This window comes from Thamnophis elegans, chromosome 6 (genome assembly GCF_009769535.1).
Source record: "Thamnophis elegans isolate rThaEle1 chromosome 6, rThaEle1.pri, whole genome shotgun sequence".
In the NCBI taxonomy this organism is placed as follows: domain Eukaryota; kingdom Metazoa; phylum Chordata; class Lepidosauria; order Squamata; family Colubridae; genus Thamnophis; species Thamnophis elegans.
In genome coordinates, this window is record NC_045546.1 from 18,147,022 (window position 1) to 18,291,200 (window position 144,179).

Consider the following 144,179-nt stretch of genomic DNA (forward strand, 5'->3'; position numbering starts at 1 on the left):
CCCATGTGCGTGCTCTCATTTCAGCACTTGGTGCTGAAAAGGTTGGTATTGGATCTGGGTACTTGAGAGACCGCCTGCTGCCAATTACCTCCCACAGACCCATTAGATCTCACAGGGTTAGCCTCCTCCGGGTGCCATCTACCAGCCAATGCCACCTGGCTATTACCCGGGGGAGGGCCTTCTCTGTGGCAGCTCTGGCCCTCTGGAATGAACTCCCCGCAGGGATTCGGACCCTCACCTCTCTCCAGGCCTTCCGAAAAGCCGTCAAAACCTGGCTTTGCTGGCAGGCCTGGGGGTGATGAGTTCCCTCTCCTCTCGACATGTATGGTTGTGCGACTGTAGTCTACTTTTATTATTTGTATTTTGTCTTTTATGTTCCCCCTTTTTTTCCCCCTTGAATTGTTCGCCGCCCTGAGTCCTCCCGGAGAAGGGCGGCATACAAATAATACAATACAATACAATACAATACAATACACTATCCTAGAACCAAAACATCTGTAAATTGCAAGGATGATTGTGAAATCTGATCATCAAGCTAGAATTTCATAAATAGGGGAAGAAAAACAGCTCACTCTCCTCACACATGTAAAAGTGGTATTTGTTTATTTTAAAAAAATATAAAAACAACCGCCAAATGCCAAGGTAGCCAATCATGTTTTAGAAATACCCATGGAATTAATTGTATCAATAAATCCATCAAAGACACAGCTTCCTCCGTGGGACTGTGAAGCCATCACTGCTTTTCAAGAACCACACACCAGTTTCCTTGGTCATAATAACTTCCTTCCACCTTTATGCAATCTAACTGTTTACACAGCCGTTCCAGTTCACCCTCACAGAAGACGTGGTAATAGCGGTGAAAAACAGGGTTGGGTTCTGGAGCAGATGTAGCGCCATCCAGAGGCTGACAAAGTTCAGTATGCCTTGTCTTCTTCTTCATCCCATCTTTCAGGTGCCAAGGGACCAAGACATCTTGAGTTTCAAAGGAAGTTCTATTTGTATGAACTGGAAGGCTGGCAGGAACCACCTGGCTTGGGCTATTGCTTGTCCCCTTAGGCTCATTACAGTCCTTGCTGGGCTGTGCCAAACCTTGGCATTCGGTGCTGCCTGTTTTATTCAGCGTGCCGCTGACAGCTTTGCCAAGCCTTTTATCGCTAACTTTTTCCCCTTTCAGATACTTCGACTTCTGCTCCTTGTATTCCTGCTCCATAGCCCAAACGTAAACAAGTGCTTTTCCACCAGGTCTCAGCAGCCGAGTCAGTTCACAGAGCACAGCCAGCCTCCTCTCCTAATCATGGGAGAGAAACGCATATACTCATCTTAAAGGTAAAACATAACAAAACTAAAAAAACTGTACTCAGAACAGAAACAAAACACAAGGCCGAGCTCAGAGAATTAGGAGCACTGTACTATTCTGTAGTCTGTTTACTTCTACTTTTTAAATTATACATCTTTCGTGCTTTTCAGCTATTTAATAGAATTATATATCATTGAAATTAATATAATATAATGAATATACAATTAAATATTTATTTTTAAAAATTCAGCCAACCATAAAATAAACAAACCATAGAACAAGGAACAGATACCATAACATGTAACATCTAAACAACTTAATTGAAAGAAAGAACCAAGAACTATTTTCATTACAGGCAGTCCTCAACTTACAACCGGTTGTTGCTTAGCAATCATTTGAAGTCATGACAGAATTATGACCACTTTCTGAGAATTGTCCATGCCCTGCAGTCACATGACTGCATTTTGGGCGCCCAGGAACTGCTGAGGAACTGCAGTTAGTCATGCCAGCCGCATGACCACGGAGATGTCTTCGGACAGCGCTGGCTCTTTTAGGCTTTGAAACAGAGATGAACACCGCCCTCTAGAGTCGGGAACGACTAGCACCTCCCTTCGACCAATCAGATCCCACAGATTAGGCCTCCTCCGGATACCATCAGCCAGCCAATGTCGACTGGTGACTCCCCGGGGGAGGGCCTTTTCTGTGGCTGCTCCGGCCCTTTGGAATGATCTCCCCATGGAGATTTGGACCCTCACCACCCTTCAGGCTTTCCGCAAAGCTGTTAAGACCTGGCTGTTCCGGCAGGCCTGGGGCTGATGAGTTCCCAGCCCCACTCGAATTGTTGACTATTGTGTAGTTTTAATTTGTCTCTGTATCCTGTCTTGTTTCGTTCGTTTTTTGTATTGTCCCCTTTCCCATATGTCTGTTCGCCACCCTGAGTCCCTCCGGGGAGGCATACAAGTCTAATAAATGGAATGGAATGGAATGGAATGTGCAAGGGAAACCTTTACCTTTACCTTACGGGATATTAAGAAACTTAGAAGAACTTTCCTGGTACAAGAATTTCACAGGATGGAAAGGCTCCCCAGAATTTCTTTTCTTTTTTCTTTCTTACTCCTAATCCCACCCCAGAAAATAGTTATAGACAAAAAAAAAATGAACATGGTAAGCCTTAATTCAATGGCACCAATAACTGTGATGTAAAAATCAAAGGAGCAATCTGGAAGTTCTTTGGGAGCTTCAAAAATGGAACTGGGAATCACAGCTCCCTGGAATGAAAACAACAACAATGATAACCATGAAACAGAAGGATAAACTATATTACAATTGTTCTACTTTTAGGTAGCTTTAACTTACCGCTGTTGAAAAATGATGGATGACTGCAATGGATATGCAAGCATCACAAGAACCACTCCGTATTGGCACAGTGAGCGCATCACACACCAAAGCCTGAAATTCCTTCTCTCCACAGATGTCTACCAGAGTCTTACTACGGTCACAGCCCAACTGTTGAAATTAAAAAAAAAAGTGTGAAAAGTCTGTACACAAACTAGAACATTAAAAATGTGTAGCTTTTCAGAAACAAGCAATAGTCAAAGACCCAGTTTTCTAGATCCAATATTAAAATGTGGTTAACTTTTTTCTCTTTAGGGAAGAGAAAATAATGATCTAAGTGCTGGATTAACAGCGTGCATGCATGCTTCTTCAGTGGAAGGAACAGTAACAGCTGGCTGCCCAGATGTGAAAGACTGTAAACTCCAAATTACACCTGCAGGTATCAAAGCTTTTATGTTTCTCTCTTTTATGCTGTTCTTTTAACACAATGCACCACACTGATTGCCTTGATTTATAAGTCTGCTTTTCCCCCCCACCAAGACTTATGGGATAGTTCAATATTAGCTGCATTTTATAGAAGGTGGGGAATGGTGGCTCAGTGACTAAGACTCTGAGCTTGTGGATCAGCAAGGTCGGCAGTTTGGCAGTTTGAATCCCTACTGCTGTGTAACGGAGTGAGCTCCCGTTACTTGTCCCAGCTTCTGACAACCTAGCAGTTCAAAAGCACGTAAAAATGCAAGTAGAAAACTAGGAACCACCTTTGGTGGGAAGTTAACAGCGTTCCATGCGCCTTTGGTGTTGAGTCATGATGGCCACATGACCACGGAGATGTCTTGGGACAGCGTTGGCTCTTCGGCTTTGAAACAGAGATGAGCACCGCCCCCTAGAGTCGGGACTAGAGGAGAACCTTTACCTTTACCTTATAGAAGGTGAGCTTACCAACACCCAGTACCATTAAGAAACCAGTTCTCTTTCTCATTCCTGCCATCAAGACACCCCATCTGGGATCCAACTGACGTAACTAAAAGTAGGGTTTACATTTTAATGCCATTTTCCATTATCATTTGATATTCACAGAAGCAACAGGAAATGGACACTGACTCATCCTGTGCTCCATGTTTCCCCCAGGGAAAGGGAATATTTTCTCACCTCTTCCACCAATTGCATTCCTGCTATATGTTCTGTCAATTTGCCAAATTTAAAAAAAGAAGGGGGGGGGGAGGGAAGGATAGCAAAGAGAGCAAACAACCTATGCCCTTTTTTAAAAAAAAATTCTTTTTTCTCCAGTTAGACAATTCACTTAGGAATGCTTGCAGCAATATTAGCTTTGACCTTGTTTATTTGAAATACATCCTGCTGCCCCACTTCTCTTCTGTAAGACACTCAAAGCAGCTTGGAATAAAATCAATACACATGCAGTTATTCAGCAGAGGACATCAAAACTACAACATATACAAGGCATAGTAGGCTAGGCTGAATGCAAAGCCTAGGCCTGTGATTGCGAACCTATGGCACACGTGCCAGAAGTGGCACGCAAAGCCATCGCTCCGGGCACGCCATCCATCACCCATTGCTCTTCTGGGTTCCAATGCACATATGCGCGCCGGTCAGCTGGTCTTCGCGTGCACGGGAGCACCGGAAACCGGAAGAACAGCTCCCTGGCACACATGCACATGCTTGGAAGCTGAGCTTATGGTTTCCAGCGCATGCCAGCCAGCTGGTCTTCATGCGCACATGCATGCCAGAAACTGGAACCATGCATGCTGGAAACCGGAAGCTCAGCTTTCCTGTGTGCGCATGCTCGCTGGGGAACTACTCTTCCGGTTTCTGGCGCTCCCACGCGTGCACCCTGGAGAGCTGCTCTTTTGGTTTCCGGTGTGCCAATTTCAGCACTCAGTTCTTAAACTTGTTCTTATTCAAGTAAAGGTAAAGTAAAGGTAAAGATTCCCCTCGTACATGTGTGTTAGTTGTTCCCGACTCTAGGGGGCAGTGCTCATCTCCATTTCAAAGACGAAAATGAAGAGCTGTCCAAAGACATTCTCCGTGGTCATGTGGCCAAAAGCACACAGAATGCTGTTACCTTCCCACCAAAAGGTGGTTCCTATTTTTCTACTTGCCTTTCGAACTGCTAGGTTGGCAAAAGCTGGGACAAGTAACAGGAGCTCACTTCATTACGCAGCACTAGGGACTTGAACAGGGGTGAAATGCAGCAAGTTCTGACAGCTTCTGGGGAACTAGTAGAGAAAATTTTGAGTAGTTCAGAGAACTGGCAAATGCTACCTCCGGCTCACCCCGGAGTGGGGTAAGAATGGAGATTTTGCAGTATCCTTCCCTTGCCAAGCCCACCACGCCACACGCACCAAGCCACGCCCACAGAACCAGTTGTAAAAAAATTTGAATTTCACCACTGGACTCAAACTGCCAAACTGCCTTTTGATTGACAAGCTCAATGTCTTAGCCACTGAGCCACCGCGTCCCTCTTTTTCAAGTACATTTATCTAAATTTTGGAACAAGCTAGTCTCAAAGTCAAAGCAGTCCACCTGTAGAATTCACTGAGACATCTGCTTTTGGTATGAAATCCGAGTTGTTGGGGTTTTTTTTTGTTTTTTTTAATAATCTATGGCATGAAAAAGGCATTTATACTTGTGGCTGTTAGACAGCTATATAGCTGTATCCCTCCCTTTTTTCCAATCAGTAAGAAGTGCAGAGGCAGTCTGAATTGGGTTTATTAATTTACTACCAACTGTAGGTTTCCTATCACAACCCAGTTCAAATAGCACAGAAACACACAGCAGGAGAGATGACTTTAATTTTCAATCTCAAGAAAAGGAGCACTGGAGCACTCTCATTTGACCTTCAGATCGCATCAAACAACCAGTGGAATGGCTTTGTGGATAGCTTTGGAAGGCCAGCAGGATTGTAGCAGAAACACTTCTACTGTATTATTGCTATCAACTTGAGAGCAGCAGCTATAGAACGACGGAGATCTGAAAAGGAAGCAGCGGACTGAATCCAAGTAGCTTCTTTTCCATTGGTGCAAGAAACAAGCAAGCTTGGTAATTCTGCCCCACGTTTGTAGCCTAAAACTCTAGTAGGGTCCTCAGCAGGGGTGGGCTGCTATGGGTTCACCCGTAGCTAACATTATGGCCATTTTGGAGAACCTCCAAATCCTACCCCGCTAGCCAGCCCCACCCTACTTGCCCCTCCCAGGAATCTCCACGCGGCCCGTTTTGGATGCAGGTAAGTGCAGTGCGCGCGTGGAGGCTCAAGATGGGTGAAAAATGGGCCTACTGGAAGTTCGGGAAGGCCAGAAACAAGCCAGTTTCTGCCCTCCGGAGAGCTTCCGGAGCCTGGGAGGACCATTTTTGCCCTCCCGGAGGCTTGAGAAAAGCCTCCGGAACACGGGGAGGGCAAACCCCCCCCCCGACATGGTACAGGAGGCCATGCCCACCATGGCCACATCCACCCAGTAAGCGGGCAGAGAACCCCTTTGTAAATATTTTGAAGCCCACTCCTGTTTTTATTACTTTTTAGATTCTTTTTCAAAAAAGACAGAAAAGTAACATTGAATGGCAAAGCAAACTGTCAGGTTCAAGCATTACCTTTATTTCAAATAATGTTACTTCTCCATGGACTCATAAAAGCTGAAAGGGAGACTGGAAACCTATTTTGCCTTTGGATAAATAGGTATTTTGTGACTAAGTACATCCCCTAATACGCTCTCAAAATTTAGGAACATCCACGAAAACTCCATAAGTTGCGACTCCTGATTTATACTCTCCTTCGATACATTACACTATTCCCCAAAATCCCACAATGCTTTCTGAACAGAAAAGTAATATATAAAAATACGCACACACATACACACTTTTCAGTAATGTTTCAAAGGTTGCCAATTTAAGGTGAGCAAGTAAAGCCCCACTTTATGAGTGAAATAAACCTATGAATTTTTTATTCATAGAGTATATAAACATGGTTATTCATAATCATCATGGCAATCCAGGAATCAGTCTGTTTACAGACAAGATATTATATTTGCAAAGAGGAAATAAACTACATATAAAAAGTTTATTACAGTAAAAAAAACAAAAAACACAGGGAATCATGTAAATCTGTACCACGGATTGCTTGCTATGAATATAAATGTTGATCTACAAGACTAATTTTAGTTGATGGATTAGCTGCTAGAAGACAATAAAAACAGAATGCAAAAGCTATAAACTAGGTTTGATTCATGCACTTGCATATATCAAATGAAAACAATACCATGTAAAGTCAAAAGATGGGACATACAAAAACCAATAAATAGTTTCCTTTGGTAACTCTTAACAATTTACTCATTTATTTTAACATAAATAGAATTTTTTAACAACAGGTTATTTATTTTAGTGTTTCCAACCAAGACAGATTAAATTCTCAATTTAGTCAGCTTTAGCTGCCAGTTACAAAGTGGTTTATTGACAGAATATATGCCAGATCTAATTCTCAAAGCAGATTTGCTCCATTTCATTAAAGGGAAAGAACTGTAAGGGGGGGGGGGAACAATATTCCACATTTCAGTTTTGTTGGATTAGGGTAGATGTAAAGTGCATGCCAAATGTACATAGTGCTATTCATATCATAGATTCGCCGTAACTGGGAAATCTTTATTGCTGATGGTGCCAATTTCATTACTGGGTATGATCATAAAGACTTTGATTTTAATTAAGAACATTTACAGCACCAGAGCCCACCATCTGCAGAACAGACTGCGCTCCAAACAAACAAATTGGTCCATTCTGTTGTTTACAAAGTCTACAAGTATTTTTCATGACTCGGTGAAAAAGAGAATGTTAAAAAAGTGATGAAAAGAATTTCTAGCAAGGAGCCCTATGCTAGTCGTACCCAACTCTAGAGGGGCGGTGCTCCTCTCTATTTCAAAGCCGAAGAGTCAGCGCTGTCCGAAGACGCCTCCATGGTCATGTGGCCGGCATGACTAGATGCCGAAGACACACAGAACGCTGTTACCTTCCCACCAAAGGTGGTTCCTATTTTTCTACTTGCATTTTAACATGCTTTCGAACTGCTGGGTTGGCAGAAGCTGGGACAAGTAACGGGAGCTCACTCCATTATGCGGCACTAGGGATTCGAACCGCCAAACTTCTGATCAACACGCCCAGCATCTTAGCCACTGAGCCACTGCGTCCCTGGTTCTCTTCTAAAGAGACGAAATTCCATTCAGTTTAATCACTTTCTGCTGTCCCAAGTAAGAACAGTAAAAATGGACAGAGAAGCAGGAATTCAATCAAAAAAGAGAACCCTGAGATGACATTGCAAGAGGCAACAACACTGTAGTGTGATGAAATGTAATGAGCTATAGCTTAGCTAACCAAGAGGAATAAAGCACATGACAGCCAGAATACGAAATCCTAATTTGCATCTAAATTATATCAAATAATTGCGAAGTCAGGCTTCGTTGTAATGTCCTATGTAGCAAAGTGAATCCACTGCCCAAAATAAAAAGATTAGATCTTGCAATAAAAATACTTTGGAGCATCCATTATTTCAAGTGTGATAAAAAATACAAAGGATGTGCCAGCAGCTCCAGAGGAAATTTCCCTTTGGATAAATGTGATGAAGACGTCCATGGAAATTGGAAAGAGATGATTACTGCAAAATATATATATATATATTTTATCATTCCCCCAACTAACGCTCTGATCTCATTCATATTATCAGAGGTCATTTTAACATTTTTCTAACTAATTAACTTTCTTCACTCTCAACATGCTTCTGCAATCAGGATTTATTCAGAGACGCACTTCAGTCCAGTAGCCGACTTGGAAGGCCAGGGCTGAACGTCGGAGCATGGGCAATAATGCAGATGAATACCGATGAGCTTTTTTCCCGACAGTGGTACAAACACCCTGCTTGCCAACAAGATGTTCTGCACTCGATGAGCTATTTGTATTCATACCCTGGATATACGGCAAAGACAGAAAGGAGAGATGCAACCTTGAGCCTGTGGCAGCCCATACGAACAAATGGGAACAGAAAAGCAGGAAGTCCAGAGAATGCAGAAGAGCTTCTGCGGTGAGATTAAAGAAGATGCAGGAGAGAAAGCAGTGCCACGTGTAATGGGGACAGATGAAACCAGGAGCTGAAAAAGGTCACACTACAACTGATGAAAGGACAGTGGAGAATGTTGTTGTTCAGACAAGGAGATGTAGACACCCATGGACTTCAGCTCCCAGAATTCCTGAACCAACCATGTCCACAAGTCACAAAGTGGCCATAGTTGCTCACCCTTCAGTTAAGAGTATGTCCAGGAAGCGTAGGCTCTTATTTCCTTTTTCTCTTGTGAATTTAATTCCTGAAATATATTCATTATTCCTTTCTCTGTGTTCTTTTTTGATCATGGCAAAAATGTCAACTACATAGTGTGCAGTGGAGGGCTCCTACTGCTTCGGACCGGTTTGGGCGAACCAGTAGTGGTTTGGCGGCCTGGGTCACTAGAAGTGGCAGTGACCCAGGACTACCATGCCCCCGAAGTGGTTCTCCAGGGGCACAACGGGTGCCGCCATCTTGTTTGTTGGTTCTGCGCATGCGCAGAACATTTTTATTGCACTGAGCATGTGCGTGCACACGGCACAACCACAAGCGAACCAGCAGTAGTGACTGCCGGAACCCACCCAAAAGTGTGAATATTTGGGGGTGTATCTTAAGGAGTACTCCTGCTTCTAGATGTTACATTACTGTCTGTGCTAAGAATCCTGAAATAGACGAGTGTTCCTCTAATCTGTTTTCATTTATACCAATATTTTGGGCTGGCCATTGATATGAGTAATACTGCTGCTTCATTGTTATGTCATTGTTATTTTATGGCTAACATTTGAATCCTATTCATGTACAGGTGGTCCTCAACTTACGACCACAATTGAGCCTAAAAATTCTGTTATTAAGTAAGACATTTGATAAGTTTGAGTTTGTTTGTTTGTTTGTTGAGTTTTGCCACAGTTTATGACTTTCCTTGCCACGGTTGTTAAGTGAATCACTGAAGTTAATAAGTTGGTAACGCGGTAGGTGAATCTGGCTTCCCCACTGCCTTTGTCAGAAGGTCAAAAAAGGTGATCACATGACCTTGGGACACAGCAAAGGTCACAAATATGAACCAGATACCAAGCATCTAAATTTGGATCACATGATCATGGGGATAATGCAAAAGTCGTAACTATGAAAAATGGTCATAAGTCACATTTTTCAGTGCAATGAATAGTCACTAAATGAACTGTTGTAATTCGAAGTCTATCTGTATTTTATCTATATAGAAGTTGGCTCTAAATGACCATCAAAAACTACAACATTGAAATACAATCTTGAGGAGAAACTGACTTCTAGTCTACCCCTCAGATGACGGAAGTGGCATTTACTAAATAGCAGTAAAGAACCGTTTTCAGTCACTTTCCAGATGATGAACCTCATGAATAAAAAAAAAAATGCTTTTGCAACTCATGCCCCTACATGATAACAACTATTAAAAATAATTGGATGGTTTTTACTTCACAAAAATCATCCATCAGAAAAATTAAATGAAAAAGCCCTTTTCCTTAGATTTTCTTCAATAAAATAGAGGATAGAATATACAAAAGAATAGCTTCTGTCCCATTTTTGGTCTCGGCATCGAGTGACTGCATTTCTTTAGACCAGAAAACAAAGAAGTCAAAACGTTATGGTTTCATCCTAGACTGAAGCCATATTTCAGCAGTAGCCCCATTTATTTCTATTATCGAAGTAGCAATTAAGATAGAAAATGCAGAAGAGAATAATTGTAAGGGAGCACACAACCCAGGAGAGATTAATTACTTATCCAAGTTCAGGGAACAAAAAGGAACATGAGATGCTGTGGGCATTTAGCTCTACTTCATAATAACTAACTCCACCAGGTGGAATTAAATCATTTAAGTCCATTGAAATCTGATTGATGTAATGTATCAGAAAGCTAATGGACAGAGAACTACATCTAATTTTGAAATCCAGCCACCAAATGAAATTATGTGGCTCCCCAGAGAAATATCTCAGCTATAACTAATAGCATGAGAGTCTTGAGAAAGCAAATTAAATTCTGGCAAACGCATACAAACACAGCAAGAAGAATGACAGCATACAGAGAAAAAGAGAGAAATTCCATTGGTCTACTTCTTCTGAAACTGTTAAAGGCTCTTTAAAGCTTCATGTAAAGCTTTGTTTTCCACCACAGAGAAAGCCGTACCACCTTTTTGGGGGGAAAGATGCTATGCTGAAAATAAGAAACCTATTGTTCTGACCAAGGCTTCCCCAGCAGCACAAAGCCGAGTCCTCGTCCCGATAAATCCCTTTTATTTAATTTACAGTGAATTCCTCTCCAGCAAAGTCCCAACCCACAACCTTTCAAGATAGTTCACAATTACTGACCTTTATCAGGCTTGGAGAGTGGCCAGGCTGATATCTTTCAGATGGCCGCAATACTTGGCAAAAATGCAGGAATGAACTAATTGTCTCCTGCAAACACCCTCCCCTTTCGCTCCTCTTTTATTCCCTATGGGAGGGGCCATTCACCTGCGCACATTGGGAACAGGCTCCAGCTGTTCGTCTGCCTCACTGATGTCTGATGCCGAAGGCACCTGATAACTGTCAAACGGCCCTGGCCCCATCTCTGCCTCTGATGCAGAGCTCTCGTCAGAGCCTTCCCCAGACTCCAGGACTGGCCAGTGTTCCTCCCCAACTTCCTCACTGTCCGAATCTGCTGCCAGCACTGCTGACTGCTGGCAAGCTACAACACCTATCTCTCATTGGCAGGTGCGTTTCCGGCAACTTTCATTCTACTTTTAAGCTTTCGCTGTTTGCTGTTTCTAGTCTTTAATCTCCAAGATATTTTAACTTCTTGGCTGCTAATAAAATCTGAGAATCCAAGATTCCCATGAGCGAGCCCTTCTGTGGAGCAGAAATGAAATCCATCAGTGGTTTTTACTACAAATGGCTGCCTGAAATGCCTCCAAGGCACTTCAAAACAACAGAACCATTTTCCATGATCTACCAATGGGGGAGGGGAGCAATCCAGATTTATTTCATCAAATCTGAAAAGTGAGGTGTTCCAAGGTGCTTAGAAAGACATCACCAGAGAATTGGGTAAAATTGGGCACCTGACAAGGCTCCTGTCAGGTAAGGGTGTTCCAGGAGGGGCCACAATTTTGGCACAGTGGTTAGAGTGCAGTACTGCAAGCTACTTCTGCTGATCACCAACTGCCAGTAGTTTGACTGATCGAATCTCACCAGGCTCAAGGTTGACTCAGCCTTCCATCCTTCCGAGGTGGGTAAAATGAGGACCCAGATTGTTTGGGGCAAGAGGCTGATTCTGTAACCGCTTAGAGAAGGCTGGAAAGCACTGGAAAGTGGTATATAAGTCTAAGTGCTGTTGCTATTGCTATTCTCCCCCTTCTTCTGCTGTCTCCTGTTCACTGTCTTGTAAGGGAACAAGGAGAAGAAGCTATAATTGCCTTGACCTTTCCCACTGCAAATCAATTCAAAATCAGCTCACAGGGAAAGGATCACTGAACATTCAGTAGCAACAGAGAGAGATATGATGGTGGTGAATCAGCTCCTGGACAGGGAAGTGAGACAATCTTGCTGAAGGATTTCAACAGTATGTTGCTGATACACAACTAATTCACATATTGCACTAAGCCATGGTTTATCAAATAAATCACAATTGGCTGGGGTCATTTCACGGGCCCCGCCAGAATCATTCTGAAGATGGTGGATCTTTACTTTATGGATTTGCAAACTTTTTTAGACCACACAACTTGTTTGTTAGGGGGGAAAATGGAACTCTTGATAAAGAGACACAGTCTGGACCTTGGTGACCATAAGATGTGTGGACTTCAACTCCCAGAATTAGGGGAACGATTGCAGGAACTGGATATGTCTAGTTTGATGAAAAGAAGGACTAGGGATGACATAATAGCAGTGTTCCAATATCTCAGGGGTTGCCACAAAGAAGAAGGAGTCAAGCTAATTTCCAAAGCACCAGAAGGCAGGACAAGAATGAATGGATGGAAACTAACCAAGGAGAGAAGCAACCTACAACTAAGGAGAAATTTCCTGACAGTGAGAACAATTAATCAGTGACTTGTCTCCAGAAAGATTTGACAACCATTTGTCAGAAATGGATAAGGTTTCCTGCTTGAGCAGGGAGTTGGACTAGAAGACCTCTGTTATTCTGTTATTCTGCTCTAGGAATAGAAAATTGGTGGTGTTCAACTAATTTTCTTTCCTGCCCGTCATCTCTCTCAAGTCACAGAACACAGAACACAAGAACACAGTTTGAAAAACCTCGCCTTTTGTAATTAGTGGTCATCTTGTAAGGGGAGGTTGTTAATTTTGTTTTTAAATTGCATCATACAGGATGATTTATATACTGCTTCAGACTAACAGGGTTCTATGAAGTGTACAATTAATGGCTGCCACATTTTGCGTCAGCAGAAGTTTAGGTATGACTTTCTTTTCCCCCCTTTCACTTTTTCCTCTATATTGACATTATAAAAATATTGGAGTCTTTCAAAGTAAAGGTCTATTATTATCATCATCATTATCATCATCATCATCATCATCATCATCCTTGGCAGACACATTTATCTCATTTCTATTCAATTACAAAATGCAAGTTACTATTAAAATCTCCGCTATTACAATGCATCTGCTTTCAGCAATTCATTTTAAATCATGTGGAATCTATTGAATTATAAACAGGCATATTTCTGCCTGAACGATGTAGCTTGGAAATGATTATTAGTTACATTGCAGATTCGAATCTTTGAGCAAAACCTACTGGACAGAAAAATCAGAGCCCTTAATGATAGACTCCCACAAAAAGAAAGTTACAAAATGTAATATTTTATTGTTTCCTCCAAAAATAAATTGATATTAAGCTTGAGTTGTTGTTTTTTTTTGCTTTGGGAGGCAGTAATTTTTCATCTGTGGCAATCTGTCTTTGACAATACCTACATATGAAAACTGACAACTGATGTACTCATTTTAAAAAGTATTATATCCTTTTAAATTATCTTTATCTTCTAGTGGGATTTTACAACATCTGCCTTTTTGTTCTTACAAGATTTCAATCTATATATTATTTTGATTTGGATTTTTGTCTACTGCAATATTATGCAATGATGCTCATTGCCTGTAAATGTTGGGTTTGTTGATTGCTCTTATGACCGAATGTAAGATTCACTGCAAATACCATAATATCCCAGGCTGCAGACATAACCATAACAAGCTACAATATTAAAATATTGTGAGCATCAGGGCACTGCTGTATAAACTATGTGCAATTGTGCATCATGGCATCAAAAGCAAGTGTGTAACTTGTGTTGCTTGCATGATAATGTTAATTTCTCCCCCTGCTCAACCTTTGATTAGAGTGGAGTTATTCACTCTAATCAAAAATAGGGACATAGAAGTAAATATGAGAAGTTAACCTGAGACTCTTTGACACTCTCCTACTGTTTACGTAATATAGGAATCTCTAATTATTCCATTCATTTCTTGGCATCTCCATATAAAATTGTTTTCCTGATAATAGGTATCTATAGAAATGAATAATAAGTTTTTTTTAGTTTCAAGGATGTAACAAAGATTAAGAAAGATCTAACCAAGAAAACAAAGATTTAGTTTAGAGGATTCCACAAAGAGGCGGTCAATCTATTTTCCAAAGCACCAGAAAGCAAGACAAGAAACTAGGGATGGAAACTAACCAAGGAGAGAAGCAACCTAGAACTAAGGAGAAATTTCCTAACAGTGAGCACAATTAACCTGTGGGAATAGCTTGCCTTCCAAAGTGATGGGTGCTCCATCAATGGAGATTTTTAAGAAAAGAGTGGACAGCCACTTGGAATGGTATAGGGTCTCCTGCTTGTTCAGGGGGTTGGATTGGAGGACCTCCAATGACCCTTCCAATCTGTTATTTTGTTAAAGACCCAGGAGTTGAATAAAATAATAAAATAATGCAGTTCTTGAATTTGGGCTGGGAAAGGAGACCATCCACTCTCAGCTAGATGGTCATTTGATCAACATTATCAGCTGCATAAGGAGAGATTCTTAGCAATGTAGTTCAAACCAGCTAGCTGATCATTTGAGACCCAGAACACTCATTTCCTGCTTATGTATAACATACGTATGTTATGTGTAATATATATGCACGAGGATGTACCCATATTTCAGGCCATAACCTCTGATTCAGCCGCGATTGTAACAGTCAAGACTAAAGCTTGCAATCATCCAGAGATTATGATGTGCAGCAGGTTTTGTAAGAATACAGCCAGTTGTTTATTATAGTCTCAATATCTGAGGAGAGAACAATGCTTGACTGACAGTAAAATTCAGTGTATATTCACTAACAAACATGTTTTGCTGTTTTTGACTGTCAGGTAAGAACCCACTGGATTGTAGCTCAAATAAAACAAGCAACCTAGATTTATTATTCATTAGGCAAAAATAATCCCATTTCCTAAAGTTATCCTGCTTCCCGGATAATAAGACCCGGATAATAAGCCCAATCGGGCCTTTGAGAGCATGCACTAAATATAAGCCCTCCCCCAAAATAAGCCATCCCTGAAAATATTGCAACACAGCAGCTCGCCGCCTCCTGCACCTCAAAAATAATAAGACCTCCCCAAAAATAAGGCCAAGTGCTTATTTCGGGGGTCAAAAGAAAGTAAGATTCTGTCTTGTTTTCAGGGAAACATGGTACCTTCAAAGAAAAAAGAATAGACAGAGAAAAATAGACAGTCCCTATAAACCACCTCAAGATGGCCATTCTTGAGAAAAATAGCTACAAAGGTACATTTCCTCTTGAAACAGCTGTACTAAAAGTCAACTAATTATTTCATTCTTGTCCCAATGGATTATATGGACCCAAAGGACATTTATCACACTGCATTAATCACCAAGCAAGAAAGGTTGTGCAATACTCACAACTGCTTTACAGACTGACAGTGTAAACTCTCTCCTATACACCTCACTCTTTGGATCTCCGACGTTTTATTTCTCTCAGAACTTATTTTCACATCTCCTGTCACCCCATTCTATGGACAATATTCCATGCGCCTACTAATGTAAATAATGATCCAAGAAATCCTGGTAGATATAATTCTCACAAACAAAAAACCCAAAGAATTCTAATTTGGTAACCATGTTAAGCCTGAAACATCAAAAGCAAAGTAATTATTGTGCATTTTTAATTAAATTTCAAGGTATCTGTTTTTTTTTATTGGTTTAAAGTCAGTAGAACCCGATGATCAGAAAATGTTCAGCTGCATCAAGAAGTCCTTTATACATAACTCTTCCTATCTGAAAAAGATCCAATAATCATCTAAAATTGGCAGAGGCTTTATGGAAAATGACTTAAGAGAGTTGCAACCTGCAGTTCAGTGAAACAATTATTCAGCTCCAGCAGCCCCTAACTGAAAGTAATTTCATCTAGCTCCTAAAATGCTATCCAGTTTTAATTAATTCACATTAATTAATTGTATATGCTTCTGAGAACGATGTAATTTCCTGATTATACCCACCACATGGACCTAACCTCTTATACCTAGATGGTAATGACTTTAACATATGGCCCCACAATCAATATTTGGTTTGGGTGATGTGGCAACACACAACTAAAACCTTTTAAACTATGATCTGATAGGCAGGATAAACTTAAGAGAAGCCAGGAAGGGTAATACGTTTGCTTTACAGATTACAATCCATCAAGCCTAAGACTTTACAATTGCTGTACAAGCAATTGTAAAAAAAAAAAACAATTAGTCTGAAGCTAAGCAAATTCTCCTATGATTTTAATTTTGGATGTAGATTGAAAACCTATTGCTTCATTATTTATGTCTCATATATTCTTGTCTTTTTTTAGATATGATTACATGATGCTTCCAGCAAACATTACTTGATATTACAACTACCGTATTTTTCATAGTTTTTTGCAAAAATGGGCCCAGGTTTTTTTTCCCAAAAAAGGCCATGACTAGCCCTTAGGAGGCTTGTAGAGTGTTCCTGGGGAGGTGGGGGGCCAAAAAGGAGCAAAAAACAGCCCGTTTTTTGTGCAAACGGGCCCATTTTTTGTCAAAAAAGGGCATTAGGAAGCTTAGAGAGTGCTGCTGGGGGGGGGGGCAAAATTGAGCAAAAAACGGTTCATTTTTCCTCATTTCTGCCCTCCACAGCCTCCAGGAGCTCTCTGAAAGCCTCTTACAAGCTACGCAGGGTCATTTTGGTGAAGGGGCGGGGTTTCAGGAGGCAAAAAAAATGCTGTATTCAGTGTATAAGACGCACTCAGATTTTCAGCCTATTTTTGAGGGAAAAAGGTGCGTCTTATACTCCGAAAAATATAGTAATATGAATCTGGACAAAGTGAACCAGACTGTGGTTTGATTTATATTCTATTATCTAATATTTTTGTAATGGCCTGATTTATTATATGAAAATGGAAGGTAGCTGTTTCAGACACACTCAAAGGGAAAATGTGAAAACCATAGAACAGGAGTGTCAAACTCAATTTTATTGAGGAGTACATCAGGATTTTGTTTGACCTCAGGGGGCGTGGGGGCGTGGCCATTTTGACATCACTTTTGTCGGGGGCGCCTGTGATGGCCCAAGCCATCTGCCAGTGAAAACAGGCTCATGAGTTCTGCTTCTGGCTGCGACTGTCTCCTGCAACCCTCTACCAGTGAAAATGGAGCTAGGGAGGGCCGCATGAGGCCTTCCCAAGCTCCATTTTTGCTGGCAGAGGCACCGCAGGCAGGTCCTTCTCTGTTTCCAAGACAGCCCCGCTGGCCAGATCTAAGCACCCTGCGGGCTTGATTGGGCCCATGGGCCTTGTGTTTGACACCCCTGCCATAGAAAGAAAACAAATGGGATTGGTAAATATAGTCAGAAAATTCCTTGCTAGGAACTGTGCAATGCAATACTAAGAATAGGCCTAAAATCCTATCCAGTACTATGTATGGTTAGATTTAAAAGCATAGTTCAGGCATGAATCAGTCAAGTCAGCCAGGTTAGGAGACAGAAACTATAAGAACTATGGAATTCCATTTTATATATTTTCCTGGTCTTGTACCAAAGAGAATCAAGGCTGATCAACTATCAGCTTCTTTTTCACTCCCCCTTACCTTTTGGGGCTAAACTATGTCTATTTAATAGTTGCTGAAACCTTCTTCAAGGGCAACTCAATGCAGTTAGTCCTCAACTTTCAACCACAATTAAGCTCAAAATTTCTGTTGTTAAGCAAGACAGTTGTTAAGTGAGTTTTGCCCCATTTTGTGACCTTTCTTAACAATTAAGTGAATCACTGCAGTTGTTAAATAAATCTAGCTTCCCCCAGTTGCTTGTCAGAAGGTTGTAAAAGGTGATCTATATGCCCTTATGATCCTTGTCAGTTGCCAAGTTGCCAAGAATCCAAATTTTGATAATGTTACCACATTATCTGCAACAGTCCTAAGCGTCAAAGATGTCGTAAGTCACTTTTCTTTGCTGTTGTAACTTTGGTCACTAATCAAATGGATGTAAATTGAGAACTACCTGTCTTCTCTTACAGCCGCCCCCAATAAAAGATTTGGGGGATTTTTATCTAACTTAGCCAAAATTATTTGCAGCTGAATTGGTTTAAGCACTGAAACAACTTCTAAAGATTCTCTGAATATTTATTCAGTTTAGATGTGTTTTGATTATTTATGGATTTCGCTATAAATTTTTATCTGCTTCTTGCCTCTAAAGCGAAAGAGTAAACTGCTATAGGATGTCCGTAAGGACGCCAACAACTAAAAGAGATTACCTGTTCTAAATTTTAAAAGGTTATTTAAATGTAGCATATAAATAAACACATTCTGGTAGGGAGAACTGCCATTATCTCAGAAGGCTACCGTATTTTTCAGAGTATAAGACACACTTCCCCCCTCCCCCCCACACTAAAAGGTGAAAATATAGGTGTCTCTTATACACTGAATGTAGCCCCGCCCATCTGCTGGCCCCCACCCTTTGGCTCTGCCTCCCAGCAATTTGCCTCCTTGCAGCAAACAGCCTGTTTCAGCTTCAGCACAGCCTGATTAGCACAAGCAGTTGATTGTCAGTTGGATCGGCCTCCCAACCATCAGGTGTTTCAGGCTGCAGAGATTGTGATTGCCTATTGCTGCCTCCACGTGCCCCATTTTCAGCCTCCACATCCCATTTTTGGCCTCTGTGCACCCCGTTTTTGGCCTCCGCATGCCCCATTTTCCGCCCATTCCGATCCCCGCCATCTAAAACAGGAGAAAATTGGGGCATGTGGAGGCTGAAAACGGGGCGTGCGGAGACTGAAAATGGGGCATACAGAAGCTGAAAACAGGATGAGCAGGCCAAAAATGGGGCAGGCAGAGGCGGTAAAAGCTATGCAAACCCTGCAGCCTAAAACAGCTGATAGTCGGGAGGCTGATCCAACCGACAATCAGCTGCTTGTGCTTATCAAGCTTTGCTGAAACTGAAACAGGCTGTTTGCTGCAAGGAGGCAAATTGCTGGGAGGCAGAGGCAGTTTTTTTTCCCCTCCCCCAAAACTAGATGTGCCTTATACTTCGGAGTGTCTTATACTCCCAAAAATATGGTAAACCCTTGGTCCTAGTAACCAACCAGATTGGAAACTACAACATTATCCTAGGACATGTATTATTTGCCTTCATTCACATAAACAAAGCTTATAGAAATGCAAACCATATATCATCTTACCATATACAACTCTTTGCAGAGGCCTAAGTACTTTCCATTGCCACAGCCAACATCAGCCACAATAGCCCCACACGGCAAGCTTTTAAGGAACTCCATCACTTGTGGCCACGGACTATGCCTGGTGTTGCTAAAATGCCTGGCAATGTCTTCATATACTTCATGGACGTACTTCTGCTCTAGTACAGAGGCATCTTTGTCACTATTGTGAAACAAAGGCGCCCTCTCTTTATGCTGACTGTCGCATACGGAAGCAAATGCTGGAGGAAGGAGATTGGGAGAAGAAAGGCAGAAGATAGGTTTAATTGTGAAGTTTTAGACCCAGAACAATCATTTTATTTTATTGTATTTTCTTAACGGAGAGAATATAGATTGTTGCAAATTGAATTGCAACTTTCAATGTTAATTTTTATTGCAAAATTTAATTACAGATAGTCCTGATTTAACAGCAGCTAAGTGATGCATTTGTAAAGCGTGACATCACATAACTGTGCTGCTTTGCAAAGAAATTAAGGCATTGCTGACATTAAGTGAAGCCTGCACCGTTGTTAAGTGAGGACATAACGTGCTTGCTATTTGCAAACTCCTGCTGTCTTCCCCATTGGTTTGCTCGTAGGAAGCCAGAAAAGACGTCATAAATGGTGACCACATGACTGCAGGACACTGCAAGCAATATGTGTATGAGGACCAGTTGTAACTACCAATTGCTCAGCACCACAATTAATTTGAACAGTTGTTAAGAGAGGCTCTCAGTCTGTTGCTTTCCTCCTCTTAAATAAGAAATTGTGCCATGTTCAAAAGGTAGTCATCACTAACCGGGACATTATGAAACAGGATTGGAGTAAGCAACGAGACTGTAGATATCTCTCTAGGCAGCTAACAAACTTCCTGCCCCACCTAATATGGTATTGGACCTGGGTACTTGAGAGACCGCCTGCTGCCAATTACCTCCACTAGACCAATTAGATCCCACAGATTAGGCCTCCTCCGAATTCCATCCGCCGGCCAGTGTCAACTGGCGACTACTCGGAGGAGAGCCTTCTCTGTGGCCGCTCCGACCCTCTGGAACGAACTCCCCGTGGAGATTCGAACCCTCACCACCCTCCAGACCTTCCGCAAATCCCTTAAAACCTGGCTATTCCGACAGGCCTGGGACTAAAAAGCTTCTACCCCCTTCTCGAATGGTATGACTGTTGTGTGTTTTAAATTATGTATTGCTGTGCGTTGTTTTAATTTTTTGTCTGTATCCCCCTCCCTTAGTTGAGTTGTGAGCCGCCCTGAGTCCCCTTCGGGGGAAAAGGGCGGCATATAAATAAAATAAACATTCAAACATTCAAACATATTCTTTTATAAGTGAAACACAATATATATGGGCTAAAATCTTTTTATTTGCCTCTGAGCCTCAAATAGATGCCGTAGGCATTTTTAGAAACTGAAAATATTTCAGGACATACAAATGTAGGAGACAAAGAGGAAATTAGAGAATAATCTCACCAGATTGTTATTCTGAGCAATTGGTAATGAAATTGAACTCACCTTTTAGGAAAAGTGCATACAGCAAATCCCAAATTAGAAATATGCCTAGTCATACTGTAAAAGTAAATAAATGATTGACTGTGAATTAGCTGCTATGAAAATCATATTCCAGGAATGATATGCTGGTATGGCCAGGATCCAACCTACAGTACCTCAAGCGTTTCTCTATTGATATAAAGGTAAAGGTTCCCCTTGCACATATGTGCTAGTCGTTCCTGACTCTAGGGGGCGGTGCTCATCTCCGTTTCAAAACTGAAGAGCCAGCGCTGTCCGAAGATGACCCCGTGGTCTTGTGACTGGCATGACTAAATGTCAAAGATGCACGGAACCTGTTACCTTCCCACCAAAGGTGGTCCCTATTTTTCTACTTGCATTTTTACATGCTTTTGAACTGCTAGGTTGACAGAAGCTGGGAGCTCACTCTGTTACGTCGCGCTAGGGATTTGAACCGCCAAACTGCCAACTTTTCTGATCGACAAGCTCAGGGTCTTAGCCACTGAGCCACTGCGTCTCTTTGATTGATATAGTAGCAAATAAAAAAGTCAGGCTGGCAAATGGTGACACTCACACATTTATCCATCCAACAATATGGATGAAGCTTGTCATTATGTTCCTCAAGCTATTTTTCAACTTCCCAGCCTAGACTACAACTATAATATCTTCTGTTGGTTCCCTACCCAAACACTAGACAGATCCAACCTTTTAGCCTGTTTAAGAATGGCCAAAGTTAGTTTGGTGCTGCCATCTACTGGACACTTATATGTTGGAGCTCCTTCCTCTTTTCTACTTTCCTGTCATCTTCTAGCATCCTTCTGGAATGGCCTTTCCGGAGACATCAAAGGGTTTCGTTAGAAGAGAAGCCCCTTCTCTGAGAGCTCAAAGAATCCCCTCGGCCTGCCTGTTCATTTCCTCTGATTCCCAGCATTTGTAAATGACAATATTAATCATAGTTTAGTTACCCATGCACTCTTTTTTTTAATAGGTTAATTAGAAAAAATATGGTCAATGAGAAAAGGGGATTATTTATTCCTTGCATTTCATGCAAGGTTTTCAGAGCTTTCTGACTGATCGAAACAGAAGGAAGAGAGAAAGCCACAATGAAGGCAAGCCATGTTTTTCTTTGGTTTTTGTAACCTGGTACTGAATCAGCCATTTTAGGATTTTAACACCCAGAATTCCTAGTCAGCTTAAGGTAAAGGTAAGGTAAAGGTTCCCCTCACACATATGTGCTAGTCGTTCCCGACTCTAGGGGGCAGTGCTCATCTCCGCTTCAAAACCGAAGACCCAGCGCTGTCCAAAGATATCTCTGTGGTCATGTGGCCGGGATGACTCAACATCGAAGACACACAGAATACTGTTACCTTCCCACCAAAAGTAGTCCCTATTTTTCAGTGACGTGCGGTCAGCTTTAGCCCTGGTGAGGCACTTTTTAGACTTGTGGACTTCAACTCCCAGAATTCCACAGTCAGGCATGCTCAGTTCTGATTTAAAGCGACAGCATTTTTCCCCCTTGCAAAATAAGTTTTCCCATTCTTTTTCTTCTCCCTCCCCCTCCTTTCTCCCTCTCTCCCTCCCTCTCTCAAACAGACACACGCACACAGAGAACTTCGATCCCTCTCTCATTCACTCACTCTCAAACACAAACACAGAAGTTGGATTGGATATATTTTCCAAAGGCTTGAAAGCAGCTCCTCTGCCATACCCCCCCTTCCCCCGCTGCCTTCCAATCAAACTTTTTGAATTCCTCCCCCCTCCCCACACACACCTTTTCCAGCTGTTTCAGAGATGATTTCAACTCTGCTTCTCCCTGCCGTGCCCTGCCCTCTTGAAAAGCCAGAGCTCTGTCAGACTGAGCTAGCTGCTCCCAGAGAACTCTAAAAAGCCTCTAAAAATGCCCTCTACAGGAGGCGAGAGAATATGTGCCTCATTTGCATAAGGAATTCTTTGCTTGTTAACCCTTGCTTAACTCTTAAAAGGCGAAAAATTCCTTATGCAAAAGAGGCCCCTAGTTCTCTGGCCTCCTCCTAGTTAATACTGAGAGCAGACACCAAGCCACTGTGACTTGAAATCTGGTAGCAACTACCCTGGCTTTAATTATTTTAAGAAAATTATTTAAAATCCTTTCCTTTCTCTGAGGAGACTGGTGAGGCCCCGCCTCCCTTGCCTCTAGTGACTGCATGTCCCTGCTATTTTTCTACTTGCATTTTTACATGCTTTAGAACTGCTAGGTTGGGACAAGTAACAGGAGCTCACTCCGTTATCAGGCGCTAGGGATTCAAATCACTCAACTGCTGACCTCTCTGATCGACAAGCTCAGCGTCTTAGCCACTGAGCCACCAGGTCCCTGCTCTAGTCAGCTTATACAAGGCCAAACAACGGAGCCAGAATTATGGGGGGGAGAAAGCTGACCTTTATTGTCTAGGCTAATAATTATGTATAATGACACCACAGTGACACCAGTCTTAATGGCCCAGACTCTATACAGTGGATTTCAACATAACCCATTTATTTCCAGACAAAATTTTTCATCAGTAGCCTAATGTACCATCACAAAAATAAACATAAGAAATCTGGCTGTGAATCTCATGTACATAATTTGAAAGAGGAAAACAAAGCTATTATCCCGAGACACTTGTTACAAGTGACCGTGCTAAACAAATTGATTTTTTTTTGCATTCGTATAGAATCCATTTAACTTCTATTATAGGGTGTTAATATGCTGGAAAGCAAAGCACCAGCCTACAGCCTCATCTATATTTCTTGGAGATAGAAAGCATGGAGAGTTGACCTTACAGTTTCGTTGGAAATGTGCCATCTGCATAGAAAAAGGGCAGTGGAAACCTTCTATGTGTGGAGGTAAGTGCCGGTTTCATAAAATGTGGTCACTTGATCTTGGGATGCTGCAAACAGCCATAAATGAGGCCACATTGCTGAGCAATGTGCGGTCACTTGATCATTGGGGTTGAGGAGCGACCATCGGAACTTCGGATTGGGGTCGTAAGTTCCCCTTTATCAAATAGGTTGTAACTTTGTGAAACCAACAGTCACTAATTGAGGACTTCCTACATATTGACAATATATTAGAGAGATTAAGATGCTGAGGTGGTGAGTCGGTGGCTACGATGCTGAGCTTGTCAAACAGAAAAGAGCCGAGGTGGCGCAGTGGTTAGGGTGCAGTACTGCAGGCCACTTTAGCTGACTGTGATCTGCAGTTCAGCGGTTCAAATCTCACCGGCTCAAGGTCGACTCAGCCTTCCATCCTTCCGAGGTGGGTGAAATGAGGACCCGGACTGTAGGGGCAAGTTGCTGACTCAATTTGCTAAAAAATTTGTAAACCGCTTAGAGAGGGCTGAAAGCCCTAGGAAGCGGTATATAAGTCTAATAAATAAAAGAAAGGTCAGTAGTTTGGCGGTTCGAATCCCTAGCGCTGCATAACAGAGTGAGCTCTCATTATTTGTTCCAGCTTCTGCCAACCTAGCAGTTTGAAAGCATGTAAAAATGCAAGTAGAAAAAATAGGAACCACCTTTGGTGGGAAGGTAACAGCATTCCGTGCGCCTTCGGCATTTAGTCATGCCGGCTACATGACTACGGAGACGTCTTCGGACAGCGTTGGCTCTTCGGCTTTGAAATGGAGATGAGCACCACCCCTTAGAGTCGGGAACAACTAGCACATATGTGTGAGGGGAACCTTTATCTTTACCTAAGATGTTGAAACCAAAATTATCTGTTCTAGTTCACTCCTAGGTATGGAAGCTGGCTGTGTGGGCCAGGCACTCTCTCTCAAACCAACCCATCTCATAAAGTTGCTGTTATGAGGAAGATACACAGCCTTATGAACACCCTAAAATTAAAAAAAACAAGATATAAATTTAATAATAAGTAAAAAGATGTCTGGACTTCAACTTCCAGAATTCCCCAGCCCCAGCTTGTAACTCCAAATGAGACCATCAGGAAAAAGAGCGTAGGAACCCCTGAGCTAAGAACTAATAAAATAGAAAAGTAGCTTTCTAGTTCTCTAGAATTTTAGAACTCTTGGCCTTTTGTATGGTATTAAAAGTTCTGAATGTTCTCTCAGGCATATCAGCTGATGGAATTTTAAACTAGCTTTGTGGGTAGATCTGTCTTGTTCTTATCATCACTGATTGGAAAAGGAATGATGACTTTTAGGCCCTGGATCTGTATTATATTATTACTGAACTCTTCAGTTACTATTTTGGATTATTATTTTAATAATCATGTTGTTTTATTTTAACCCTCTGAAGACTGTCTAAAGCAGGGGTGTCAAACTCGCATTGTCATGTTGTCGTCACGTGACGTATTACGACTTTCCCTTCGCTAAAAGGGGGTGGGCATGGCCAGCGTGTGATGCATCTGGCCCGCGGGCTGCGAGTTTGCCCCTCTCCCCGGTCTAAAGTCACCTCTGTAGTAAAGATAAGCTATGATGTAACTCACAAATAATCAGACATGTCTCAATTCAATATCGGTTCTAGGATTAGATGGGTGGATTTTTTAAAAAAAATACAATTCTGCAATAGGGACTTATAATTGCTGTTTTTGAAAGACAAAATTATTACTGAAAATCACACTCTTTTGAAAAAGATTCCCAATGAAAGAGGCTCAAATTACATGCAGCACAGTACTTACAGCAGCAACAAGGGCTTCTCTTTATTTTCCGGAAAGTGAAAGATATTCTCTTTCCCCTTTTGTTTAAGGTTAACTTTCTGATGTCAGCAGTGATGCTTCCAACGTTCTCTCCTTCTGATGCTTGAACGACGTCAAATTTCCTTGGTGTAATACTTTGAAATAAAACACAAGTCATGATTTCACTCCCTTTTTTATTACCTATATATGTAAAAACATGTGCGTGTGTGCGTGTTCCACCATAACTCTGGAACGCCTCAAGCAATTTCAACCAAACTTGGTACACAGATGACTTACCCTCTGGAAACAAATACTGGGGGGAAGGGGGGGGGAAGACATGTGGGTTTCAGCAGTACATCAAGCAGTTGTGTCCAAAATGTCTGTCTTATGCAGAGGTTTTTTTTTTGGCTTTTATAAAGTTTTAACAAGCAAAGCAAAAGCACAGAAAGCAACAGTCTTGTTTTTGGTTTACTCCTTCTTTTTTCCCTTGTGAATCCAGAAGGCTATCCCAGCCAAGGTTGAGTCTCACATAACTCCCTGATACGGCCTGTCTCTGCTCGGTGAGATAATGGGCTAAAAGATAAACGTCTACTTGAGATCATGGCTGTAATGTGCATGTTTGTACGTAACCTTTCCTCTTTTCCCACATCTGGTTCTGCTAATTAGGTGAGCTTGTAGGTATCCGAGATAACCAGCTACTGAGATCACGGTAGCTACGCATGTCTTTACGTAGCCTTACCTCTATTACTTCAAAGACACCCCTAACGCCCCTTGGGGGGGGTGTTCCGCTAAGATACACCCTGTTCTGTCTTACAATGGCTTCTACTGTACTGCCGTAAAATGGCTCCTACTGTGCAGCGCAGTGGAGTCACCATGGTAACGGCTTCACAGTACTCCACAAGGGGGCTCCCTCTGGTAAGAGGGAAAATCCAACGTGGCCCGACAAAACCGCGCTCGTCAAAATAGCGGCAAAAAAACCGCATCCCTAAAGCTGCGACATCATCACCGCGACGTCATCACCGCGGCGACAACAGCGCGGCGACAGAAGGGCGCTTTAAAACAGTGCGGCGGCAGAAAGCCGATTTAAATTAAGGTAAGGGTTAGGTTTAGGGTTAGGGTTAGGTTTAGGGTTAGGTTTAGGGTTAGGTTTAGGGTTAGGTTTAGGGTTAGGTTTAGGGTTAGGGTGCTGAGTGCTTCAGAAGGTGCGGATTTGCCCTCCGCGGTTATGTTGTCGCGCTAGGGTTGCCTTTTTCCTTAGCGCTTCGGACGGCGCGGATTTGCCCTCCGCACTTATGTCGGCGCGGATAAGGGCTTCGCAGTTTTGTTGGTGAACCAAAATCCAACATTAGAAATTAAGGTGGTATCACTTTTCTTGACGCTTCTGGGGGCACAGGGAAAAAAATTGTAACTAATTTAATTGTCGCTAAAATCAGGGCTTTTCCTGTCTAATACAGAATTAGAATAAATAGATACCCAGGGTTATCAGCTAATATTTCATAAATATCACATTTTGGCACACGTTTTAAGAATCAGTTGTTAAATTATTTGAATCCCACCATTGCTTCCATCTATATTTTGTCACCTGTGGATGCATCCTAAAACCAGCCTATGACAGTCCCTGTGCCTGAAATTCCTTCAGTAAAGGATCTCTCTCTCTCTCTCTCTCTCTCTCCCTCCCTCCCTCCTTCCCTCCCACTCCCCCTCTCCCTCTCATAAAAATACATACCGTACTTTTCAGAGTATAAGATGCACCAGAGTATAAGACGCACCAAGGTTTTGAAGAGGCAATTTTTTTAAAAAAAGGTTTTGCACTCTGCAAACCTCCCCAAAATGGCCCGTTTTTCGTGAAAACGGGCCCATTTTTTTTTTAAAAAAGGGTATGAATAGCCCTTAGGAGGCTTGCAGAGTGTTCCTCCGGGGTGGGGGGTCCAAAAAAGAGCAAAAAACAGCCCGTTTTGCAAAAACGGGCCCGTTTTTTTGTCAAAAAAAGGGGGCATTAGGAAGCTTATAGAGTGCACCTGGGGGCTGGGGGAGGAAAATTTGAGTGAAAAACGGCCTGGTTTTTTTGCTCATTTCTGCCTTCCCCAGCCCCCAGGAGCTCCCTGAAAGCCTCTTACAAGTTATGCACGGCCAGGGGCAGGGTTTCAGGATGCAAAGAAAAAGCTGTATTCAGTGTATAAGACGCACCCAGATTTTCAGCCTCTTTTTTGAGGGAAAAAGGTGTGTCTTATACTCTGAAAAATACAGTATTAAAGAAGACAGGAAAGAGGTAATATTGAATAATACCAAGAGGGCTTAGAATATCCTGTTTGATAATCAGCTCCCTCAGTGCAGAATCTGCCTCTGGAAACTAGCGTGGCCTGGCATGGACCAGCTTGTCTTGAAAAATTCCCAGAATTTCAACCTTCAGGATCATCAGCATTTCATTTCCAACAAGGTAAGCCTTCTGCCTGTTATTAATGTCTATGCTAGAAACCTGAATTTAGCCTTGTCAAGGGAACTACAGCAAGACAAAAAATAAGTATTATTGGAGGGCAAATAATGGATGGCTGTAACTGGTGAGCAAAGCAAAACTTTCAGTGTAGATATACTCATGAACTGAAATAGGTTTGGAGCCTGGGCGTGGCTTAGCTCTGCAGCTCTGAGTCTGTGGTGAGCTCTAAACTAGTCTGCTGTTCTGAACTGAAACAGTTATCTCCTCTGCTCGTGTCTTGCTTGTATTTACTACAAAGTTAAAAAACCTGCTTTCGGTATTGTATATTTACTTCATGTGTTATATTATATATAAAGAGACGTTAATGAATCCTGCTGAATCAGTTACCTGTCCATGCTTTCTGGATGTGATTGCTGCAACCTCTGACAAAAACCAAACACAAGTACACGTCATAAATGTCAGAAGCATAATCTTTGCTTTTTAGAGAAATGGGTGTTAATTGTCCAAACTGATGAACATTTTATGTGTATTAAGGATAATCCTCAATACATAATCACAACAGAGACCCAAATTTCTCTTGTTAAGCAAGGTGGTTGTTAAGCGAATTGCACCCATGTTAAGGATCTTTTTTTGCCGTGTTCGTTAAGCAAATCACTGCACTTGTTAAACTGAGGAAAGTTGCTTTAATTCTCTCAGTTTCCTACTTCTTAAAGTTTCCGGGAACAGCTAACATGCCCTGCTCTCTTTCTGATGCCCTCTGGAATCCAGGTGTTCTACTGATTAATATGTTCAATTAGGTTGAAGGAAATTCAAATTCAAATCATTCATCGGCCATAAAGCTTTGCAGATGATTAAAGTCACAACCTCACAGAGTTAATGTGAAAATGTACATCTGGGGAAGCTCCTTGAAGGAAGGGTAGGGTTAAGAAATGTCATCCATCATAAATACTTGCACCTTCACCCATGTGGCATCACAGTTTTCTCCTTCAACAAATAAGTCCTGTATGAAAACTTTAATTCTTTAGATGTCAATTGAACAGAAAACTGAGCTTAATATTGTTGTGGCCCACCAGCAGCCAGCGGAGTGGGCAGCAGATTCAGACAGTGAGAAGACTGGGGAGGAACATGGCCAGTCCTGGAGTCTGGGGAAGGCTCTGATGAGGGCTCTGTGTCAGAGGCAGAGAGGGGACCAAAGCCATATGCCAGTTATCAGCTGCCTTCAGAGTCAGACATCAATTAGGCAGATGAACAGCTGGAGCCTGTTCCCAGTGTGCTCATGCACAGAGTTGCCAGACAAAGGGAACAGCTAAAGAACAAGGGTCAACTTGGGAGTAAGGCCACAGATGGATGATGAATGGCCCCTCCCAGAGGAAATAAAAGAGGAGCAAAAGGGGAGTGGAGTTTGCTTGATTGGTTTGTGACTCTCCGAGACTTCTTGCCAAGTTTTGCAGCTATCAGCCTGTCAGCACTCTAAGCCAGATAAGATCTGTGACTGTAAATTCTCCCATGAAAGACTTCTCTGGATGTGAATGGGCAGAATTGAAAGTAAATTAATAAAAGGGGGTTTTGTCAGGACCAGGAGTTTGCTTCATGCTCTTGGGAAGCCTAGGTCAGAACAAATATGTATAAGACCTCTTCTTTCATAATTGCTCTCACAGTCAATCAAAATTCAGATGATAGGTACCTTAAGGTGGTGACTTGTCTTTTATGTGTATTACTAACAGGATAAATAGACTGTTTATGTTTCTGACTGCTAAAAAAAATAAAAGCTTACTACAATGCACTGCCAATTTATAATTTGATTGCAAGGTGAATGCCAGCTCTTACCCATGGGTCCAGAGGTATCTGGATTCTCCAGACATCACTAGCAAACTACGTTGAGGCAGCAACACTGCAACGGTGCGTCCATCAGGATGTTTAAAATCCATAACAATCTGCAGAAAAGGAATGGAATACACAGTTATTTTGTGCTGTTGAAAGTTGTCAAGATGTGTACTTGCAAGATGCAAGGTTTACTGTTCAGACCATGTGATGAGAGACACGCTAATTTCCCTTCTGCATCGTATCATAAGTTTATGGCCCTAAGAGGCACATATCCACAAGATCTCCATGCACTGGTTAAAAAATAAAGATGATGACCAAGAATGGTTGTCCATGACCACAGAAACAAGAACCAAAAGTTAACAGGTTTAAGTTGCAACGGCCTACATTTCATTAAAATTTAAGGAAAAGCTTTATGATGTAAAATCTGTGCAACTGTTGTTTAGACTGTCATAATAATGGAATAGTCTTGTGGATAGTGTAGGTTCTCCATCATTGGAGGCTTTGAAGAAGAAGATAGAAAGCCATCTCTCGTGGATAGTTTTAATTGGTTTCCTGCAGAGTGATAAATTATATTATCCTTGTAGTCCTTTCCAATTTTCCAACCCTACAGTTCTAAGCTTTCACAGATGTAAGTGGCCCCAAGATCTCCAGTTGTATGCTCTTGACCTAAAACTTTTCTGTTTTCTTTAATCCCACCCACATCCCCTTTTAAACATTTTTTAAAAAAATATCTACTGTGTTTCCCCGAAAATAAGACAGGATGTTATTTTCTTTTTACTTACAAAATAGGGCCTTGGGCTTATTATAGGGGAGGGCTTATTGTTTTGGGGTTGCAGGACGGCTGGCCCCCGAAGAGCCGGGTACAGCCTCAGGGGCGAAGCAGCCATGAGGTGACCAAGCTCATGAACAACCGCCCGGCAAACCTCCTCTCCAGCCGGGCAGAGCGCCATTCACTGACCTAGGGGGTATCCCTAAGGCGCCAAGTCATGTGGTGCTCTGCCCGCTCCCCAGCTCCCACGGCTTGGCACATTAGGTCAGTGCATGGAGCTCTGACGGGCGGGAGAAGGGGGTTGCACGAGCACCTGTTCCGCCCCCAGCAGGCATGCCTCCTAGCCTCAACATGTCCGGGCCCAGCTCTCCCTGCAGCAGCCGCCGCCGGGCTTCGAGCATAACGTATTCTCCGGTTCCATACTCAAACTCAAACTCGGCTGCCGAGTCTTCCAGCAGCAGCCGCTCTAGGAGTGCGCTCTATGGTTGTGGGCTGGTTGCTGGAAGATTCTCTGTCCGAAAGGCTCTCTTACAGAGTCTTCCAGCAGCCAGCCCCACAACCATAGAGTGCACTCCTAAAGCAGCCGCTGCTGGAAGACTCGGCAACTGAGTTTGGAACCGGAGAAGACGTTATGCTTGGAGCCCGGCAGCAGTGACGGCTGCTGCAAGGAGAGCTGGGCAACTCCCCCCTCCGGCCAGGCAGAATGCCACTCCCCAACCTAGTGGTATCCCGAAGGCAGCAAGCAATGTGAGCACCTTCCCCCCCCCCCAGCTTCTGCGGCATGGCGCTTTTGGGATACTGCTATGTCAGTGAGTGGTACTCTGCCTGGCTGGAGGCAGGGAGGGGGTTCTCCAGGGGGTTTATTTTCGGGGCGGGCTTATATTTTTGCCCACGCAAAAAATGTGGCAAGGCTTTAGTTTCAGGACAGGTTGTATTTTCGTGGAAACATGGTAATTGAAAATCAGCATTTACAGCTTCTACATTCATCTTCAAACAATGTCTGCCCCTAATTCATCATCATCACTACCACCACCACCACCATCAGGGATGGTATTCACTTACTTTCCTTAGTGGTTTACAAATGTGAGTGTGCGCCTGTCTATACAGATGCTTGACCTTCTGTGCATGTGCTTTGATCGCGTGTGCAACTTGCACACATGCGTGCGGCTTGAAAATGTGCCTAAATAGGACGCCATAGAGCCGGGTGAGCGGGTCTACCTGCGATTTCCATTACCGGTTTGGGTGAACTGGTACAAACCGGCTGAATACCACCTCTGATCATCATCATCTTGCCTCCACATGGAAAAGTCCTGATCCCATTCACTATTAAAAACCAGATGCCAAAGGAGACAGAGATCGCCTTGTTGTGCCTCTTTGTGAATCATTTTTTATCTAACCAGAGAACTGCAAATTTCCACTTCTTTGTTTCATTCCCTCACACGTCCATAGTTTCCAAAGAAAAGAAAGAGGCGTATTAGATGCCTGGCCCACTTTTTAATTCACTAAAGGCTCCCAATCAATAGCGCTACTTCTGCCACTGCTGAATCAATTCATCTCGTGACAGGTTCCCTCCACTGGAGCTATTTCCAATTACTATTTTTGTTCTTATCCATTTTCTTTATTCCCAGAGGTGGCAAAGTCAATAAAGATCAAATTTCTACCTTGCCTATAATACATCATCAGGGACTGCAGTCAATAATAATTTTTTTTAAAGAGAAAAAAAAAACATTGAAAAGAGTAAGAAGCTCGATGTGTTGATCTCCTTTGCCATGGTTTTTTTTTTTCTTTCTTTTTTTTTGCAACTATAAGTAGGGAGAGAAACACACATGAAGCTAATAATATCGCTCTGCAGGGAAAAACATGACGCTGGAGCCAACGTTTGTGACGAGGGACTCTGATGGATCTTTCAGAGATGCTCAGACAGATATAAGCCACCGCTTTCATTTTGAATGCAGCTCATGCTGCGTGAGACACAGCCCAACTAATGCAAAAAAGTGTGAGCATCTGTTGGTGTGGGGGGGGGCGGGAGAGACGTTACAAACAAGGACAGAGGGAGCAAGAGGTATTTCGTAAAGGTATGAAAGTTGGGCAAGGCTGCTTGCTCAGAGATGAAATTAGATCTGGTGAGCCATAGAAGAGACGGCAGAGAAATAATTGTTGAAGAGGCTATAAAGACGCTATATAAAGTGAGTCATTGTTTAATGATGTTCACAGTCACTGCGCTATTAGCACAGAGAATAAGCGATACAAAGCCCCTAAAACAAATATGAAGAACTTGCAAAAGAAAAACATTTACATTCTGGGAAACACTGCAACATCCTATCAGCCCTTCGGGCAAAGTGGTTAGAGTGCAGCACTGCAGGCTACTTCTGCTGCCTGCCGGCCGCCTGCAATTTGGCAATTCAAATCGCACCAGGCTCAAGGTTGACTCAGCCTTCCATCCTTCTGAAGTGGGTAAAAGGAGGGCCCAGATTGTTGGGAGCAATAGGCTGACTTTGCAAACCGCTTAGAGAGGGCTGTAAAGTACTGTAAAGCAGTATATAAGCCAAATGCTATTGCTATCCGGATCGTGCTCAAATGCTTCTGAACTCCTGCAACAACAGAATTTATTGAAAATACAGTAATGTTGAATTGAATTTTTCAAGTGTAGAACTAGAGCAGTGATGGCTAACCTTTTTGTCCTCGCGTGCCGAAAGCGAGCGCATGACAGCGTGCTTGAAACAGCGTGTCTGTGTGTGCTTACACCCACAATGCAATGCGTGCGCAACCCCCATGCATGCCCCACAACCCCCCTTGTGCATGCACACATTCCCCACACACACATGCGCGTGTGCCTCCCGCATGCACTGCAGAGCCCTGAAAATCAGCTAGCCAGTGGGAGCCATGTGTCCATGCACGATGGAGCTGAGCTGGGTGACAGCCCGCAAGCCCACAGAGAGGACTCCGCGTACCATCACGGAACAAGAGCCTGATTCTCATCCCCACCTTACACACAACACATGTATGCAGCCTTCTTCCTCCTTACAAAAGCACTGAAATAACAAATAAGACTAGGAATAATACCAAGGCGGTATAGTAACTGTAACTGAAGAGTTGAACTAGAGTTAGGGATGCCCAGGGTTCAAGTCCATGATAGCCATTAAAGATCACTAGATGACTTTAGGCCAGTTATTCTCTTTCAGCAAAGCCTTTTTCACAGAGTAGGAAAATTATGCAAATCACTTTAAATTCTGGAAGAAAGGCCAGGAATAAATCTAACAAATAAATTACACTAAATGATGACAAGCTAAATGTAACTTAAAGTTTTAGTTAATGTTTAGTTTAGTTGGATGTAATGCTGTTTCACATTTTTTATATGTTAGGTAGAGTTTTTATAGCATTTGTTTATCCAACTACAACGTGAATATTTTAAAAAAAATAACCCATACAATGACAGGTTTAATACAGGTAGTGACAGGTAATCACACAGGAACCATTCACAGTTATCACTGTCACGAAAAAGTAACTTTGCAACCAACCCTCATATTTATTATGACTTTTGCAAATAGGCAAAGCAACAGAAAATTGAAGTAAGATAATAAGCAAAGTCATGGTTTTACACTTCACTTAATGACCATTCCTAAATATGGTCACCAAATGAGAACCACACCTGCCTCTGAAATACAGCAGCATATTTTTCAAACCATTTTGAATCAGGAAATATACATGAGCCTTAAAATAACTTTTAGATAGTTTAAAACACACACAAACCCAGAAAATATGCAAATCTTTCCATTTTCTATCATACTTATTATTGTTTTTAGATTGGTCTCAAAATGAGCTAACGACCCAATTTCTCTCCAATTCTTTTTCATTAACATATCTTCACAATTTTCTGTCATAATGTTATTATATATATAATATAATTCCAAATTATATTTTGTCTCAGGTACCAGTGGCAGCCCAGAGAAAGAACATTTATCGTAATGAGCTTAAAGTAGAGGATGCAATCAAATGTTTCAACCGTAGTTTAATATCTAATATACCGTAGATCGTTTCCATAAAGATATTCTCACTTCGGGAAATTGCACTACATATTCATCTTGATCAAGAGAAAAATATAATCCAACTTATCTTTTCCCATTAACTTTGTTTTAACTGTTGTGCTAACTCCAGGAAAGGCCTGGGGTTTAAAGTACTTGGTAGGCCAAAAAATATTCTTGAAGGTGTTAAGTTCAATACCCAATAACACATGATGCTTCTGAGATCCAGCAGAATGAAGTGGAGTGGATATGGACTTGGATATGAATTGGGGCGATACAATTTCAAGACTCCATCGGACTATCTATCTTACAGAGTGATTCTGGGCCTATCCCAGTCCAACCTAAAAGAGGAAATTTAGCATGCTTGAATGTTTCCTTGTGCTCCAAAAGAAAAGGTGGATATAAAAGCAATAAATCACATAATTAGGATTACAAATTCCAAGGCCCAATCAAAATATCCTTAGGTAGAAAAATCTAACCAAATGGGTTTCATAGCAACACAGTCATTCTAGGGAAAGTTCCATAGTTATGTATTTTGTAAATATTATCACATTCCTTCTGATTAAGTAATAGTTGGAAGGATAAAATTGTATCTGCCAACAGAATGTAATCCTCCACATGACTTCAACACAGTTTACTAGTTCATCCATTGTCCAAAATTTCCATTAGGCAAGGCTAAGAGCTATTCCTTCTTCCCTTCCCAACTTATTTAGAATGCGTTTAGTTCCCCTATCATGCAAAATATTTGTTACTGCAAGCTTATTGCCAAGAACTTTCGGCTCCTGGGGCAGAGAACTTAATGGTGTTCATTGTCTCTTGATCTTTCAAGCTGACTGGTATATCAAGAACTTAATCCCTCTAGGAAAAGTAATGTAGATCGTGGGCACCTTTTATGATTTCAAGACCAATGATTCACTTAGGCTTCCAGCATAGTCTGGTTTATTAGATTTCACTAACTGCCTATGTTCTGCTCCAGATAAAAGACTCTCATAGTTGTCTAACTCACTTTATTTCTACAAGCAAGTACTATTTAATACAGTTTAGTCTCCCTCTTTTTTGTCTGATGTCTTTAACAATACTGGAACACATATTGAGTTGTAAATTAAGCAGAGAGATAGGAAACCTCTCACTTGACCTGATATTTTAAAGGTTTCAACAAATCTGTATAGGAACCATAACTCCTACCCCTTCCTATCAGCGTGACTAGAACACCACCCAAAAAGCAACAATAAATCTATTGCTGTTTATAATCTCACAACACTCCTTTTATGATTTATGAAACGGATATTGCTAAACCTCTAGAAATAAATTCATTTAATTATTATGATAGCTGGGTAAAAAAAGAACAAATTAAACTTACAATTTTAAAAAATGTGAAAAGAGTTTCACACAAAACTGAAACAGACCTCTTGGCTTTTATCGTTAAGAGCAGGATTAAAAACAATGCAGAAACTGCAGGGAAGCAGATTTTGATTAAATATTAGATGAATCATAGAATCAGAATGTTAGGAGAGATTATACAGACCACCCAGCCACCATCTCACTACAAGAATCCCAATTAAAGCATATCCAACACCAATCATCTTTTGAATGGGAGTTCACCAATTCTTTCGATAATTGATTTTATTTAATAACTACTTAATCCCCATAGCAACGTTGGGTGGTACATGTAACAGAAACAGCTACAAAAAGCCACAAAAGAGAAATAATCCTACCATAGCTCTTGAAATATTAATTAACTACACTGGCAGCAACAATTAGTTCCACCATCCAATAGATCTTACTATTAGGAAGTTTCCAGCAACTTAAGATCTTTATTCCATATCCTGCCTTCCAGGTAATAAATAGCAGGTCTTGATCTCCTGCATGGCACTCTTTCAGTGCTACCATATTGCTCTTCAGTTGCCTTTTGTTCTGATGAAAGAAATGTCCTTCTGGGTTCAGCTCCAAGTGGGGAAAAAGACACTGGAGACATGGAGGCTGCTTGGAAAGATGGTTTATTGTTGGACAGGGCCACATGGCTTGAGCCCTGAACAGAAAAGGTGATCACATGCTTCAATGTTGGTGGAGAAGAAGAGAAGGGCTGAAGGAGGGGCTTGCTAGGCTTTTTATAACCTGTTTAGTCCCACCTCTTTGTTTCCTGTTCCTGTGTAAGAAATGTATTCTGATTGGTTGTCAGACTCCCATGGGGCCATGCAGGGGCTACTCTCTAGCTGTGTTTTGAATCCAGGTATGGATGAGTTCTCAGATGCCATGTGGTCAGTTGAGTAAAGGGCCAATATTATCATGCCTTTACTCCCATCCCCTCTGAGGCTGCAGTGGAGAAGTCTTTATTATGTAAAAGTGGACTAGCTTGGCCTTAATGGCCCATTAACAGTGGGGATGGGCAGGAAGCTACAGGCAACTCTTCTGTCTTTTAAAACATGTTTCTTTCTTTTCATATCCAGAGAAATATTCTGCCTTTTCAATATTTCCTAGGATATTTCATTTTTCTGGGAGAGGGCTGGATGATAACTTCCCACAGTTCAAAGATAAATATATCAAATTCCAGTTCATCCCTATTCATCAGACTTCATTTCCACATCCCTTATCATGCCACGTTTGAAACAAAACATCTGTTTTTGCTCTTAAAGTATAGTATTGCAGGGCAATGTGTGGAGGACTTGGGGAAATAAGGGAAAGAAAAAGGACAAACTCAGATAAGAGAGGCAGGAGCCCCTGGTGGCTTAATGGAAACAAAAAGAAACATAGGAAGGACCCATCCAAATGGTTCATGCAGTTAAAAGTGGAAATGCGAAATTTGCATTTTGTAGGGTGTTTCCCCAAAAATAAGACCGGTTTTTATTTTCTTTTGACCCCCGAAATAAGCACTTGGTCTTATTATTTTTGTAATGCAGGAGGCGGTAAGCAGGGTCACCTCGTGGCTGCTGCTGTGTTGCAATATTATCAGTGAGGGCTTATTTTGGAGGGAGGGCTTGTTTTAGCGCATGCGCTCAAAAGCTCGATTGGGCTGATTATCCGGGGAGGTCTTATTTTCAGGGAAACAGGATAGTTGCCAGATTCTGTTATGTAACCTTACAATTAAGTAGAATTGGTTCATCTAGTCGTGCCATAGAAAGAGAATTCTACGAATTGTACTTCAAAAGAAATCACTTTTAGTTGTAGGCAACTACCAAAAGTTTCACCCAGAGAAAGTATCCAATCTATGAGTGAATATCTTCTGCATCTTATAAAAGTGAATTAACCCAGAAATGTCAATCATGATACTTTTGAATGCAAAAAATAAGTTATATGTACTATTTGAGTGGGATAATTAATGGGCCTCTATCGAGGGGGGCAGTTTAAATACAGATTCAGATCTGGATAAGGAAGAATGTTCACACACTTCACATCAGAAGCAGAATGCGGCGGGTGGGGGGGGGTATTTAACCAGAATTCCTTGATCAGGTTTGGAAAAGATTTTTAGAGGCCATATTAAGCCCTAGTTTGTTGCTTCTTGTCAAAGATTCAACAATGGCAAAGGCAAAATCCACAAAGAGGGCTATGTAGAAATATTGAAAAGGCAGAATATTATATTTTCCTGGAAACATGTTTCTTTTTACAGGCAGGAAGCAGACTCACTCTTAATAGCACCCCCGCACCTTTCTTAATAGTCCTTAGCAGATGTTAACACTTAAGAGTTAAAGAGATAGCTAGCTCTATTCATAAGTAAATTTCCTGCAGCAAGGTCTGAACAAAGGTAAGATTAGTCCTCAGCCATAATAGATAGGAATTGCCCAGCACCTTTCAGAACACAAGCTCCTTCATTGCATCATCTCAGTTGCACCACATCCTTCAAACTTCAACCAAATCTGGAACAACCTACAGAGCCCTGTATAAACCCTACAACAGCCAATAGAATACATGTTCTTGCACAGGAACAGGAAGCTCAGGTTCAAAGAAGGTATAAATACCCCTCACTCTCAACTCTATGTGGTGAGCTACCCACAATCACACGTGCTTGGTGGTTCTGCTTCATCAATAAACAATCTTTCCAATCAGCCTCCATGTTTCCAGTGTCTTTCACCCAGCTTGGAACTGAACCAGATGGATATTTCTCCCAACAAAGCTCATAAATAAAACATAAAACAAATTCACAATGAAGGATGAGGTCAAACTCTTCTGTCTTTTCAAACTATGGAGTTTTGTAATGCAAGAAAAGATACACTGAAATAATTCTACTTCTTATTAATACCAACATTGTTTTTTACTGCTGAAGCTTAGCTATCCCAGTTTTTTTAATCCAAAGGTTCATGCAACTGAACTTTGACTTCTAATTCTTCAGGAAGCGGAAGTCCTGAGAACTGCGGTTTGGACCAAAAGACATAAAAGGTTTGCTAGAACAAACTAGTCACCAGAATCTCTACTTATTACTTTGCTTTGTGGTTTTCATGAAGGGTTTCAGATCAATTCCAAAACATAGCAGGTACTTGAACTCAAACATTTCAAAAAAGTGTCAAAGATATTGTCTTCTCTCATGGAAACCTACTTTCTGGGATCAGAAGAAAAATCCTTTGCAATACCTCAGTCTGCGTGCGGTGGGGATAGGAAAATAGCTGATAGTAACATGAAACCAAATGTCTTCAGGATCTGAACAACACAAGGCAATAATTTCCACATTGCTACTAATGGTTTCTTCTCTTAATTTTATGCTGAATGGTGAAGACCATTCTATTCTTAGAGGCTTTTGTTATAGTTAAGGTTGTTTTTCTTTATGTATACTTCTATATATTGTATACTTACTGACTCTAACAATTAAATACATGGTTTATATTGTTCATATGATTTAAAATCACTGCAATCTACTCTCAATAGTGTATAGATAGCATAAGGACAGGATCTATATTTGAAAATTTAAAACAAAAATCAGCACATCACAATTCCTTCAGAAAAAAATACTATTCCCATAGACCTGCATCAAATACATTTCACAAATATGAAGATTAGAGAAAGTACTCATGTTCAATCTTGGTACATTGATAGTAGAGTCCCATCATTGATTGTAACGATCATGAAGGTACAAAATGGTCTCAGCAATTATAGCCTTCATAAGATATTGTAAAATGAGTACTGGAACTGGGCATTGTGTTCCACTATATATAAATAAATTTATTTATTTTTACATACATACATACATACATACATACATACATACACACACACACACACACACACACACACACACATATATGCGCCAAATGCCACTCCAGTGATCAAGAAATCTCCAGAACCGTAAAGCCTACAAACTTGACATTTGGCATGTATGCTCCTCTTGGCTTCTATGTGCTTGCTAAGAAAGGATTTTTCAAAATGACCATCAGATTATGAGTATTTCTTCTACAGTAATTAACACGCTGTGATGCTAAGGAGTTAGACATTCTAATTCCCCTCCCCATCTGAAAAGAACTCTGTTCCAACTGCCAATTGCCTCACATTCCGTTACCTCAGTTCAAACTGACAGATGTTCGGACTAAACATTGGTACCTCACCAAAATGTCTACGCCTTCCACCTATGGAACTGCTTCCAGACTCAAGGTGGTAGAAGCGATGTTCCCTTATGTGTTTCAATCACCACTAAGCCAACGGATTGAACCGGATTAACCGGATTTTTCCTGCATTGCCCAATCACATTGTTTTGTCTCGAAGCACGGGCATCCAGCTAGTGTATATATATCAGCTCCTTTTCTCAATTAATACAAGTAAAAGTGATGGCATATTGAAAAATGAGAAAATATAATAGCAGTTTGAGGTAGAGAAGTACTTCCAAGAAAGTAGAACAATTAGTTACATATGCAAATTTGTTGATGGGCTAGTTACACAAATACAGTAAAAGACATTTTTTTTAAAAAAAAATATGGAACTCTCGATCATGCCGTAATAGGAATAGCCAGTTTGGGGACTAAGATATCAAGAAGGTTTGTTTTGCATCCAGAGGAACTGCAATAATTGGTTGGTTTCTGAATTTTCATCATTTGAAAGACCAACTGTGCCTCCTGCTGGCATTTTTAATGCCACAGCTTCATCTACAGGCAGAAAACTTTGCGACTGAGACTTGCGAGCCTTAAAATAGACTCCTAAAACAAAAGGGGAATGACATCACAGGGTAAATGAAATTACTCCCCCTTGTTGAACTCCCAAGGAGAGACATTAGTGAGAGGCAACAATTCCTTCCTAAGGCACCACAGTTCACCTTGGCAGCTGTTAATTTCTGACAAGCACCAGCAGTCTCATTTCATGCTCCACGTATTGATCTTCCAAAAATAGATAGCAAAAAGGGATTTGGATTTAAAATGTATTAAAATTATTATTTTTTTTAAAAAAAATCCCCTTAATTTGTAAATAAAAAAAAGTTTACACAATGGAAGAGGCATTGTGTATAGAACTTTGGGGGCTAAATGGAAGGACAAAGAAATGAAAATGTTATCCATTAGAAATAAGATTATAAGGCAGGGGTGTCAAACTTGTGGCCCGCAGCCGGGATACATCACACACTGCCCCCCCACCCCCGGTTTAGCAAAGGGGGGGCGCGGTATGTCACATGACGTGACGATGCACGTTTGACACCTGTTATAAGGTACCAGAACTTTCCATCTTTTATTTAAAGAATAAAGCAAACACAGAAATTGGGTGGAAAGAGATAATGAAAACAGATTTAGAATGTCAAATGAATCCAAGGGAAGAAAAAGAAGGCCAATTAGATGTTAATTGGTGAAGTATTAGACCAAGCCCGGAGAATTGGTGGGTCATTCAGTTGGTGCTTTAAAAAGTCCCATTAGCGGTACCAACAGTTAAAACTGGGGGTTAGCAACATCTGCAGGTCTTAGATTGCCCACCCAAGTTAGAAGTACTTTTAGAAATCACTCTGAGGAACAAAATAAAGGTAGCACTCAGTCAAACACATGTCTTGGATGGAGGGGAGGAGAAATCACATCATGGTTGCTAGGAAACATTTGATACCCATCTTTACTCTAGAATCCAGTAGTTGCCTAGCAACTGATACCTGCTTTTCCTCTACCCCAGGATAGATCTCAGTCAAAGAGAAGTTGCGATTCCTCATAAAAACCCACCACTGGAGCTAAAGTGACAAGTGTGAACGAGGATGTAGTCAATTATTTTAATATCGGTATCGTTGGAAAACTGGAAATGTTTTCTGCTCCTTTCCCCCAACACGGGCAGCAGAAAAGCTTGTAATTAGCATATGATGTACGTTCATTAGATACAGATAGCGTCACCGAGGGGGAAGGCGCACACCGGATGAATGTTATGTAAAGCCCCCTATTTTTAAGAACAAATCAGCAATATGACAAACAGTGGGGTAGTAAGTAGAGGTGGACAACAGAAATAGATCCAAGGAGTGTGAAAGGCAACATTAAGCTATTATATAGCCCAGTGATGGCTAACCTTTTTGTGCCGAAAGTGTGCACCCATAAAACAATGCATACGTGACACCTCCTGCATGTACTCTAGCTCTGTGCATGTGCACAGGATTCTGTGCTCCCTCTGCCCCCCGTGCATGAGTGCACGACCCCGTGCATGTGCCCCACGCCCGCACTGCGCACACAACCATACGCATGACCCCATGTATACTCCCCATCCATGCGTGTGTCTCACATGTGCCTTGCTGTCCCACACATGCACAGCAGAAACCCCAAAACCAGCAGCCAGCGGGAGGAATGCGCATATGCGTGGTGGAGCTGGGGCGACAGCCTGCAGAGAGTGCTCTGCTTGCCACCTGGGGCATGCATGCCATAGGTTCGCAATCATGGATATAGCCGGTCAATTAATCTGGGAATCTTTATTTAACATTTATTCAGCTTCGAAGCAGGGAGGAAAAGAAAAGGCCTCTCAGTTCCAGAACATTACCCATTATTAAAATATTTTTAAATGCTACAAGATTAAATTTTTTTTCTTTTCTTTTTTTTTTTGAAAAAAATGTGCTTCATATTTGGTATTCTGGTTTGGGACATGAATTAAAAAGTAGACTTTCTAATTATAGCATGCTAAAAGATTTAATGAATTCAGTCAGTAATGTCGCATTAATCTGAGAGTTTGCTGAATAATTCTGGTCTTGTGAAAAATGTGCAATTGGAGACATGCAAAGAGAAATCCATGGATTTCCCACAAACACAGAATACATTTACCTTCCCACCAAAGTGGTACCTATTTATCTACTCACATTTGCATGTTTTTGAACTGCTAGGATGGCAAGAGCTGGGGCAAGAACAGGAGGTCACCCTGTCGAGTGGCGCTCAAGTCTCGAACCTGTGCTGTCAGCTTTCCAGCTGACAAGTTCAGCATCTTTAACCACTGAACCTCTTTCCTTTTTACCTACACTGTAATAAAAATAATAAAAATATGTAGCAAAATAAAATTGAAATTGTAGAAGAAAAATACAGTATTTTCATTCGTTTTCTTAGTCTTAATTAATTCTACAATTCTGTAGCATCGTGGAAAACATTACAAATAAAGAAGAAACCTAGTAACTATATCAATATTTCTCAACCTCAGGAAGTTTAAGAAGATTGGACTTCAACTCCTGCTTGTGGGGATGGGGAATTCTGGGAGTTGAAATCCACCCATCTTGAAGTTCCTAACTGGTTGTCTAACTTTTACTTGGGCATATCCAATGAAAAGAAACCCATTACTTTTCTGGGTAATTGATATTATCAATGAATTGTTCTTTGTTGTTGTTAGTCGTGAAGTCATGTCCGACCCATCGTGACCTCGTGGACAATGTTCCTCCAGGCCTTCCTGTCCTCTACCCCACCCACGCTTACTGCTTCAGTGACTCCATCCAGCGACCTCATTATCTGTCTTCCCCTTCTTCTTTTGCCCTCAATCGTTCCCAGCATTAAACTTTTCTCCAGTGAGTCCTTCCTTCTCATTAGGTGGCCAAAATATATGAGTTTCATCTTCAAGATCTGGCCTTCTAAAGAGCAGTCAGGGTTGAACTCCTGTAGGAATGACCGGTTTGATCGCCTTGCAATCCAAGGGACTCATAGGAATCTTCTCCAGCACCATAGTTCAAAGACCTCAATTCTTTGGCATTCAGCCTTTCTTATGGTCCAACTTTCACAGCCATACATTGCAACTAGGAAATCCATAGCCTTGACACACTTTTGTTGTTCTTGCTATTAGAAAAAAAATTCTATTAACATGCGACCAAAATCTGCCTTCCTCTTAACTTAAAATAATTATTTTGCATCTTGCTTTTTGGCACATGAAATGACAACACTTGAAGTTACTTTATGTAATATAAAAGACTTATCAACCTGAAAGGTTTACCAACTCTTACAAAAAGGGATGTGCACCTTTTTCTGAACCGAGGGATGCATCCAGCATTGAGTACCTTGTCTGAAATTACCTTCTGTGGCCCAACAATTAGCAAAACTTAACATTAATTTAACAGACCTTTAAAGGTAGTTAAAATTAAATGTGGCCAATGTGGTAACTCTCAGTTATGTATCTTCCTCTGCTGTATTAAAATTAGTTTGATAACATATTTCAGAGGTTTCTAAGAACTACGTTCAAGCAAGGTTTTCAGGGGCTTCATATGCTCCAGTCACAGACTTTACGTGACACAGTGGCTCAGTGGCTAAGACGCTGAGCTTGTCGATCAGAAAGGTGGGCAGTTCAGTGGTTCAAATCCCTAGTGCCGCTTAACGGAGTGAGCCCCCATTACTTGTCTGAGCTTTTGCCAACCTACCAGTTCAAAAGCATATAAAAATGCAAGCAGAAAAATAGGGACCACCTTTGGTGGGAAGGTAACAGCGCTCCGTGCACCTTTGATGTTTAGTCATGCCAGACACATGACCACGGAGATATCTTCAGACACTGCTGGCTCTTCGGCTTTGAAACAGAGATGAGCACCATCCCCTAGAGTCGCGAACGACTAGCACATATGTGTGAGGGGAACTTTCACCTTAGAGGAAAATATTCCATGCAACTAATCTTGAATCTCATCTTCAAAGCCGGTTTTATAGACTGCTGAGATGAGGTACACACTGTACTCTGAAAACTGTTGAAGGGGCTTATTCTTTTTCATGCAGCCTACAGGAGGCTAGCAGGAAGCATGCAAGAACTCTTAACCAGCATGTTCTAATCCCTTTACAAAAGATGTCCCACTGCAAATAATTTGGACAAGGGCACCTAAACCCCTGCTCATCACTGACAATTCCAATTCCCCGATGATAATCATCAGCCTGAAATGCCAGAGCAGTCGAGCTAAGAACAGACTGTGGCTTCAAGAGGTTATTTGATTTGACAGGCCAATGAATCTATAAAAGCTTTCCTAAAGGCAAAGGGTCTGAAAACCACTAATTTAAAGTTGGAGGCTTTTTTTAAATGCTACTCTCTTTCCACCTGTATTGCTTTTGTTGATGGTGCCATAATGACCAGCTAGACAAGTCCAGCTACATAATATGCTATTTTCCTAAACACTTCTTCAAAGTTATTGAACTACTCTCATGTTCCTTTTCTCTGACATGAGGATAAGTAGTGCTTTTTGCCACCTTTTAATGGAAGGGTATGTTTACCATCATAGATGGAAGTCGGGTTAAAAACCGGAACTTCATCCAAAGCAGATGGATCAACAGTTTAACCTGGTCTAAGGTTGCTTTCTATTTCACTTTGCACCCAGGAGCCAAAATTAAGGGTTGAATACAGTTTTACGTGATTTTATTTAAACTCAGTTAAAACTATATATTACAGGTCAACTTACAACCTGTACTGTACAAGCTGTTTTTTGGACCATTTTCAGGCTGTTTTTTGGTCTGTATTCAGGCTGGTTTTCAAGTGCCATTTTCTGGCACTCCGGCATCTGCAAAGACCAGCCGGCCAGCATGCATATGCAGGCACATTCCGGCTTGGGCACTTGGTGCCAAAAAGGTTCACCAACTCTGGCCTACAACGTTAAAAAGCAACAATATAAAGGCATCTGACTTCCGTCCCTCACCCTACAGCAGCGACAAACACTATCATACAAGCCTCTTGTTCAGCTCCAAATCAACCTGGGATCTTCAGGCCCACTGACAAAACTATGTCTTCAGGGTCTTTCAGAAAAGGAGCAAGGAGGGGGCTACATAAACAGAGGGATAGCATCAAGATTACGTGAAGTGTTAATACCACTTTATAATGCCTTGGTAAGGCCACACTTGGAACCCTGCATTGAGTTTTGGTCGCCACGATGTAAAAAAGACGTAGAGGCTCTAGAAAGAGTGCAGAGAAGAGCAACAATGATTAGGGGACTGGAGACTAAAACATATGAAGAACGGTTGCAGGAACTGGATATGTCTAGTTTAATGAAAAGATGGACTAGGGGAGACATGATAGCAGTGTTCCAATATCTCAGGGGTTGCCACAAAGAAGAGGGAGTCAAACTATTTTCCAAAGCACCTGAGGGTAGGACAAGAAGTGATGGGTGGAAACTAATCAAGGAAGAAGCAACTTAGAACTGTGGAGACATTTCCTGATTGTTAAAACAATTAATCAATGGAACCACTTGCCTCCAGAAGTTGTGAATGCCCCAACACTGGAAGTCTTTAAGAAGATGTTGGATAGCCACTTGTCTGAAATGGTATAGGGTTTCCTGCCTAGGCAGGGGGTTGGATAGAAGACCTCCAAGATCCCTTCCAACTCTGCTATTCTATTCTATTCTATTCTATTCTAGTACAACTGTGCTCTTCGCTCCTGAAGCCAGACCATGGTTAATGTTATCAAAAGCCACTGAAAGGACAAATAGATCAAGAAGGGAGTAAACCACATCACCCCTGTCTCATTCCCCTCAGAGAACATCAAAAAACATAAGCAATGCCGTTTCTGTCCCATATTAGGGCCTGAAACCCAATTGAAAGGGATCTAGATTTCCTCCAGGATCCTTTGAAGCTACAGTGTGAATACCTTCTCAACAACCATCCCCAAAAAGGGAAGGTTGAAGACAGGATAAAATGGGACTTGATAAACCTACTCAACTTAAAGTCAATGCTTGTCTGCAGTGTACCTCATCTTTGAAATAATTCAGATTCTCCTTCTTTTGCACTTCCAGTTTTCTTTCTATACATCAGTTTTTCAGCCTACGTAACTGAAGTAGAAAGACAAGAAGCCAAAAATTTCTGACCAGGTTGAACAAAAGATGAGGGGGAAATACTTCAATGCCAGGAACGTTTTATAAATAACGTATAAAATAGCAGAATAAAATAATTTCTCATTTACAAAGGCTTCTTAGGCATGACTCCCTCCAGGAGCTCTGCTGGCAGCAGAAATACTTCTATGAAATTCTCTTCTGGCATTAAAAATTCAACAGGTAGAGAGGCAGGATGGCTCATGGGTGAAGACAAGAGAAAGCAAAATCCTCCTTCCTCCTTAGGCAACTAATTTTTAAGAACAGCTGGAGTTTTTCCCTCTCAGAAAGGAGCTGTCAGCAAATGTATGAAATAGATATATATTGCCTCAATAGAATACACAATATATACTGTATGCTGGGGCTGCAACTTGCGGAATTCCTAATCTGCTATGGGACTAAGACAACTTAGCAGCTAAGCTAAGAAAACTGTATAGTCTTTGATGTCCTGAAAGCAAAGCCAAGAACTGCAATCTGGGTTTGCTCTCTCATTTCAAACTAAGACAATAAGAATGTTCAGGAAAAGTGCACATTGCCAGCCACTTGATTGTACCCTCCAGTGTATGCTGTTCCGGCCTACATCTTACACCCTGCCACTGTGTATTGGGCTTTATCTGAGGCCCCTCTGTTCAGCCTCCTCTGGTCTCCTTCTAGTGTGGTAGACTCCTGCTTCTATGGATCTGGTGCTTAAGCCCTGTTCCTGTGCTGGTTTAATCAATGCCGCAGGACTGTCTTTTAGTCCAGTCCTTTCCAGACATTGGTAGGATTTCCAAATATAGATTCCATGGATGGATGGATGGATAGATGGATGGATGGATGGATGGGCGGACAGATAGATATGCAAGTATGTATGTATGTATGTATGTATGTATGTATGTATGTATGTATGTATGTATGTATGTTCGTTCCAGCATAACTATGGAGAGCCTCGAGCAATTTCAACCAAACTTGGTACACAGATGACTTACCTTCTGGAAACAAATACTTGGGGGAGACAGGACACCCCTGGTGTATGTGTGTGTCTGTTTTCCAGCATCACTCTGGAACGCCTGGCCCATTAAGGAGACCGAGTGCCGTGTCCTAGAGTGGCAATTGTTTGTGATGTCCTGGGAGAAGGAAGAGCCTGGGCCATTAAGGAGAGTGAGTGCTGCATCATAGAATGGCAATTGTTTGTGATGTCATTTCCTTCGCAGCTTCCTCTGGAAAGCCAGCTGTGATGCTCGCCCTCCAGTCGGTCCAATGGGGAAGCGCCTGATGGATTTGGGGCAAAGTGCCAGGATTGTAGACAGGGTGGGAAAGAGGAGCGCATGGGAGAGGGAAGGGATGATGGGTCCATAGGGGGAAAAAGTAGGGGGGGAAAAGGCCCCTCTCAATGGCTCCCTGTCAGACGAACATTTCAACGTCTATAAATACCCAGGCAACGCTGGGTCATCAACTAGTAACATTATAAGAAGATCCCACTGAAAAGGGGCTAATTTCCATATATATGGGTATCCAAATCCTACTTTAAAAATGCTATTGACTTTAGTAAAAATGATAATGTAATTTTATAGAATAGCTGAAGAAACCATGGTTAAATAAGAAGCATGAAATCATTATCTATCTTCACAGCAGCCTTCCCAAACCTGCCCTTTCCAGATGCGCTGGGGATACAATTTGCAGAAGATATCGCATTGGGAAAGAACGTTCCTAAGTTATTATAAAGGCTCCTACAGTAAACTATTTCTCTAGTTGCCGTGTTCACTCCAGAAAAATCAAACCTAAAAGAAAGTGCCTTTTCAAGAAAAATGTCTTACCTACTGGAAGTACAAGCTCTGCAAAGAACAGGTACAAGATAAAGCGACAAATACAAATTAACATGCTTTTAACTTCTAGAAGAAATATTTGAAAGATTTTTTTTTTAATTACCTCAGCTCCTAAACTTAGAGATATTATTTCATCTTCGAAAGCAGAATGAGTATCAATATGAGGAGGGATTCCTATAACATCAAATAAAAACAGACACATAAAGAATAAGTGAAATCAATCAGCCTTTATTCATAATTAGTCCTACTTTTTAGTGTAGAAAATATACTGCAATTCCCTGCAACCCTCTGATGACATTTATTTGGGGAACAAAGGTACACAAAATGGTGGGAAATAGATCTTATAAAGCAGATGTGGATTTCTCACCCAAACTGGCACATTATTGTGATTATATGGTCATATAGCAATAGCAATAGCATTTAGACTTCCGCTATACCGCTTCATAGGGCTTTTACAGCCCTCTCTAAGTGATTTACAGAGTCAGCATATTGCCCCTAACAATCCACCTCGGAAGGATGGAAGGCTGAGTCAACCTTGAGCCGGTAAGATTTGAACTGCCAAACTGCAGCTAGCAGTCAGCTGAAGTAGCCTGCAGTACCGCACTCTAACCACTGCGCCATCTCGGTATGTTTAGAATACCGTAATGCAGAAGATATGCTTGCTTCATTTTCTTCCTTCTATAAAACGGGTGTCAAACTCGATCGTGTCACATGATGTATCATGACGTATCGCAACTTTTGCCTTTGTGGAGCCGGCATGGGCGTGGCCTGCACGTGACACATCCGCCCCATGGGCCACCAGTTAACAGGCCTGTTCTACAGGGTCACGAACTCTAGCTCGGCAGTAAAGAATGTGCAGGCTTGCAAAAAATATGAAGTCTGATGTCAATGGGCAGCCTAAAAATACAGCATTATAACTGTTCAAATTGGCTGATCTAAACTGATAAATGGTAGCATTGCTATGATCTTATTAATACAGAATACTTGCTTTTATATTACAGTCACGGGTACTTACCGTATTTTTCAGAGTATAAGATGCACCAAGGTTTTGAAGAGGGGGGGAAAAAAGTTTGTGCACTTTGCAAACCTCCCCAAAACAGCCGGTTTTCATGAAAATGGCCTGGTTTTTTCCCCAAAAAGGGCATGAATAGCCCTTAGGAGCTTGTAGTGTGCTGGGGGGGGGGGGGGCAAAAATGAGCAGAAAAGGCTGGTTTTTCATGAAAACAGGCCCATTTTTTGTCAAAAAAGGGCATGGATAGCCTTTAGGAGGCTTGTAGAGTGTTCCTGGGGGCTGGGCAAAATTGAGCAAAAAACAGCCCGTTTTTCGTTCATTTTTGCCCTCCCCAGCACCCAGGAGCTCTCTGAAAGCCTCCTAAAGACTATGAACAGCCATTTTGGTGAAGGGGGAGGCTTCGGGAGGCAAAAAATGTTGTATTCAGTGTATAAGACGCACCCAGATTTTCAGCCTCTTTTTTGAGGGAAAAGAATGCATTTTATACTCCGAAAAATACGGTATCCTTATCCTAAGGACTGCCAATTCTCCTCAGTTTTCTCACATCTCCACACTGAACAATTTTCCCCAATGCTGGATTTACAATACTTGAAAATCTGATCCCAGAAGATCGGGTGAGAATGATATAGAATCCAGGTACATACCTTGTCCAGGTTCATACTGATTTATAGTCAGTTGATCAGGTTTCTGGTTAATGTATTCCATTTTCAGACATTTTGCAAGAATTGGGGTACAAAAATCCGGCAGACCTGATATTTCAAAACAAAGATAAATGTTTGCCTCTTTTTCGTCCCCTTAGAAATTCTTCATAAGAGAGACTATATATAATTTAAAAAAACATGTAATAAAGTTTGAATTGAAAAACAGAATAGATTCCGGTACTATTTGCAGATTTTTATAATGCAGTGGATCAGTGGTTAAAGACGCTGAGCTTGTCAGTTGGAAGGCTGACAGCCCAGGTTCGAGTCCCTAGCACAATGGGGTGAGCTCCCATTACGTGCTCCAGCTGTGCCAACCTAGCAGTTCAAAAGCATGGAAAGGCAAATAAAACGTAACAAGTGCTTTGTGCACCTTTGGTGTGTAGCCATGCTGGCCACATAACCACAGAAATGTCTTCCTCAGCTAAGAAACGGAGATGAGCATCATTCCTTAGCATCGGATATGACTGGATGGGGGAAACTTTTACCTTTACCTTTAAAACATTTAAACTGCTACAATTTCCCCCAAAGCTTCTTGGGAATTGATAAAGTGTGTATTATTTTAAGCAGAGCACTCAAGCTGGGTTAGACCAAACACTGCTCTACCTCTGGATTTTGCTTTCACAATTACCAGATTTTTTAAAAAGCCCATAGTGCTGTTCAACACCTTCTCATTGCTGCTTCCCAGGATAACCATATCCTCCATGAATTTGTACCATCATCATCATCATCATCTCCTTTTAACAACCCCATAATCCTTTGCGGGGTGGAGTCTGGACAACTGAATGGAGCTAGCAGAGTCTTTTAATAGCCAGATGCCCTTCCTGTCACCAATGCAGAGTTTTGTTCAGCAGATATATTCTGTGTGCCCAGAGAGAGAAATAGCTGCCTCTCCCTAGGATCGAACTCACAGCCTCCTGCTTGTGAGGCGAGAGCTCCACCTCTAGGCCACCGCACCACTCCTATCCTCCATGAATTTGTATGATCCCTTGAAATTATGTACTATATAACATTTCTATTCCATAATCTAAAGTTTGGTCAAGAAACATCCTACTTAGATTGACCTCTAACAAGGCATATCCTCGTTAACTTAAATGGGAATTGTGCACACAACCCCTTTTTTAGAATAGAATAACAGAGTTGGAAGGGACCTTGGAGGTCTTCTAGTCTAACCCCCTGCCTAGGCAGGGAATCCTACACCATTTCAGACAAATGGCTATCCAACATCTTCTTAAAAGCTTCCAGTGTTGGGGCATTCACAACTTCTGGAGGCAAGCTGTTCCACTGATTAACTGTTCTCTCAGGAAATTTCTCCTCAGCTCTAAGTTGCTTCTCTCCTTGATTAGTTTCCACCCATTGCTTCTTGTTCTGCTTTGGAGAAGTTTGACTCCCTCTTCTTTGTGGCAACCCCTGAGATATTGGAACACTGCTATCATGTCTCCTCTAGTCCTAGTTTTTTATATGGATTTAAATACAGTAGTTCTTGATTTATGATCAGACTATCCCAGGACTACTTAAAACCCAGATTCAAAGTTCCAATGGCCACCCATGCATACGCACAGACCCAGTCACATTATCACATTGGCAACCGACCCACATTTATGGCCACTTGCAATGCGACGCAGTCACAAGACCACGATTTACAATGTCCTTCCTGAGACTAGCATTTACTTCCTGTTTCCGACAAACAACGCTCATTGTAGACAATGGATTCACTTAACAACTACCACAAAATAGGCCATAAAGCTATGTGGACATGTGGTAACCCCCTTAACAACCAGCACAATTTACAAGCGTAATCCTGGGCTCAATTACAGTCACACACCAAGATCTCTATGTAAGTTTCATGGTAATGATTTGAATGGTATTGTAAAGAAATGCACCCACATTTGTATATATATAATGAAATTATAACTCATTGGTATGAAAATCATTTCACAGAAACAGGAAGGCTGATAAAGAGATTCTGATTAGATACCCACCTCCGGGTAATGGTCTGTCTCGATCAACACTGTTGTTATCATATCGAAATTCGTATCCAAAATGTTTTACCCTCCTATGTTTTAAGCACTTCTGAGCTATGAAATAGAAAGAAAGAAGGGATTAAAAATATAATTCTTAATACAATATTGGTTATGGGTCTGTGTTATAAGCCATGCTTATGAATCAGTGCTCAGTTCAAATCCTGCTTCTGCCATAAGCTCACAATGTAGTCTCAGGAAGATCATGCTTTCCTACTTCCAACATCTGCAAAGAAACTGAACTGATGCTTTGAACATTTGAAAGTATTACACTGGTGGTAAACATTACTATTATAGTAAGGTAAAGGTAAAGGTTCCCCTTGCACATATGTGCTAGTCGTTCCTGACTCTTGGGGGCGGTACTCATCTCTGTTTCAAAGCCGTTTCAAAGCTGAAGAGCCAGTGCTGTCCGAAGATGTCTCCATGGTCATGTGGCCAGCATGACTAAACACCGAAGGTGCATGGAGCACTGTTACCTTCCCACCAAAGTGGTCTCTATTTTTCTACTTGCATTTTTACATGCTTTTGAACCGCTAGGTTGGTAGAAGCTGGGACAAGTAATGGGAGCTCACTCTGTTACGCAGCGCTAGGGATTCGAGCCACTGAATTGTCAACAAGCTCAGCATCTTAGCCACTGAGCCACCCTTGTCTATTATAGTAATAAGCCCAAAAGTGGAATTCTGTGCTGATTGCTCTGTCCTTGGAGCTGTATACTCTCAACACCAGTAAGGGTAACCAATGGCTCTTCAGGTGTTACTTGCAGTTTCCCCCTCTATTGGGTAGGTGAACTAAGACCATTGGCAGCTATAGTTCAGCTGGAGGACTAGAGATTCGTCTTTTCTTATTTCTCCAGCAAAAAGTCTTTCCTTGTCCCCAAGGAACTTTTCTTACACCTGGCCACCTAAGCTGCCTACATGTCAGAACTCTCCAATTGGCTGGGATCAACTATTCCAAATTATTGGCTGCACCTGAAAATCATATTAAAGCAATTTAAATAGATTAGAAAACACTGACTCCACCTCTTTTTCTGGATGGTTTAGATTAGATTAGATTAGAGTAGAGTAGAGTAGGACACACCTACACAAGGAGCCATATTACAACAGAGTAGGAGTAGAGTAGAGTAGAGTAGAGTAGAGTAGGACAGGACTAGGACTAGGACTAGGACTAGGACTAGGACTAGGACTAGGACTAGGACTAGGACTAGGAATAGAATAGAATAGAATAGAATAGAATAGAATAGAATAGAACAGAACAGAACAGAACAGAACAGAACTATTTATTGGCCAAGTGTGATTGGACACACAAGGAATTTGTCTTTGGTGCATATGCTCAGTATACATAAAAAGACAAGATACATTCATCAAGAATCGTAAGATACAACACTTAATGATAGTCATAGGGTATAAATAAGCAATCAGGAAACAATATCAATATATAACATAAGGATACAAGCAACAAAGTCACAGTCCTGCAGTCCTTGGAGAAGGTGGGTGATAGGAATGATGAGAAGATTAATAGTAATAGTAATGCAGCCTTAGTGAATGGTTTGACAGTGTTGAAGCATTTATTTGTTTAGTAGAGTGATGGCGTTTTGGAAAAAACTGTTCTTGTGTCTAGTTTTCTTGGTGTGCAGTGCTCTACAGCATCGTTTTGAAGGTAGGAGTTGAAACAATTTATGTCCAGGATACGAGGGGTCTGTTTAATGCCCAAGTCTGTTTTTTTTTTAATGTAGGGACTTTAGAACAAATCATGTGAATTGATTATGGAGGTATTCTGCTATGCCTAAGTATACATACATACATATATGGCTTACGTACTGTTAGATTAACATACCATGGGGAATGACCTCATCCTCTGTCCAATTAATGTTTTCCAGCAGCATCTTTTCTTCTTCAGGTGAAACCAATTCTTCAATTACTCTCAAACCAGGGGGCAAGACTGGCGGGCTCATTTCTTCCCAAGGAACTAGTAGCATAGGAAATATGGAAAGCATTCATGAAAACATTTGTGTTTTTTAAAAATTCTATGTGAATTAAATAGTAGTATCCCAAACAATTTTGACAGATACTAAAGGTCTCCAGGAAACAAAAATGGTTTCCATTGCTGTGCTACAAAAAATATTCTCCGTTTACGACTCAAAGATGTCATTGCTTTTCTGATCATTCTTTCAAATCACAGTTCTTTACTTGGGGCATTTGTTTCAGACGTGAAGTTAATTGCAATTGTCTCTGTTGCACATAACATTTGTTGATTGTCTGTGGCTAACAGACAACAAATCCCATGAAATAATGCAGGTAGAAAGGAAAAAAAACATCAATTTAGAGCAAAATTATAACATTAACAAAGCCCAAGGTGAGCATTGCAAGCCAACACATCTGCAGGAGAAAAGTTAAGAAAGCTGGCCAAAGTTAATTTTCATTCCTTCACTGTTGATTGTGAAGAAAATCTATGATCTGCTTAGCAGAAAATCTGATGATAAAATGGCCCTTAGAAGTGTTCATGGTAAAAAACATGGTAGATTTATAAAAAGGTTAAGGTATTCTAGACACAAATATGATGGATTATGTAAAATGCTCTCTCTCTCAAAAAAAAATTCCACCTATTCTTTGTTATGTATAATTACTGACTCTATAGCTGTAGAGATCAACTTGACTTTGCATTTGATAACTGCAGCTAGATTGTTGGTGGCGCAATATTGGAAGAAATAAGATTTGTTTACTAGTTAGGAATGGATATTGAAGATCACAAACTTAGCAGAGACGGTTAAAATAGTTGCATATCTCAAGGATAACTCAAATGAGAAATATAAACCAGACTGGGAAAAATGGACTGACTATATTCAAAATAAATATGGGTCTAGGAAATTTCAGATAGTTTATGACTAAGATCAGAAACGATACAAATTATTTATAGTTAGCCTAGCAAGGAGGAGCTAATATGAATTCAAAGATGTTATTAACTTTCTACGTTTTCTCTTAAGTATATCTTAAACTGTTTTTGTTAAAGATTTATACCTTGTATTGGTTCTGGGAAGTCAGGGTGGGGGAAGGTTAGGGGCTTGGGGGGAGGGTGGGAGGGAGTGGAGTTTACTAAGCTGGAGGAGGGATGTTGGATGATTGTACATGTATACTGTTATTTTTTTCTTTTTTAAGTATATTGAAATGGAATTATAAATACCATCAACACAAAAGGGATTTTGCTCAGATGTCGAAACACATTAAGTGAATCAGAGGAAGAGTGGGAAGTAGAGAAGAGAAGAAAGATAGGAAGAGAGGGATAGGAGGGAGGGTGAAGGGGAAAGATGAGGTGTATAAGGAGGAGTGGTAAAGGGAGAGAAGAGAAGGAGAAAGGAAGGGGAAGTAGAGTAGAAAAATGATGGAGGGAAGTCAGGATATAGAAGAGTTGGAAGTAGAGGAGAGCAGAAGATAGGAAGAGAGGGATAGGAGAGAGGGTGAAGGGGGAAGATGAGGTGTATAAGGAGGAGTGGTAAGGGGAGAGAGTAGAAAGAGAAAGGAAGAGGAAATAAAGTAGTATGGAAGCGGAAATACACCAACGAAAGGAAGAGTGGGAAGCAGAAGGGAGAAGAAAAGTGGGAAGGGAGGGATAGGAGAGAGGGTAAGGGGGGGGGATGCGGAGGTTGAGGATAAGGAGGAGTGGAATGTAGAGAGAGAAGGAGAAAGGAAGGGGAAATAGAGTAGGAAAGGAAGAGGGAGGGAAGATAGGAAACAAGAGAGAGGTAGAAGAAAGAGGTGTAGGGAGAGTAGAAGGGCTAATAATGGGTGTTAATCTTTTTGGGGCGTTGAGGACAAGAGGAACTGATGTAATTACTATTTAATACTATATGATATTGGCTATGTATAGTATACATGTGATTGTATGTTATGAAATTTAAATAAAAATATGTTCAAAAATGAAAAAAAAAAAGTGTTCATGTTGCACTCAAATACAGCTCAAAGCAGGATTGTTCCTTCTAGGGATTATTAAGGTAAAATATACGAAAGAGATAAAATATTTAATTTTGCACATAATTACAGCAGCAAGACCAGCACTTGCACAATGCTGAAAAGTGATGCCATGCTGACAGCCTTTTTGATAATCCAAAAGATTCTTGATTGCGCAGAGATGGATAAACTCACAGTGGAGTTAAGGGACAAGGAAGACTCAGATTATTATACAGTTTGGGAAAACTGTTATCAATGCATAAATAATAGGAACATGAAATGTATAGCTTAGAAACATAGATGTATAGATACAGGAATAATTAGGAATGTATAAAATGTATTTGAATAACAAATGGTTATGTTAGTACTGTCAAAAAGGATCATAACTTATACAAAATTATTTTTAAAGGTATTTGTATTTTAATATTTTAAATTTTCAATAAAGGTTTTCTTTCTAAAAAAAAAAGAAGTGTTCATGTTGGCTCCATCAGGCCAATTTTTCAAAATTGATCCATGCCTCTCTGAGCTTCATGAGGTAGGAACTGAGTTCTCTAGCAGTATGTTGAGGAAAAACAGAGTAGAAAAACTAGCTTCTTCAATAATACCTTTTTCTACATAGTTGAAGTACAGAACAACCTTTTGGCTGGAGTTGTCTAATATTAGTTCCTTTCCATTGAGGGAGTCATAGGCTTGCTTGGAGTCAGCTGTCCTTCCATATTGCACAAATGAATAGGGTTTATTTGGAGGCATTAAGAGGCTTTCTACTTGTCCACATTCTTCTACTACAGAGTGCAACTGGCATCTACCAACACCGTTACCCAGACCTCCATTGGCAATAACCAGACTCTAATGAAGGAGAGAACAAAAGAGACATCAATAATTAACACTGCCTTGTTCATCTGGAAATAGCATTCTGTATACACAGTAATTAAAAATGAAAAAGAGACCATTGTCCTAGAACTTCTGTTTTGATCAATTCTAAATATCTATATAAAATCTTCGGATTTGAAGTAACATTGTGCTACAATTAATATTCATGCACTCAATATTACATTATTTCAGTTACTGGCCTTCTTCATGGAGAACATTATGACAATATGGTTTCTTGGTTTCTGGCTTCTAAATTTGTATCCCACTTTTCTTCAAGAGAGCCGAGGTGGCGCAGTGGTTAGAGTGCAGCACTGCAGGCTACTTCAGCTGACTGCAGTTCTGCAGTTCGGCTGTTCAAATCTCACCGGCTCAGGGTTGACTCAGCCTTCCATCCTTCCGAGGTGGGTAAAATGAGGACCCGGATTGTTGGGGGCAATATGCTGACTCTGTAAACCGCTTAGAGAGGGCTGAAAGCCCTATGAAGCGGTATATAAGTCTAACTGCTATTGCTATTGCTATTCAAGAGCCTAAGGAAGGATGTACAATTTTTCCCCACAAAAACCACCCTAGAATATATATTTGCTTGAGAGGGAATCATTTCAAATCAGCCAAAGTCAGCCAATGGCCTCTGGTCCAAAACCACTATACCACAGGTGGCACACGGAGTCCTCACTGTGGACACGCGAGCTGTCACCCCACTGTGTATGCGCGCACACCTCCAACCGCCCAACTGATTTTCAGATCTCTGCCGCATATGCAGGAGGTGCGTGTGCATGCACGGAGAGGGGGTGCCCCTGTGGGGCACTGTTGGTCCCAGGAGGCTTCAGGAGGCATACTAGGCCCAAAACAAGGCACGGGGGCCGCACGCACATGCATGGGGAGAGGTTGCACATGCATGCACAGAGGGGGCAGGGTATCACGAGTGCATTGCATTATGGGTGTGGGCACGTACACATGCTATCGCGCACGCACATGTGCTTTCGGCACAAGAGGACAAAAAGGTTAGCCATCACTGCACTATACCATACTGGTTCTCAGACAGTGATTTATTGATTCATGCAATAAAGCCTAGTGTTCTGTGCAAACAAGACCATCACACTTGTTCAATTAAAAAGCATGGCTTAGGATATGCATCAATTTGAACTATCAACTGGATCACATATCAACATGTAAGCCATAGTTTGTTGGATAAATCACCATAGGCTAGGAGGATGGACTTGTTTACAGTGGTGATGGGCACCGAAAGGCCTTAAGAATCAGACTAGAAAAATAATACTGGAGATTTACCATGTTTGATAAGAGTTGATATCAAGATAATGGCTCATAGTCAATTAAAACCATGCTCCAATCTTGGTTCATGCAATTCGTGACCCGTCAAAAGGGCGAACGACAAAACTGCGCTCAACTAAACCGCGTCGCTGATGTCATCAACGCGGCGACAACAGCCAGCGCATCGAAAGGACGCTTTAAATAGCGCATTGAAAGAAAGCCGATTCAACTTAAGGTAAGGGTTAGGTTTAGGGTTAGCTTTAGGGTTAGGTTTAGGGTTAGGTTAAGGGTTAGGGTTAGGTTAAGGGTTAGGGTTAGGTTTAGGGTTAGGTTAAGGGTTAGGTTTAGGATTAGGTTTAGGGGGGTTAGGTTTAGGTTTAGGGGTTAAGTTTAGGTTTAGGGTTTACAGCGTGCTTCTGTCTCCGCGCTGTTGTCGCCCTGTTGATGACGTCAGCGATGCGGTTTAGTCAGGCACGGTTTAGTCGGGCGCGGTTTTGTCCTTCGCCCTTTTGTCGGTGAACCATGCAATTTACTAAGAAGTACAGTAATGTGATTTGTTGAGTTTTGGTTTAGGATGCTATACAAAACTAGACGGCTATGCTTTAATCCTATTTTGTGTAAAATCATGAGCTATGCTTAATACAATATGTGAATACACACTCTCATAAAAAGTACAGTTTCTAATCACCTTAGTAGGGTATGATACACATTCAATGCCCTCATGCTTTAGTAAGGTGTATCTGGCTTTCATCTGTTTTTGCCGCAACTTCTTTTCTGATTTGCTTATTTTCTTGTTCTGCAGAGTGATGTCATCTAGTTCCATACTGAAAGGAACAAGTAGGAATTTAACAGAAGAAAGTGTCAAAAATGGGATTCCTGTAAAAAAAACAAAATATGAAACAGCATAGAAAAAAACAGAATTCCAATTTCTATTTTTACTGAAAACTCAGTGGGCGAACTATACCATGAACACAAGTTTCCATATACTGTAATACCAGTTTTGATTTACAAACAGCTAACTTATTTTGGGATCAGATTAGCTTAAGAGCTACCTTTTTTCACCTGAAGCAGAATTTGTAATCATCAGAATATGTATATGAGGGCCCCACTCAAGACATAGATTATAGCCAAGACACCTAAACAATAAGAGGTCCTTGGTGCTCTCTAAAATCCAAATGAAAATCTCATTTCAACCCTGAACTACAATTATTCACCTTTATTGGTAACACCTAAACAATTCTGTAAGATCAAACAGACCAGGAATCTACCTGGAAAAATGAAGCAGGTTGGACCATGGCTAATTATGAAGAGTCAAGTAGAGTTTTATCTGCTTAGCATTACAATGGAAGACCCCTGGAAATCCTACAGTTATCTTCTAGATTGGAAAATATAAAAATCATCCCAGAACATAATGGCAAGTGATTGTATTGTTTTCAAGAAAACAAAGTGATTTGTTCCTGAAGTAACTAGAAATCAAAGCTGATTCAAATATGTTACCTTCTTACAAGATTCACCACTGCTTAGGTTTCATATTTAAAAATAATAGCATACTTTTTAGATTGTTATAAGGATTGATGTGCACATACATGTATTATAAATTAGTATTATTAAGGAATTTTACACCTTAGGATTTATTGCAACTGAATATATTCTGCAACAAACTAACTCTTTTCTCTTTGGGAGTCTTTCAAGGTTGAAGCAGCAGAGTACATAAAACATACAAAAATATATGCTTACAAATGTATTAAAAGAAACTAAAATATTAGCTTTGAACAACTTTTTTTGCAGATGAATTAAAATGCCAGTTCCTTGCTTTCTCCCTGATCACAAATTATGAAAGCTCAATAAATCATGCAAAGAATCAAATCAATTTAATTTATGCAATGTGTTCTGAATGCAAAATCAATTTTTGTTATAGAAATATTTAGGTTAGCTCCTTTTATGCCATTTCTAATAAAATTGATGTTTTATAATAAAATAGGTCATTTACTTGTGAGAAAGACTCACTGAACATATAATTTGAAACAAAACAAATATGTATATGGTTAGGCTTCATACTAGGAAAATAACTTTTTTTTCTTCAAAGCACTTTAAAAGACTGTTTTTGTGTACCAGCAGATGGTGCAATGCCACTATTTATCATTTCTCACCTAACCATTTTCAATTTCATTTATGCACATGTTTAGTTTCGAGACTACAGATAATAGTTAAAGATAAATACAGCTTTGCTGTAAGCAACAATTCAAGCTTTATTTTTTATATAGAAACATAACACAAACATATAACATAGCACTATCGTTTTCCTGTAGCAGGTCTGGAACAGAACAAAACAGTGAAGAGGAAATTAACAATTGGAAAGCACAAACAATTTAGTATAAACACAGCCTTTTGTTAACTTTTATCAGATTTTTAAAAACTTATTTTCAATGTGGCGAGAGCAAATATTGGTTATAAAATTTATTTACTGATCCCTTTTCCCATAGGGTTGAAAAATACAGCTTGCATTCTTTTACATCTGGATTAAGAGTGTTATTTGTGTATATTGAACAAAATATTTTAAATTTATAGTACCTGCTGCTCCTAAATAACATTTTAATCAAAGAATGCCACTGTTGAATTTCAGGATTTTTTTCTCCTGGGGAAAAGACCAACTCTTTGTATATCATATCAGTAACATATTTACAGTGAGGGAAAGAAATGGAGACTTCTGCTACTGTTGATTAACTAGATCTTTAGGGAGACATGATTAGGATCAGGCTAAAGGAAGTCAAGCAGAATATAACTTTTATATATTATTAAAAACAGCCTGCTGAAATAATACCTGGCAACAAAGAGCCTTTTAGGAATTTTTCAGTCCTTTCCCATCAAACATCATATATTTTGATTTAGGCACCACCTAACTTTTCAATTAGTGGACATGGTGACTCAGTGGCTAAGACTTGTCAATCAGAAGGTTGGCAATTCAGCGGTTCGAATCCCTAGCGCTGTGTAATGGAGGGAGTTCCCATTACTTGTCCCAGCTTCTGCCAACCTAGCAGTTCACAAGCATGTAAAAATGCAAATAGAAAAATAGGGACCATCTTTGGGGGGGAAGTAACAGCATTCCACGCACCTTAAGCATTTAGTCATGCCAGCCACATGACCACGGAGACGTTTTCAACCACACCAGATCACATGAGCTAAGAAATGTGGACAGATATCTGGAGGACCTGCTTTGGCCATGAAAATTATTTCTATTTCCAGTAAATGAAATGCAACGTGTATTGTGCAAAAGCTCCGATGCAAATAGAGGCTTTAAGTCAGAGACTGAAATCTCCCTAGACTAAAATAATTCTACCCCCTTCCCTTGCAAAAAGTAACTTTTCTCAGTTATTTTTAAATATTCAAGAAGGAGCACAACGGATAACTATCCCCTTACCTAGCAGAAGGCAACCATGTTGGAGGGCAGAACTACAATTCCCATGAACCTCGTTGTCTACATTTCCCATCATGCTTATGGATGCTCAGCTATTTAACCCCTTAGTGGAAGTTCTCATAAAGCTTTATACTGTACAATACACATTGCATTCCCGAATTTTAAAACGTATTAATACTGGTTTCTTTTCCATGGATTTACAATAGAGTTTTAATAGAGAAAAATAAGATATTACCCTTCCTTAAACTTCTCCTGTATATCAATTTTTAAGTTACGATCAAAATATTGATTTTAATTGATTATGTGCCATAATCAATTAAATTGATTTCACTGGTGGAGACCTAGCAAAAAAAACTAAAAGCAATACAAAAGGAAAAATGTTTCCTGTTTTGCATTTGAGCATCCAAGAAGGGGCAGGAAAGGAGAAAGGGAAAGGGGAAAGACAAAGAAAAAGAAGGAAAGATGGGAAAAGAGAAAGGAAGGAAAAAGAAGGAAAGAGGAAAAGGAAGAAGAAAGGAGAATGAAGTGGGAGGGAAGGAAGGAAGGGTTTAGCATGTTTATCATTTGGCCACCAGCAGCCCTGCTCGGGTTGATGAGTTCCCCTCCCCTCTCGACTTGTATTGCTGTATGACTCTTGTGTATTTTAATTACGTGTATTGTGTTTGTATCCCCTTTTCCCCTTTTGAGTTGTTCGCCGCCCTGAGTCCTTCCCGGAGAAGGGCGGCATACAAATGAACTAAATCTTAAATCTTAAATCTTCCTCCTGACCTCTCCTGGTTGTCTCCCATCCTATCGTTGAGGATGCTTTGGTTACAAAGCTGGGTCTCCTTGTGTGGAGAGGGAATGGACCTCCCTCTAACTCACACACTTTGCCCTCCCACACACACCATGAGCAACCTGGCCAAGGGGAGCGAGAACAACAACAGCAGCCTTGAGGAGGAGATAAGTGCAACTGGGCACCCCTCAAGGAACTGGGCTGGGTTGGGTTGTGGGGTCCTGGTGCTCTGAGAGCTTAAGTGCTGGGCTGGACACTTGCCCTCTGCTGCCTAGAGCTCTGGACAGCCTGCACCGCCGTCCGGGGGACCTCCACGTGGTCTAAGAGGGACGGCAAGACTCCTTGGAGGACAAGGGATTGGTGTTCTTCCTCGTCTCGCCTTCCTCCGCTGGAGACAATGGATACCCCCCCAGCCCCATCTGGACCACCACAAGTGCCCCTAGTATGAGTGACATCAAGCTGGCCATGGCATCCCTAGCCATGCCCACCTGGCAAAACACAACCCTGATGCAACCCTCAATGAAATCAAGTTTGACACCCCTGCTCTACTACATCTATTGCTCATCTTATTTTTTCCAGCTCATATAACCATAATTTAATAAACACTGCCAACCTCTTGCCTATGTGTAGCAATAAAACTATGAACACACTAGCTACCACATCCCACATCATACCCAAACTGTGGATGTTGCTATAGAACAGAGTTTATCTCCAATTAAAATTAAAATCACAGAACTGGAAAGTCCCTAAGTCCAAATCAGTGTAGGAATGCTAATGAAAGCATCCCTGAAGAGATGGATGTTCAGCTTGAATTTAATCACATCTAGTGTTCAGATGTCAGGTTTTGGAAATGAAATTGCATATTTCCACAGCAAAGAAATAAAATTATTTTGTTAGATAACTCCATTGCTGAGCCAGCTGTTTTTAATTCCTCCTAGCCTGAGGTTTGTATCTCTGTTTTTATATTTACTGTTAGGTTTTTATACACAGTCAATCTATATTTTTCTGCATTGCCCAGACTCACTTTCAGTGAGATGGGAAATTATATAAATTTGATATGGATGGATGGATGGATTTCCTAAACTAAAACTAAATGAAACATTTAACAACTTTTTTTTAACATTTAGCACTTTATTCCTACAGCACTGTAAGAATGTTTACCCATTTAATAGGGCTGTATTACTATTATCCTTCTCATCTTTCCTATTATCTTCTCTTATTGGTATCTTATTATTACATTATTTTGCTGTTTGTATGTACACTGAGAACTTATGGACCAGAGACAAATTCCTCGTGTGTCTGATCACACTTAGTCAATAAAGAATTTTTTAGAACTAAATGAGATCAGTTATTCTGACATTTAACAAGAGAACAACACCACCTATCCTATTTGCTGTGTGGCTTAAAAATATCAGCATGGAAATTTGAGCCATTATAATTTTCTGCTACGGTAAATCTATTGGTTCGTAAGGTGCCCAAAATTCTTTCCATATGGGTAGCTGCTCTGTTTATTGCAATGCAGCTACCCATATGGAAAGCCCATTTAGCATCTGATGGATTAGAAACGTTCCCTTCTTATCCTGAACTAGGCAGCAAGAACAAGCAAACTTCTTAAGAACATTGTTATCAGTAGTTCCTCATTTCCAATGTCTATTGATTATTGAAAAGAGTATGGTAAATAAAATGAATCTGAATACTTAATTTAAAAAAGCAAATTCTATTCAAAAAAGCTGTAACAGAGCTAATGGGGTACTTCTACAATTGGAATAACAGTTCCAAGATAACAGTTGTTCAAAAGGAACTGAAATAATAGAAAGGAAGAAGAAATTACACTGTGTGTTAAAAATACTCATTCCTGCTCAGAAATTTAAGTGAATAAACTTGGCAATGCAATAGACGGACAGAGGTGAAAGGAGAACCAAGACCCACAGTATATTCAGATAACAGAGAACTATAGATCTGTGTCAGGTAAACAAAGAGTGAGCGTGATATATCAAAAGACTAGGATGAAAAATAACAATGAAATTGCCATATATAAATGTGAACTTCTTAATGTGGGGGTGGGAGTCAAAATGTATAGATACAGGATGGTGCTATCCCACTTTCATGTAAAGAAGGTCTTGGAATTGTGGCCAATCTGTGTGACTAATATGTGTCAAAAATGATATCCCTGCATAAACGGAATTATTCATTTTAGGCTGCATTGAGTTATGACCCCAAACCAGAAATAATTATGCAGAACTCCACTATATCTTGCATTATTCAGATCCTATCTTGAATACACTGAGTAGTTTTGGGCATTATATTTTAGGGATGAGTGAACACTGCCAGAAAAGCAAACTATGATTAGAAGTCTGAACAAACAATATGGGGATACTACTGAATTTTAAACTCAAGGGAGTTCAAGGCTCTTTTTTTTTCTATGAACCACAAAACCTGTTTTAGCCTCGTAAGAATGTTCTAAAATAGTCTATTTATATATGTGTATACAATAGCAATGTTTACAGCATATTCTTCTCCATCAAAACTTTGCATTAAAGCAATGTGATTGCAAAAACAGTTGAATTCCCTGCATGATTTGCCTCAGATGATCTATTTTAAACCCACTGATTTAAATTAATTTAAATAGGAAAGGTAATGTGAGGTACAGTTCATTAAAATCAATGGTTCCCTGAACTATGTGGGGGATATGTAAATTACAGGATTATGTAAATTATGGGAAGTAATGGGATTTTTTAGGGAATACAGTTATGTTCTAGGTCAGTGTTTCTCAACCTTGGCGACTTTAAGTCCTGTGGACTTCAACTCCCAGAATCCCCCAGCCAGCTAGGGAATTCTGGGAGTTGAAGTCTACAGGACTTAAAGTCGCCAACATTGAAAAACACTGTTCTAGGCAGAAAGCAGGTCTAATAAATATGCAGTGACCTACTTAAATTATATTTCTGCTTCCAGGAATGAAGGAAAGAAAGAAAGACCAATTCTCCGTAGCAAACTCCACAGAAATAAAAGAAAAATGAATACCAGAAAGAATAATACCAATGATTCCCATTCTAATAAAGCACCTGATTTTACATTTTCATCATGCTGTCTTTCACATTTCAAGATTATCTAAGAACTGTATGGGATTTGGAGGAAGTCTCTCACCTTCTTTAATCATAGAAACAAGGTGTCACATTCTCTCACAATAAGAAACAGCAAGGAACAATATGTATTTTTTAGCCCAGTGGGTTTTTAAAACCTTCTTTCACTCATTGCCTCCTTCCAACCTTGTTTTTTTTCCCTGTCCACCCCCACCCCACCATCTCCACCTCATAATATGGACATGGGTCATAACTGGCATGTTTTCTGGCATCAACCATACTATACTTGCAGCCCAATACAGTCTCCCTGTTTGTTATGGTGACAATAAAGAATTTCAGGGCTAAAAATCTACACAAACCTAGATTTCTTTGAATCAATTGAGGTACGATTGAGAGCCTTTTAACAAACTGCATCACTGTTTGGTTTGGTGGCATAGAAAGTCCATACAGAGAGTGGTGAGGAAAGCAGAGATAATAGGAAACTTGTGTCCTGTTATTCAGGATACTGCTTATAAGTGCTGTGTGCTTAGAGCTCAAAGCATTGTTAGAGACCCCACACATCCACATCACAGTCTGTTTCTGTTGCTCCTTTCTGGGAGGAGATTGAAAAGTATCTATGGTAGGACTACTAGATGCTGTAACAGCTTTGTTCCTTATACCATCTGTTTTATAAACTCACAGGATTCTTTTTTCCCCACCACGTATATGTATACATTTGAACTAGACTGATATTTCTCTGTGTCATATATGTATGTGTATGTGGATATATGCATAATTATTATCTTTTGAGAGGGGAATGTTAACAAAATTTCATTTTAATGTATGCTGATTAGTGTATCTTTAAAGTTACAAGAAAGGTTTTTAAAAAAAAAAAATCTATTCAAAGTGGTACATTATTGTTTGCCAAAACAAAATTTGCCTACTACAGACATCTAAAAGAGTTGTTGAAGACACCTTTCCTCTTAAGGTACTTTATTAATTTATTAAATTTATATGCTACCCATCTCACTCTACAAAACAACTCTGGGTAACAATTAAAATAATATTAATAACATTAGGTACAAAAATATGAAAAAGGCAAGTATGCATAGAGTTAGTGACTGGATATACTCAAGTCAACAGGACTTTTGATGGTAGCTTCTATACTAGGAAACATTTTATTCTAAGAAGTATGTGTGGCTCCAGTTTTCCTTACTTTCTGGAAGTAAATTGACTAGTATTGTTTCAGAGCACTTTGGTGATACTAGGCAATCACAATGGTTTGTGTTTAATACCCACACAAGATGAAAAGTAAAAAGCTTATCATTTTTATGGAATTGAGATGTGCAACTTTTCTAAGCTTATGGATATATAAATATATACCAAATCTACTGGATAAAAAATTGTTTTGGTTTATTTCAAATGTAATTACAGTGTTAAAAAATATACTGTGGTAAAGTGTCTTTTTTTAAATACCTTCTTCTGTGATATTAAAAAGTGTAGTGAAGGAAGAACTTTTAGGGACAATGAAGACCAACCCAATATTTCTGAAAAACGAAACACATGACTTTTCCCAATTCCATGTGTAAAAACTAGTCAAAACGATGACTGAATTTTACTTCAATACTAGCAAAAGAATTACACCTGCATGGGGGAATTTGGCTCAGGCCTTGAAAAGGAGATGGGAGAGTGAAACTAATTAATCATGGAAAAGTAGAAAGCATGAGAAAAAGATTCAGAACAGCCCCAGCTTGACCTAGGTATCATTTTAAAATTCTTTTAAAGGCTATTTTGAAATAAAATAGCATTCCTGAAATCCCAGGGTATCTGTTTCTTGACCTGGCCAATCTCAAAAATCTGACATCTTGATGGGAACATATATTAAATAAAATCCTACATTATATATGCCCTTTTTGAGTACTTAGAGACTGTTAACATTCCTGGAACACTTCAAATCAATCAAGAAAATCTAAAGAAGGTGGACATTTTTCAGTATCTGGGATTCCAATTCCAAGGCAATGGTGAGTTGCAAGCAAGGGTGAATGTAGCCTAGATGCGTTGGTGAAAACTCCCTTGTATGCTATTTGACAGACGAATGCCAACCAGTCTTAAATCTAAGATTTACCAGACAACCATCCACCCTGTTGCACTGTAGAGCACTGGATGCTGCGCAGCAACAACAGGGACTGAAAGCTATCTCCATGCCATGGAAATGCGAATGCTCCATTGGATATCGGGCATCTCCCTTCTTGACCACATCACAAATGACACCATTCGACAGCATTTTAGTGTGGCACCAATTATAGAGAAGATGAAAGAAGACCAGTTCTGCTGGTATGGACATGTCCAGAGAGCAGCACTTTCCACCGTTATCAAGACTGCCTACCATATATACAGGTGAAACTCGAAAAATTAGAATATCGTGCAAAAGTTCATTTATTTCAGTAATGCAACTTAAAAGATGAAACTAATATATGAGATAAGACTCATTACATGCAAAGAAAGATAATTCAAGCCGTGATTTGTCATAATTGTGATGATTATGGCATACAGCTCATGAAAACACCAAACCCACCATCTCAGAAAATTAGAATATTACATGCAATCAATAAAACAAGGATTGTACATAGAACAATATCGGACCTCTGAAAGTATAAGCATGCATATGTACTCAGTGCTTGGTTTGGGCCTTTTTTTCAGCAATTACTGCCTCAATGCGGCGTGGCATGGAAGCTATCAGCTTGTGTCACTGCTGAGGTGTTATGGGAGACCAGGATGCTTCAATAGCAGCCTTCAGCTCTTCTGCATTGTTCGGTCTCATGTCTCTCATCTTTCTCTTGGCAATGCTCCATAGATCAGTGGTGGTTTCAAAAATTGTTGGAACCTACTCTGTGGGTGTGGCCTCCTTTGTGGGAGTGGCTTGCCACCCATGTGGCCAGATGAGAGTGGCTTGCCGCCCATGTGACCGGATATGAAATTATGAATTAGTACTTAGGTCGGTCCAAGTAGCTATTCAGAAACTCTGGCATTGAAGCATGCAAGGCTTAAAGCTGTCAAGTTACAAGATCCTTGCCAGTGGTGGGTTTCAAAAAATTTCTTCTGTAGGTGTGGTTTGCTTTCCAGGTCCACTGGTGGAACCTCTTCTGACCGGTTTGGTAGACTTGACGAACCGGTTCTACCGAATAGGTGCAAACTGGTAGGAACCTACCTCTGCCATAGATTCTCTATGGTTTCAGGTCAGGCAAGTTTGCTGGCCAATCAAGCACAGTAATCCAACAGTCATTGAACCGGGTTTTGGTGCTTTTGGCAGTGTGAGCAGCTGGAAAATGAAGTCAGCATCCCCATAAATCTCATCTGCGGAAGGAAGCATGAAGTGCTCCAAAATCTCCTGGTAGACGGCTGCATTGACCCTGGTCTTAATGAAGCACAGTGGTCCAAAGTCCTGTTGCTCAGTGGTCCAAAGTCCTCTTTTCTGATGAGAGCAACTTTTGCATCTCATTTGGAAACCAAGGACCCAGAGTATGGAGGAAGAATGGAGAGGCCAATCAAGCACAGTGATCCCACGGTCATTGAACCAGTTTTTGGTGCTTTAGGCAAAAATTGCTCTCATCAGTCCTTGGTCCAGGACTTTGGACCAAGGAGCAACAGGACTTTGGACCACTGTGCTTCATTAAGGCTAGGGTCAATGCAGCCATCTACCAGGAAATTTTGGAGCACCTCATGCTTCCTTCTGAAGATGAGCTTTATGGGGATGCTGACTTCATTTTCCAGCAGGACTTGGCACCTGCCCACACTGCCAAAAGCACCAAAACCTGGTTCAATGACTGTGGGATTACTGTGCTTGATTGGCCAGCAAACTCACCTGACTTGAACCCCATAGAGAATCTATGGGGCATTGACAAGAGAAAGATGACAGACCTGAGACTGAACAATGCAGAAGAGCTGAAGGCTGCTATTGAAGCATCCTGGTCTTCCATAACACCTCAGCAGTGCCACAGGCTGATAACTTCCATGCCACACCGCATTGAGGCAGTAATTGCTGAAAAAGAGGCCCAAACCAAGCACTGAGTACATATGCATGCTTATACTTTTCAGAGGTCCGATATTGTTCTATGTACAATCCTTGTTTTATTGATTGCATGTAATATTCTAATTTTCTGAGGTTTGGTGTTTTCATGAGCTGTACGCCATAATCATCACAACTATGACAAATCACGGCTTGAACCATTTTGCTTTGCATGTAATGAGTCTTATCTCATATATTAGTTTCACCTTTCAAGTTGCATTACTAAAATAAATAAACTTTTGCATGATATTCTAATTTTTCAAGTTTCACCTGTAAGTCAATGGCTGGGGACTGCATGGCCATCCAAAACAGAGATGGCAAAACACCATCAAAAAAGATATGCAACGTGCTGGCCTGCTCCCTGGAGATGCAACTGACTGTGCAAAGTGGTCTGAAAAGTGGATCTTGCACCTGCAGGAATGTGTTAGGGAGGAGGAGGAGGAGGAGGAGGAGGAGGAGGAGGAGGAGAAAGATGAGGAGGAGGAGCCGTTAAACACTTTGCATTCCTTCTCTATGTCCTACCTTCTTTATCCAAAGCAACTTCCTTAGTCAAATGATATGAAATGGCTCTTCCTTCACAAAGAGATAGGCAATTTGCTTCATACAACATATTTGGGGGAGGTGAGGGCTACAGAAATCAGGGTGATGGTACAAAATGGATGAGACTAGGAAGTTCTGAGTTTTTATTGTTCTCTTCTGAATGTCCTTTTTTAAAGGTATTTTAGGGCTTACATTACTGTATAGTTCTTGCCTTAGAATCTTAGATCATCTTGAGATAGAATAAGTGGTCAGCTCCTTCCCTATATCCTTCACTTTGTAGCAAAATTCACCTGCAGAGTGTCTTCAAAAGACCGCTGATAAATACCTTTATGATAACATTAAGGAGTAATTGATCTATTCTTGCTTATGTTTATTTTGTTTCTGGCCTGAAAGACTAACACAACCACCTCTCTGGAAACTCCAAGAAACATTGTGTTTGAAGGATCATAGCAACATTTATCACTAATGTTTTCCCCTTAGCAGCTGATTCCTTGCTGTAGTTGGAGATCAAGGATTTCATGGAGGTCACAAGAGACAACATCATGGGTACCACAACTAATTAAGTGAATTTCAGCAAAAGCCCTTCCCATCCTGTGTTGCTGCATCTGTGTGTCTTATTAAGGCACTGTAAAGTGCTGAATATCTTGAAAGCCTAGATGGCTTTTGGCTTAGATCCCATTGATTGAAGCAATGTATTTTTTGGCTATAGTCCACAGCAGTGTTTAAGTTTAATTTACTTACAAGTTTAATTAAGAATTTAAGCAGTCCCTGGTTGCTTTTTTCTTCTAAGGTGCTAAATTGGTTGCCCAGTCCTTGAACTGTTCTATTGGCAGAAGCTTTGCAAAAATAAATGAAGCACTTAAATGACTGGGGCATTCCAACTTAAATACTGCAATGGGTGGTAAAAGCCTTGTTGATTCTTAAGACCAGAATGACATGTCCCAACTAAAAGGAAAACAGTGGGTATATGGGACAGGCATCCAGCTTTGCAAGGTTGCGAATTGATGGAGGATAAGCCTGCATTCATACACCATGCTACATTAAACTAAACCATGATTTGTGGAATAGGATAACTGGGTTGATCCTACAATATGCAAAGATATAACACAAACAGACAGCATTAAGTCTAGATAAACTACATTATGGCTTAGCAAAATGTGCACATGTAAGTTAGATTTCTCAACAGAAGAATGCTACAGGTATTAACAAGAAAATTTCCGAATTCCGATTGTTGTGGAGCATACGCCGAGAGGAGCTTGCTTTGTAGACCCATGTGATAGCAACAGCAGTTAGACTTATATACCATTTACAGTGCTTTGTAGCCTTCTCTAAACGGTTTACAGAGTCAGCAATTTGGGTCCTCATTTTACCGAACTGATAAGGATGGAAGGCGTAGTCAATCTTGAGCCTGGTGAGATTTGAAGCTGTTCCCAGTCAGCTTCCAACAAAGTCAATTGGGGAAGCTGGATTCACTTAACAACCACGTGATTCACTTAATGTGACATGCTTAACAACTGCAGTCATCATACGACGACTTGCTTAATAAAGGCATCGTGTGACACTCAAAATTCCGGTTGCAATTGTGATTATAAGTTGAGAACTACTCGTAATGCACTCATATTCACTGCTGCAGGAACAGAATGTTGGATTCACACATTGCATTAACCTTCACTCTGCTCACACGCCATACTAAACATTAACTGCGCCCAAACAACAACACCCCAGGATAGACGGTTTTTTAAAGACTCTTGAAGGGCATTCAGAGATCATATAGAAGGATCTGGGTATGTAAGGAGTTCTAGGTTCTCAACATTCATGTTCTGTGGTTTTATGATCAAAATATTATGATTGCTTAATTATGCCATTCATTAGATATTATGGTTCGCATGGATACTGCTTTGTTGTGCGCTATGTTGCAGCTGTAAGTCCTTTAGAGCTTTGAGCACTGCACCAGCATTGCTAATAAGTAAACTATTCGCATGGTGGTTGCAGATGTGTCATGTGTGAATTTAGTCAACGGTTTTTACCATTCCAAGTTCAGTGAGAAATCTGCCAAGTTCAGATTTTTTGTAGAAGTAAAACCTCTATCCTGCAACAGACTATAAGGTAAAGGTTCCCCTCGCACATATGTGCTAGTCATTCCCGACTCTAGGGGGCAGTGCTCATCTCCGTTTCAACGATGAAGAGCCAGCACTGTCCGAAGAAGTCTCTGTGTTCCTCTGGACGGCATGACTAAACGCCGAAGGTGCACGGAACGGTGTTACCTTCCCACCAAAGGTGGTCCTTATATTTCTACTTGCATGTTTGCATGCTTTCGAACTGCTAGGTTGGCAGAAGCTGGGACAAGTAACAGGAGCTCACTCCGTTACGCGGCACTAGGGTTTCGAACTGTAGAACTGCGGACCTTTCTGATCAACAAGCTCAGCTTCTGAGCCATATTCTGCCTCCCATATTCTTGCCTATAGGCGCATTTTAAGGTACATGTACTCAGGGAAAGGAATGTAAATCCAACAGGGCAACTGGAGTTTCTCAGTCATCCAGGTCATGGTTATCTCAAAGGTGCTTTTTCAAGAGGCAACTGGACTTTCTGGTTTTTTCTTTGAAGATCTTTTGCTTCTCATCTTCTCACGTCTTGGATGAGAACTGAAACGTCTTCTAAGAAAAAACCAGAAAGTCCATTTGCGTCTTGCAAAAAGCACCTTTAGGATTGTATGGTGTAAAGTAATAAGCGAAAAGGGCATTTCCTTGAAAAAGAATTTTCAATTCAATCCTTGGAAATGTAGTAGGGCTGTTGGGAAAGAGCTATTTATCTTTTAGGCTCAAAAACAATGCCTGGAGAACTACCAAAACCACAGCTGTATTCCCAGGCAAGCTATTTTCCAGCCGGAGGGAGAAGCATGGAAACGCCAGAAGCCCAAACTCAGACTCTTGTCAGAACCAGGCCGCGTTCGCACAACCGGTTTCCCCTTGGCTACTAACCCCGTTTCCTCAGCGGACCTAACCCTTCACACCACACCAGGCCCGACCCTCGCTCTCCGGGGGCCCCCCCTCCGCGCTCTCCCCTAACCTCGCACTTCCCCGTGCTGACCGGCAGGCGGCGGGCCGAGCGGGTGGCTCCGGTTCTCTAAGGCTGCCGGCAGCGATTGCGCCTTCACCTGGCCCAGCGCGGCGGCTCTCGTCTGCGGGGCGGCCGTTGCCTTCCCTCCTCGAAGCCTTGCGGGGGGTGACCCACATACCGGAGGCGCCGTTGCGAAAAAAAATCTTGCCTAGACGGCGGGCGGGCTGAGGAGAGGGTGAGTAAGGGGCTGGGGTACGGTCCCTTTGCCTTCATACCCCCCCCTCCCCAATGTCTTGTTGCAGCTGCGGAAATATCTAAATCCTAGATCTCCGACCCTTGGCATAACCCCTCACTCCCCCACCCCCCCTTTTAAACCTTGCCCTTCTTTTCCTTTGAATCTCAGCGCTGCGTCGAAATGATGCGCGCATTATTGTTGCAGCGGCCAGCGCAAGCTTCATTCATTCCCCACCCCAAGGCTGCGTTGCTTGCGGGGGGGGGGGGTCTTTCCAGCGGCCGAGCAGGCTGCTGCTAATGGTGGTGGTGGTGTTGATCACGGGCGAGGGGGGGGGGGAGACTTTAAACCCCAGCGCTGGTCGCCTAGCGACCGGCGATCAATTAATCATAGGGAACTGCGCGAGCTCTCCCGGGGCGCACATGGTTACCCCAGCTGCACGGTTCCACCTCCGAGCCCGCAAAAGGGGGGTGGAGAGGAGGAGGGGGGGCGGCATTGCGGTTATTGATTGTGGTTTGGGGGCCACCCATCGTTTCTGCACGGCCCTCAGTGGCGGAGTGGTTTTCCCCTACTCGATTCTGGGATATTGGGGGATTCACCGTGGCTGTGGCTTAAGGTTGGGGGTGGGGGGCGAGGGAAAGAGGGGGGGGATTCCACTCTGCCTTCCAAAAGACACCCCTGCCGGTTAGCAAAGGTGGGAAAGAAGCGCCCCCTGAAAGGTGAGTACGGAAAGAAAACGGACTTTCCTTTTGTTATTATTATTTGCAGGTGTTATTATTATTATTTCTTTTCATTTATTAAACATGAAACTCAGTCAAGTGAACGTTTAAAGATATGTCACAAACACCATTGACTGGTGCTAAAGGTTCATACGGGTTGCTGCCGGCCTCCCAGGTATCAACCAAGTATCTTCTTAAAATATATGATGTTCCTAGTAGTGCAGTTCATTATTTATTTATTATATGTAGTTTATTATTATTATTATTTACTTTATTCATTAAACATGAAACTCAGTCACCTGAACATTCAAAAATGCATCACAAATACCATTGGTGGATGCTAATGGTTGATATGGGTGGCTGCAAATATCCTAGGTATCAACCAAGTACCTTTTTAAAATATATAATGTACCTAGTAGTGCAGTTTATTATTTATTTACTTTGTGTGGTTTATTATTATTATTATTATTATTATTATTATTATTATTATTATTAATTTAATTCGCAGGTTGGGTTTCTGGGGCGCTGTCAGAGCTGACTGTTTTAGGACGGTGATCCTACTCGGGGTGCTTTACCTGGCAGAAAATCCCCCCCCCCCAAGTTTCGATGCAAGGTGTTGCTGGGTGGCTGTGGATCATAGGACTGTGCTAGCATTGTGGAGTAAACATTTTCTTCCAGCCCAGTGGAGGTTAGGGTGTCATGAATAGGTTTTTGTCATCTATTATTGATTGCCTCTTAATTCTGATGTGGGGTTGTGAAACAAATAACCGTGACGCTTGAGCGCCACAAAATGAAATAGGAATAGAAGAGAGGAGATCTGACTTAAAAACCCATCTGGAGAAAGAACACAGTATTGCGGAGAAGCGGGGCAGGAAAAACGATATAAAGCAGGTGGGTTTAAGATGCTCCCTGACTCCTGACTTCATTTGTTTCAACCAATTTTTAAAAGGCCAATTTTCGTGTTCAAAGCAGAGCATTTTTTTCTTCTTCCTCTTCATTCTGTTTCTCATGAGAGAAAAAGAGACACTGTTTGCATAAAATTCTTTAGAACAAAGACCATTTATGTTGTGCCAGTACACTGAACAGGTTCTAGGACCAGATCTGGGGTGCAAAAATCTAGATGACCAATAGATGGTAACAAAATAAATCTGGATTTTGCATCTCAGATACAGTTCTAAGCAAATCATAGTTTGATACAAAAGTCTGCAGAGCAGAGGTCCCCAAACTTGGCAACTTTAAGACTTGTGGACTTCAACTCCCAGAATTTTCCAGCCAACTGTGCTTAAAGTCCACAAGTCTTAAAGTTGCCAAGTTTGGGGACCTCTGCTGTAGAGATTCTCAGTCATCCAGGTCATGGTTGTCCCAAAGGTGCTTTTTCAGGAGGCAACTGGACATATTTTTTCTTTTGATGATATGAGCTGAAGAAGCTTCTTAGATGAGAAGCTTGGGACGTAGTTTGATATCATCACTGGCTATGGAATGGCTATCTCAAGATTTCTGGGTGATTTGTTTATGCAGTGGCTCTGAAGAGCTCACTAATTTCCTTCTGTTGTAGAACTGAAATGGTGGCTGTGTTCTTACAATGCATTTTTCTATAAGGTAACCCATGAGTAGTTCAGATGAGTAACATTATCCCATTTTAGGGGTTGCCGTTGAACTATACAGGCACACCATAAGGTAATCACATAGATTGGATTTACACAATATACCAAGAGCTCACATATTGCAGTAAGCCACTGTTTGCTAAATCATGGTTGAAAATGCTACAAGTCACAATTCATAACCTGCACTAGCTGGGTTCAATACAATACAATACAATACAATACAATACAATACAATACAATACAATAGCAGAGTTGGAAGGGTCTTTGAAGGTCTTAAACCAAAATCAGTCAAATCCTGCATATCTTATCTCAATGGTGTTCAATCAGCTAGTTCTAGGTAAGTTTGTGTAGGATTGCAACTCAATCCTATGGCAATTTACTCATAGTTAAGTCCCACCTTGGTCACAGTACAAACTTACATTTCCTATGTATTTCAATGGGACTTAACTCACAAATTGAACTTCAGTGAGGTTGTAGAAGAAGAAGAGGCAGAGCCAGGCCTGAGGAGAGGGGGGGGCGCAGCTGGCACATTGTTCCGGGTCTCATGCAACTTAAAAGGGGCCCATGAAGGGGATTTTTAAAAAAAAAAAATTATAAAACCAAATTTTTAAAAAGAAAACCAATATTGGATCATTTAAGCATTTGTTAAAACTTCACAGGCAGCAGGGATGGAATCTGGATCTTACCATCCTAAATAGACAGTAGACAAGGAAGAACAAAAGAGGAGAGAAAAATTCAGCATATTAGTTGAGTGTAATTAAAGTTTGAAAGAAGAATTAAACTCAAAGGCAGTGTGAAATAGGTAGATCTTTAGGAAGGATGTCAAAAAAATGGAGGGGAAAAAGTGTGCTGTTGATGCTTAGGGCAGGATATATTTAAATACTGTATATATTTCTAAATATATATTAAAACATATTTAATATATTTCCAAGTATGTTTGAATATAATTAATAAATGTACAATTATGACATTATTGATTTATGTGTCCATGTGTAGGTGAGGGGGGCCCATATTAGTCTTGTTCCAGCACTTAATAATCCTCTCAGCAGCTCTGGACAGAGCCTGGGAGTGGAGTTAAGAGAGTTATCAGTCTGGAATCCTTATGTTGCCACAAGTAATCCAAGTCCAACACTCCTTGAATTCCATTCTTATCTAGCACCAATCTAGTTGGTGATTAATTGCTGACTAGATTCTTGTGTAGAAGCTTGAGCAATATAGATCTTCTGAACTAGAACTTCACATGTGATTCTGATTCCTTGTGCCTGATATTGGCCCCAAAGCAGTGTGAAATATATCTCTTTGCTTAACATTCCAATTTTGCTGTTCCTGTTTTTTCCCTCCTCCTCCTTACAAACACAAAAAAGAGAGTAGCCAATAGTGATCCCTGGAAAGATGTCAAGGTCACCTTGGCCTCTGCTGGAGCTCTGCATGCTGAAACAACAGCTGACTTTAGAACAGCTGTGGAGGGCAAAGTAATACCAATTGCAACTTTACCCCCACTTGTTCCCTTTTCTCCATAATCCACTCCTGCACTAAGCATGAGCAGAAATCCAAGTGATTACCAGATGTGGAAGCAAATACCTACTTATGAAATAATATAATACCAGAGCAAATAAAAACAAAACAAATAAAATAAAGGGAACGGAAGCTAGAGAATGAACCTACTAAGATATGGTACATTACCTGCCTTGTTTCCCCAAAAATAAGACAGGGTCTTATTTTCTTTTGACCCCCTGAAATAAGCACTTGGCCTTATTTTCAGGGGGGGTCTTATTATTTTTGAAGTACAGGAGGTGACGAGCGTGGTCACCTCATGGCTGCTGCTGTGTTGCAATATTTTGGGGGAGGGCTTATTTTCACACATGCATTCAAAAAGCCCGATTGGGCTTATTATCCAGGGAGGTCTTATTTTGAGGAAAACTGTAGATTTGCCATATATTCATTTCATCATTGAATAGCAATCTATCAAATTTCACATAAAAATGTATCTTTGCTTGTAAGATATGAAATCTATGCCAAAAGGTATGGAGTTATTTATTTATTTTTTGATTAGTAGAAAAATTAACTTTTCAAAAAGTGGTAAGGTATACACTCTGTGCTATTTAGCTAAAGTGCTTTCCCAGTCTCACACGATGATATAACCAAGATTCTTTGATTCTGGGATATAACCATGATAAATTTAACATGTCTAACCTGAAAATGCCTCTCCAGAATAACATTTCAATATTTTTCTGAAATTATGCTGTTATTCACTAATATAGTTCACTGTGTTTACTGTATGACTGCGGATCCTTGCATTTTCTCTGCATTTGTTTTTAAAAATTGCAATAAAATTACATTGAGGAAACAAAGAAGAATGGAGAATTCTCTTTGGTGTCATCTAGTGATTATCCAGATGTTTGTGGCTAAGAGGCCACAACCAGCCCTGCAGAATCAGATGTCAGGGTTTGAGGTTCCTCAAAAAATTGGTTTATTGGACATATCATATGGGCGTAGGCTGGTGAAAACCGATTCTGAATATTCCCATGGTTTTCACCTAATTAAAAGTGTCTCCCTCTTCCCAAACAGTCAATCACATGGTCTAATCACTGTCCCATCCAGCTGCCAGGTGACATCGCTTCTCGTCTCTTCGGTCACCTGTGGGAATGTCCTTGGTTCCCAGGAGAAAATGTTTTGTTTTGACTACAACCCCCTCATCTCTATTCCCCCCTCCCTATCCCTTAGCTCCAGTGTGGCAACACTAAAGCCTCAAAATGGCTTCGGTCAGGTCAGCTTCAGGGTTGACATCAGACTTGTCAAAGACGTGGACTGAGGAATTGGCAGGGTGCCAGGGGGTACTGTACTTCTGGCTCCAAAGCTTCTGCCTCCCTTCTTTTTAAGATGCGGTAAGCATTCCATTCTTAAATAATTTAGATACCAGCATTAACCTCAATGGGAAATGATTGTAATTTACATTGCAGTTCTTTAAAACCAGGAACCAAGCTGTGTGGGTTCCTTAATTATAACAATCTGATGTCCCCAGGAGAGATGTGGCTACCCCTCTCACAGGGAGTTTTGGCAGGTGCTTTCCCCACACATCTGTTGATGATGAGACCTTCAGGGTTTCTCTTGATCTGTGGATGAAGATAGTGAAGAAATATTTCTCCCTAAGCACCAACTAAATTGTAACATCATTTTTGTTCTTTTTACAACCCTGTAATCCCTTAATTTGACATGGAACCAGGGGCAACTGAATGGAACTGAGCATTTACTGGCCGGATGCCCTTCCTGACTCCTATGTGGAGATCACAGCAGATATTTTCTCTTTGTGCCCTGCTACAGAAATATCTATCACTGCCTAGGATAGAACTCTCAATCTTCCGAGTGGGAGGTGAGAATCTTCACCTCTAGGCCACCACACCCTGTGAATTATAATGTCAATTCTAATGCCTTTTATTTATAACATTTATAAAGCTGCCAACTCTCGGTGGTTCCCAGTCAAAAATCATTTTAAAAACTATAACATTAAAATTTATAAAATTAAAACATAAAACATTAAAAACAATAAAACACTGGTGGCAGTCATGCTAATGTATCATTATCTCATCTTTCCCCAACCCTTGGGAGAAAAGTCAGGTCTTCAAAATTTACAGAAAGCTATGAATATTGAATGGTACCCATGAAAGGAAGATTAGAAATCCCTTTGGATTATATACAAAAGTTAATTAAAAAAAAGAATCAAGTTAGATACAGTTAAGTTTTGATTATTAGGGGTAAAATGTTATGATACAGGATATAGTCAAATAAAGGAGCAATAATAATGACAACTTATATACATATACATGAGTATAATATAAGGAAACTAGATGAAAATTGTCAACAGCGATTTGGAAAGGAGGATTAGAAAAGTCTGTTATTAAATATTATGGATGTTTAGCTAGAATAGGACATAAGGATTCAGTGTTATTGGAGGATTTTAGAAATATTAAATGGAATGCCAGTATGTGGTTATGTATTAAATTTTGGTATATTTTATGATGAAGGATGTTTAAATAATTATAGTCAAACATAAATGGAGGCATAAGAGTAACGTATTAATATTTGAGTTAAAATACTTGAGTTAATATGAATTATGCTTGATGACTGTGGAAGAGATGCATGAAAACCAACTGATACACTTTCTACAGTATGTATGGATGAGAATTTTTTATGTTGTTTTTTATGTTTAAAAATAAAAAATGCAAAAAAAAATTACAGAAAGCTAAAAAGATGGAGGCATGATGAACTTTAGGGGACATGTACCATAAGGCAGGCACTGCCACAGAAAAAGCATGTTGCCAACCCTCATTCACTGGCAATATTTAGGGGAAGGGTGTTGCAGAGCTGGCAGCAGAGTCAGACAATGAGGAGGTTGGGGAGGAACATGGGCCAGCCCTGGAAGCTGGGGAAGGCTCAGACGAGGGCTCTGTGTCAGAGGTGGAGATGGGGCCAAGGCCATCTGGCAGTTCTCAGCTGCCTTTGGAGGTAGACAGCAGTGAGGCAGAGGAACAGCTGGAGCCTGTTCCCAGTGTACACATGCGCAGAGCTGCCAGAAGAAAAGAACAGCTCAGAAATCAGGGACGACTAGGGAGTAAAGCCACAAGTAGACGGTGAATGGCCCTTCCTGTAGGAAGTAAAAGAGGAGCGAAAGAGGAGTGGGCTTTTGCAGGAAACAATTTGTTCATTAGTTCATTTCAGAAGTGTGAGGAAGGAAGGAAGGAAGGAAGGAAGGAAGGAAGGAAGGAAGGAAAGAAAGAAAGGGGGGATAAAACCTTTAGAATCAGGGAAGAGGGAGGAAGGGATAAAACCCTTAGAATCAGGGAAGGAAGGAGGGAGGAAAAGGAGGGTAAAACTTTAGAATTAGGGAAGAGGGGTAGGGAGGGAAGAAGGAAGGAAGGGATAAAACCCTTAGAATCATGGAAGGGAGGGAGGGGAGGAAAAGGGAATCCGTGTCCGTGAATCTCAGAGAGACTGTGCCAAGTCTTTCCTTGCACAGCACTGTGTTTGGAAAATTTTAACATGGCAGCTTTCCAAGCTAGATAAGGTCTGTGGTCACAACTTCACCTTTGAAAGACTGTTTACCAATCCTTTGCTGAATGTGAATGAGAGGAATTCACATTCGTTTCATAAAAGGGGTTTTGGAATCTGCTTTGTGCTTTTTGGGGAAGCCTAGGTCAGAACAAAGAGATTAGGAGTGTGCTCACCCTATCTGATCTGGAAGAACGGGTAGATGTCCTTAGGGAAAGGCAGCCCTGTGGGTATCCTTGTGTCCTATTGGGTGATGATCTGCACCTTGAATTGCATCCGAAATGAAACCGGAATCCAGTGCAGTTAGAAGTATTACATGAGCATACCTAGCACCCCCCATTACTGTGTTCTCTGTTGTATTCTAGACCAGTTGAAGTTTTTATGTAGTCTTCAAGGACATATAGAGTGCGTTGCAGTTATCCAATTGGATGGTGACCAAGGCATAAGTGAATGTGAGCAAGGCCTCTCGGTCTAGGAAAGGACTCCATTGGGTACATCAGACAAATTTGTGCAAAGCTCACCTTAGCCACAGTTGCTGCATATGTTCCTTAGAGAAGCAATAGTTAAGCAAGGAAGTATCCAACGTTATCGTGTTCTGTTTGATGTGTTTCGGTTGTGCTGATGGTGTGGCATCCCCAAACTTAAGTGGAGAAGTTGGTGTGTAACAAAAGCTCCAGTGAGATTGAATGGAAGCAGCCTCCATCTAAGTTATGACAATACCAAATCTGAGATCCACTCAAAGGAGAATTTATCTCCCCATGAGAAAGAAAGCAAAGCAAGAGTTGTTAAGAACGAGAATAATTTTTTCCATCTTGTGAAAAATTATACATTTTGCTGTAGCTCTTTATGAGCTGCTAAATTTCCTTTTCAAAAAATTCAAAGAAGAAGGTGGAAGAGTTTGATGCCATGATGGATCATACATTTTCATTCTAGTTCTAGGGGTGAATGAAAACTATACATCCAAACACACATGCATCCATTTACCTGTAAGATGAGACCACTACTTGGTTTCTTGCCAAATCAATATTTGTCAAAGCAATTTGTTTTTCCCTAGAAGATGTCAAATTAAGGAAGGCTTCTCTGTGGCATAACTAAATGAGAAACAAGCAGTTTACTATTCCCTTTTTCTGGATTTAAGTTTGAAGTTTGTTGTCCTAAGTGAGTTGGCTTGTCCAAAGTCTACGGAGGGTCACTTGTCCACAGTTCCATTGTGGTAGCTTTGCCCTTCCCCTTGTGACACAAGAGATCAAAGCCATCAGGACAAGTTTCAGTAATCCATCTGCATCTGAAGTAGAATAGAATATAGAATTCTTTATTGGATACACAAGGAATTTGTCTTTGGTGCATATGCTCTCAGTGTACATAAAAGAAAAGATACATTCGTCATGAATCATAAGTTACAACACTTAATGTTGGATAGAGGGTACAAATAAGTGACCAAATCATACTAGGAAACAATCAATATAAATCGTAAGGATATAAGCAACAAAGTTACAGTCATACAGTCATAGGTGGGAGGATATGGGTGATAGGAACAATGAAAAGATTAACAGTAATAGTAATGCAGACTTAGTAAATAGTGTTGAGGGAATTATTTGTTTAGCAGAGTGACGGCATTTTGGAAAAAAATGTTCTTGTATCTAGTTGTTCTGGTGTGCAGTGCCCTACAGCGTCGTATTGAGGATAGGAGTTGAAACCATTTATGCCCAGGATGCGAGGGGTCTGTAAATATTTTCACAGCCCTCTTTTTAATTCGTGCAGTATACAGGTCCTCAATGAAAGGCAGGTGGTTGCAATTGTTTTTTCTGCAGTTCTGATTATCCTCCGAAGTCTGTGTCTGTCTTGTTGGGTTGCAGAACCAAACCAGACAGTTATGGAGGTGCAGATGACAGACTCAATAATTCCCCTGTAGAAAGACAAAGGTAACTCTTGAAGACAGCAAAGTCCACATTTTGGAGAGAGAGAACCGCTGATTTGAAAGTGGGTCCAAGACGCCATCTATATTAAAACTGAACAACAGAGGGGAGGAATACAACACTACCTATCCCCTGCCTACAACTCAGTCCTTTCAGTAATCTCAGGAAAATCCCATATCCATTTTCACTCTAATTCAGGTGGCACTGACGATACAGATAAAGCTCCCAAGTGCCCTCAACAATTCTCAGAGAGCTAACAACGGATCCCACCAACAAAGACGAACCCCTTAGGAACTTACATTCCATATAATATCGCTCTTAGGGTCATTGAAACTACTGTGTCCTTCCAAAAAATAATCCATATGGGGTTTTTTTTTATTGTTCAGTGCTATTTATTAAAGAAAGACACAAGATTGTTAAAGCTTCTTCGAAATGCATGGAAATATATATTCACAGAAAAAAATCTTTTTTCCCCCTTTTTTAATTGAACTACAATTACAGATTTACATCTAAATCTGTCTAGTTTTTACAAACCAGAGCCTGCAGTAAATAATGCTGCACCAGAAGATCCAGAGAAGTATGTTTATTTGAATTATAAAGTCTGCTGAATGACAAGGTACCTTTTCTTTACTCCTTGTGCCTGGGGAGTTGGCTGACAGATACAATAGGATTAGACAGCCAAGCTGCATTCTAGCTGCAAAATGCTAATGGGTTGCTACATAAGTTGGCTGGATTTTTTTCCCCTCTTTGTCACTTTTTCAAAAACCTTCTGCTTATAGGAGAGCACTATTATTTGCCTTGCTCCAGCTGGCAATTGGTAGCATCTTCAGGGCCTCGTCTAAAAGTTGGGCAGATATATGGCATTGTTCCTGCTTTTGGCTAAATATGGAATTTTAGTGGCCTTTCCAAATAGCATTGCTTACTCTTATCTATGTGTGTCAAGGGCTGCTGTTAGATTGTACATCTCAAACTGAAGTAACACAACTGAATGCAAAATCGAGGTCTTTGAGAGAGGTGGAATGATTTTGAATGGAATGATTTCTTGTTGCTTTCCTTCCTCCTCCCGATTTACGTTCTAGAACTAGGACAAACCACCTCCCTGAAATAAACAGAAGGGCATTATTGGTATGAATAAAAAGAATATAGTGATGAATAAAAATGCTGTATTTCAGCTAGCATGCTTACTCCCTTCCACTAATTCCTTTGTCCCTTTTGGTGGGGGCAGTGGAAAGGGGCATTGTCAAACAAAGTATTGGCTTGTAGCTATATTTCTTAAAGGGATGTGGTGTCTCAGTGGCTAAGACGCTGAGCTTGTCGATCAGAAAGGTCAGTAATTCGGCAGTTTGAATCCCTAGCGCCGCATAACAGAGTGAGCTCCCTTTACTTGTCCCAGCTTCTGCCAACCTAGCAGTTCGAAAGCACATAAAATACGAGTAGAAAAATAGGAACCACCTTTGGTGAGAAGGCCTTTGACATTTAGTCATGCCAGCCACATGACCATAGACACATCTTTGGATAGCGCTGGCTCTTCGGCTTTGAAATGGAGATGAGCACTGCCCCCTAGAGTCGGGAACAACTAGCACATATGGGAGGGGAACCTTTACCTTTAAATCATAGTAGCTACATTTCTTAAAGAAAATAGTAGAATAATGCAGGTAATCCTCGAGTTATGACCACAATTGAGCCCAAAATTTATGTTGCTAAGTGAAACACTTATTAAGAGAGTTTGTCCCATTTTATGACTTTTCTTGCCACATTTCTTAAGTGAATCCCTGCAATTGTTAAATTAGCAACCCGGTTGTTAAGTGAATCTTGTTTCTCCATTGGCTTTGCTTGTCAGAAGGTCACCAAAGGTCATCATGTGACCCCAGGCCACTGCAACTGTCATAAATATGAGTCACTTGCCAAGTGTCTGAATTTTTGATCACATAAGAATTTCACACTTATGAGCATTGCAGCAGTCCCATCACCCCACCATGGGACTGCTGCAATGCTCATAAGTGTGAAAAATGGTGGTAAGTCACTTTTTCCTGTGCCGTTGTAACAATGAATGGCCCCTCCCAGAGGAAATAAAAGAGGAGTGAAAGGGGAGTGGAGTTTGCAGGAGACAATTAGTTTGCTTAATTGGTTCATGACTCTCCGAGACTCCTTGCCAAGTTTTGCAGATATCGGCCTGTCAGTTCTCTAAGCCAGAGAAGGTCTGTAACTGTAAATCCTCCTTTGAAAGAATTTGCTGGAGGTGAATGAGCAGAATTCACAGTAAATTAATAAAAGGGATTTTTGTTGGGACAAGGAGTTTGCTTCATGCTCTTGGGAAGCCTTGGTCAGAACACTCAGTTCCATGCCTCATAGACTGCTTTCCTGGACTTTATGTGTGCCCATTGGACTCGGTTACTCAGTGATTTTTTACTGTGCTAGAATCCGAACCTGTGCAGCAGGGGTGCTTTCTGAGGACCTATTTGTGGGGGTTGAATAAACACTTGTAGAACTCTTGCTATACGTCTGTGTGAGAAGGGAGAAGGACTAGTAGGGCAGGCCAATCCCAGTAGAATGAGATGGTCCCTCAAGTCCCTGGATGCAGGCCATGAAGGCAGTGGCGAAATTCAATTTTTTTACTACCGGTTCTGTGGGCATGGCTTGGTGGGTGTGGTTTGGTGGGCATGGCAGGGGAAGGATACTGCAAAATCTCCATTCCCACCCCACTCTGGGACCAGCAGAGGTGGCATTTGCCACTACTCAAAATTTCCACTGCCGGTTCTCCGAACTACTCATAATTTCCTCTACCGGTTCTCCAGAACCTGCTGAATTTCATCCTTGCATGAAGGACCTTAAAGGTAATTACCAACACTTTGAATTGCACCCAGAAGCAAACTGGCAGCCAGTGCAGTTCTCAGAGAAGTGGGGTTATTAATGGGCCACCCTTGGGGTCCTCAAAATTGCCGATGCGGCACTTAGTTTTCAAATGGCCACTTGCCAAGAGGAACGTGTCTTTTGAATGCTTGCTTTTAGCAGGTGACATTATAATAGATACATTCACAGATGTTCCAGAAAAAAAATACGAAAGGAAAAGAAATGGGTAGGTGGAACAAAGAATTTCCTTTGATCTCCCACTTCGTTAGATTGCCCAGTCTGATTGTGTGATTTCCCTAGGAGTACTGAGTCCTTTAAAAACACTCTGAAATGAGATGTGTCATTGAGCTATGGGTTATATTCGGTTTGTACAATCTTAAAATGAATGGGAGTTTCAGCTCATGACATGGGGTCCTTAGCACTGAGCACTGAGCCCGAATATTTCCCTTCCTGCATTGATGTTTAAAATGTATCTACAGAGTATGAGTTATCCCATTCAAATGTTTTCAGTTGCAGCATTGTAATAAGGAGAAAGCACATGGAGGTGTTTGATAGAGACAGAAATGCAGTCTAGTGGATTTGGAATTGTGCCAAGATAAAAGCTGGCCTCTTGGTTGCTTGAAATAAAACTGTACCTGAGGAGAAAGTATCTCTGCTTGTCTCTGATTCTAAAAGAAAGAATAGATTAACGCTGCATAGATTAGAACTTGATTTTCAATGCCTTACTTAAATAATATTTGCACAGCAAGTCACACTCGCCTGAATCCAGTTTTACATTTAGTACTGTGACATTCTTTTTAGAACAGGATCTTTGTGAGCAGCATGTAGAGGTACCGTATTTTTTCAGAGAATAAGACACACTTTTTCCCCCAAGAAAGGGTGAAAATCTGCTGCATCTTATACACTGAATACAGCATTTTTGATCTACCGAAACCCCGCCTCCTTTGCAAAAATAGACATGCAGAGGGTTTGGGAGGCTTGCAAAGTGCTCATGGAGGCTGGTGAGGGCAAAAATGAGCAAGAAATTGGGCATTTTTGCCCACCCCCCCACCCCCAGGAGCACTCTACAAGCCTCCCAAAGCTTTTGCATTCCCTCTCGCTTTTTTTTTTTTTTTTTGCAAAAAGCGAGGCATGCAGAGAGTTTGGGAGGCCTGCAGAGTGCAAAAACTTTTTTTTAAAATTTACCTCTTCAAAATCATGGTGCGTCTTATACTCCGGTGCGTCTTATAGGCCAAAGGATACGGTAGTCCCTATGACCATCATTGAGACTGACAAATATGTTTCTCCGATAGTTGTAAAGAGGGTGACCACACATGACCCGACCTGATTTTACAGTATTTTTCATGACAGTTATTAAGTAAACTTTGTGGCCATTAAGCAAAACCCATTGTTTGCCGTGGGCTAATTTTTGCCAGAACCAGAAGAAAGTGCTGGTTTCTTGCAAAACCATTGAAAATTGTGGTCTAGTGATCGAGGGGCACCGCAAACACCTAGAAATGCAGGCTGGTTGGCAAGCATCCAAAATGCAATCAAGTGACCACGGGGGGGGGGGGGGGAGGCAACAGCAGGAGAACTTAAAAGCCGAGTTGTAAATAATTGGGAGGACGGGGACAATTGTAACTTCGAACAGTCACTAAATGACACATCATAAGTCAAGGACTACATGTATAGAATAAGAGAAAAGCCTGAAGGAGATGCTGTTCTGTCATGAATAAGAAATGAAAGATCTGTGGCTTGGACCATGTCATTTATTTGTACGTGTGTAGAAGTTATAGATCACCTTCTTAAGTAATTTTTAAACTATGGGATTATGCACTTAGGTACCAAAAACCAGATGCACAGGTATAGGATAGCTCCAGTGATAGCACTTAGGCTTATATATTGCTTCATAGTGCTTTACAGTGCTCCCTAATCAGTTTACAGAGTCAGCATATTGCCCTCAACAATCTGGGTCTTAGGGAGAAAATGTTATGATATAGGATATAGCTAAATAAAGAAAGGATAATGATAATAATGTGTATATGTATGTATGTATGTATGTATGTGTATGATATAAGGGAATTGGATGTAAATTGCAAACAGGGATTTGGAAGGGAGGATTAGAAAATTTTGGTATTAAATATTATGGATGTTTAGCTAGAATAGGATATGAGGATTTAATGTTAATGGAGGAGTTTATAAATAAGTAAATGAAATGCCAGTATGTGGTTATGTATTAAATCTTGGTATATTTTATGATGAAGGACGTTTAAATAATCACAGGCAAATAAAAGTGGAGATATGATGATGGTAATATAATAAATATCTGAGTTAAGATATTAGAGTTAATATGAATTATATTTGATGACGGTGGAAGAGATGCACAAAAGCCTTTTGTAACCAACTGATACACTTTCTACAGTATGTAAAGAAGGAGGATTTGTATGTTTGTTTTGAAAATAAAAAAAAATATTAAAAAAAAAACAATCTGAGTCCACATTTTAGTAACCTCAGAAGAATGGAATCAACCTTGAGCCAGTCAGGATTGAACTTCAGTCAGCGGAATTAGCCTGAAGTACTGCGCAGCTTTAATAGGTACTAATAGGCTCTAATAGGTACCTGGCTCAAGAGCAATTGTGAGAAGGCTCTAGTGCAGTGAAGGCTAACCTTTTCCCCATCATGTGCCAAAAGCAGGGGCAGCGCGAGGGCGAAAAAGAAGGCCGGAGTCAGCTAGACAGCACACACATGCGTGCTGGAGCTGACAGGGCAACACCTCGCGTGCCTAACAAACTGCTCCACATGTCACCTGTGGCACAGGTACCGTAGGTTCGCCATCAGGGTTCTAGTGATGGTGGGCCAGGGATTAAGCATAAGACAGCAATAGCAACTGCTAATGCAATTTTGCATGTATTTTTTTCTGTTGATGCAGCATCAACAGAAATGTAGTGTCAAGATTGTGGGAAATGATAATGTTTTCTATGTTACACTGCTCAGAGTTGAATCTAGAATATTAGATCCAGTTCTGGTCATTATAATATCTGAAGGACACTAAGTCATTGGGAAGAGCAACAATAGTGAGATTAATAGTAAGGTCATATAACAGTAATTATGTTTCGGGCTAGGTTAGCTAAATGTTTCTGGGAAGAAAGTTCACAAGTTACACTTAAAATTGAGGAACTTCCATTATTTCTTTTTCATGAAGTGGACTGGATCAAATTAGGGAGCTTCCATTTAGTTATCCTAGCTGACAGCTATTTATCATTAGGGGTTAATAATGTGTGGCCAGCTACTCCTGATGGTGTAAATCAGTCCAGCCAGTAGTGAAAGATTCTGGGAACAGGCTAGAAACCAGGAGACTTTCAAAAAATTCAAATTCAAACCTTTATTGGCAATGCACAACATATGTACAATGAGATTGGCTGAGACTCTCAGATTTAGACCAGTGGTAGGATTTAAATTGTTTTACTAATGGTTCTGATGTTGGATGATGGAGAGCCATTTGTCTGAAACGGTATAGAGTTTCCTGCCTAGGCAGAGGGTTGGACAGGAAGACCTCCAAGATCCCTTCCAACTCTGCTATTGTATTGTATTGTAGGTGTGGCTTTGTGGGTGTGGTGTGGCTTTGTGGGCGTGGCAGAGGAAGGATACTGCAAAATCCCCATTACCTCTCCACTCCTGGGGGAAGGTAACTGCAAAATCCCCATTCCCTCCCCACCCCACTAACCTGCTTTCCAGCTCCGTTCTCCTGTTCATGGCAACAAAAGAAGATTGGCGGGGAGGCAGCAGGGGCGGGGCCAGCCTATTTGCCGGTTCTCCAAACTACTCAGACTTTCCACTACTGGTTCTCCAGAACCAGTCATAACTGGATGAATACCACTTCTGATTTAGTCCCGCCTTAGGCATAAAGCCACCTGAGTATCCTTGGACAAGTTACTCTCTCTCAGCTCTAGGAAGAAGGCAGTGGCAAACCACTTCCAAAAATCTTGCCGAAAAAAACTTCAGGGACTTATGTGGGCAGTTATTTGCCAGGAGTCAAAGTTGACTCAAAGGCCAGCCAAAATTGTTAGGTTCTTCGTGTATCTGACACTGAACTTCATTTAATGTAGTGTACCTCAATTTCTAGGTAAATATTTTCTGTAAAAACATTTTGATCTTCAGTAGTAGGATGATGTTTGAAAAGAAGATTCAGCTGTGTTTGGACACTGTTTATTTTTCGCTGATCAAATATGTTCACTTTCTCTTCACAGCATCAATTACTTCTGGAGAAGCTGCTTGCCTGAGCCCTAACTGAAGATCATTGCTATAACTGAAAAATAAAATCGCCATCATGAAGCACTTCCTCAGGTAACTTTCCTTTGTTTAATAGAAAGCCCTTGATTAAGACAAGTTCCAGCTGAGATGGGTTTGAGACTGCTCTAAAATATTCCATCAAGGAAATCAGTTTGCTCAAGAAAAGCTGGATTATATAATTGTTTGCTGTTGAGCAAATTACATAATCAACCCTAGTTTATTCATTACTTGTTCATTTATGTACTCATTATATTTTCATCCAACATTTCTGTGAAGCGTGTAAGGCAACATACAGTACAGGTCGTCTTCAATTGCAAAGATTCATTTAGTGACCATTAAAAGTTACAACAGCACTGAGAAAGTGACTTATGACTGATCCTCATACTTATAACTATCACAGCATTGGCACAATCACATAATGAAAATTTGGGTGCTTGGCAACCACCAGAGGTGGGTTTCACATAATTTTACCACTGGTTTGCTGTACACCGAAAATATGAGTGTACACACGCACACACACTTGCTTTGATCACATGTGCACTTTCTGCACATGCATGCGGCCTTCCACACTCATGCGTGCAATATAGCAGTAGACTTATAGCAATAGCAATAGCAGTAGACTTATATACCGCTTCATAGGCCTTTCAGGCCTCTCTAAGCGGTTTACAGAGAGTCAGCATATTGCCCCCAACAATCTGGGTCCTCATTTTACCCACCTCGGAAGGATGGAAGGCTGAGTCAACCCTGAGCCGGTGAGATTTGAACCGCTGACCTGCTGATCTAGCAGTAGCCTGCAGTGCTGCATTTAACCACTGCGCCACCTTGGCTCCTTTTCTAAGCCACATGCACACATGCATGTGGCTTAGAAAACATGGCTAAATAGGACAGCATAACACTGGAATGGGGTGGGCTCATGGGCCCACCTGCAGGTCGCCACTGAATACCCCACTGGCAACCACCGTATATTTACGAAGGTTGCCATATCCCAGAGTCATGTGATCACTATTTGTGACCTTCCCATCCGTCTTCCAACAAGCAAAGTCAATGGGGTCAGATTCACTTAATAACCATGTGTTTCACAAAGCAGCAGCAGTGATTCACTAAACTACTATGGCAAAACAACGGTTGTAAGACTCACTTAACAATTGCATTGCTTAGCAATAGAAATTCTGTTTCCAATTGTGGTCATAAGGTGAGGACTACCTGGACTTCCTGGGGGCGTGGCCTGTTGCCGAGGAGGGCTCCACCGAGCTCCTCAGAGATCTGGTCTGTATATCTAAATAAGATCATAGATAGCACCCCTTTTTGGCTAAGAAAGGGGCAGGGAGTAGCTCTGTAGGCTAGGGTCTATTCGTAAGCCACAGCCTTTTTCTTTTTTTGGCTGTGGATAGAGATTAGATCCAGCCGGAGCGGAGCTTTTATCTCCAGCCAGTTCTTCTCAGCTGCCTTTTTTTTTGGCAGCCCCAGACAGGCTAGCCCCCCCCAGGACAAAACAAAGTTTTTTTCAAGCTAGAATTGATACGGGCGGGTCCCACCCCTGTGAGATTTATGTTTTTATTACTATCTTAAATACCAGCACCATTTGTCTTAGAGACTTCTTTGTCTAAATGGATTTCAAAATGGCGATTTCTCCCCGTGGATGATTGATAGTGGATATACTTAGCCGGTTTTACCTTCCTGCAGACCGCTCCTTAACAAAATAAACTCTTCTTCTTTGGAAACAGAGGGGAGCAAAGCGCTGCTTACTTGTGTATTTATTATGGCACCCAGGTCAAAGAAGCGCCTTGCTACAAATGTGTCTAAAGAATTTAAAGAATTTTTACTGGAACCACAGCCTTTGTCTCCTATGCCTTCTACTGGAGAACTTTTAACACAGGAATATTTCTTTAAAATGTTTAATGATTTTAAACAAGAAATTAAGGAATTTGTATTGGAACTATATGATGATTTAAAGTCTAAAGTTAATCAAATGAAGGCGAACACGTTTGCAGCCGTGTCTGCCCTGTCAGATTATTCTGCTGAAATAGAGAACAAACTGGAAAGTTTGGAGAAGGCTAATTTTAATTTGACTACCAATATTCAAATTTTACAACAAAAAATTAGAGACACTGAACAACAGCTTATGATGATAAATTTTAATAGGAAGGCATTTGCAATAAGAGTCAGAGGATTCCGTGAAAAGGAGCAAGAGAATCTGAAACAGACCTTTGCTGAAGCCTTCAGCCATGCGGTGGGAAGCCCGGGACTTAATTTTGATTGGCAGATTCGGAAAATCTATCGCCAGAACTCATTGATAGCGGAACAGCGACAGCTCCCGAGGGACATAATTATACATTTCTCTACAAAAGAATCTAGAAACGCGATTGTGCAAAAGTTTCATAACAACAGTCTCCGAGTTGATGACCAGGACCTGATTATCTTCAAAGATATACCTTTCCAGATGTTGAAAGCAAGAAGGGACTACACCTTTTTAACTAAAGAGCTTAGGAGTCAACAGATTCGATACAGATGGGAGGCCCCTGCCGGCATCACGGTTACATTTAAGAATCAAAGATTTCGTCTTAACTCTGTTTCGGAGGCTCAAGATTTCTACTGTAGGACTTTGAAGGCGGGACTTCCTGACTCACTTGGAAGAGAGGAGAGACAAGCGGAAGGAGAAGGCAAGCGGCAGGCCATGTGGCTGCAAGATGGAGGGGGTAGCCTTTCCTCCCTTGGAGAAGCAGAAAAACGGAGATCGAGAATTTAGACATTTCAAAATATTCGCCAAAGTTAAGGACTGAATGGGGGTTTGAGACCTCTCTCCGGTAGAAAAAGCGGACTAATTCTTATCAGAAGGGAAAGCTGGGTGAAACTACTTTGAGCTAGATTTTAAATTAACGTTAGCATAAATTTGATAGTGGTAAACATTAGACAAGCAAGGGATGAGGGTAAAATATATGTGGAATGATTTACGTTGTTTAAAGCTTATTAGAACAGAAAGCCGGTTGGGATTATCTTAAGATAGGTGTAAAAAGAATGCGGAATGATTTATGTTGTTTAAACTTTGTTAGAAGGGACTATTTTAAAACAGAAGGTTAACTGACTCTTGCTGAAAGTATTATTTGAATATGTGGAATGATCCATGCTATTTAACTTTTATTAGAAGGGAAAGTTGGTTGAAATTGCTTTGAGTTAGATTCTAAACAAATGTTAGCATAAATTTGATAGTGGTAAATATCAGACAAGTAAGGGATGAGGGTAAAATGCATGTGGAATGAACTACGTTATTTAAATCCTATTAGAAGAGAAAGTCGGTTGGAATTATCTTAAGATAGAAGTTGATTTCTGTGTAAAGTAATATTTGATCTACGCTGCTTAACTTTACCAAGAAGGGGAAGTTTGGCTAGATTATTTTGAATTACTGTTTGAAAAGGAGGTTAAGAAAGATCATTTACGCTGTTTAAATTTTACTAGAAGGGAAAGCTTGATTACTCTTCTGCAAAGTAATTTGAATATGTGGCATGAACCACGTTGCTTAAATTTTATCGGAAGGGATCATAAGGTTTAGGAAGAGGAACGGGAGAGTCTACAGAAGGTTGGGGTAAATAGCAAAGAAGTAAGAGACGAGAATAAAATATAGATAGAATGATTTATACTATTTAAGCATAGATAAAGATGGGGGGCTGAGATCAACACAAAGAGTGGTTTCTTTTTTTTTTCTTTTTTTCTTTTCTCTTTTCTTTTCTCTCTTCTTTTTTTTTGTTTTTCTTTCTTTTGACATATTACTTTTATTTTTTTAATCCATATGTATACAAGATATTTTAGACAGAAGGTAGTGCCAGGTGTGGGCCCTGGGAAGTCGGGAGGATTAGGGATGGGGATTTGTGGGGGTGGGGTGGGGGGTGTTAACATAGTTTTAATAAGAACAAGAATGTATTTATATACGGTGGTTCTTTTTTTTCTTTTTTTTTTTTTCCTTGGCTCATTTTACTTTTATCAGATCAAACAACACTCGAATAAAGGCATACACCAAGGAGGGAGGTAGAGGGAAAGAAGAGGGAGGAGTAAGGAAGGAGTAAGGGGAATGTAAGGAGGGTGTGTGGGGAATAAGGGGAGAAGGAAGGCTTGAGGGGAAAGGGAAGTAGGAGGGGAGTGTTAGAGGGAGAAAGGAAAGTTGGAGGGGGTAGATGGGGTGTATGGAGGATGGAAGGGTTAGGTGGGGTTGTGAATGATGAGTTGTGTTTCCTTTTTTTTGTTCGTTTTATCTCCTTTTTTTTTTCTTTTCTTATAGTAAATACCCTGTATATAAGTGATTGCAAATGGAATGTGAAAAATGAATAAAATATATTTTTTAAAAAAAAATAAGGTGAGGACTACCTGTACTTGCTGATTTTATTCTCAAAACAATTCTCTCTTGAGAGTTGCAGTCATCCAATGAATGTCATGACTGAATGGGGATTTTAACTGCTATGTGAGCTTGGCTATGTTTCATTATCTACTGTGGGGGTAAACCTAACCCTAACCCCTAACACATTGTGTGTTTTGTTAAGATACAGCCTGTTGTGCCTTAAAATGGCTTCTACTGTACTGCCATAAAATGGCTTCTACTGTACAGTGCAGTGGAGTTGCTATGGTAACTGCTTCATAGTACTCTACAAGGGGGCTCCCTCTAATAAGGGGGAAAATCCAATCCAAATAAATACCCGGGCAATGCCAGATTTTCAGCTAGTTCCTTATAAGCATTGGTTTTTTTTTCCAATAGGAACTTTGCAGCCTTGAGGTTTAATAACTTGAACATTGAGAAACAAAGATTGAGGGGCTCGGGAAGAGTTTAAGACTGAACCAGAAGAGGAGAAATTACTTAATGCTGCTAGAAGTAATGAAAATGTTCATAGATTTAGTAGTTATGACTGTCTTCAGAGATAGCATTAGATTGACATCATGATTAACTCAAGAAGCATTGCTCTTATTTCTAAATTTACTGTTTACTTTAAACTCTAATCAGTTATTAAAAGCAAATATATCAAATTAAGGCACTGATTGTGTCTTACTCCTTAGGCAAAATTTCTGGAAATTTCAAGTATCTTTTACTTAGAATTTTGCATGCAGCAAAATGTGATTATGTGATATTAGCATGTTGATTATATGATTTCCAAATCTCCAAGATTTCTCTAGTTTTATTTTTTTTAAGGCATGGTATATTTTATACCATTTCCCATAAAGGCACACGTCCAAGCAGTTTACAATTAAAGTTGCACTATACAAATTGCATTGTATTATAATATACAATTATGAAAGCAACAAAAAACAATGGAAAAAGGTGTGTACCATTATGTAGGAATAAAGTAATTGAAATATTTAGGTGTCACAATTCAATTTTTCTGAAAGTTTTGTGTCTCTGCACCTGTTGGATTGTATAATTCTGAAGCTTGAGTTGTCTTTAAAAATAATGCTGGTCATTGATGACAGTAAAATCTTTTTCTGTCTCTCTTGTATATAAACAATTTGCACATATCACTGATTTAAGATGTTAATTGAAAATAACCACTCCGTTTACAGTAATTTGCTATGTTTGTGGACTTGCAGAGTTCCTAGGATGTAATTTCTCAGTTTAAGACATTCCTAAAGAATGTCATATGGGACATAGTGGCTAAGACGTTGAGCTTGTTGATCAGAAAGGTCGGCAGTTCAGTGGTTCGAATCCCTAGTGCTGCGTAACGGAATGAGCTCCCATTACCTGTCCCAACTTCTGCCAACCTAGCAGTTTAAAAGCATGTAAAAATGCAAGTAGAAAAATAGGAACCACCTTTGGTGGGAAGGTAACAGCGTTTCACGCACCTTCGGCATTTAGTCATGCCAGCCACATGACCACAGAGACGTCTTCAGATAGCGCTGGCTCTTCGGCTTTGAAACAGAGATTAGCACCGCCCCCTAGAGTCAGGAACAACTAGCACATATGTGCGAGGAGAACCTTTACCTTTAAAGCATGAATATTTGGAAAAGCAATATTAATAACAAAATACTCTGTTCAAGCTCAAAAAAAGGAAAGAAAGGAAAAAAAGAAGCAGCTTGCACTTCTTAGACTAATGGAAATACTGTGATACAATTTTTTTTGAGCTTGAATCTCACTTTATGCTTCTGGTGAAGTAGGGTTTTCTTTTTGTTTTCTTATGGGTCTTTTTGGTGCTATTGTAATTTTGATAAAGCTGGAGGAAAGATACTATTCAAATTGCTGGGAAGAATACGAGCATCAGATGTAATTTGGGTTGTTGAGGTTATTCTTACTAGAATGCAAAAACTCAGTGACCAGGGCAAGATAGAAAAGACATATTGTTATTACTGGACATTTTAGAGCTGAGGAATTTACATTTTGTGCCATAACTCAGAGGTTGTTCTTGTTGCTTTTTAAAACAAGCCCATTTCTGGTAACTCTGACCTTCATTTCAGCAAGAACTCGCATTGCTATTGCTAAAAAGGACAAAATTATTGTCAGTCTCCCAATGTCAGTTCAGTGGTCTTTTAACCACCTCTAATATACTCAAATGGGCTCAGTGGTTAAGACACTGAGCTTGTCCATCAGAAAAGTCAGCAGGTCATCAGTTTGAATCTCTTGAGCCACGTAACGGAGTGAGCTCCCATTACTTGTCCCAGCTTCTGCCAACCTAGTAGTTCAAAAGCATGTAAAAATGCAAGTAGAAAATATAGGAAACACCTTTGGTGGGAAGGTAACAGTGTTCCGTGCGCCTTTGGCATTTAGTCATGCTGGCCGCATGATCATGGAGATGTCTTTGGACAGTGCTGGCTTTTCGGCTTTGAAACGGAGATGAGCACTGCCCCCTAGAGTTAGGAACGACTAGCACATATATGTGAGGGAACCTTTAATATACTCATCTTATTATTCATTTAGTTACTCTTCAAAGTGACGATGGTACTGAAAAAACTATTTATTTGCTTTCATTTGTGAAAATATTTCTTTATTAAATCAGTATGCTGCCCATCTCACCCATAAAGTGACTTATGACGAGTCCTCATACTGCCACGTCCCCACAGTCAAATGATTAAAATTTGGGCACTTGGCAACCAGGATATATTTATGATAGTTATAGGATCCCAGGATCCTACTATCTCTATTTGGAACCTTTCCAGGTGACTTTTAACAAGCAAACTCAATAGTGGAAGTCAGATTCCCTTAGTGACATTTAGTTAACAACTCTGATAATTCATGTAATGATCATGGCAAAAAAAATCTCACTTAATAACCATCTGCTAAGCAATAGATATAAAGTGTTGGTAAATTGAGGATGGCTTGCATAGACATTACTGTAAATAAGGTCCGTATGAATTATTCCTATAATAATAACTTATATAATGTCCCTTTTTTGAACATTCCCCTCTGTGATGCATTCTTCCCAGGTGTCTCAAAGCAAGAATATTTTGTACTGGCATGTTGAAATGATCTGCTCATACATAATCTTCTCCTTTGATGCTGTGACCTAAATGATAAAAGCAAAGTAGTAAGCTGTGTTGGGATAAAAATCTTGTGGTGCCTCAGAGCCACACCACCTTCTGCAGGTCACAGTTGGTGTGGAGAGGATTCAGCATAGTGAGAATCCTGTTTTACATGTCAACAGGGTTGCAATTATTCTTTATTCTGGAATGGGAGGTTTTTTTGGGTGAACTTGGATGGGGAATATTTTCCTCCCCCATTGAGTTAGCGTTAGCATTAGTAGTGTAAGAACTGCACATAAGAACCCTGGCTCTTGAATCTGCAGTGTGCTGATGTTAGAATCAAGCTCTTTCTCCTTATTATACTACCAACTCCATTGCTATTGATACCAAAAGTTCATGAAAACTCAGTATTTTTTAGCAAAATCCAAGCCATGCAAGGGAAATAAATCCTGGATTTGATATATATGAGAATGGCCAACTGCTGGAAATGAAGGCTATACATTTGCTATATATCCTAAGGCATGAGGTGGCTATTTGAGTTGGTCACCCCAATCTATCATCAGAAGAAAATACTTCCCTTGTCTCTAGAGTGTTAACAACAACTCTTAAGAGTTGCTTGCAAAACAAACCCGGCGAGTTAATCTTTGCAGATCAGTCTCCCTGGTACTCTCCATGGTCCTGTTGCCAACGAAAGAGCTATTTAACTACAAATCAGAGCTATTCTATCAGGCCTCTTAATTTATTTTTAAAAAGCAGCCAGAGAAGAACAGAACTGCCTAAAAAGGGAAGGAAATCAAAATACAGGAGCCAGTAGTTTTTCTTTACCTCATAATCAGGTGCCAAAAAGCTTTAAATAGAATTTAGTCTTAAGGTTGTGTAGGAGTTGTATTTGTTCTTTAGAGACTACTCTGGAGAGAATTGAGCTTTTGTTGTTGTAAGAAACATGGGGGGGAAAACCATATTCTAGCTAATGAAGCATTTTAAAAGGGAATGACAATTGAAATGCTATGGATATATCTAGAGGTGAAGCCCAATAATTAAATAAGCACTTTTAGGTTATAGTGAGAAGCAAACGTTTCCTAAAACATCCATTTTGATGGAGTGGTAACACATAGATTTATGAGGATATAGACACAGATTAGTTTAATTCATATGCCTGGAGAAAACTGGGAAACAGCTATCCATTCTATCAGTCAACTCTATTCATATTTTAGATGGGGAATTTGTGACACTTAAGCTCATCACAGAATTGATAGGTGGAATTAATACATTCCAAGTTAACCGGTTGCTTTTGTTAAATGTGCTTTCTTTCGTGATTGCCTATGCTTAGAATCCATAGAACCCATTGTTTACTATATTTATGTATACTTATTTTATACCTTCCTTACAAGGGGCTGCAAATACCTGTAGTTGGTGATATTTATTCCACTCACATTCTAGAGAAATAAATTGTTGCTGAATCGTGAGACCAATCTGCAGAGTCTGCAGTGTTTTTTTAACGCTTTATTATGGTAATAATTTTGGTTGCCATGGTGCTTTTTTATTTAAACAGATGGATAAAATGAAAAACCAGTCTTGTTTCAATCTGAAAAAATCTAGCTGTTATTGGGGAAAATTCAAGGAAAACGAAAATAGCCTTAGTGAAAGACAGAGGAAGGTGGTCGTTTCCTTTAAATTGATCCAAGTTAATATATTTTTTCTGAGCTTATGTGTCAGTTAAGTATTATAAAATATGTACTCCAAGCTTGAACATATGTTCAGGCACATAAAATCTCTTACTTGGTAGCTTCATTTGTTTCTAGTCTCTGCCCACGTGTGGTTCTATTAGCGGGCAATAAACTTGCATTTATATGATGCATTTTGGTGACTGTGGAAAAACAACTATTGTTAGTATTCCATAAGGCTGGTTGTAATGCAGGGGTGGGCTACTATGGCAACTTTATGACCTGTGGACTTCAACTCCCAGAATTCCTGAGCCATCTGGTTGTAAAATTCCCACAGTTACCCATCCTTGGTGTAATGAGATAACAGATGCCTTCGTTCAATTCAGAGCTTTAAACACTAAGCAGATGCTTCTTTCTATAGGTAGACTTCATGTAAATTAAATAGGGAAGGTGGAAAAAATCCAGAATCTATTGCTGGATAATATTTTTATCGGGATCAATCAGAATAACATCATAATAGATACACAAAAGGTAAAAATTCCTCAGAGACAAGCTTGTATCCTAGAGATCTCTCTGAGATAAATGGATCCATTTCCGAAGCATCATGATGCTTCCATGTTCACCATTTACATATTCTGAGAATGTTTTTCAGGGCCTTAATAAATTAAGATACTGCTGGAGGCAATTACTTTATTTGTAATATGACTATATTTTTTTATCTTTTAATGACCCTGTAATCCCTTGCATCGGGGTGGAGTCGGGGCAGCTGAATGGAGCTGAATGTTTACTGGCCAGATGCCCTTTCAGTCACCAATGCAGAGTTCGCAGCTGATATTTTACTCATTGTGCCCAGTGAGAGAAATATCTGCCGCTACCTAGGCTCGAACTCACAGCCTCCTGATTGTGAGGTGAGAGCTCCACCACTAGGCTACTGCATCACTCTGCAACACAACTACATCTATACTTAGTAAAATCCATTTTTAACATAAGTGGGTTGCAAAGAAACAACCACCGTGCTCCTAACAGCGCAAAAAGTTCATCAAATAGTAAGGCTGAAGGTTTATTTACCATACAATACAATAGCAGATTTGGAAGGGACCTTGGAGGTCTTGGTCCAACCCTCTGCCTAGGCAGGAAACCCTATACCATTTCAGACAAATGGCTATCCAACATCTTCTTAAAGACTTCCAGTGTTGGGGCATTCACAACTTCTGGAGGCAAGCTGTTCCACTGATTAATTGTTCTAACTGTCAGGAAATTTCTCCTCATTCTAAGTTGCTTCTCTCCTTAATTAGTTTCCACCCATTGCTTCTTGTTTTATCCTTGGGTGCTTTGGAGAATAGTTTGACTCCCTCTTCTTTGTGTCAACCTCTGAAATATTGGAACACTGCTATCATGTCTCCCCTAGTCCTTCTTTCTATTAACCTAGACATACCCAGTTCCTGCAACCATTCCTCATATGTTTTAGTCTGCAGTCCCCTAATCATCTTTGTTGCTCTTCTCTGCACTCTTTCTAGAGTCTCCACATCTTTTCTACATCATGATGACCAAAACTGAATGCAGTATTCCAAGTGTGGCCTTACCAAGGCATTATAAAGTGGTATTAACACTTCACCTGATCTTGATTCTATCCCTCTGTTTATGCAGCCTAGAACTGTGTTGGCTTTTTTGGCAGCTGCTGCACACTGCTGGCTCATATTTAAATGGTTGTCCACTAGGATTTGCTTCAATAAGAAAAAAAGGGAGAACTATCATTTTCCTAGGGAACAGCATGCAGGCAAAAAGAAATCAATATTGATGGGGGGGAAATCCTGATCACTCTTACTGATTCAAATGTAGTTAATAGAAGAGATAAAATTAGGCTGGTTACAGCTCTCTCCCCATCTTTGGTCATGTCTTGCATTCACATTCAATGGAGAAGACAATGATGCCAGCAGTGGTAAAATTCTAATTTTTTTACTACCGGTTCTGTGGGTGTGGATTGGTGGGCGTGGATTGGTGCGCGTGGCAGGGAAAGAATACTGCAAAATCTCCATTCCCTCCCCACTCCATGGGAAGGTTACTGCAAAATCCTCATTCCCTCCAGATCAGCTGGGACTCGGGAGGCAGAGAATAGATGGGGGCGGGGCCAGCCAGAGGTGGCATTTGCCGGTTCTCCAGATTACTCAAAATTTCCGCTACCAGTTCTTCAGAATCTGCTTGATTTCACCCCTGGATGCCAGGAATGGCTAGCAGAACAAGAAAAAGTGGCAATCAAATAACATGCTGGCTTGATAACATCAAATCTGATACAAATGTGAACATCCAGCTATTGAAAGAATCTGCGCATGACAGGGTAATATGGAGAGCACTTGGCATAAAATCGCCAAGAGTCAGACATGGCTAAAAAGTTAAATCGAAAATACACATATGCAGGGGTTCAATCAACTTACCTTTGCTACCACCTCTGTGCATGCACAGGACCTTCCACGCATGGGCATAGCGTCAAAAATGACGTGATGACATCTGGGTGGGTGGGCAGAGCCTGTCACCAAACGCGCCTGCAAAGGTAAGTAGAACAGTGGGGGGGGGTGTCCTGCGGTACTTCCGACGATCAGCTGTGCCACTCGATTTAGATTAACTAGAAAGCAGGAAATCCGATGATTCTAGCTAATATAAATCGTGTGTCACAGCTGATTGTCAGAAATACCGGTTCTCCTGAACTGGTAGCATTTTTTTTTTACTATCAGTTTGGGCAAACCCGTAGCATTTTTACTAACGGTCCAAACTGGTAGTATTTTACCCCTGCACATATGGTGTAAGAGTCCCTTTCTGAAAATAATTATTTGGCATTAAAATTGTACTCCTGTTTTGTTTTGTTTTAAAGAGAGGAGCATTATCTTGTGATCTTGGTAAAATTAGGAAAGTCAGACCATCTTAAAAACCTAATCCATTTCATAGTGTGCTTTTATTGCAGGATTTCTACAAGCAAGAATTTATACTGTATATAAATAAACCATTGAAATGATAACAGCTTTAACTGTACTTAAGTCAATGCCATTTTGCTCCTAAAGAAGATCTCCAAGATCATAAGTTTAAGATGGAGGAGTAGTGTATCATTTAAAGGTACCCATCAAATGAATGTTCACTTCCTGTAGTTAACCTTTCTAAGACATAGCATTTCCTTTCTAGTACCCCACTGTAATATAGTTACCGTATTTTTCAGAGTATAAGGTGCACTTCCCCCCCAAAAGAGGGTGAAAATTTGGGTGCGTCTTATACACCGAATGTAGCCTGGAACAGCTGATTGGGGGTATTCTGGGAGGCTGATCCACCCGCCAATCAACTGTTCATGCTGAATCAGGCTGCAGTGTGCTGAAGCTGACCTGGCTGTTTGTTATTTGCTGCAAGGACGTGTCAAGAGTTTGCAGCAGCAATCACATTCAGAAAGCACACACAAGTAACTGATTCAGCAGGATTCAATAACTTCTCTTTATATATAATATAACACATTAAGTAAATATACAATACCAAAATAAGGTTTTCCAATGTAGTTGTTCAGCAGAAAGTTTCACTTTCAGTTTTAGTTTCAGATATCAGCACAGCATTCAGCTTTAGTACAGAACAAGCCACGCCCTGGCTCCTTGCTGTCTCCTACCTTGTTGCTCACACAGCAAATACTGTTCGTTTCCAAACAGCCCTCAACTCTCTCACACACTGACAGGATGCTAGCCAGATGAATACCATGGTGCTGGTAGGCAGAATATTTTTTTTCTTATTTTCCTCCCCAAAAACTAAGGTGGGTCTTATACTCCAGAGCGTCTTATACTCTGAAAAATACAGTATATGTTCCACCATCAAGTTTGGTGTTATAGCTGTGATGTGGTCTTTCCTACTAATTCTGCTTAGTTTAATTTGCAGTTTGACTAAGGCCAAGAAGCCCAGTCCGTTAAGTGTTAAGCTTGAAAATAAAATGGTCTTAGGAAGTGTGATTGGGTATACAATGGAATATGTATTTTGAGGAATAATAATTACAGGATATGGTATCCTTGTACCAGGTTCTTTTAAAAACACAGCGTCAGTGATCACATAGGTTTCTTAACCAGAAGCAGACAGATCAATTCTATCACATGAATGTGTTCTTGGTAATTGCGGAAAACATATATGTCCCCTGAGAATCACATGCTTAAGAACTAAGCAACGTAGATTTTTCTGCTAAAAGAGGAGGTAGATAGAAGAATAAACCAATTCCTTGTTGGCGCATGCCTTTTAAAGTGTACACATTATTTTAATTTATGTAGATTACAACCCTTTGTACATTTACCAGGGATTAAGCCTCAGTAAATACTGTAGGACATTGTTCATACAATAGTGAATTTAGCTAATTGTCTGTATGCCCAAAACACTGATTCATAAATTAACCACCCTGTCTGGCTTCATCCAATGCGCAGAAATGATCCAACCCTATTTTTAACCTAATCTGTTGTATAAACAAAGTCTGAGACTTGTGAGAAAAGGTATTTAGGATTGTGCAGTTCATACGTATTGTACAAAATGTAGTGCAGTAACAGAACATGACGGATCCTTGCCTCAAGCTTATTTTCTAAAGTTCATGGAGTTCCTGTGTAAGCTAGCTTCATAAGGTCTTTAAATGACAGAGGCCACTTAGTGCTTATGAAGGACAGCATGTGGAAACAATATGCGGTGAAAGATCTAACAAATGGAGAAACTGCATGTACAGATCTCCAGGTGCCCAGATCTTGAGGATGACTATGTTCATTTGTCAAACGATAATTCATCTGAACCTGCAAACTATGAACCACGGCCAATCTTAAATTCACACATTGCACGCGCACACAGAGGGCAAAAAAGAGCATGAGGATAAGGATTGGCTACATGCACTGTGTGTCTGAAGCCACAGTTATTAGTCTTAACCAGTTTGAAAAAAAAATCAGTATGAAACCATCGTTTATGTACTCAGCATTTTTTAAAATAGCATTAACTGTATACATCTCCTGTCACGCATGCCCTGGGTGTCATTTAATTAAGGCACAATGCTCCTTTTCCCCAATCAAACCATAATGCCCATACAGTGTACTGAGCCAAAATTGAACTCCCTTGTGAGGTTTAGGATTTTGACAAACCCAAATAGTGTAATTATAGCTTAATGAACCCCTTTCATTCTGGTTTAATCACTATACCGTAGTTAAGCAAACCATTGATAATTACAACACACACACACACACACACACACAAACCAAACATTTTGGGTGTCAGGGACTGGTTCCATGGAGAGAGAATTTCCGTGGACTGAAGGGGGGTGGTTTCACATGCTGCCTGCATCCCGCACATGCGCGAATAGGGCTTTGCTTGTTTGCGTGGCCTGGTTTCTGGCACACCGTGGCGCAGTTGCCGGGCTACAGAAACAGGCTCTTTGAATTAGTATATTGTATGAACACATCCAATATGGGTGCATGGTAGGCAAATGTAGATCAATTACCTGTGTTTTGCACAGCCCACTAACTACGTAATTCATTGTACCATATGAACAATTAGCTTGAAAGGCAGTGGTTAAATTAAACATGCCATGCAAATATAGCTGGGAAGTAGTGTCATTCTGTAGTCTAGGTCAGGGGCCACAAGACTTACAAATTTCCAAGGTCAGACATATCATGTACAGAGAATTCTGCAGTCTGCAAGAAGTTGGACTGGATGACCTTTTAAGTCCCTTCCAGTTCTATGATTTTATAAGAGTGCTTGATGGAGAAAAAAAAATCAGAGGAGATAATGATGAAGTTTTGACAGAAGCTTTTAGCGGGCTGGTTTTATTCATCGCCTTTTGAAGATTTAACAATCTTATTTTGCTCTTCATTTCAGCAAAAAATATTATTTTTAGAGTTCTTAAAAAGGGATTGTTGTTGTTTTTTAAAAAAGGGGCATATGGCTCGTGAGTTGCCCACTGTGCTCTAAAATATAAAGAATGTGCTGAGGATTTTCCTCCATAATATAGAGCAGTGTTTTTCAACCTTTTTTGTGCAAAGGCACACTTTTTTCATGAAAATAATCACGAGGCACACCACCATTAGAAAATGTTAAAAAAATTTAACTCTGTGCCTATATTGACTATATATAAAGTAATTTTCCCACGGCACACCTTACACTATGTCACGGCACACTAGTGTGCCACGGCACAGTGGTTGAAAAACACTGATATAGAGCAATGATGGTGAATCTTTCCGGCACCAAGAGCTCCTGTTCATGTGTGCGTGTGCGCACCGGAGTGCCGGAAACCCGGAGACCAGCTGCCCAGTGCACATGCACGCTCCAACTAGCGGGTCTTTGGGTTGTCAGCATGCCGGAAAGCAGGTGGCGGCAGTGTGCGTGTCCTCACAGAGGGCTCTGCTTGCCACCTCTGGCATGAGTGCCACAGGTTCGCAATCCCGAATATAGAGCAATTGCATTGCTGCAGAAATTAAGTCATGGGTGTGATAAGCCATGCCATTGGTGTCCATTACCTTGTTCATACCCTTTAGCCCAGTGTTTCTCAACCTTGGCAACTTGAAGATGTCCGGACTTCAACTCCCAGAATTCCCCAGCCAGCATTCGCTGGCTGGGGAATTCTAGGAGTTGAAGTCCGGACATCTTCCAAGTTGCCACGGTTGAGAAACACTGCTTTAGCCCTTAGCAATTCTCAAGAACGCTTATTTTGTGTTCGTGCTTCTTTGTTTACCGTGCCAAACTTTTTTTAACAGTCTTAACTAGAGCCATGTCCTAAAAAAAAAAAAATTGTTCTTAAATTCAGTGAAGTTCAGACATGTTGTTGCCAACCAAGGATCATTCTGCTGATCAAAAAAAAAAAAATACTTTCCTGGATTCTCATTTTGAGGATTCTTTTGACAGAATGCTTGTCCAGGTATACCTGTACTTCTATTGCAAATGCTTATGGCGCTGCCTGAAATTTGTGGCGCGGAAACTGACCGGACGCTGTGAACTGCAAAGGATCTGCTATAATATCAAGCCTGGAGCCGAAAGAACCTTGAAAATTGGTAAGCACCTTTAGGGCAACTGTTAATCTTTATTTTCATTCATCATGCTCATAAAATGGTTGACTTGTTTGTTTGGTTGACGGTTAATTAATTGCCTCAATCCTTGACTAAAGTGATTTATTATATATGAATCTAGTTTAAAGTTATTTATTATACATACATCATCATAAAAACTAATGTTTCAGAATACAGGAAGTCCTCAACTTATAACAGTTCATTTAGTGACCATTAGTAGTTACAACAGCACGGGGGGGAAGCAACTTACGATTGTTTTTCATACTTACGACCGTTGCAGCATCCCTGTGGTCACGTGATCAAAATTCAGCAACTTGGCAACTGGTTCATATTTATGACGGTTGTAGTGTCCTGGTGTCATGGGATCAGCTTGTGTGACCTTCTGACAAGCAAAGTCAATAGGGAATGAAGATTCACTTCGCTGGAATATTTCATTTAATAACTGTGGCAAGAAAGATCATAAAATGGGGCAAAACCCACTTAACAACATAAATTTTGGGCTCAGTTGTGGTCATAAGTTGAGGACTATCTGCGTTTTGTTGCAAAGCATGTTTTTCTCACCTGGACGTCCTCATCCTGCTATCTTCTAAATGTATTCATTTAAGAAAAAGTTTCCTCCTTAATCACAATTAAAGGCATTGAATGAAATTTGCCACTTTATGAGAGTCTCATAAAGACTCTTATTGGCCACGTTGTTAAACATGCTAAAATGTAATAAAAATTTAACATTTTGAAAATATTTTCCCCAACAGAGACATCATTGAGGAATTCAAAAAACAAGGTGGGTAAAATTCTCTTTATATTGTGTTCATTTGGTGCAACAATATTAAGTCTGTGATCTATATTACAAAAGCAGTATTCAAGCTGAGCCGCAAACAAGACTGAAGGGAAACCTTCAAATAACTGAAAAACACGAGATTGTAAAAAGGAAGGAAATAAAATATCACCTCTATATCTTAATAGCTTTGAGATATTTACCTCACATATTTAGAGGTTCAGGAATCGATTGCCTGCTAATATCAATGCTCATTGATTTGCCTTAACAAATAGCGGTCTTTCTACCCATATCCTTTTGACAGCTGTCAAATATTCATGAGATGGAAATTTGAAAGTTCCTTGTGCATTAAAGAATTTCATTACTATTCTGTTTTAATGTTAATCAGTTAGAAAAACACAGGTGATATCTTTATTGGACCCCGTGATACATGGGCGTCTAAGGGATGAGGAGGACAAAAACCAATGGCATCCACCTTTTTATAACATGAAGCGTGGCTTACAAAGGGGCAGGGGAGTTTGATTGCGTCATACACCTCTCATCTTGATTTTTTAAAACACTTCCCTTGCCTCTCCCCACCCCCAAATAGGCCCTACAAATATTTCAATGTGGAGTTAATCATGATTTGGTATGATGCAAGCCTAAGTAAATCAGGGTCATATCCCTGTTAACGACGTTCAGTAGTAGTTTCAGTCATTTATTTCTGGTGCATTTCACTTACTATGGGAAAACTGATATATGATAAATTCTTTTGTTCCAGTTGCTCCAAAATTCCATTAGTGTTCATCCAGATGCAATTGAAAAAACGGTAGATGCCATCATAGACTTGAAAAAGATTAATCCAGATGTAAATCCACAGTAAGTTTTAAATAAGGGGCATTGGGGGAGAGAATGTTTCAGCTCTTTGATTTCTTTTAAAGTTGATTTTCCCACACATTTCCCAATACAGTACAGGTTTGGACAAGCATTTTGTGAAACATACAGGTATTAAGAGGAACGGTGGTTAGAATGCAGTACTGCAGGCTACTTCTGCTGATTGCCAGCTGCCTGCAATTTGGCAGTTCGAATCTCACCGGGCTCAAGGTTGACTCAGCCTTCCATCCTTCCGAGGTCTGTAATGTCATTCCCCTCTGTTATGGTCCTGTGACTGCATTTTGGGTGTTTGGCAACAAATTACCTTTACAATCGGTTGCTGCATCCTGCTGGTTTGGCCAGTTCCTGTAAAAAAAAAAAACCCATTTGGAAGGTTTCATAACAACCATTTGCTTAAGCAAATGATGATTCACTTAATGACCACATTAGTGATTAATGAACACCATGGAAAATGTCCTAAAAGGGGTCCCGTCACATGGTTGCTTCAACTTACAACTGCAACAACTTGCAAATGGATTTCTGGTCCCAACTGTGGTTGTAAGTCACAAGAATTGCAGGTAGTCTACCTGTAATTCTTTGATATGATCCCTCATGAGCTCCAGTACCACAATCTTGGGTAAATAATTTCTGTACTAACGTTGTTGACGGACAACAATAGCAATAGCACTTAAACTTATATAGCACTTTACAGTGCTTTACAGCCCTCTCTAAGCAGTTTACAGAGTCAGCCTCTTGCCCCCAACAATCTGGGACCTCATTTTACCCACCTTGGAAGGATGAGTCAACCTTGACCCTGTGGAGACTCGAACTGCGAACAGCTGGCAGACGGCAGAAGTACCCTGCAGTACTGCATTTTAGTCATTGCGCCCCAACAGCGGGCACAGCTGTATCTTTCCCTAGAACCAATTCTTTTTTTCCCAAATATTATTTTTAAAGAAAGAACAACAATTTCAGTGTCTATATAAACAGTGTGTTGTCTGGTTACAGTTAGTTTGAACAATAGTCATCATCATCATCATGTTCATTAGTCCTGATCATATAATAATAATATTTTCTCAACATAATATTAATACTGAATTGTTGATGCTAAATCATATTGATAATAAACATATAATAAACTCTCATGATAAAATTAATCCTTCGCTTATAATTTTAAATGTTCTAACTTATGTTTCTGTTATTTAACCATAGATAAAGCAAATTTCATATTTCAAAGTATTCCTTGTTTTTAATTTCAAGTGCTAATCTGGAACCAATTCTTTACCATCACACTTTACGATCGAATGATCATTTCATATATAATGCTTAGAGTGCACATTCAGTTCTTAGTTATTCCCTTAGAAGCGAAGCAATGTCATAAGTTTTTATTTCAATCAGACAAAATATATTCTTTTGTTCCCAGCAAAAGGAGGAAAAAAATATTTCTTTTAAGCCACCTCTTAAACAAGAAGGATACAAATGACCCATATTTTTTTGACTATAAGATGCACCTAGGTTTGGGGGAGGAAAACAAGAAAAAAATATCTGCCTCTGCCTCCTAGCAATTTGCCTCCTTGCAGCAAATAGCAAACAGCCTGGTCAGTTTCAGCCCAGCCTGATTTAGCATGAGCAGCTGATTGGCGATTGGATCGGCCTCCCGAAATACCACCTATCAGCTGTTCCAGGCTGCCGGGATCGCCCCCGCTCGTCGTCACCTCCGTGCCACCTACATTTTTGGCTTCCAAGCCAACCATTTGTGGCCTGTTCCAGGCGGCAGCAATGGATGGTGACGGCTGCGATGGGCAGTGGTGATCCCTGCAACCTGGAACAGCTGACAGACAGTATTCCAAGACGCAGATCTAAGGGTGTATGTGGGCCAGCGGGTGGGCAGGGCTTCAGTAACATTTGCTGTATAAGACACACAGACATTTCCACCCACTTTTAAGGAGCGGGAGTGTGTCTTATACACCAAAAAATACAGTAGCTATGAGGACAAACGTCAAGGAAAACAGAAAAGATGAATTGAAAGATGGCATGTCCAGAAGTTCCTTAGAGTCAGGCGGAAAGTTTCTTTTCCGCTGAAATAAGCAGGCAGAATGCAAAGAAAGTCAGATTCTTGAGTAGTACACATTGTCTCAAAAAATGCTGATCATCCAGGGGAAAAAAAAGAAAAGAAATAGGCCACCATTCTATACTAAAATAGTACAAATCTCACAGAGCTGAATTACTGAGTGTGCCGTGTTCTTCGCCTTATCTTTTCAATTTAGGCTTAGTGTATCTCTGCAGGCCTGCCTTTTGCAGATTGTCGGCTACAGAAATCTGATTGCAGAGGTGGAAAAGCTGCGTCGAGAGCCGTATGACTCTGAAGAGGGTCAGCATGAAGAAATGCTTCTGAAGGTATGCGCTGGAGCTATGCTTACAAACCAGCTTTATCTCTTAAGAAGGCCTTGAATAAAGTTACACACTCAAGAGTATTGATAAAAAGTTCTTCCTAAACTCATTGAGGGATAGGAGAGCTTTTAAACTGACTGGGAAGATTTTGCTTATTTAGCTTCCAAAGACTGCAGGCAATGATGTGGTATTGTTAAAATTAGTATAACCAAGATTATGAGAAATAGGAAAATAAAGGATAAAATGGGGAAAACCTGACTTTTGAGAGCATAATATGGCCAATAAATCATTCTATTCTATACTGTTCTATTCTATTCATTCTATTCCATTCTATTCCACTCCACTCCATTCCATTCATTACGGCTTCCTTTATTTAAAAATCTCTCAGAAGAACACAACTTTTTTATAGTAAAGAGACTCCACAGCTGATCAACTTTCACTGCCAGAAAGTTACCTCTTAAATTAAAGATTAATTTAATTTAAAGCAGTGTTCCAATATCCCAGGGGTTGCCACAAAGAAGAGGGAGTCAAACTATTCTCCAAGGCACCTGAGGGCAGAACAAGAAGCAATGGGTGGAAACTAACCAAGGAAAAAAGCAACTTAGAACTGAGGAGAAATTTCCTGACAGTTAGAATTAGAATTAGAATTAGTTTATTTGTATGCCGCCCTTCTCCCTGAGGGGACTCAGGGCGGCTCACAATTCAAGGGGGAAGGGATAACAAACAAGTTATAGACATAAGACATAAGAACAATTAATCAGTGGAACAGCTTGCCTCCAGAAGTTGTGAAAGCCCCAACACTGGAAGTCTTTAAGAAGATGTTGGCTAGCCATTTGTCAAGGCATTATAAAGTGGTGTTACTAATAGTCAAGGCAAATTGGTGCCAGATAAGAATCAAGTGGACTTCAAGGGGAATTGGATTTACGTCTCTTACAGGGGTTTAGAGATTCCACGCTGATGATGCATTTGACCCTGCCCTCAGGCTCAGCCTAGACAGCTCCTACATCTCCTTTATCCCACTCCGTCTTTGGCCTTGAACAACTATAGAGAACCCTTATTATGATATTCTATTTTCGCTATATAGCTTTCCCTGTTTTATTCTTACTTTGTTTTACATTACCCGGGGTCTCGCTTATTGGGGGCAGTTTTCAAATAAGCAAAAGAAGGCATGGAAGATGATGACGACAGAGACTCTTGCCATCTCCCAATTAGATAACTGCAATTCCACTTGCACTGGATTGACTTGAAGATGACTCAGAGGTTCCCACTGGCACAGATTGTGGCTGCCTGCCTGCCTGCCTGCCTTTAATTGGTTTAGCAGATTAACACCTATTTTGCAGCCAGTCCATTTGTTGCCACAAGCACCTGGGCACAGTTCAAATGCTGGTAATTAATAACTTGAACAAAGTTTCAAAGTAAATGAAAATTTACCAAGTATGTTTTTTTTTCCCCCATACCAGTTCTCTGAAACTGAAAACACTCTAGCCATTTACTTGCCTGGTATTCTAGCAACATTCTAGATCTGAATCTTAAGCCCTGGCTGAAGCATGAATATCCTTTTATTTTTTGAACAGCAGAGTCTGCACTATGACAGGTCCTGATATGCTCTTAAAAAATTAGCATAAGGGAGCAAACAAAAATTCCCTTTACCGCTAATGGTGTTTACAGCCATTCTATGATTTGCAGCTTTGCCCTAGAGGTTTGTGCCAAGCTAGAGAAAATAACTATGGAGGCCTGATCAGGATTCTTGCACCATTTCTGTATTAAAGCAAATCAGATTTCCCAGGAGCCATGTTTGAAATGTTTGCAGTGTCAAGGAGGAAGACTTGCTGATTTTTAGCTGGCACATCGCCCCAGGATCCTGCAACACCGCGCATAACAATGAAGGCAAAGCCAATAAGGATGGATTTTTTAAAAAAAAATTGCACGCAATGTGTTATAATAGACCTGTGATTTTCTTTTACTTCCAAAGCTGTGGAAATGCTTGAAACCTGATTCTCCTTTGGAAGCTCGGATTTCCAAGCAGTGGTGTGAAATTGGTTTCCAAGGTGATGATCCTAAAACAGATTTTAGAGGAATGGGGCTCCTGGGGTTGTATAACTTGCTGTAAGTATATTTTTGGTTTCTTTCACATAATGAATTAAAAAGGTACAAATTGTATTTTTCTTCCTTTTCTCTTGTTTCTTTCTCTTTTTTTTTGGAAAAAAAAAATCCAGCCTTTGTCAAGAAAACTATTCTTCAAACACTTAAGTAGTCTGACTTCAGTTCATTGCAACTATCCGTCCCTATGTAGATGATAATTTGTTTAAATCAACACGACAGCACTTACAATGTAGTAAAACGGGGTTTAGTTTTCAAACACAACCATTTGTTGTGAGAAATATGCATCTGGTTCAATTCCAAGGCGGGAGAAAGACACTGGAAACATGGGGACCGATGGGAAAGATGGCTTAATGAAGCAGAACCACATGGCTTCTGGGCAGCTGACCACATGGAGTTGAGAATGAGGGGCTTTTATATCTTCTCTTAGGCTTTGGATTTGAGCTGCCTGTTCCTGTGCAAGAATATGTCTCCTATTGGCTCCTGACAGATTCCCATGGGGCTATGCAGGTCATAGCTGAGGTTGTCTGAGCTCCCAGGTTTAGTTGAAGGTTAGCTGATGCAATGTCCTTAGGAGATTGTGCCATGTGGTGAGCTCTGCTGCTAGACGGATTAATGCTATTATGTCATGGGTCATGTCTTAATCCCATCACCCTGGAGTTGGAGGTCTTTTGCCTTGTAGATAGGCTGCCCCAGTTTTTCTTAATGGGCACCAAATATCTGTTGGGGGCAGGGAGTTGCTTTCGGTCTTTAAAATATGTTTCTTCCTTTATCATCCAGGGAAATATAATATTCTGGCTATTTTAATATTTCTCAAAATATTTCATTTTTCTAGGAGAGGGGTGGGTGCTAACTTTTTACAAATTACAATGTCAGCGGTTGTTTTTTTTAAATAGGAATATCAAATCTCTCTTTTCCATCCATGGTGCTCATAGATAATGATTTGATACTTCAGTTAAGGGTAGTTCCTGGTATATATTTGGTTAGATCAGCTGTTCTCAGTCTTTTCTTCATCATGGACCAGAGGTGAAATTCAGCAGGTTCTGGAGAACCGGTAGCGGAAATTTTGAGTAGTTCGGAGAACCGGCAAATACCATCTCTGGCTGGCCCCAGAGTGGGGTGGGAATGGAGATTTTGCAATATCCTTCCCCCTGGAGTGGGGAAGGAATGGGTATTTTGCAGTATCCTTCTCCTGCCATGCCCACCAAGCCATGCCCACAGAACCGGTAGTAAAGAAAAAATTGAATTTCACCACTGCCATGGACCCTCTTAACATCTTTTGTGGTTATGGACTCTCAAGATTTAATTCCAAGATTTAAATCATAACATTTCTTCAAGCCTTCACGTACCCCCTTGACGACATCGTGGCCCTCCAGGTCCACAGACCACAGATTGAGCGTGACCCGACAAAAGCGCGAATGTCATAAGCACGCCGACAAAACCGCGGCGCTAAAACCGCAATGTCAAAAGTGCGCCGACAACAGCGCCTCAACAGAAGCGCAATTTAAGTTAAGGTAAGGTTTAGGGTTAGGTTTAGTGTTAGGGTTAGGTTTAGTGTTAGGTTTAGGGTTAGGTTTTGGGTTAGGTTACATCGCGCTTCTGTCGGTGCACTGTTGTCGGCGCGCTTCAGGGCTCATTCGTCGCTCCTTCGTCGCGCGGTTTTGTCACCGCGGTTTAGTGAGGCGCGCTTTTGTCGTTCGCGCATTTGTGGTGGAACCCAGATTGAGAACCATTCGGTTAGATGACAGGAGTGTTACTTTATTTACTCCATTGTGTGAGATCCAGTGGAAAGAGGATGTTTCAGTGTCTTATACACTCAGAATGGTTTGTGTGTGCATTCTAAGAATATCCAGATGTTCCAGGTGTTGTATATATGTACCTGTCATGTATATGTGTTTTTCCCTCTCCCTTCTAGATACTTTGCTGAGCATGATGGACCTGCAGCTCAGCAAATTCTCTTAGACTCTCTGCAGCCCAGATATAGGTAATGTTTGAAGCTGGAATTAGCAACAGCATCTAATCAATCATTTGAAAGATCAGCTTGCATCCCTTTTTTTCCCCTTGATGTGAAATACTCTGCTTTCCTTGCATTCTTTTACTTGGGGGTTGGGGCGAGGATGGGATAAAATGCCTTGCTTTGACATATTTATTTCATTAACAAACCATGAACATGAATCCATGTTTAGACTTTTTTTTTTACGTCTTTTCTTTTTTTCCATCTTTCACAATCAAGGGAAATCACTAAAGAGGAAATAAGGTATATATCCATATATTTCTTTTCTATTTTGTAAGCTTTGAACTAAAGTTTGGAAACAGACATAAAGGAGATCCGGAGGGATAAACTAAAACAATATCCAAGAAGTTGGCTCCACTGAAAGTCAGACATTATATAAACTAATTACTATTGGGGGTAGTGATGGTGGTTGCACAGCCTACCAGGTGTTTAGAGTGGATTTGCCATTTTTGTCCACCTATCGAGTCACACCCATTTTGTTCAATCATGTTAAAGGTATAATCCCAGGATGTAAGCTCTTCCAAGTAAAGCTGCCTTTGCAATTGACTAATGATGTCAATGCTGATGGTGTTCCTGTTATTTTGGCATTGCATCCAAGGTGCCTATTGTTAATATTATTAGAGACCCTGAAAGGCTTCCTTGCAAGAAGACCTTGGTGAGGGAGAAAGGAGTGATTGCATATTCTAGGTGCAAGTGAAAACAACAAAGAAAATCAAGCGATAAAAAGAACCAAGAAAGAACAGTTGAAAGAAAGAGATATGTTTTTCTTACCACAGATAAGGCTGAAGAGGATGACATGATGGAAGTTTTGGGGGACTCCTACCAACGTTGCTGCCGATTCGCTTTGCGCACACTTTTTAGGACTGCCGACATGTTTTTTAGCTGCGCACGTGTGCATGCGCAGAACAATTTACTGTGAACCACGCACACGCGTGCAGCTAAAAAACATGCCGGCAGTCCTAAAAAACATGCCGGCAGTCCTAAAAAACATGCCGGCAGTGGCAGCGGCCAACAAGGGAACTGGTTCGGTGGCATGGCTAGCCTGGGTCGCTGCCAGTTCTGTGACCCAGGCCTAATTACCACTACAGGTTCACCCGAACCGGTAGCAACCCACCTCTGGGGTGTGTGTGTGTATGTTTAAAAGTGTAAATATTCTGAAGATCTCTCAGATTTAAAAAAATGCAAAGTTATTTCTAAGAGGGCAGGGTCTTCTTCTAATACATTTAAGTTATGGAAAGCTACATTTTGCCTTAATCATATGAGAAACTTCTGCTTGGAAGTTTCAACAGCCTCAACATTCTTCTCTGTTTCAGGATTTTGTTCATCTGTGAGGTTTGAGTAGATTCCATGGTTTCTTCTCATACCTGTTTGTAAGTCCCCTCAAGGGGACTTAAGTCCTACCATTGGGTTGACTTCTGGGGCACTTCCTGAGGATCAGATGGGAAATTGTATAATACATCCCCTCTAACTGAAAGATTAGTAATCTAGAAACAGAATTACAGAGTTGTAGGGACTTTGGAGTCCAACCCCTACTGAAGCCCCACTGAGCATTTCTAATATTAACTCTTAACTATCCAAAATGTCTTAATATGTAGTTTGTACCATTTCACCAATGACAATCTTTTCTTTATTCACTCCCACTGTGTTGAATAATTGTCATGCAAATTGTAATAATATAATCATCCTTCTCCATCTTAGTGCCCCCCCCCCCGCAGTAATTCAGAGAAAGTCATTACATTACAATCTATAAGATCTGTAGCTGGGTTTATTTTCCTTTTAGGCAGGTTAAGATGGGGTGGGGGGGAGTAAAATAGATTCGAAATCACTCCTTTCTCTTTTAACAATCTTCTCACATAAGAAGCCTCCTGGATGTAGCCTATCTTGCTTAAGGACGCAAGGCAGTTTAGTGACCCAGCTGGAGGGAGGGGAGAACCGGGCCGTGGGATTGATAGTTGAACTCACATGGCCCGGTTGTGGATAAGACATGGCCTGGTAGTAGGCCGTGACCCCAGGGGTTGGAAACCCCTGATTTAAGAGATTATGGGTTATTTGTCCATATATTTTTCTATTTTTAATGATACTGAAACTGCGATTTCCCATCCAGGTTTAGGGGAATTTACTTTTCAAAAGGTAGGGGATGCAGTGGCTCAGTGGCTGAGCGTGTCCATCAGTAAGGTCGGCAGTTTGACAGTTTGAATCCCTAGCACCGCATAAGGGAGTGAGCTCCGTTACTTGTCCCAGCTTCTGCCAATGCAGCAGTTCGAAAACACATAAAACATGCAAGTAGAAAAATAGGAATCACTTTTGTGCCTTCGGCTTTTAATCATGCCAGCCACATGACCACGGAGACATCTTCGGACAGCGCTGGCTCTTTGGCTTCGAAACCGAGATGAGCACCGCCCCCTAGAGTCGGAAACGACTAACACGTATGTGTGAGGGGAATCTTTACCTTTTCAAAATCAGATGAACACATTATTAGGAATGCCGGGCATCAAATGTAAACTAGTTTTCAGATATTTAAAAACAATTCCACATGAAGGCAGTACATTTTCCTCTTTTCTCCTTCCAATAAGAAGATATTATTTTCTCTTACTTTTTCAAATGATTTGTCTTACCTGCCTTAGGCTGCAGTCAGTCTTGCAAAAATGTGAAAGAAATATAGAACACTTACATTTTTCCCTTCTCCTCAGGGTACTTTAATTTTTAGGCTGCCTGAAGGATCAGTGTCTCTGACACAAAGAGGATCAATCATTTAAAAGCATTTTAAAATGCTTTAAAACCCAACTCCAAAGAGAGAATAAAATGCTAGCGATTAGCTTTTCCACTGTGGTGGCATACTGTAGGGAGAAAACCATTTTTTAATTTGTAAACCATTCCTTTAATTAACTTTTTCAGCAAATATAGCAAGACTGAGTGGGAGAAGAAAAAGTTTGATAAAGCTATTGGGTAAGTGCCGTACTCCAAACATGAAATCTCATTAAAATCATCCTTGTTTGCTGATAACTTTGTAATTAAATCTCTGCTTTTCATAGAATTGTAGGAAGAGATTTCTTATCTTCTAGAAATACCTCTGCTTCGTGCAGTACATTTTTTTGAAGACATTGATGAGATAAGATGAGATGGTGGGATGGTCTAGAGGTGGAGCTCTCCCCTTACAATCAGGAGGCTGTGAGTTTGATCCTAGGTAGAGGCCAGTGGTGGGATTCAGCCAGTTCGCACCTATTCGGGAGAACCGGTTGGTAACTTTCTAAGCAGTTTGGAGAATCGGTTGTTGGAAGAAATCTCCTTTTGTTTTTTTCCACTTTACAGGGCTAATCCTGCAAGGAAGGCAGGAAGGAAACATTCTAGTGTTGTTTCTAGCCTAATCTTTATTGACCTGCTTACAGAAACTGCCACTCTGGTTAACCCTTATTACATTGCCACAGCTAAGGCGAAGCGGCCATTGACCTGAGTGACCTTGAGTTGGCCACGCCCACCCAGTCACATGACCACCGCGCCACACCTACCCAGATGGTCATTAGGGCAGAGAACCAGTTATTAAATTATTTGAATCCCACCACTGGTAGAGGCAGATATTTCTCTCTCTGGGCAGGTTGAGAATATGTCTGCTGAATATAACTCCACATTGGTGGCAGGAAGGGCATCTGGCCAGTAAACACTCAGCTCTGTTCAGTTGCCCAGACTCCACCCCACAAGGGATTACGGGGTCGTTAAAAGGAGATGATGATAGCAATAGCAATAGCAGTTAGACTTATATACCGCTTCATAGGGCTTTCAGCCCTCTCTAAGCGGTTTACAGAGTCAGCATATTGCCCCCAACAGTCTGGGTGCTCATTTTACCCACCTCGGAAGGATGGAAGGCTGAGTCAACCTTGAGCCTGGTGAGATTTGAACCGCCGAACTGCAGATAACAGTCAGCTGAAGTAGCCTGCAGTACTGCACTCTACCTACTGCGCCACCTCGGCGCATGATTGATGAGATAAGATGTGCAATGTGATAAGAACACTCTGCTTAGCTGTTGATTTTAATAAGCTCCGTGCTGTCCTCCATTGAGGAGTGACCATGGACTAGTGGTTACCATGATGGACTAGAACAAATTCAGGTCCACCCTTCAGCAAGAAAGTTCACTGGATGATTTTGAGTTAGTTATTCTCACTCTCAGTCCACTGTTGTGGGAGGGATACAATGAAGGGAAACTGTGTACATTGCCTCCAGTTTAAAAGACTAGCGTGGAAAACTCTGTGACTGCAGAGATGCTGCAGTGTTCATAAATGGGAGGACTGGTTGTAAGTCCATTTTTCAGCACTGTCATTACTGTAGTTGTTAAATGAATGATAGTAAGTTGAGGGCTACCTGTATACTGAGCCATGGTGGTACAGTGATTAGAGTGCAGTATTTCAGGCTACTTCTGCTGACTGCCAGTTACCTGCAATTTGGCAGATCAGTTCTTACCGGGCTCAAGGTGGACTCAGCCTTCCATCCTTCAGACGTGGGTAAAATAAGGACCAAGATTGTTGGGGGCAACATGCTGACTCTGTAAACCGCTTAGAGAGGGCTATAAAAGCACCGTAAAGCAGCATATAAGTCTAAGTGCTATTGCTATACTCTTTGCCAATCATGCTATGATATTGAAAAGTAGCATGAGACAGGAAGTAGACGTTCAACAAAATATGGCAAATTCAGACTTTTGTAATGGCATGGAATTGCAACTGAAAAAATAAACCATTTAATATGACTTTTTGGAGAGAAATGACTGTGGATTTTCTCGATGTCATAGTTCCATCTGCTTTGGTTTCATTCCTTACAATCCCATTTCTATATTTCTCGCAGATATTCCTTTGCTATTGTTGGCATCAACATAACAGAACTTGCATACAACCTGCTCGTGAGCGGTGCTCTGAAGACACATTTCTACAATGTTGCTCCAGAAGCGCCAACGTTACCCCATTTCCAGCAAACATTTTGTGAGTATTTGTGTGTGAGGGCGGGATTTCTCTGCGTAAGAGAATGATTGCATTTGTGTATGCATGCATGCATGCACACAATTTTTCTTCAAATCACAAGGGATTAATTACATGAAGTATTGTTGCATTCCATTGGCTAAATATATGCTTTATATTAAAACTAATATTAGGTTCTTAGAATGACCAATATATGGCAGTAGTAGATCTGTTTCAAAAATAAGCCAATTAATTTTATGCAAAATCTCATAATAAATGAACATTTTCCCCATGTTAACTAAAGTTGATTTGTCTCAAAAAAAAACAAAAAAAAAAAAACCAGCCCAGTTTTGAAATGTCCCCCAGATCCTACTTTTCCATGTATTGTTTGATGATTAAATCCTTTGTGAGTGTTGGAGAATTTTTAACATTATTCAGGATGACTTGCCCAGAATACCTTATGCCACCAGCTTTGAAATTTTGGGCTTAGACAACTTAGAACTATGCCGCCTTCAGTCTGACCTAAGCGTAGTACATAACATTATATACTACAGTGTTCTACCTGTCAATGACTACTTCAGCTTCAACCACAACCATACATGAGCACACAAGATACAAACTTAAGGTTTGCATCTATTGTGTACCAAAACCATACCAAACTCAGTTGCAGAAAATATGACTTCAGCAACAGAGAGGTCAATGCCTGGAATGCGTTACCTGACTCTGTAGTTTCTTTCCCAAACCCCCATAACTTTAACCTTAGACAGTTTACTGTTGACCTCACCCCACTCCTAAGAGGTCTTTAAGGAGCATGCATAAGTGCCCCAACTGTCCCATTCCTAACAATCCTATTTATTCGTATCCATTTCATGTATTCATAATCTTGCATATACTTATATCTATTATCTTATACACGCTTGACAAAACAAATAAATAAATAAATAAAAATGTGACATTGGACAACACGTTGTTATGATTTGCCAAGGCCAGCAGATGGTGCTGTTTTATTTCTGCCACCATCAAACACTCATTTTTAACTCCTCTTCCGATTCTGCCCCTTCCTACTCTTTCTGTAATAACATGGACTTTGGCTTCCTTAGGATTTCAACATATCACATAATTCCTTTGTTGTTTCAGCCCAAGCTGTGATAGCTTCCATTCACTAAGCAAAGCCAGGTTTCAAGAGAAAGAAGTCAGGCATTTCAAATCTTTTTTTTTCAAAATGTCTCCTTGGGTACCTTTTGACTAATGCCAAACACATTGATATTGCTTTGAAGCAATCAGGTCAAATTCTGACTAATGTTGCATTCATTCATTCCCACTGGCTGGTATTGCATTTTCCTGTGTGAAGCTTAGCCATCACCAGTAACAACTGAAGAAGAATTTTTTGGGTCTCCCAGTTTCTCTTTATTTAAAATTGTTAGATACCGTGACCCGTCAAATGCGCGCCGACGAAACCGCGCCCGCCATCAACAAACAACATAATGGGACGCGAAAACAACATTATAAAGGGTTAGGGTTAGGATTATAACATTGTTTTCGCGTCCCATTATGTTGTTTGTTGATGGCGGGCACGGTTTCGTTGGCGCAGTTTCATCGGCGCGCATTTGTCAAACGCACATTTGTCGGTGAACCGTTAGATACGAAGGGTTGATGCATACAGTACTTTCAAAATGGAACATGCATATAGGTAGCTCTTGACCTAACGACTACAATTGAACCTGCCATTATGCTCGCAAGTCATGGCAGTCATTAAATAGGTCACCATATGACTGAACCTGATTTTACAATCTTTTTTTGCAGCAAAATGGCTTGGCCATTAAATGAATGGAGCTGCTGTCAAATGAACCCACAACTCATTCTGGTTTTTTTTTTTTTTCATTCTTTCATTCATTCATTCATTCTTTCAGTTTCTATAGTCCAACTTAACCAAATGACTCTGGGAGCTTTTTGCCAGAAATCACAAGTAAACACCAGCAAAAAAGTCATAAATCACAGTCATGGGACGTCAGGACCCTGCATATAGCTGCAAATGCCGGCCAGAGGCAGAGCACACAAAATATGACCATGCGACTGCACGGAGGCCTGGCTATCAGAACTTTGAATCTGGGCAGTAAATAGATTTTCTGGGCTGTGACAGCACTTCAAATAGTCACTAAGTGATGGATCATAAATCAAGAACTATGAATTATAAACTTGCCAAAAGGAGGAAGGGAGGGAGGGAGAGAGAGAGAGAGAGACACTGTGTGTGTGTGTGTCTGTCTGTCTGTCTGTCTGTCAGTGCTGGCTGGGAAATTCTGGAATATGAAGTCCAAACATCTTCAAGTTACCAAGGTTGAGAAACACCAATATACATCATATATTCTGGAACTTCTTGGTCTCTTGGAAGAACTATTGGTTCGGCATTTATATTTCCTTTTCCCCTGATTGAAATGGCTGCCATACCTGTATTGAAAATTCCTGTGCGCAACCGTTCTCCATTGGCTAGAGATGTACATTTTCCATCCATATCTTTGGTTTCATATAGTTTATTCAAACGAGACTCTTGTGTTGCTTTTGAAGGCTTCCTACATTGCTAGTTTGATACAGATTCTGCTTGAAACATAATTTGAAAGGATAATGTTGTTAGTCTCAAATTTAGAGAGTTTTTTTTAATGCTGTTTGGATAAAGTTGGGGGATACCTTTGCAAACATACTTTGAGAGGGGGAACACAGCTTTTGTTTTTTCCTACCCTCATTTTATTAGAAATGAAGTTTTTAAATTATCTTTGTAGCGTGTTCTTTCAGAATTCCAGCCGGGATTATATTTCATTTTCCCCAAATTAATATGCTTGGATTATAGGTTCATGCAAATGCAGTGTTATAATGCACAGTTTAAAACAATGGTTTAAAACAATAACTTTGCTGTTTGGTTTTGATTTTTGTTCTTACCTAGAAAAATTGCACTGAAGAAAAAGCCAACGCCTCTTGGAGCAAGAGTGATAATAAGAATGATAACAAAAAAAAATTTGTTGGCATGAAACACAATACCTCTGGTTTTTAAAAAAAGTCTATGGAAGTTCTCATTCATCCAGGTCATGATTGTCCCAAAGGTGGTTTTTTTTTTTTCAAGAGGCAATTGGGCTTCCTGGTTTTTCTTTGAAGACAATTTTGCTTCCCATCCAAGAAGCTGAAAGAGTTTCAGAGCTGAAGAAGCTTCTTGGGTGAGAAGCGAAACATCTTCAAAGAAAAAAACAGAAAGTCCGGTTGCCTCTTGGGGAAAAAAGGCACCTTTGGGACTTCGATAAAAAAAAGGCGGAAAAGGTGGAAAATTACTTTTTCACCTGGAAAAGGTGAAAAAGTAATTACGTGCACTAAAATACTGCATCGTTAACATGTCTGTAATTCTACCTGCATTTAAAAAAAAAATTCCAAACTAGTCCTTTTCATCTGTCTTGTGGGCATGAGAGAAGAGATTTACAAGAACCCACCTGGGCTGTCTTGTTTTCAGCCACGCTTCCTTCTCTCTGTGTGGTTTCACATTCTCCCACGTCCATACTATTGCCAAAGAAAGTCAATGCAGGGGTGGGCTTCGAAAATTTTACCAACGGGGTCTCTGCCCAGTTGCTGGCTGGGCATGGCCTAGTCGGCCTCCTGCGTAGCATGACAAAACCGCGCTTGACTAAGCCGCGCCCGATTAAACCGCGTCACTGACGTCATCAACAGGGCGACAACAGCGAGCGCGGAGAAAGAAGGGCGCTTTAAATAGCGCTTTGAAAGCAAGCCAATTCAACTTAAGGTAAGGGTTAGGTTTAGGGTTAGGTTTAGGGTTAGGTTAAGGGTTAGGGTTAGGTTAGGATTAGGATTAGGATTAGGTTTAGGGTTAGGTTAAGGGTTAGGGTTAGGTTTAGGGTTAGGTTAAGGGTTAGGTTTAGGATTAGGATTAGGTTTAGAGGGGTTAGGTTTAGGTTTAGGGGTTAATTTTAGGTTTAGCGTTTACACCGTGCTTCTGTCTCCGTGCTGTTGTCGCGCTGTTGATGACAGCTACGCGGTTTCGTCGAGCGCGGTTTAGTCGAACGCGGTTTTGTGGTGGAACCGGCCTCCTGCACCACAGAGGGGGGTAGTTTTGCCCTCTCTGGGCTCCGGAGGTTTTTCTCGAGCATTCAGGAGGATGAAAATGGCCTCCCCAGGCTCCGGAGGCTCTCTGGGGGCTGGAAATTGGCTTTCCCGAACTTCCAGTAGGGCCTTTTTTCGCCCTCCCTGAGCCTCCATGCGCGCTCTGTTCTTACCTGCATCCAAAATGGGCCGTGTGGGGACTCCTGGGAGGGGCTGGGTGGGAGGGGCCAGCCAGGAGTAGGATTTGGAGGTTCTCCGAATTTCACAGAATCTTAGCTAGAGGTTTTCCCGTAGCCCTGCAAACCCCTAGCAGCCCACCCCTGATTCAATGACATTTGGATTACGTTACATTTAGAAGAAGAATAGCAAAACTGTTTACGCACCAAAGGAAAACCCCGATTCACTTGAATTCAAAACTCGGTTGACTTTTTGTCCCCATAGGCTACTTGATGCATGAATTTCATAAATTCTGGATTGAAGAGGATCCCCTGGACATAATGGAGTTCAACCGGGTGCGAGAGAAATTCCACAAACGGATTATCAGGCAGCTGCAGAATCCAAATATGGCGTTATGCCCTCACTTCGCTGCCTCGGAAAGCTTGATCAACCTGTAGCCATCCCCATGGTTTGATTTGGAAACACTGCCTGGTTCTTGTGTTTACGCCACCATCTAGAGATAAATTGCTAAATGCATTGAATGATCACGGCAAGTGCATGCCTGCTTCTTGACGCAGTATTCATTTCTTGCGCTCTCTTTCAGGAACCGCCTCCCACTGCTCCGATGGAGAGGCTGGTCACTGTCAAAGAGAGCTCATATTGCAATATCTTACAGTGTTCAACATTTTGAATTGATGTCTTGTGTTTCTTTCCTTTCTTTTAAGCCAATGTGTCTCAACCTTGGCAGCTTTCAGATGTGTGGACGTCAACTCCCAGAATTCCCCAGTCTGCCCCTGCTGCCTGGGGAATTCTGGGAGTTGGAGTTCACCCATCTGAAAGCTGCCAGGATTGGGACACAGTTTTTAGGTCCCTTCCTCTTCCCTTTGCTACTGCATATTTCATTTAATTAAAGAACTGTATTTCTGTAGCTGGGTGGGGGGATGTATATCTATTTTGTTTCTATAGACAGAATAGTTTAGTTGGAAACTTGTACTGTGAATACCTTTTAACTTATTCATTTTGTTTTATGATAACTCTTTTCTTTTAAAAAAATGGGTTGTAAGCCAACTTTTTTCAGTCCTGTTTAACTGAATGGCACTGAAGTGAAAGGGACTGAAAAAATGCTTGCATTAAACTGGTCTCATGCATTTGAATATTATTTAGAAGGCAGTGTACATGTCTTCAGCCTAATTAAATGTAACGATTTCTCCCTCATGCAGACGTGCATGCTTCATGAAAAAAAAAAACAATAGTAAGATTTGTAATAAAAAACATGTGTGAATAATTTTATCATGCATAAAGAATTTATAATGAGGCTATGATGACAGGGAGGTTGAATGAATTTGAGGGAATGAATTAAATTGATAAGAATTCATGGATGTAAGCAAGTGACCAGCAACATTATGTACATTTGGTGACCTTCACATGTGCTGGACTGTTCTCATCAGATGTTCTTCCCATCTCCAGCCACCATGCTTATAAAAAAAAAGTATACTTTTGGAGAGGAAGAACAGAGGAGATTTATTCCTTAATGGTTTATACTGGACTACGGTCAAAGTAATCAGCTAAATTTTGAAAGTGCAGAATTCACTGGTTGTATTTCTGCGTCTCTGATTGCAATTGGATTGTGTGCGAGTGTGTTTTTGATTGCTTTAAGGGGACAAAACTATATTTTCTTCATTTTTCAATTACTGAATTTGGGGCTTGGATTATCAGCTTTGTTCCTACCTAGCTGAAAGGAATTAACAAAGATGCGTGAAAGGAGCAAAGGTTATTAAGCAAATAAAGTGATTTAAGGGAAGAAAATGTGCACATTTTGTATAGAACACTCTCATAAAATTGTACCGAAATGACTGGTAGATGCATTACCTTTTCCATGCAAATATTCCTTTTTTTTTTTTTAAATTAAAAAAGTGGGATTTCAGAGGAACAGCTCCATTTCGGTTGTCTTCAGATCCCTTTGACATCCTGGGTAATCTATACTCAGTTGTATTTACCATGGTATTTCATACTGTACCATGTTTTTTTAAAAAACCTTCTGACTGTTATAGGGTAGGTTATGAAATTGCTTACATAGCAAGACTGAATTTGAGGTATTGCCTAATTATTTGTGAATTATATGAATAAACGATATCATTCCAAACAGGAAAAGTGTGTGTGGTTCATTATTTAAAATGAAGCAATGTGAAGTGTTAAAGGTAAAGGTTCTCACCATATGTGCTAGTTGTTCTCAACTCTAGGGGACAGTGTTCATCTCTGGTTCAAGCCGAAGAGCCAGCACTGTCTGAAGACGTCTCCATAGTCATGTGGCTGGCATGACTAAATGCCGAAGGCATGCGGAATGTTGTTACTTTCACACCAAAGTGGTCCCTATTTTTCTACTTGCATTTTTACATGCTTTCGGACTGCTAGGTCGACAGAAGCTGGACAAGTAATGGGAGCTCAGTCCGTTATGCGGCGCTAGAGATTCAAACCTTTCTGATTGACAAGCTCAGCATATTAGCTCAGGTATCTTCAAGAGAAAGATTTGGAAGAAGAATGATGCCATCTTACTCAATTCCGTTCACTAAGAAGAAAGGGTGTATAATTTCTTTCCTAACAATATGGTAGAATCCAGATTGAGCTGATTTTAAATCCACCCCCAAATTTGGGTAGCCCCCTTTAATGTGGCTCATTTCAGAGTTTGTAGGAAGTCCATAAAGGCTCCTTTGAATGACAACAAATAGAGTTTTCTCTTTTGTCCTTCCATCTAATGCTTGACCCATTTTACAGCTCGGATGTGGTATAGTGAGCCTATATTCTCTGGATTTCAATGGATTAAATAAATAAATCTTCCTACTACATTTCCCATGGCCGCTTTTTTAACCTAAGGAGAAAAACCAATGAAATGATGCAAAAATAGTCTTCTGTCTGGAAACACCCCATCTAGTCTCTTGCTGGTCCTTAGTTCAACTGGAACAGAGCAGTGATGGGATTTATTTTTTTTTACTACTGGTTCTATGGGTGTGGCATGGCGTGGCTTTGTGGGCGTGGCAGGTGAAGCATACTGTAAAATCTCCATTCCCACCCTACTCCAGGTAAAGGTTACTGCAAAATCCCCATTTCCTCCTGATCAGCTGAGACTCGGGAGGCAGAGAATAGATGGGAGCAAGGCCAGTCAGAGGTGGTATTTACTGGTTCTCTGAACCAGTGTTTTTCAACCTTTTTTGTGCAAAGGCACACTCTTTTCATGAAAAAAATCACGAGGCACACCACCATTAGAAAATGTTAAAAAAATTTAACTCTGTGCCTATATTGACTATATATAAAGTAATTTTCCCACGGCACACCTTACACTATGTCACGGCACACTAGTGTGCCGCGGCACAGTGGTTGAAAAACACTGCTCTGAACTACTTAACATTTCAGCTACCAGTTTTCCAGAACTGGTCAGAACCTGCTGAATACCACCTCTGGAACAGTCTGATACAGGGAAATCTGAGTTCCCGCTGAGGATTAAACAACTGGGGAATCCCTCTTATGATACAGTTGCCAGGCACTAACAGGTTGTTAGAGCATTTGAAAACCACAGCCCTTTATATCTTTAGGATTTAAGTGGCAGTGAAGTGAGTGGTTCAAACGTCATCATAAATAGCATAATTGATGCTAAGCATTGAAAGATTGATTCAAAGGACTGGACTGACTTGCAGAATAAGTAAGATCACTAGGCAAGATGTAATTTATGTAATACATAAATAGGGATATCCAAGGGAATTTTTCCCCTCTATCATCTTGATCTCTCAATTTGCTGTAATCCGTAGTGCTCAAGTGGTTGTGTTCCCACCGTTCTGGTTTTTTGACGCACAAGATAAGAAGAAAGTTAACTTACATAATGTCTGCCCTGCATTGCAAAACTGAAAAAAACTTAGTAGCTCTTGAAACTCATGGAGAGACTCAAGATGATGTCAGCACAAACATTCTGAAAAATCTATTTGCATGGCCAAATATTGTTTTCTTGTTGTTTTGCAAGAAGCATATGAAAATTGTTCATTTAGCACAGTTAAAACAAAATGAATAAAGGAAAATCCTAACAATGACTATTTGCGTCATCCCTCTGTCTTTGAAGTTCTTGCTTCTCCAAAGTGAACCATTCTCTAAACCTGGGATGTCAAACTCAAGGCCTGGGGATCGGATCTGGCCCGCAGAGCTTAAAGTGATCTGGCCCATGGGGCTGCCCTGGAAACTGCACAGGACCAGCCCACAGTGCCTCTGGCAGTCAAAACAAAGAGTTCAGCAAGTTCCATTTTCACAGGCAGAGGGTTGCAGGAGCCCATCGCAACCGAAAATGGCGCTTGGGAACCCAAACCTGTAGTGGCAATGGCGGGAGTCTCCACCCACCCACCCAGACTTCATCACGGATGCTCTGCGCATGCAAACCGATAGTGAAGATTAGAGCATTTCATGCCTGCACCACAGATTCCCCCAACACAAGTGATATCGGGCTGGCCACGCCCATCCTGGCCACATCTACTCTGGCCCCCCAAGGTCAAACACAACCCTGATGCGGCCCTCAATGAAATCGAGTTTTGACACCCCAGCTCTAAACCAAGAATTCTAGATGGACCTTGACAATTACAACAACCTGAAAAGGAACTGTTGAAGAATTAGGTCCATAGAAAGAACTTTCACATCACCAAGGTCACTTCAGCTATGATATGCTCTTGCAGATACTGTTCATTCATTCATCTATGAGTCATCGAGCGATAATTATGCATGTCTTCAGCCCAACTAGATCCTTCCAGTTGTAACATGCCATATTTACTTAGAACTGAGCCCTTTTGGGCTTATTTCTCAGTGGAAATAATTAAAATGAATACACGAGGATGAGAAAGACAAACTAAGCCTGTGAGAAGATTTGTGCCTCCTGAAATTTCTGAAAATAAAAATATTTGAAGCTGTGGAGAAAGAGCTGGCTGGCTTGTATCCTTGACCTCTGCTGAATGGCTCTGCAAAACATACTAAAGTTAGCCTAAGGCAGAGCTGACCCATCACAGCTGCTAAAGTGAGGACTGATTTACTGAGTCTTCAAATTTTAGAGATGTACCGGTACGTATTTGACAAAGTTCATCTCTTCTTCACTGTCCTTTCATGATGAAAACAAGTCATGCCTTACAAAGTCCTTCCAGTCTTTCCTTATTGGGGGCGGATGAGATTTTGTTATCTTTAAGGATTACCAAGCAATGCGGTGTAGAGAAAGTCCCCATTTTATGTATGTATTCTTTATTATTGCAATATTGAATTTGCAGAAATTCTAAGGCACTATAGATAGCTTGAGCACTGAGGCCAGTTGGCATGTCCACTGCACCCCTTCCAATCCCAACCATTAAAGCTGAATGATTTTCCCATCATTTCAGATGGAAAAACAGCCACAAATGATAAGTTACTCAAAAGTATAAGGCTTGGCATGGTTTTAAAAGAAACGATGCAGCCCACCCCCCAATATATTAAATAGTGTGTCATCTGCAGGAAGTAGCATCCAACTGATCTTTGAAGCTAAGCAACAAAGCTCCTGGTTAGAGCTTGGATGGGGAAACAAGTTGGAATTTCAAAAATTATGAAATTATAATTAATTATATTATGGGGAAATGATAGGCTCCTTGTAGTTGATCTCGACTGGCCAATGTAGCTTCATTTCTTCCCAGTGGGAACGAAAAGAAATTCCAGAAAAAGGCATTCCATATTGTTACCAAAGAAATTTTATAGAGCAGTAGAGGCAGTGGTGGGATTCAGCAGTTTGCACCAGTTCGGTTGTTAACTTTGTAAGCAGTTCGGAAAACCTTGTTGTTGGAAGAAATCTTATTTTGTTTTTTTCCACTTTACAGGGCTAATCCTATAAAGAAGGCAGAAAGGAAACATTCTGGTGTTGTTTCTAGCCTAATCTTTATTGCCCTGCTTACAAAAACTGCCTCTCTGGTTAACCCTTATTACATTGTAACAGCTAAGCAAAGCGCTCATCGACCTGAGTGATGTTGAGTTGGCCATGGTCACATGACCATCGAGCCATTCCTACCCAACTGGTCATTAGGGCAGAGAACCAGTTGTTAAATTATTTGAATCCCACCACTGAGTAGATGTCAGCTCCAGTGTACATATTACTTTACCTCTCATCAAGAATTGCCCTACGTGGACCTTTAAAAAGATAAAATATAGCTAACTATATTGTATATAGGGAGCCAGTCTAGTGAAGTGTTTAAGGAACTGACTAGCCTAGAAAACCAGGAAACAGGGAATTCTAGTTCCATTTTAGCATGGAAGTCGGCTGAGGGACTTTGAGCCAGTCCTTCTGTCTCAGCCCAGCCCAAATTACAGGATGGTTGAGGAAAAAATAGGAGGAGGAAATAGCATTATGTATGTTCACCTTAAGATATTAGTAAAAGGTAAAGGTTCCCCTCGCACATACTGTATGTGCTAGTCGTTCCTGACTCTAGGGGGTGGCGCTCATCTCCATTTCAAAGTGCTGTCCAAAGATATCTCCATGGTCATGTGGCCGGCATGACTAAACACAGAAGGCACACAGAACGCTGTTACCTTCCCACCAAAGATGGTTCCTATTTTTCTACTCGCATTTTTACATGCTTTTGAACTGTTAGGTTGGCAAAAGCTGGGACATATAATGGGAACTCATTCTGTTATGCAGCACTATGGATTCGAACTGCTGACCTTTCTGATCAACAAACTCAGCGTTTTAGCCACTGAGCCACCGCGTCCCTATCTTAAGATATTAGAAACAATATAATAAAAAGGATAAGAAAATGATATTTTTTTTTTAAAAAAAAGCTACGTTTGTATTTCTTGAAATGCTCTGTTTTTTTCCACCATTAGAAAGCAAGGCAAAAAATAGCTAGAGGAAAAATAGTATATCTGCTTCTCATTAGCCATTTTGCTTAAGCCTAAAGTGTCCTGTGACTCTCTGCTAATAAAAGAAAAAATGCCATGCAACTCTCTGTCTCATGGGATGGGATTTCCCCTGGCTTCCGAGATGTGTGTCAAGCAGCTGAGTCATATTTTCTGCTTGTCCTTAAACATGGCCTTTGAATCAATGAGAAGTATCTCACAAGCACTCTCCATGGCTCCATACTTGAGCGAAGGGAAGAAATCTAGTCCAACAGCTGCTGAAGCACTAAAGCATTGGTTTCATATGTATATTCCCAAGGTGGGGGGGAGATTGTTAAATTGGGGTGGAGACCTGCGAATATGTGATGACACACATATTCAAATGGGATAGATACCAGGAGAGGCAGGATATATAAAACTGAGATGCCTCTGTATTCAGCGTCACGAAATTCACAGCTGTAAAAAAATGAATTACGTGTTCTCTACAGGGTGCTTCTATTGGTCAGCAACTAGCCACGAAGTGGAACAGAAATTTGCAAATTGGTGAAATAGTTGTTGCTTCTTTTGATGGAAGATGCTAAATGTCAAGGCTATGTTTAATCTCTCTTTTAGCATAAGTCAACTTTGTTGACCAGCTTCTAAGGTTACCTTGCTGGAATGGAAGGTGTGGTATGCACTAGTGCTTGGCAACATGCATGTGACAAAAAGCCTCAGAGGGTGCAAGAAGATCTGATGCAAAGAGGTAGGGGTAGAAGTGGAGTTAGTAACCTGCAAGTTGGAGAGCACCAGGATCACATACAGCTCTCAAAGCTTTGGATGAGAACCTCCAAGACTTAAGGACTGTCAAAAGCAGAAAAAGGGTGAAGTATTTGAGGATTAATGGTACTCATTAGACTATTTCTAATCTAGTCTAGAAAAAGTGTCTACAGGAAATTCAACCTAATGCCCATTTATCTGTAGATAAAGTCTCAAGGAATGTAATGAGATTTCTTCCAGAGTCAAGTCCCAAGGGGGAAAACCTCTGAGAAGATTATATATATATAATCTTTTAAAAATATATATATTTCTGTGCATAATTAAGAAACTAGATTGTATGTTAAATGGGTTTACCGTGGATCTCACACCATTCCTAAGAGGTCTGTAAGGGGGCGTGCATAAGCATACCAGCATGCCTACCATCCCTTTTCTACTCTCCCCATTTACTTGTATTCATTTCCTTTGTTCATGCCCATGTTCATACTTATAGCTGCTATCTTTACATGTTTGTCAAAGTAATAAATAAAATAAAAAAGTAAAATATGCCCTTTTTCTGCCTTTGTAAGATCTTTTCTCCAGATCCTGTTCTGGAACTCTACAACTGAAAGGTTTGGGGGTTTATGTATTTATGTTTTGGGGGGAAATTTATTTATTTATTTATTTATTAGACTTATATACCACTTCATAGGGCTTTCAGCCCTCTCTAAGCGGTTTACAGATTTTTTAGCAAATTGAGTCAGCAACTTGCCCCCACAGTCTGGGTCCTCATTTCACCCACCTCGGAAGGATGGAAGGCTGAGTCGACCTTGAGCTGGTGAGATTTGAACCGCTGAACTGCAGATCACAGTCAGCTGAAGTGGCCTGCAGTACTGCACCCTAATCACTGTGCCACCTCGGTGACATAGCTCATTGATATGCATGATTGAAGGCCCTGGATTCATGGTACCTCTAGACATTTAAGATTCATTTTTCAACCTGTTGTCCTATCAAAACTCTTGTGTCTTGATCCATTCCTGATCTAGGTGTATCGGTAATATTGGTGTTTTACCAAATTCCTGCTTTTACATACTTCTGAATTAGAATGCATACAACAATATTTAAAGATCTGAATTTAGTGTTCTTGCAATACAATAACAATCTGTTATCCGGTACGACAAGGCTTGCTTACAAAGGCAACATCAAGAAGACAATTAAAAAGAACAGGAAGTGCATCAAATGTTATGATTTATCGAAATGATAACAATGGTAGAGCAGCCTATGTCCACTAATGGATTACATAAAACTGAAACAATGAAGACTTCATGAGTGTCGAAGTCACGATAAGCTAATGCATTAATGAGTTGTCATCTTTGTAGCTACTATCGTGATTCTAAGTGAGATACACCCATCATTTACAAAATAGAAATTCAGTCAAAAGAGCGTTTATGCCGTGCTTTGGAGAGAAATTAATATACACCTTCTTAGATCCAGTTGCATTGTTAGATATGTATAAATGAGGTATTTTGATTTTTTTTTAAATGAATTACATTTTTTCTACATTAAAACTTGGAGCACACCAAGAAGCACATCTGAGGAGTAGCATTCTCATCCTTCACCGGAAGCAGATCCTTCCATGATTCCAGGAACATGAGTCTTTCAGTCTTGATAAGACTTCACTAGAAGCCACATGAGGAGTACTGTGATCAGGACTATCATGAAGTTGAGGAAAAGTTCTTGCGTGGATCTATCCATGGCCAGGAAGAATCAACGAAAAGGAGAAACTTTGTCTGTGGGAGGAACAGGATATGGAAGTCCTTGTTTCCCTTATGTCCTTGTGACCAACCTTGTCCTCACCTAAAGAACAAGAAAGATCCCAACAAAACTAGAGGTGTGAGTATCACAAGCATTCTCCAGGCCTATTTATAACACAACTAGCATAAGTAAATGTTATTTCTATTGCTAACCTTTATGCAAGCAAGAGATATTAAAAAAGGCAGAAGATATCTCTAGCAGCTTATCACCTTCTTCAGTTTCTATCGAGCCACAAGCCTTCTTGTCGACATTCACCCAACTGCCCCAACACGCATGGCCATCATGCAAAGGCTATTTAGATTTGCAATTATTTTTATTTTTTTGTGGTTTTGTACACACATTATATCTTGGGGAAAAGTTATTAGTAATTACATTCTTATCAGCATTAAAACGAAAGGAAAGCATAGGCTTCCATACAAGGCATTTTAAGATTCATCTTCAGTTGTTCCAAAAATATAAGTATATCATGATCAATTCCTTGTGCTTATCCAAATACTAGAACCAGGGGTGGGCTTCAAAAATTTTAGCAAGGAGTTCTCTGCCCAGTGGCTGGGTGGGAGTGGCCATGGTGAGCATGGCCTAGTTGGCCTCCTGCACCAAGGTGGGGAGAGGCATTTTTGCCCTCCCCTGGCTCTGGAGGCTTTCCTCTAACCTCCGGGAGGGCGAAAATGGCCTCCACAGGCTCCGGAGGCCCTCTTGAAGGTGGAAACAGGCCCATGTCTGGCCTTCCCGAACTTCCAGTAGCCTTGTTTTTCACTCTCCCCAAGCCTCCGTGCGCACTCTGCACTTACCTGCATCCAAAATGGGCTGTGTGGGGACTCCTGGGAGGGGTGGGATGGGATGGGCGGGGCCAGCCAGGAGTGCGATTTGGGGGTTCTATGAACTGCATAGAATCTTAGCTAGAGGTTCTCCCTAACCCTGCAAACCCCCTTCAAGTGCATGCCTTCAAGTTATTGTTGGCTCTTGGAGACTGCCTGGAATAAGTACCAACAGTTTTCTTGGCAAGATTTCAGAATTAGTTTGCCATTTTCTTCTTCTTAGGGCTGAGAGAGTGACTGGCACCAAATCACTGAGTTGGCTTTGTGCCTAAAATGGGATTAGAACTCATAGTCTCCCGGTTTCCAGCTGGATGCCCTAATCACTGTATGATACTGGTTCTCAACGAGCAAATTCTAGAATTAGTTTCTCTTTAATGAGATTTCTATTGAAATGTGGAGATGTCCACTTTCTACTTGAACTCTGCTTTTGTATTAGGGTGTGAATTTCTTTTTTTGGGGGGGAAGAAAATCATTAAAATTTGGATAAATTTTAGATATGTATATTGTTTGTCTATTTTTCTGGAACTCAAGATCTAGAAATATCTATCCCCTGATGTAAAAGACATGTTTTTATTAGATGTTTGACTCCAGGAATTCTGTTCTGAAGAGCGAAAACTGAGTAGTTTTGGGGTGTGGTTACAATTCTATTTCTTCATTTGACAGTAATCTGGGAATGTAAAGAAAAATGTGTGGGTACTCTTGTTAAGCAATTGAAGTTGAAAATCCTTGATAACCGATTTTAGATTTACCCACATATCTACTCTTAATTTTGATCTATTTTTGATCCATCCTTGAGGTAGAAAGATCCATGAATGGTGGGATATTGGTTTCTCCCTTGCACAATACATTTAAAAATTGGAATATTTTTTTATATGAATAAAAATGTTTAAATATTATGGAAAAGATAGGCAAGAAAGGCACCTGTTTCATGGTACAATTTCAGTGGTGGGATTCAAACATTTTTACTACTACTTCTGTGGGTGTGGCATGGTGGGTGTGGCTTGGCTTGGTAGGCATGGCTTGGTGGGCATGGCAGGGGAAGGATACTGTAAAATCTCCATTCCCTCCCGACTCCAGGGGAAGGTTACTGCAAAATTCTCATTTCCTCCCGATCAGCTGGGACTCGGGAGGCAGAGGATAGATGGGGGCGGGGCCAGCCAAAGGTGGATATTTATCTGTTCCCGAACTACTCAAACTTTTCACTACGGGTTCTCCAGAACTGGTCACAACCTGCTGAATACCACCTCTGTACTATTTGTTCAATAACTATTTTAACATTAATGTTAATATTAATTTACAATTAATTACTTAACTGTATTGAAGATTACATATTGTATGTAATATTTAATGTATTTCAATAGTTGTCAGTAATAACATTTCAGGACAAAAGGTTATCATAAAGGATCTAACAATAGATTTTAAACACCTCTTTTCTTGGGCTGTTACTAACCAAATATTGCCAAGGGGGTTTTTCTGTTTTTCGGCAGGTTTGTCCGAGATCATTTGTAAAATATCAATTTGACCATTAACTTTTATTGTTCTTTAACAGCAGCTTGGAATACCTAACCCATTTTTGAATTAGAATTCTATAATGGGCTTGTATCATGTATGAAAGTTGGGTTTCTCTTAACATAAAATCTTATTATTCTTGTATCTTCATTGATAAATTAAATGAGAATAGATCTTCAGCATTTTGGGTAGAAATTCTGTTATTCCTAATCTCATTGTCTGATTCATACAGTGCAGATTATTCTTTTTGATCTTTATATATGGCTTAGATTTTAATAACTATCTTCAATTTTTGCCATGCAGTATATTTCTTTAAAACCTATGAAATATTGAGCATTCTCACCTAATTCCATGTTACCTATAATTTCTCTATTTATTTAGTGTTTAACTGCCCTTTCTTGCCTCTTTTTTCCTTTCTCAAAAATGTTTCATAAAAACATAATTAAATTGAAATACTTAATTGACCTTGGCTAACTTCAAACAGCAAGGTAGTGCCAACTCTAATGAATGACAGAGCAGCAGAAAATCTAATAGACTGAGTGACTGAAAACCATTTCTGTATTGTTGCCAAGAAAACAACATGGACGTCAATCTCATTTCATATTATCTTATTGCCTACAAAAGGGCTATTGAAAGGAGTGACATTACATCAAATTGGTGAAATTTCAAACAAGAAAATAAAGTGAACCATATAGAAGGCATGAAGACTTGTCCGGCCTCTTCCTTGAGATTAAGAAGATGACAAGGGATGTCATAATCCCATGCCACATATTTCCTCAGTTTTGACATTTTTTAGAACAAAATGGGATCCAACCGGTGATGGGATTCAAATAATTTAACAACTGGTTTTCTGCCCTAATGACCAGCTGGGTAGGCATGATTCAATGGTCATGTGACCATGTTGGCATGGCCAACTCAACATCACTCAGGTCGATGGGTGCTTTGCCCTAACTGTTACAATGTAATAAGGGTTAATCAGAGAGGCAGTTTCTGTAAGCAGGGCAATAAAGATTAGGCTAGAAACAACACCAGAATGTTTCCTTCCCGCCTTCCTTACAGGATTAGCCCTGTAAAGTGGAAAAAAACAAAATAATGTTTCTTCCAACAACCAGTTCTCCTAACTGCTTAGAAAGTTAATAATCAGTTCTCCCGAATAGGTGTGAACTGGCTGAATCCCACCACTGGATCCAATTACATGTAAATATTTGCCAAACGAAAAGAGAGAAATATCTCAGGTAATGAAATGGATAACTCAAAAGTTTAACATACCTAAGATCCACAATGTATCACCTTTAATACTTTGTTGATATGGTAGCCAAGTGTTACTATCAATAATTGCAATTTTCCTGAAACTGGAAAATAGAGGAGATAGCACAAAGAAGAGGGTGTCAACCTATTATCCAAATGACCTGAAGGCAGGACAAGAAGCAAAGGATGAAAGCTAATTCAGGAGAGGAGCAACTAAGAACTAAGGAGAAATTTCCTGATGGTTATAAGAATCAAACAATGGTACGACTTGCCTCCAGAAGTTGTGGTTGCTCCAACACTGGAGGATTTTAAGAAGCGATTGGATAACCATTTGTCTGAAGTGGTGTAGGGTTTCCTGTGTGAGCAGGGGGTTGGACTAGAAGACCTCCAAGGTCCCTTCCAATTCTGTCATTTTGTGGCTATGTTAATTCCGACACATAGCAGAAAGTTGCAAGTAAGTATCTCTCCATTCTGTCAGACCTACTGTCTCCAAACCGTTGCCCATTGAATTAATGGATTTTGACTCTCAGATTTCCCAGTCTCTATGATAAACAGGGTGATTAAAAAGGTAATAGTATCAAATGTATTGTGATGGGAGCTGATCTGAACAAATGAACCCTGTATAGACACTGCCAAGCTGAAATTACCTAGACATTTAATCCATCTGTATGCATGGCCAGGGCTATAAATGGTTTGCACTGGAGTAATTAAAAATATTTCTTAGTCACCCTCTATCTAGAGGACTCCAGAGCGGGGGGGGGGGGGAGCCCAGATAAAGCTATGCACACAAATAGAAAATAATAAAACCAACACAAGCATAACAGAACACAAAACAGCAATCAAAAACAGTAATTCAGATAATGATACTGAAAATACTAAAGCTGAGCATCTAGGGCAGTGACATCTAACCTTTTCCAGACCAAATGCCCAAAGTGCATGTGCGTGAATGAGCACCCATGTGCCCGAACCCCCAAAATGCAATGTGCACATGGGCCCCACACATGCCCCCCCACGCCCATGCATGCACGTGCCCTGCCCCCATGCATGCTAGCATGGACCCCCCATGCACCCCACCCCCATGCATGCATGCCCACCACATGTCCCATCCCCCTTGAATGTGTGGCAGAGACCCAAAGACCAGTGGCCGGTGGGAGGTGTGCGCGCATGCGTGGCGGAGCTGAATTGGGGCTAAGGCTCGCGTACCCACAGAGATGGCTCTGCGTGCCACCTCTGGCACGCGTGCCATAGGTTCGCCATTACGGATCTAGGGGCACTGAGAAGTTATCACTTTATTGTAAGAGGAGAGATTAATCTGAAGATTAACATTTCTTTCCCTACTTGCTTTTCTGCAAGGTCAGTTCTTTTCAAGGGTGTGAGTCCTGCATTATAAGCTCAAGGTTCATACAAAATAAAACTAGAATCCATCACCAAGTCATGGCGCAATGGTATTAGAAAATATAGTAGCCTTCTTCCATTGAAGCAAATGAGCTTTATAATAAAACAATGTGTGGCGTTACGAAGGGGGCGTTCCCTTCTGCACAGAAGTCTTAACTATTGCATCATCCCTTTTCCTGCGCAAATCTCTCCCCATCATCTCAACCCAAAAAAGCTCCTGTGATCTCTTGAGAACACCAGAATTGCATCTGATTTCAGGCAGTGGTGAAATTCAATTTTCTTTACTACCGGCTCTGTGGGCGTGGCGTGGTGTGGCTTGGTGGGCGTGGCAGGGGAAGGACACTGCAAAATCTCCATTCCCACCCCACTCTGGAGCCAGCCAGAGGTGGCATTTGCTGGTTCACCGAACTACCCAAAATTTCCGCTACCGGTTCTGCAGAATCTGTCAGAACCTGCTGGATTTCACTCCTGATTTCAGGGCATTGCAACAGCTGCGTGGGAATGCAAAACTCTTGTGAGATTTAAGATTTATTGAGATCTGGGCCATTTTTTTCCTTCTCAGATGTGGCCATTGCAGACACTCGAATTAATTAAATTGGAGAGAATGAGAGCATATATTATTGAAGGTCTCCCTCCAAGGAAACCAACAGGATGTTTCTAAATAAAACCACAATTCAGTTCCTTACTGCTTGAATATAAGGAGCCTTATTTTTAAGCAAGCATGCACACGTTTCTACCAAGTATTAGACTGCATTCTAATGTTCACTTCCCTAGGGATAAGTCTAATTGCACTTAAATGGAACTTATTCTTATTAGCAATAGCACTTAGACTTATATGCTGCTTTACAGTGCTTTAGAGCCCTCTCTAAGCGGTTTACAGAGTCAACACATTGCCCCCAATAATCTGGGTCCTCATTTCACCCACCTTGGAAGGATGGAAGGCTGAGTCAACCTTGAGCCTGGTGGGATTTGAACTACCAAATTGCAGTTAGCCGGGAAAGTGTCAAAGCTGTGAAAGTCCTGCACTGAAATCTTAAAGTCAATTTTCCCCATCTGATATCCTCCAAAGGAGTCAGAACTACAATGTTCAGAATATTGGCAATGTCATAGCTAGGAATCTTGGACTGCCTCGGAAAGGTTCTGCCAAGTATAGGTAGAACTCCTCCCTTCCTTTCTTCGTAAGTTTTCCTTCCTTCCTTTTTTCATAGGCCTTCCTTCCTTCCTTTCTCCTTTTGTAGGTCTTCCTACCTTCTTTTGTAGACCTGCCTTCCTATCTTCTTTCCTTCCTTCCTTCCTTCCTACCTTCCTTCCTTCATAGGCCTTCATTCCTCCCCAGGAAAGGACAACTAGGAGACTGAATAGACTATGCCTCCATCCACTGCACTGTTGACATGAACCAAAATGCAACTATAACTCCCAAATGAAAAAAAGAGAAGTAATTCTGATCCTTTACTATTTTGATCAAATTGCTGCCATGACCCCAGTTACCCTCACAGAATATAGAATGAAATGGGTAATAATCCCACCACCCTCTTGATGTAAGAGAATTCCATGCATATTGGGTTATTTCCAAGCATCTTGGCCTAAATTTCTCTACTCAGTTAATGCAGAAATTGATGCTGAAAAAAGCCAGCAGTCTTGCAACAAGATAGTCTTTAAATTAGAGGATCTTTGTTGGTTCTTCTACATACAGTGCTGATGTGATCAATCTTATGTCAGTTTTGCTTTAAGGTACAGATAAACTAAGGGACATGGTGGCTCAGTGTCTAAGATGCTGAGCTTGTTGTTGAAAAAGGTTGACAGTTCAGTGGTTCAAATTCCTAGTGTCACATAATGGAATGAGCACCCATTACTTGGCCCAGCTTCTGCCAACCTAGCAGTTCGAAAGCACATAAAAATGTAAGTAGAAAAATAGGAACCACCTTTGGTGGGAAGGTAACAGTGTTCCATGTGCCTTTGGCATTTAGTCATGCCGGCCACAAGACCACGGAGACGTCTTCAGACAGCGCTGGCTGTTCGGCTTTGAAATGGAGATGAGCACCACCCCCTAGAGTCAGGAACAACTAGCACATATGTGCAAGGGGAACCTTTACCTTTACAGTTAAACTCTAGGTGAGCGAATGGTAGCCTTACCTTTCTCTCTCTCTCTTTTTGCCCAAATTTGCAGCACACACTAACCTTTTTAGGTATATAAGACAGTGAACATTTGATATGCATAAAAATGTCTGCAAAGGACTTTAATCAAGGCAAAATAGGCAGCATTAAATTTCATGCCATCGTTCATATAGATTTCTTGATTGGATGTAAATTGCTGCAGTGATTGCAGTCTCTCTTTTTACTCTCTTCATAAATTTGTGTTAGAAATCTATCTTGGGAAGAGCTGTCATTTCCATTATTTGGAAAAGTTGCAATCTTTCATGTAGTTAAGAAAAGAATTGAATATTCTTTCTCCCTCCCTCTCCTCTGTTCTTTTTGAGATATGCTTTCTGGGCCATATAAAGACATATAAAATAATAATTCTTAAAAATAGCATATCTATTATTCAAGATTCACTAACTCTTTTTTATTCTCCCTGATTAAAACCTGTCAATAAATAGCATTCCCAGCCTGATATTTGAGGATCACAGTTCTATATTTATTTATTATTTTAATGCATTATATTTATTTAATACATTTATTATTTGCATGCGGGATTAAAGCTCTATATCTGCAGGAAGTCAAAAAAAATCATAGAGCCATATTTTAAAAAAAACAGGTTTCAGAGAAGTTGTTAGATAGTCTGCAATTCTGTGAATGTCTTTTTCCATACTTTTTCGCCCTAATAGTAGTTTAGTCCATTTATTTTGGGAACTAAAGAATATTAAGAGGCTACAGAAACATCTTTTAAAATAAACTGAGCATTAAATACTTTCATTTTCTTAGGTGGTTTTGAACTTGATTTATGTATTTAATTTTTCAAACTTTCTACAGGATCCATAAATGAAGAGAATAAGTTCCACCAAATTCCTACACTGATTTTACAGAGGCTGATTCATGTATCCCGAAAGGATACACAGTTAAGATATCTGCCAGCAAAATATTATAATAGGATTTTTTTATGTTAGTGCTATTAATTGGGGAGTAATATAACAAAACACAAAGCTGTAAACACAATAAATTTGAAAAGGCATAATGTCCATAGTAATGCTTGAGACTCTTATAAGGGATATCACTGACTAATTTTTGGAAGTTGAGCCATGGCAACTGAATTTCTTTTCTTGTTGGTTCGAAATACTTCATTGCTTATCCAAGTAGGTAGCTTCTTCAATCCAAGTAGCATGTTGGTTGGTTTCCCCCTGACCAATTTGCTCAGACTGAAGAAGCTACTTGGATGAGCAGCCAAACATTTCAAACCAACAGGAAAAGAAGTCCAGAAATCTCTATCTGGACAGACTGAACTTCCAGACATCTCTACCTGAATGTCTGAGAATCTTTACTGACCTAACCCTAGCTTTTTTCTTCTACAAAAGTCTTGGGTTGAGAGATGGTAGCTTGCCTAAAGCTCCTGAGTTGGTCCACCAACAAGCTAAGATTGCATTCATGTTCTTCAGACATTCAGGTTATTATTCGGCTTCTATGTTAAACTAGTTCTGGGAAAGATAAGTCTCCCTGGCCTTGCAATAGTAGAATTCTAGTGACCCCATCCCATCAGATCCAACCAGTGGTCCTGATCGATCCAGCTTCCCTGGATCCAAAAATATCTGACCTCCATTCCAAATACATACATAAGGATAATACTGTGTCATTATTATCAAGCATTATATCCAATGATTAATATTAGTACCTTTAATAAGAAACAAAGAATGCCAATACTACACATCATTAAAAAGTTTTCTGGCTATACAAATACCATGGGAAAGCCAGAGGTTTCTATAGCTTTAAACCTCAGGGGTGTTAGTTTTCTTTTTCTTTTTTTTTCTTTGAAGAAGAAGAAATAAGATCTAGGCATATCAAATGCATCTATTGCTCTACCTGCAGAAGATGATGGATGGAGCACCAGAGTGTGATGCCCAGAGCTTCTCAGCTTCTTCTCATCGTCTGGGTGAGAATTCTTCTGCTGGAACTAAAGTAGTCTGAGGGAGGAGAGCATTGGCAACATAAGCAGTGATGTCACAGGCTTCCTATTTAAGTGTGGTTACTTTGATGAGCAGAATTCAGTTGAGGTTGTTTGGGTATTGGGGGTCGGGAGGCGAGAATATGTTTAGATTTTCATATTTTCAGATCCTGTTCTGATTTGGTTATAAGAATGTCAAGAATTCTGAAAAGTTCTTTATGTTTTCCCCCCGAGAAAGTTGATTCTGCTTCAAAGCATCCAGTAACATATTGGTCAGCAAAGCAACGAGAAAGAGAGACAGGGAGAAAGAGAGAGAGAATTCCAGGTTGCCTGGAATTCTCAATATTCTTTAGGCTCAAGAAGTCTTAATTGTTTGACAAACGAGCTTTCAAATTCCAGGTTCTGTGCAGATTATTTGACAAGCACAGCCACCTGTTCCTGTCGCGCCCCACATTCTTATTATAGTAATCTCTTCACTTCTCATATTCCTATAGGATGAGTCCAAGAAGAAAGAACGGCAGGTGCCAAACTTTCTTTGTATTACAAGATGAAGTAACGAACTAAACTGTTATAAACTGCAGACCAAGGGATTCCAATTTTCAGTCTGAACCAATATCCATGTGGACTTAGTTAGTCATCTCCTAATTCATTTTCTTAAAAGGTTTTTTGGAATATAAATTCATTCATAAATATACATATACATATACATATACATATACATATACATATACATATACATATACATATACATATACATATACATATACATATACATATACATATACATATATATATATATATATATATATATATATATCAGCACAAATACAAAATATATATGTGTGTGTGTGTGTGTGTGTGTGTGTGTGTACACACTCTGGTACACCTTGAGTAATTTCAGACAAACTTGATACACAGATGGCTTACCCTCTGGAGAAAAATATTGTGGTAGTAAGATACCCTTAACGCCCCTTGGGGGGGGGTGTTCTGTTAAGATACTTAAGATACAACCTCTTGTGCCTTAAATGGCTTCTACTGTACAGTGCAATAGAGTTGCCATGGTAGCAATAGCAATAGCAATAGCAGTTAGACTTATATACCGCTTCATAGGGCTTTCAGCCCTCTCTAAGCGGTTTACAGAGTCAGCATATTGCCCCCAACAATCCAGGTCCTCGTTTTACCCACCTCGGAAGGATGGAAGGCTGAGTCAACCCTGAGCCAGTGAGATTTGAACAGGCAAACTGCAGAACTGCAGTCAGCTGAAGTAGCCTGCAGTGCTGCATTTAACCACTGCGCCACCTCGGCTCATACTGTAATGGCTTCACAGTACTCCACAAGGGAGCTCCCTCTGGTAAGGGGGAAAATCCAACGTTAGAAATCATGTTTGGTCCGGACATTTCCCTGCCCCTATAAATAAATACCCGGGCAACACTGGGTTATCGGCTAGTGTTTATATATACTTTATTGTCCAACCACACTTGGCCAATAAAGAACATTCTACTCTGTATTCTTTGGTGGTAAATACCTAAAACAAGCCTCCTGATGGGACTCCTGTTAGCAATTTTGGCAAGATATAAATTCTTAATTGATTTTACTTGTATTTCATTTATGTTTACTTTTTGTTTCATTGTTGTAAACCATCTCATGGTGTTTGTACAATACTATTTGTACAAGCAGAAAGACAGTATATAGATTTAAGGAATAAACACAAGAAAATGTTACTTCTGTTTTTAATGACAGAAATAGAAGTGCATCTAGCACAAACATTCCTCTTTCACATTTGAAAGCTGATAATGTAGCATATTAAGCACAACTGAACTTCTCATGAACCTCTCTGGCTACCAATATGGCTAGAGTTTCATGCAGAAGGCCCGGTTTTCAAGAGACTGTTCATAAAAGAGGAGGTGATGTGTAGTCTGTGTTGTTTCTATTTATATTATATGACTGTGTCATATAATATATGTGGGTATATACATAAGCATGTATGTATGTATGTATTTGCTTGCTTGCTTGCTTGCTTGCTTGCTTGCTTGCTTGCTTGCTTGCTTGCTTGCTTGCTTGCTTGCTTACTTACTTACTTACTTACTTACTTACAGTATTTTTTTGGAGTATAAGACTCTCCAGAGTATAAGACACACCTTAGTTTTTGGGGAGGAAAATAATAAGAAAAATTGTGCCTCTGCCTACCAGCATCCAGGTATTCAGCTGACACATGGTAACAAGGTCAGCCAATGAGTAGGCATAGCAACTAAGTCAGCCAATAAGGGCCATTTGGACTCTGAAATTTGCTGTGTGAG

At 40.6% G+C, this 144,179-nt stretch overlaps 3 protein-coding genes across 4 annotated transcripts; 1 reads left to right on the forward strand and 2 right to left on the reverse strand.

Moving 5' to 3' along the window:
- Positions 1 to 592: 592 nt before the first annotated feature.
- Positions 593 to 61,851, reverse strand: ALKBH8 (alkB homolog 8, tRNA methyltransferase). Of its 2 annotated transcripts, none has more exons than XM_032220030.1 (12): positions 61,814 to 61,851; positions 59,084 to 59,271; positions 56,862 to 57,102; positions 54,149 to 54,280; positions 52,277 to 52,372; positions 50,241 to 50,345; positions 48,688 to 48,758; positions 29,835 to 29,941; positions 25,577 to 25,728; positions 19,399 to 19,655; positions 2,654 to 2,803; positions 593 to 1,288 (listed from the first exon to the last, which is right to left on the reverse strand). In XM_032220030.1, exons 2-12 carry the CDS (start codon positions 59,216 to 59,218, stop codon positions 734 to 736), a joined length of 2,001 nt encoding a protein of 666 aa, XP_032075921.1. In that variant the 5' UTR covers positions 59,219 to 59,271; positions 61,814 to 61,851; the 3' UTR covers positions 593 to 733. The 2 variants fall into 2 exon arrangements, with proteins under 2 accessions (XP_032075921.1, XP_032075922.1); XM_032220031.1 differs by having other exon boundaries at positions 61,508 to 61,838.
- Positions 61,852 to 105,910: 44,059 nt separating this feature from the next.
- On the forward strand, positions 105,911 to 123,857 carry ELMOD1 (ELMO domain containing 1). The gene is made up of 10 exons (XM_032220273.1): positions 105,911 to 106,061; positions 106,829 to 106,857; positions 107,612 to 107,709; positions 109,971 to 110,100; positions 112,067 to 112,200; positions 114,110 to 114,178; positions 114,428 to 114,451; positions 117,104 to 117,154; positions 119,039 to 119,172; positions 123,685 to 123,857. Exons 1-10 carry the CDS (start codon positions 105,917 to 105,919, stop codon positions 123,855 to 123,857), a joined length of 987 nt encoding a protein of 328 aa, XP_032076164.1. The 5' UTR covers positions 105,911 to 105,916.
- An 8,798-nt stretch (positions 123,858 to 132,655) lies between these two features.
- On the reverse strand, positions 132,656 to 132,838 carry SLN (sarcolipin). Its single transcript, XM_032219311.1, has one exon. The coding sequence runs from the start codon at positions 132,757 to 132,759 to the stop codon at positions 132,664 to 132,666; it is 96 nt and encodes a 31-aa protein (XP_032075202.1). The 5' UTR covers positions 132,760 to 132,838; the 3' UTR covers positions 132,656 to 132,663.
- Positions 132,839 to 144,179: the final 11,341 nt, after the last annotated feature.

Coding starts and splice junctions, on each gene's coding strand:
- ALKBH8 (XM_032220030.1), bottom strand. CDS start 59,218: ATGGAACTAGATGACATCACTCTGCAGAACAAGAAAATAAGCAAATCA. Junction 57,103..59,083: donor GTGTATCATACCCTACTAAG/GTGATTAGAAAC, acceptor CTCCTTCATTAG/AGTCTGGTTATTGCCAATGG. Junction 29,942..48,687: donor CTCTAAGTTTAGGAGCTGAG/GTAATTAAAAAA, acceptor CCTTTTCTGCAG/ATTGTTATGGATTTTAAACA.
- ELMOD1 (XM_032220273.1), top strand. CDS start 105,917: ATGCTTGTCCAGGTATACCTGTACTTCTATTGCAAATGCTTATGGCGC. Junction 110,101..112,066: donor ATGAAGAAATGCTTCTGAAG/GTATGCGCTGGA, acceptor TTACTTCCAAAG/CTGTGGAAATGCTTGAAACC. Junction 112,201..114,109: donor CTGGGGTTGTATAACTTGCT/GTAAGTATATTT, acceptor TCTCCCTTCTAG/ATACTTTGCTGAGCATGATG.
- SLN (XM_032219311.1), bottom strand. CDS start 132,759: ATGGATAGATCCACGCAAGAACTTTTCCTCAACTTCATGATAGTCCTG.